The sequence below is a fragment of the Trachurus japonicus genome, chromosome 14 (assembly GCF_045865225.1).
Source record: "Trachurus japonicus isolate A0001 chromosome 14, Traja_1.0".
In the NCBI taxonomy this organism is placed as follows: domain Eukaryota; kingdom Metazoa; phylum Chordata; class Actinopteri; order Carangiformes; family Carangidae; genus Trachurus; species Trachurus japonicus.
Window position 1 is genome coordinate 14,138,012 of NC_140920.1, and position 141,091 is coordinate 14,279,102.

At 41.6% G+C, this 141,091-nt stretch overlaps 9 protein-coding genes across 45 annotated transcripts in view; 6 read left to right on the plus strand and 3 right to left on the minus strand.

Annotated features, from left to right (window-relative positions):
- The first annotated feature begins 1,607 nt into the window (after positions 1-1,607).
- srrt (serrate RNA effector molecule homolog (Arabidopsis)) lies at positions 1,608-10,386 on the plus strand. Of its 21 annotated transcripts, none has more exons than XM_085797777.1 (20): positions 1,608-1,730; positions 2,387-2,505; positions 2,630-2,758; positions 2,844-2,990; positions 3,347-3,535; positions 5,203-5,372; positions 5,877-6,058; positions 6,143-6,253; positions 6,336-6,495; positions 6,633-6,787; positions 7,270-7,331; positions 7,459-7,537; positions 7,818-8,009; positions 8,118-8,288; positions 8,497-8,650; positions 8,872-9,065; positions 9,148-9,304; positions 9,713-9,805; positions 9,888-10,001; positions 10,131-10,386. In XM_085797777.1, the coding sequence occupies exons 2-19, from the start codon at positions 2,387-2,389 to the stop codon at positions 9,992-9,994; spliced, it is 2,571 nt and encodes an 856-aa protein (XP_085653903.1). In that variant the 5' UTR covers positions 1,608-1,730; the 3' UTR covers positions 9,995-10,001; positions 10,131-10,386. The 21 variants fall into 21 exon arrangements, with proteins under 21 accessions (XP_085653903.1, XP_085653891.1, XP_085653906.1 ...); XM_085797765.1 differs by having other exon boundaries at positions 9,888-9,990; XM_085797780.1 differs by having other exon boundaries at positions 9,148-9,298.
- Positions 10,387-10,878: 492 nt separating this feature from the next.
- mogat3b (monoacylglycerol O-acyltransferase 3b) lies at positions 10,879-14,714 on the minus strand. The gene is made up of 8 exons (XM_085797788.1): positions 14,667-14,714; positions 14,132-14,222; positions 13,840-13,947; positions 13,358-13,428; positions 12,494-12,698; positions 11,584-11,758; positions 11,290-11,474; positions 10,879-11,214 (listed from the first exon to the last, which is right to left on the minus strand). Exons 2-8 carry the CDS (start codon positions 14,211-14,213, stop codon positions 11,060-11,062), a joined length of 981 nt encoding a protein of 326 aa, XP_085653914.1. The 5' UTR covers positions 14,214-14,222; positions 14,667-14,714; the 3' UTR covers positions 10,879-11,059.
- A 2,756-nt stretch (positions 14,715-17,470) lies between these two features.
- On the plus strand, positions 17,471-48,843 carry nyap1 (neuronal tyrosine phosphorylated phosphoinositide-3-kinase adaptor 1). Its single transcript, XM_085797790.1, has 7 exons — positions 17,471-17,939; positions 34,269-34,519; positions 42,218-42,585; positions 42,674-44,596; positions 44,711-44,953; positions 45,991-46,097; positions 46,693-48,843. The coding sequence occupies exons 2-7, from the start codon at positions 34,332-34,334 to the stop codon at positions 47,122-47,124; spliced, it is 3,261 nt and encodes a 1,086-aa protein (XP_085653916.1). The 5' UTR covers positions 17,471-17,939; positions 34,269-34,331; the 3' UTR covers positions 47,125-48,843.
- A 1,850-nt stretch (positions 48,844-50,693) lies between these two features.
- Positions 50,694-61,350, plus strand: atp1b2b (ATPase Na+/K+ transporting subunit beta 2b). 2 transcript variants are annotated; one of them, XM_085797792.1, is made up of 8 exons: positions 50,694-51,092; positions 55,369-55,497; positions 55,623-55,730; positions 55,939-56,144; positions 56,391-56,450; positions 56,704-56,730; positions 56,961-57,056; positions 57,161-61,350. In XM_085797792.1, exons 1-8 carry the CDS (start codon positions 51,002-51,004, stop codon positions 57,323-57,325), a joined length of 882 nt encoding a protein of 293 aa, XP_085653918.1. In that variant the 5' UTR covers positions 50,694-51,001; the 3' UTR covers positions 57,326-61,350. The 2 variants fall into 2 exon arrangements, with proteins under 2 accessions (XP_085653918.1, XP_085653919.1); XM_085797793.1 differs by lacking the exon at positions 56,704-56,730 and having other exon boundaries at positions 50,695-51,092.
- Positions 61,351-62,534: 1,184 nt separating this feature from the next.
- On the minus strand, positions 62,535-67,767 carry gltpd2b (glycolipid transfer protein domain containing 2b). Its single transcript, XM_085797791.1, has 4 exons — positions 67,088-67,767; positions 64,740-64,798; positions 64,385-64,563; positions 62,535-64,237 (listed from the first exon to the last, which is right to left on the minus strand). The coding sequence occupies exons 1-4, from the start codon at positions 67,155-67,157 to the stop codon at positions 63,619-63,621; spliced, it is 927 nt and encodes a 308-aa protein (XP_085653917.1). The 5' UTR covers positions 67,158-67,767; the 3' UTR covers positions 62,535-63,618.
- A 2,470-nt stretch (positions 67,768-70,237) lies between these two features.
- chrne (cholinergic receptor, nicotinic, epsilon) lies at positions 70,238-77,591 on the plus strand. Of its 4 annotated transcripts, XM_085797796.1 has the most exons (13): positions 70,660-70,868; positions 72,449-72,547; positions 74,497-74,630; positions 74,915-74,959; positions 75,074-75,183; positions 75,274-75,429; positions 75,519-75,619; positions 75,699-75,899; positions 76,215-76,329; positions 76,428-76,542; positions 76,636-76,843; positions 77,161-77,294; positions 77,418-77,591. In XM_085797796.1, the coding sequence occupies exons 2-13, from the start codon at positions 72,496-72,498 to the stop codon at positions 77,583-77,585; spliced, it is 1,539 nt and encodes a 512-aa protein (XP_085653922.1). In that variant the 5' UTR covers positions 70,660-70,868; positions 72,449-72,495; the 3' UTR covers positions 77,586-77,591. The 4 variants fall into 4 exon arrangements, with proteins under 4 accessions (XP_085653923.1, XP_085653920.1, XP_085653921.1 ...); XM_085797797.1 differs by lacking the exons at positions 70,660-70,868; positions 72,449-72,547 and adding an exon at positions 70,238-70,338; XM_085797794.1 differs by lacking the exon at positions 72,449-72,547 and having other exon boundaries at positions 70,592-70,868.
- Positions 77,592-80,806: 3,215 nt separating this feature from the next.
- On the plus strand, positions 80,807-98,564 carry pld2 (phospholipase D2). Of its 2 annotated transcripts, none has more exons than XM_085797799.1 (24): positions 80,807-80,999; positions 84,928-85,088; positions 85,190-85,317; positions 86,443-86,585; positions 86,728-86,821; positions 87,127-87,192; positions 87,291-87,349; positions 87,443-87,688; positions 87,793-87,936; positions 88,032-88,115; positions 88,260-88,338; positions 88,455-88,565; positions 88,678-88,881; positions 89,670-89,826; positions 89,919-90,037; positions 90,364-90,477; positions 92,951-93,055; positions 93,391-93,479; positions 93,671-93,784; positions 94,127-94,173; positions 94,469-94,603; positions 95,760-95,913; positions 96,385-96,502; positions 96,600-98,564. In XM_085797799.1, the coding sequence occupies exons 2-24, from the start codon at positions 84,956-84,958 to the stop codon at positions 96,822-96,824; spliced, it is 2,868 nt and encodes a 955-aa protein (XP_085653925.1). In that variant the 5' UTR covers positions 80,807-80,999; positions 84,928-84,955; the 3' UTR covers positions 96,825-98,564. The 2 variants fall into 2 exon arrangements, with proteins under 2 accessions (XP_085653925.1, XP_085653926.1); XM_085797800.1 differs by having other exon boundaries at positions 80,877-80,999; positions 84,925-85,088.
- Positions 98,565-100,179: 1,615 nt separating this feature from the next.
- Positions 100,180-126,873, plus strand: mink1 (misshapen-like kinase 1). Of its 12 annotated transcripts, none has more exons than XM_085797801.1 (32): positions 100,180-101,635; positions 105,864-105,929; positions 106,302-106,484; positions 106,581-106,691; positions 106,797-106,887; positions 106,989-107,119; positions 107,213-107,267; positions 109,625-109,703; positions 110,850-111,025; positions 111,125-111,194; positions 111,308-111,518; positions 114,494-114,601; positions 115,226-115,312; positions 117,108-117,284; positions 117,373-117,543; positions 117,892-118,158; positions 118,604-118,683; positions 118,775-118,878; positions 118,981-119,072; positions 119,379-119,402; positions 119,813-119,964; positions 120,112-120,229; positions 121,599-121,715; positions 121,994-122,129; positions 122,387-122,536; positions 123,066-123,209; positions 124,018-124,152; positions 124,284-124,384; positions 124,510-124,659; positions 124,752-124,911; positions 125,627-125,766; positions 125,874-126,873. In XM_085797801.1, the coding sequence occupies exons 1-32, from the start codon at positions 101,579-101,581 to the stop codon at positions 125,955-125,957; spliced, it is 3,927 nt and encodes a 1,308-aa protein (XP_085653927.1). In that variant the 5' UTR covers positions 100,180-101,578; the 3' UTR covers positions 125,958-126,873. The 12 variants fall into 12 exon arrangements, with proteins under 12 accessions (XP_085653927.1, XP_085653929.1, XP_085653932.1 ...); XM_085797803.1 differs by having other exon boundaries at positions 121,994-122,105; XM_085797806.1 differs by having other exon boundaries at positions 118,000-118,158; positions 121,994-122,105.
- A 6,374-nt stretch (positions 126,874-133,247) lies between these two features.
- The window catches only part of gnb2 (guanine nucleotide binding protein (G protein), beta polypeptide 2), an 8,680-nt gene continuing 836 nt past the window's right edge, over positions 133,248-141,091 (minus strand). The window contains exons 2-10 of the mRNA XM_085797814.1: positions 139,723-139,802; positions 139,593-139,631; positions 139,300-139,406; positions 137,810-137,873; positions 137,394-137,556; positions 136,153-136,219; positions 135,869-136,070; positions 134,802-135,018; positions 133,248-133,702 (exon numbers count right to left, since the gene is read on the minus strand). Coding sequence (XP_085653940.1) covers positions 133,596-133,702; positions 134,802-135,018; positions 135,869-136,070; positions 136,153-136,219; positions 137,394-137,556; positions 137,810-137,873; positions 139,300-139,406; positions 139,593-139,631; positions 139,723-139,779 — 1,023 coding nt within the window. The 5' untranslated portion in view covers positions 139,780-139,802 and the 3' untranslated portion in view covers positions 133,248-133,595. The remainder of the gene's footprint in view (positions 133,703-134,801; positions 135,019-135,868; positions 136,071-136,152; positions 136,220-137,393; positions 137,557-137,809; positions 137,874-139,299; positions 139,407-139,592; positions 139,632-139,722; positions 139,803-141,091) is intronic.

The following is a 141,091-nucleotide window of genomic DNA, read 5'->3' on the forward strand; positions in this document are numbered from 1 at the left end:
AATTTCAACCAAACCTTCTGCGTTGGACTCCCCTCGGACCCCCAGATGATATATCCGAGTTTGGAGAAATTTAAATTTTTGGTCAAAAAAAAAAAACGTAAGCCCCGCGCCTGTCGTCTTTTAAAAATCGCCTGTTTGGAGTTTTGTCATTTTCTCCAAAACCACCGGCCCGATTTGAACCAAACCTTCTGCGTTGGACTCCCCTCGGACCCCCAGATGATATATCCGAGTTTGGAGAAATTTAAATTTTTGGTCAAAAAAAAAAAAAAACCGTAAGCCCCACGCCTGTCGTCTTTTTAAAATCGCCTGTTTGGTTTTTGGTCATTTTCTCCAAAACCACCGGCCCGATTTCAACCAAACCTTCTGCGTTGGACTCAACTCGGACCCCCAGATGATATATCCGAGTTTGGAGAAATTTGAAGAAATTTTAATTTTTGGTCAAAAAAAAAAAACGTAAGCCCCGCGCCTGTCGTCTTTTTAAAATCGCCTGTTTGGTTTTTGGTCATTTTCTCCAAAACCACCAGCCCGATTTCAACCAAACCTTCTGCGTTGGACTCCCCTCGGACCCCCAGATGATATATCCGAGTTTGGAGAAATTTAAATTTTTGGTCAAAAAAAAAAAAACGTAAGCCTGTCGTCTTTTTAAAATCGCCTGTTTGGTTTTTGGTCATTTTCTCCAAAACCACCGGCCCGATTTCAACCAAACCTTCTGCGTTGGACTCCCCTCGGACCCCCAGATGATATATCCGAGTTTGGAGAAATTTGAAGAAATTTTAATTTTTGGTCAAAAAAAGAAAAAACGTAAGCCGCGCGCCTGTCGTCTTTTTAATCTATCAACCCTTTGTCTCTTTTTTTCTCTCTTTTTCTTTCTTTCTTTTACTCCTTCATTTGTATTTTACATAACTTCTTTCTATCTTTCCCTCCCTATCCATCCATCCATCTACCTCTTTCTATCTATCATCCCCCTCTCTCTTTTTCTTCTTTCTTTCTTTCTTTCTTTCACCCCATTTCTTTTTACTTCTTTGTTTCTTTCTGTTTTTCTTTCTACTCCTTTTCTCTTTCTATGTTTCTACCCCATGTCTTTCTTTCTTTCTACTGCTCTCTGTATATCTCTCTCTTTCATTTATCCACCCCAATATCTTTCCTTCTTTCTTACTACTCCTCTGTCTCTTTCATTCATTCTCTATTCTCTTTATGTTCTATTATTCTGTTTTTCTTACCTTTTTCTTTCTCTATCTACCCTTCTCTCTGTGTCTTCTTTCTTTCTGTCCTTTTGTTCTTTCTTTCTTTCTCCATCTACCCTTCCCATTTTCTTTCTTTCCTTTTGTCCTTTTCTTCTTTCTTTCTTTCTTTCTTTCTTTCTTCAGCTCATTCAGCATTGTTTCAACAATTTCTTCAGCTCATTCAGCATTGCTTTCAGCATTCACACCATTTCCATTCTTGGAAATGTTTTTTCTAGTTATTATTATTTTTTAATTTGTTGACCTTCTCAACCAGACTACTTATTTTGTTGCTTTAAGAATAAGTGATATTGTCTGGCAGTGGGATTATTTATTTATTTCTGGAGGGTTAAAGGTGTAGTTCCGGGTTGAACCAGTCGGGGGCGCTGCCGCTCCGCCTCGTTGTTTATGAATCACTGAACGACGTCACGAGGAAGAGACGCTGCTGCAGACCAGACGAGGGGAGGAGGAGACGGACACGACCACCGTCCCAGCGCGTTATTTATCAAGGTTTTAAACTGTTTCTTTGCACAGTGACACATTTTATGGACTGACGTTAAACTGCCCAGACAGCCTGTGCTCTGTTGTGTACAAAACGACTTTTCTCTTGAGCTTCTTGACCGACTTGAACATTAATGCTAAAGCTCGAGCTAGCATGTGAGCTAACATTAGACTGCAGTTTCGTACAGCTATCTAAACCCGCTGTGCAACTTATTCATGTTGTTTTGTCTGAAGAAGCCACACATTTACCCCCACACTTGTGTTAATGTTATTTCATGTTAAATGCTTTTATTACTTTAGAGTTAGGACTCCTACTACAACCATTAACTGTTGTAATGTGCGACACAAAGACCCACCGCCTCGCAGGCCACCACCTCTGTACCCCGCTATCACCTGTACACCCCTGTCTTTCACTGTTTTTATACATAAAACAGCATCTCTCCCTCGTCGTATGAATTATCAGAGCTATATGCGGTAGTTAGGAGTTCATTGAAATACAACTTTGTGATCACGAGTTAGGATCTCCTTCTTTTGACTGTAATAACTACTACATTGTAACTTAACTGTGTTAGTATACAAACGACAAAGATCACGGTGCAGTTATTATTTATAACCCGGATATTCTGCATTGTTAACCTAAATGTGCTTTCTCTTTTTACGTGGAGATGGGGGACAGTGACGACGAGTATGATCGCAGGAGAAGGGACAAATTCAGACGGGAGCGAAGTGACTATGACCGGTCAAGAGAGAGAGAGGACAGGCGAAGAGACGACTGGAATGACAGGTGAGATGGAGGAATATCTGGGGGTTCATTTAAACCTCATGATGCAACTACATTGTCCCTTTTATAAAATGCAACTAAATGGCATATCATGTGTTTTCTTGTTTCCCCAAAATCAATTTCCCAGGGAGTGGGACAGGGGCAGGGAACGGCGAAGTCGTGGAGAATACCGGGATTATGACAGAGGCCGCAGGGAGAGATTCACTCCACCCAGACACGACATGAGTCCCCAGCAGAAACGAATGAGAAGAGACTGGTGAGATGAGCAGCGACACTTATACCTACAACGTGTACAACGGTGTCTTCTGGTGCTTACGATCTTTTTATCTGTACCTTGGCAGGGACGACCACGGTGGAGATCCCTACCGGGGCGGGTATGACTTGGCATATGGAGGGGGAGGAGGGCCCAGCTATGGCCCACCACAGCACTGGGGTCACCCTGACTTGCACCTAATGCAGCCTCATCATGGCATCCCCATTCAGGCAAGGTGAGAGATGGAAACTGGCTTTAAAAGTCAAAAGCGATTTTCTTTTTTTTCCCCACATGTCTTTAATAATCGGGTATTAACCTTCCAACAAATGCTGCTACTACTGCTTATGCTGGTCATTGAACGTTACTGTAATTTTTATTTCACAAAAACATAACAGCCTGAAGGAACTTAATACCTGACAAGAATCAAATTGCCAACCCAAGTTATTTGTAATTAGCAGGATGTAAACGTGAGGTGAACAAAGAGAAACTGTGACACAGTCGCACTCGATGGCTGACACATAAGATCTTTAGAAAAGTTACCACTTGTTCTGGGCCAAACTCCCTCTAACTTACTTTTCTGTCTTCCGTCAGGCTCGGTAACATCCATGACATGGATCTGGGGCCTCCCCCTCCCATCATGAAGAGCTTCAAGGAGTTCCTCATTTCCTTGGATGACTCTGTGGATGAGACTGAGGCGGTCAAACGCTACAATGAGTACAAGATCGACTTCCGCCGACAGCAGATGCAAGACTTCTTTTTGGCTCATAAGGATGAAGAGTGGTACGATATCAGTTGCCCTTACTATATCAGCACTATTTATTAATATTACTAGTAGGTTTTTAATATAGTGGAGTAGAGTATAGTCCCTTTTTCACTGATCTCTCATAGTCACTCATAATATTGATTATTTTTCAGTAAAAGCTTTTTTTTTTTTTTTTTCCTTTTTTCAAATAACACTTTAGAAGGGTCCGGTCCTTATGGTGGGTGCATCATGGTCACATTCATCTGATGGCTGATAAAGCAAGTGTTTGTAGTAACAATCATAACAAGAGAATATAGTTCCTCCATTTAAGGCTTTAAATACCTTATTGAATTCTTCAAATGTGGTTTCACCCATGTACAAGGACCAGGCCCACAATCAGTGTTTGTTACTAATGACTTTTGTTGAAGAATCTGTAGTTTATCAAAGAAGGAAATCAACCCAAATTCTACCTCAGTGCACATAGTATAGTTTTGTTTTATTATGGATGTGTCGCAGGAGTTAGGATACAGTTTATTAAACCTACAATGTCTGACAAAATGACTCAAGTCACAAGTCACTTAAGAACTTTACACACAGCAGTGTAAAAGCCCTGTCTTCAGTGAAAGCAAGAAGGTTTCTAAATTCTAACAACAATCATAATGCTGGAAGATTTTTGTTCATTTTTTGCTCAGGTACATTTAGCTTTGAACAAAAAAAAAGACCACCATCGTTTGGGTTGATTTTCTTTTCCTTATTTACCTTCACATGATTTAAATGTGTAAAAATGCCTGTTAATGCTTATTACACTTATTTCACAGGTGTCATGCAAAATTGTTCTGTTTTGACATAACCCCATTTTTCTTCCCTTCACTCCTACTACTACGTTGACGACGTTTCTTTTGAAGATGAGAAAAAGTGGAATCGCAAGAACCGGTTTTAGATAGCAAGGGTATGCACTGCGCACAATGCAGTTGCTCTTAGACACACAGTAACAGGGATTTTAGATAGACAGTCAAGTAGCCTTCCACGCACGGAGATCCTTTTTTTTCCTGTTTTATGCTTTTTCTGCGCTATTTTCTTTTTATATTTGGATCAAATCGAATCCCAAAACCGAATTTGTGTGTAAACAGACACACCATTGAGGTGAAGTGGAGCGAATTTTCACAGAAGAGACCCCCTCTCTGTATTTATTTGTTATTAAACTGGCAGAACAAAAGGTAACTGTAGTCCACTCAATGATAAACATTTTCAATGTGAAATTTTGATTATGTGACTGCTTAATTTTATAATTTCTTTGTTGTGTTTTTTTTTTCCTAATTTTTTGGTGAGTTAGTCTCAATCTTTCAAATTTGAGAAATAATTTGTTATAATAACTATAATAATGAAAACCTACATACAGTGAAACACCTAATACAAGCACTAATCAATACAAAATACAGAAAACACAACCTAGATAATGACATCCTGTTTAGATAATTCAATTCATTTGGCATTTTTAATTTTTCCCACCAAACAACATCTGGATTTTAAAAATGTAATTGCTGAAAATAATATGCAAATAAGATTTCTCACAGTGCAATTTCTAACCCCACAGATGCAACATAGATATGTAATATGCTCTGTTCTCTAACTTTTGCATCCCGTTCATCCCAACCCCCCCATCATTCCCTCCCCACTTTTGTGTGGACCCCGACTCTGGACACAGGTTCAGATCCAAGTACCACCCAGATGAGGCCAGCCGGCTCAAAGCGGAGGCCCAGGGTGCCCTGCACAACCGTCTTAATGTATTCACATTCCTGATGGAGAATAACTGGTTTGACAACGTCTCCCTGGACATTGAACAGACCCCGGCCATCATCAAAGTGCTGGACGCAGGTGGGGCATCATGACACTGGATTGTACTTGAACAGTGGTGGACAGTAACAGAGTAAATTTACTTGAGTACCGTACTTAAGTACATATCCAGAGGATTTGTACTTTACTTGAGTATTAGATTTCTTTGGTACTTATTACTCTTACTTGAATACATTTCCAAGACAAATATTTTTACTTTAGAGTTAATTTCTAGGAAGGCTGAAAAGTACTTGTTACTTTCAGGTCTGCTCTTTTTTTTTTCTAAAATACTATTGAACACAAGCTGTGTTTGTCAAAGAAGGAAACCCTAACCCCTAAAAGCAGCACATCAGTGCAGGTGGTCCAAAGAGTTAATTCTCAGAAACGAGAGTTAAAAGGTCATTAAATTAGTACATTTTGACCAGTAGTATTTGTACTCTTACACAAGTACTGGGGTCGAGTACTCTGTCCATCTCTGTACTTGAATAATAGTCAAAGAAGCCCTCAGTTATAACCTGAACCATTCACCCTTTTTCTTGCCTTCAGCTGTTATAAAGATGGAAGGAGGCACGGACCACGATCTTCGAATCTTGGACCTGCCGTCTGAAGAGGAAGAAGACCGGGAGAAGTTGGCGTCCGCGTTAGGTGCAGAACTTCCAAAGAGAGAGGATCTCAAAACCCTGGACGGCGACCGCAAACCCTCGGTTGAGAAAGACAAGAGCGAGAAGGTACGTGCCGGTCTCTGTCAGTCTTGGCTGAGCAGTAAAGGCTTCACGGCGTTGTGGTGATGATGACGGTAATCTCTGCCACAGGAGGAGGGAGAGGCTGCCAACACAGAAGGGGCCGCTGCAGCAGAAGGGGAGGATGTGAAAGAGGGCGCAGAAAAGGAAGCTGCCAAAGAAGAAATGCCTGAACCCAAGAAGGTTAGTGTTGCTTCAGTTCTTTCACTTACTTGCCAACAAGAGACAACAATGAATGAACCAGATATCCTTCATCGCTTTCTAGCAGAGAAGAAAGAGGAAGCGCAGTGGAGACAGTGATGATGAAGGCAGCGCCTCAGAGAGCGACTCTGACTCTGATTCAGACTCCAACTCCAACTGCTCTGACAAACCTGTGAAGAAAGAGGAGGTGGAGGACAAGGATGAGGATGAAGAGGAGGGTGAAGGTGAGGAATCAGGAATCACATTGACAGTGACACATCTTATTTTAATTTTTTTTTACGGGCTGCTTAATTTTGTCTGTGTTCCCAGCATTTATAACTCACAGTTTGCTCCACTGCTCTGTTTTTTTCCTCATACAAAGGTGAAGAGGAGAAACAAAAGGAAAATGTAGAAGAGGAGAAGAAAGAAGAAAAGAAGCCCAAAGATGACTCTCCCAGACCACGGCCTCTTCACCGGACCTGCTCTCTGTTCATGAGGAGCATCGCTCCCACCATCTCCAAGGCTGAGATTATTGCAGTGAGTTGATCACAGGGAGGCAGTGTAAACATGAAATATAGGATGGTAAACTGTAGAATATATTAAAATGGACGCAGCCCCTGTGACGTCACCCATAGGTTTCTGGAAAGCACTTTTAAAGCTCCAAATGAGCTGCTTCACTGTCTGCATCGTGCCAGTTCCTGTCTCTGCTGTACTCATGATAGGCACACAGACACACACACACACATACCTCATTTAGAGCATTGCATCCTCAATTATACAGATATTTAGGTCTTAAATAGAGACCATATCCCTTTTTTAGTACCAGGTTGTAAAAATGTTAATTTCTGCTGCAAAGCTGGACATATTAGGAACCAATTGAAATTGTCTGGACTTTGTAGCCAGCTGTAAGCAGTGATTTGAGGGAATGCAGTTCTTAGTGTTTCGTGTTTGCTTCATATTTCAGCCTCTGGACGTTGCTGTTTGTAGTAAACTCAATATCGTCTGTGTTTCTCTCTCAGCTCTGCAGGCGATACCCGGGGTTTCTGCGCGTTTGCTTGTCTGATCCCCATCCTGAGCGCAGGTTGGTTAAAAACTCCCTTAAAAGTCTTGTGAAAATAATTGTTAGTTGGATTAAATTTGTCACAAACTGTGAAACAGGAGACTGTTTATAGTTGAATTTAAACGTAACCCCGTGCTTTCTTTTGCAGGTTTTTCAGACGTTGTTGGGTAACATTTGATCGTAGTGTCAACATCAAAGAGGTCTGCTGGAACCTCCAGAACATACGAGTAAGTGTGGGAGTCTGTCCTGTTTTGAAATTGTCATAATTTACATCCGTTTTGGTGCAGTAGATCATCTGCTTTTTTTCTACCTCTGCCTTCTGCCTTTTCTGTATTAGTGAAGTGTTAGTTTTGGATTTGTCTAAGTGGAAATGTGTTGTTGGCAGTGGACTTTGCCAGACTTGTTGGACTTGAATAGGTCTTGGCACTTGTTTTTCGTTACCCGTGTGATCTCCTAAACTGCAGCTGAGGCCACCAAAAGTTAGTTTTACTGTCTTATTTCTCACAGCTGCGAGATTGTGAACTGGCACCGGGGGTGAACAGAGACCTGGCGCGGAGAGTGCGCAATGTCAACGGCATCACTCAGCACAAGCAGGTGCTACGCAATGACATCAAGCTGGCTGCCAAGCTCATTCATGCTTTGGATGAAAAAGGAGACCTGTGGAGCAACAAGTCCCAGGAAGATGGACAGAGCACCGAGGTAACAGTCCTGGTTGTCTAGTACATTCATGTGTGTATGCAAAGGTTGAACAGATTGTTCTCAAAATCTCACTAAACTTCATATTTGTGTGTGGTTTGTCATTTCAAGTTGCCAGCTCAGAACCCCATTTTGAAGAATATCACAGATTACCTGATAGAGGAGGTGAGCGCTGAGGAGGAGGAGCTCCTGGGCTCTGGGAGTGGGATGGATCCTGAGGAGAACACCAAGGAAGGAAATCCTGCTGAGACAACTGTGGAGAGGGACGACAAACTGGCCAAGGTTTGTCTTTTCTCATTATGGATTAATTATGAATGTATACATGTATGTCAAAAGTAACTGTGATTTCAATCCTTGTTATCCGTTTATAGTCTGTCATTCACATAGCTGGCTAAAATGGACTATTGCATGAAATAATAACAATAAAAAAGTCTTTTTAAAAAACCTACAGTAAGTCTTTATGTTCTCTTTGGCCTCTGTCTCTGTGCAGGTTTTGGACCGTCTGGTCTTGTATCTGCGTGTTGTGCATTCAATTGATTACTACAACACCTGTGAATACCCGAGCGAGGATGAAATGCCCAATCGCTGTGGTATGATCCATGTTCGTGGACCGATCCCTCCAAACCGCATCACGCATGGAGAAGGTCAGTTTGGTTCTCTCCCTATTTAGATATTATATCTCTTTGTAAGTTAAGTATTACCTGTGATTAGCCCCGTTGTTTTCTATCACACAGTTTTGCCCACAGGCTTGTAACCTTAAAATATGTTCAACATCAATGTAGCAAATGTTTTTGTAAACTGATAGTTTCTTGGTTTATTAAGTTCTATAACTTTAAATCACATTTATTTTCTTTTTCTTTAATAGTACAACAGTGGCAGAAGATGATGGAGGAAAAGCTTAGTCCTTTGTTCAGTTTAAAAGAAATCCTGTCTGAGGAAGAGGCCGCGAAGATGGGCCGCAAGGATCCTGAAGAGGAGGTCGAGAAGTTTGTGTTGGCCAACACTCAAGAGCTGGGAAAGGACAAGTGGCTGTGCCCACTAAGTGGCAAGAAATTTAAGGTGAGTGCTTATAAGGTTACTGCATAGTCGTTGACCGTGTAGTTAGCTTGATTCTCATTGTACATTTGAAATTAATTTCCAGGGCCCAGAGTTTGTACGGAAGCACATCCTGAACAAACACGGGGACAAAATTGAAGAAGTGAAGAAGGAGGTGGTGTTCTTCAACAATTTCTTGATGGACGCGAAGAGGCCGTCACTGCCAGAGATGAAACTTCCTCCTCTCCCAGGTCCAGGTCAAGGTCAACACAACTAAATCAACTCATAGGCTCACAAGAAGCTCTCTAATTTAAGGATCAGTGTGTGGGAATTTGGGGCTCTTTTTCCAGAAATGAATTGCTGTGTTGTCATTAGATTAGGAGGAGCCATTCCCATCTACATAGGGACTCCCTCTTGCAAAGACCCTGTTGCACCAGTGTGACAAACCAAACACTGGCCCTAGACAAGACCTTTGGTGTTTTTACATAACCTGAAGGCCACCGTAGGTTCTCCTACTTAGAAAGGCACAGTTGAGATGAAGATTCAAATACACCACTAGATGCCACTAAACCCCACACGCTGGTCCCGACACAAAGACTGACTGAATAAATAAGTGAAATCACATTTGTCCACCATATTCACTTGTGTTTTTTTTCTCCTCTCTCCTACAGGTTTGCTTTCTCCCAACATGCCGTTCCCTCCTCAAGGTATTCAAGCTCCAATGGGCTTTGGACAGCCTCGTCCACCGCTAATGGGATATGGTGGTATGTACTCTGACTGCACCGTTTGTTTAAATCCATAGAGCGTTGCTTTTTTCAGTTGATGTTGAGTCCTTGGTTTCAACAGGTGGGCCTCCTTACCCCCCGAACCAGTACGGAGGAGGCAGAGGCAATTATGACAACTTCCGCGGCGGGCAAGGTGGCTACCTGGGGAAGCCACGCAACATTAGGTGAGACCACTGTACGTGTGATCTTTATCTCGCTATGAGCGATCTCGAATTTCTGCTATTGGAGAACTTTGAAGCTCCATTTTTTTAAATGCCTTTTCTTTCCTGGGTCTTTTTTGTTTCTGTCCTTGCGACCACCTCAGAATGTCACGCGGTGATCCACGCAACATCATTGAATATCGTGACCTGGATGCACCAGATGACATGGACTTCTTTTAGAAAGTTCACTTGGTCCTTTCAGTCTCCAGTCTTTACCAGTGTTGTGTTCTGCCTGCTTTCTTTTAGTGATTATTAGATTATTTCTTTTCTTAAATGTTACATTTTGTAATTATTGTGCAACTAGAGCAAACCTCAGCTGTAAACTGGTTCCTCAATAAAGTTGTGAGCTAATTACATTAATATGTTTTACGTGTTTGTTTTTTCAAGTAAAGCAAGATGTTGTGGTGTGGTTTTGAGCACCTGTGCTTATGTGCAGCCTTGAAGAAGCTCATGTGTTTTTTGAGAAGCAGGTGTGAGGAATGCTGCCCTCTACTGGATAAACCACTCTGCTGGGCATTTCATGTAACATGGCCAATAACTAGGAAACAACTGGAGGGTTGCAGAGGCTGATGTGTTGATTTAAAATAAAAAACCTAGATGCAGGTTCTTGCTCTAAAAAGTATTGGTGTACTAAAGCAGATCTTAGCAGTAACATACCGTACTCTATGTGCATAGCAAAATGTCATTTTTTTTGTCCTCATTTACGCAATGTGCACAAAAAACTTTTCACTATAACCTCAGATTAAATGAAGCATGTACAGCTGTAATGTTACTGTTTGAACACATCATATTTTCTATTAGAGATATAATTTGTGTCTTTTCACGGCTCCTTGAACACAGCATTACCATGTAATCTGTTACATCTTTATTATTACTTAAGGCACATATCTTGTGATACATCTTAAAAAAGAAAACAGGCAAATCAATCCATTGTTTAAAATCAACTTCACATCATCATCCACGTGTTCAGTCCCATTTAAGTTAAGATCACAAATATCAACACAGCTACGCAGTTCATGTGGCAGCGAAATGTCTAGATGATCCGAATCTTGTGGCTTTCAGGCAGTCCACAGCTGACTTTGTGTTCATGGAATAACTTGGACAGGGCTTCCATGTAAAGTGTGTGATAGTGGTCAACCTCCTCCTCAGTAGGTGCAGCCAGCTTTGGGACTGCAATGGGAGTTCCCACTGAAACAAGCAAGAGTTTTACAGTGAGATGGTGTCAGCAAGCAAGGCTTATCTACAGAGTAATGATGTACTCACCAACAGTGGTAACCGGACTCCTGTAGGGCATGATTGCCCAGCGCTCACCAATAAATAGACATGGGGCAAAACCCATAATGCGTTTAAACAGATCCTGCAACCTGCGACTTAGACTGCCCTCTGTGAAAATCACCTGCTTAAAGAGCTCATTCTCCCCGAATGAGTAAACAGGCACCAGATCAGCACTGTGAAAGATCGTCAGAGGTTCAAGCAGAGTTTCCACAAGTACTTACATGTGAGTACAACGACACCCACTGAGTGTTATTTGTCGTGTGCTTTTGAAAATGTTCTCACCCAAACTCAAGGGCCGTCCTGACAAATCCCTTTCTATTCCTCACAACCACTGTGTTGACTCCAGGAGAGGATGCCAGAGACTCTGCAGCGCCGCCAATCACAATCACCACTGCATTTCCTTTGCCGCTTTTTGAAAGGAGGTGGACAAGGCTCTGTTTGCTGACCGGACAAAGGCCTAATCAGAGAAAGTAAGATAGTAACATCAGTTTACTCCAGCTGAAGACTGTGGTTTTAAAGGAAAGAGCAAAACAGGAGGATGCAGGCAGATGTAAATGAGCTCTTTGCTAACTCCCGTACAATGCATCAAATGGCCACATTTATATTTAATATTGTGCATGGCCCTTTTATTAATAAAGTAAATAAATGATAGGATATAAAAAGTAAATCATGGTCGTGACAGCACCAGCTGCTCTGAGACTTTCGGCAGTATTTTCCCCCAGTCACGTGCGTATTGTTTCACTACTATTTACAGTTAAACAAAAATAATAAATTAGATTTTTCCTTTATCTCTAGCACATAAATTCAAAAAGGTTTAAGTATTAGATATTGGAGCTGCTCTGACATCAGTAACCTAATGGCTCAGTGCCAGAGCAGGCCTTAAATCAGATTTGACCCCATGTAAACTGCTTATAAAACTAAGAGACGGGGTGGTACAGCTCTCTTTATGCCTCTGAGGCATTATGTTTTCAAGTTGTCTGTCCAAACCCATTCACGGAAATATTTGATCTCGACAACACCTTGAGGGAATTTCTTCAAATTTTGAAAAACCATTCACTTGGATTGAAATGAACTGATCACCTTCAAAAGTCAAGGACACTGTGACCTCACGAAACATATTTTTTGGTCATAACTCGAGAACGAAAATGAAAACTAATGTAAACTAAATGAAGTGTTGATCTTGTTTAAATACCTGCTGCCATTATGTACTCCCTAAAGAACGGTATCCTGAAGAGTCCAGCCAGGATAACCAGAGTAGATTTCAGCCCAGGAAACGTCTCGTCGAAGCCACAGCTCTCTGTGGTGAAGCAGGCAAAGGCTCCGGCGCTCATGATGCCATGAGGATGACAACCGAAGATGTAGTTTTTGTTTGGGTTCAACTCGGCTGTCTTCACCAACTGAGCAAGAGAATAAACACAGAAAGACTCACAGTCAGTCTCTAATGTTATAAGCGTAAAATCATTTCACTGTATTGTCTATGACCAAAGGACAGATACAGAGACAGACCCAAATTTGTGGATCTAATATCTCAGTAATGTCTTGGGCATTTTTTTTCATCTTTACATGTTTATTTAGACTCAAAGATGAACCAATTAGATTTTGATGGTCAAAGGTCAATGTTAACCGCACGTTCTTGCGAACGTGATATATCAGGAGAGTCCAGAGGCCAATTCATTACATCTGGCACAAATATTCAATTGACCTCAAAAGTCATCTGATAAGAGATTGGTTGTCAAAGGTTGACTTTGTTTTATCCAGTACTGTAACTCAGGAACAGAAAGAGACAGAGTAAATGTAGTTGTAGTTTTATATTTGCTTGATATATCAGGAAGTTTGATAAGCTCTGAGAAGAGGAGAGTGGGTGAATTGTACACAAATCTGCTCTGTGTGCGTCTGTAAGTCACTAATGCAGGATGCGCGTTAATCTTCCTGCTTTTAATGTTAAGGCTGCTTCTGTCGGCAAATCCTTTTACTAGCCAGGCACACCGAGTCACTGACACATTGCACATTTGTTTAAACAGGTGCAGGATTGAAAAAGATTCAAAGTCAACCTTACTTTGACGGGAAAATAGTCTCTGTGATGCCCCCATACTTTCCACTTCTTCATAGCTGGCATTCTCCTGCCCCCTGATGGACACATTAGAAATCTTAGCAGTCCCAGTTTCATGCTTCATACTGCAGTAACACTATTGATCACATGTTATACATCATATTATACTGAGATGATTATAGCATAGTTCAGCTAGTAAACAAATAGTTACAAATTTTATTCTAAGCAGGTTTTCAGTGTGTGTTGTGTTTACCCAACACACACTCAGTGCTGTCATAGTGGTGCTATGCATCATGGGAAAACAGTCCATCAACAGAATACAAAAACTGACTTTATTGGGTAAATTTTACCTTCTCCAAAGTGAACAATTCAGAACTTGCCTATACTGTGCTATCAATGTAATGTGTAAGTGAGACACAGCTAATGTTTGGGATTTTGTTATTTTAATAAATAGTTTACTGATTGATTAATTGATTAATTTCCTTTACCTCTTTCAGGGGTTTGCCAGTCCAACACCAGCCATATGAAGTACAGCGTGGGGAGCGGCCACAGCGAGGTAAACATAAGATACACAAACAAGATATAACAGGCCACTCCTGAGGTTTGGATGTGTATCGTACCACCGCGTTGGATGAGATATGTTGAGGATACAAGAGATATCTTAAATGAGCTCAGATACAATTGGGAATACAGTGCTGATTGACGGATGAAGTATAAAGCTTGATGAGCAGTGGTGAAAAACACTCAAGTTGATAACTGGTGAATGTGGTGGGATCTTACCTAAGAAGAGAAAGGACATCACCCATTGCAGAACACTTATTGCCTCCAAAAACTCCTTCCACTGAGTTTTTATTTGAGTCATTCCTGGAAGCTGGAGCCCACAACATCGGTTTTCAGTAATCAAATACACTTATAAACAGTGCTTTCATTCAGTAAAGGTCAAGAGTAATTCAATTAAATGTTTCATGCCTGTAGAGATGACAAAAGTTGCTTTATCTAAATATAATAAGGAAGTTTAGATAGATGTCTTTATGATAGCATCCAGATTGCATCAGTAATCAGCTCCTCAGCTTGTGCTTTTGAATTTCCTTTAGGGAAGACATAGACTTGTAAACTTGCACAGCATGTCCCAGTCTGATCAAATGACTTACTTATGAACAGGCTCACAGGCAAAGCTAGACAGTAAGACTTATAATCTGGTCACAAAGAAAACTTTTATCAGTCCTGCCAGTAGATCCACGAAACCAAAAATCATGTAGACAACATAAAACAACTTTTATAATCACACTGCTGAGCATAAAACATGATACTTTACCTTGTTAGATTTTTATTCCAAAGTAAATTTGAATGGATCCAGATTCACAGGTCACGGCAACCTCCATATGCAGAATGCACTTTGACCAGATCATGTAAAGCTGCTGATAACAAATCCACTCCCCCAATACTCTGACACGCCGGCAATGTCAGAGATAAACATAACAAAGTTTTATAGTAGCGTACTTTGTGTATTGGATTTTTTGCAGAGTCCTCAGAGGGACGTGCAGTGGTTTTTATGGTCGGATCAGTGTTACATGTGCTATGCCTCCTCTGCTTTTAGACGCAGGATTACATGTCAGTCTGTTCTGCTGGTGTTATTCAAGTCGAGGGGATCTGAGACAACATTACCGTCTTGTTTCCTCTGATGATGAATATTTGAATGCAGCAGGCTTCCCTATTAATCTCCTCATGAACTGACTTCATTTTTTCCTATTTCTCACAAATCACTTTAGTTTCCACAGAGCAAAGCTAAAGAGTCTGAGTCTCTTTTATCCAAAATACTCAGACAGAAACACTGCAGTGCCTTTTTACAGAAATATTGTTCTTGCTCACTGGTTTATGTCTGATCAATTCTACATGCTTTTGCCATGTCAAGGCATCGTTAATGAAGCACAACACTTCCTGCAAACCTTTCACAATACAAGCCTTCAAAATAAGTCCAGGCATCTTTCTCCCTGTGCCGGTGGAAGGCTCCTTATTTTTAAACCAAGAGAAGAAATACAGGAAGTGGAAGTGTTGAGCAAACAGCAGCAACCAACATGACAAACTGGATCAGATCAGGAAACAGGAAGGTTTCACTTTATGACTTTACGAGCCAATTTCATACTTGATTTGAGAAAAAATGTAAATTGTTACCCTAAGGGATTTCTTTTTCATCACTTTCCCAGAAAAGTACAAACGTGTATGGACATAATGAGATTTTCTGTCCATATTCTGACCTAAAAGGTTCACACTTTGCCATTCTAACAAAAATAAAGCTGTGATTATTTTTATTAAAACTCTCACTGGTTTGCTTTCTGATTAGACCTGTGGCCGGGCGGAGTGGTACCGGGCATGATGTGACGTCACCGAATAATTAATCAAGAGGAATGCTGTGAGCTGTCAAAGTAAAGCTGCTGGCTGACAGAGATGTCAATCAAGTACAGTTCACACACACACACACACACACACACACACACACACACACACACACACACACACATAGTCCTGAGACGAGATCTAAATGGATCATTTGGTGAACACACCTGTGTGGAGTGACAGTGTGTGTGGGGACGAGTCTTGTAACACATACAGCATCTTGGGAGATTTATATGATGAATCCTAAAAAAGAAAAGGTTGATTGATAAAATGTGATTAGTAGTGAAATCTCATTGCAGATGTTGTCCAGTGGAACAAACCTACAGCTTTAATAGCTTTTAGTTGACAGTGAAGATTCAGGTATGATACAGCGTCATAAACAAAGACTGATGAGTTTGATTTGTTATCATGTATGACACAACTGATGAGTTTGATTCGTTATCATAACAGATAGCCTATAGATTATAGATTTATAGACTTTATGCAAGACTAATTGGCTTGCTCTGTGTAAAGGCTCCAGCTGCTGCTGCTGTTACAGATGTGCAACACATAGCACACTGCTCTGCATTAGTGTGACCAGTGTCAGGAGGAATATGAATCAGTCAGTGAAATATTTTAGATGTGGACTGTAGCTGGGAGTTCCTCCAGATATCTCCCAGCACCACTGAGATCAACCCCCACAGTCATGTATACACTTTGACCTCAGCTCTGACTTGTGGCCGTGGCGGTCCAAAGATTCCTCTGATAGAGCCTGTGTTGCTCAAGAGGCAGCCCTGCTAACTAATCTCTCACCTGGATGCTAACACTCATACACTCACTCTCAGCTGTCCTCATTACAATCAGTCGGCCACAGACTTTAGGGGGCGTGTCCGCCTCACGCGGGCCATGTGTTGGCTAGTTGGTCACGTGACGCCTCCTCCCCAAAATCACATTTGTGTATGTGCAGGTCAAATACCATATGTGGAGGTCAAATGCCATTATTTAGATGATATTTAAAGGATTCAGCTGTGGTCACTTCCTGTCTTTCACATTCAATCCATTTTTCTGGACAATGATATTTCCCCTTGGCTTTCACTGAAATGACAAAATGTCATATAGTAATATTCATCTGAAGGCTTAGCCTACTTTGCGTCTGTGGTGCTCAACACTGGGTTTATAGCTGATTTTATACTTAATAGTATTTTATCCCCTATTACATCACTGTACCGCTTCTATAATATTTCCATATGACACTTGCGCTTTGCTTTAGTGTGTCCAAATAAAAACACTGGAGTTCATTGTGGGAGGGAGAAACAACAGAAAAGGAAAAACATGTTCTCTACTTTTCTGAAGAAGAGTCCACCCGGACATTTAATGAGTCTGCTGCTGAATCTTCTCCCAAATCTGAGCCATGAAAGCAAATTTCATTTCAGTCCAGTGATAACAAGATAGATAACAACATAGCGTCTCGTCGCAGTCGGACTCAAAACCACCTCTTGTGCTTTTATTATTATTATTAATTTTTTTATAAATCTTCTATAAACAACCTCTGGTCCTCTCTCAGGAAGTACCGTGTGAATAATAATATGGATGCAAATGCACAGTGAGGATGCCCAGCGCTTGAACCAACCCAGCGCGCTCATATCTGCGCATTTTTTTTTGTTTTGGCGTTTTGTTTTTTTTCTCCCTCCTCTCTCTCTCTCTCTCTCTCTCTCTCTCTCTCTCTCTCTCTCTCTCTCTCCGGGGCTGAAGTGAAAACATGTTTCTGTCGCGGAGGTCGTGTCGGAGGCTTTTTCTCAAACAAATACACACGAGGATGGTGTTTTTTCTTTTACCTGAGCGTTTGCAGAGGAACCTTTTTGTAACGTCGCATTGAATTGCATCATGGTTTTCAATCAGCTCTCACACCGGCCAGGCTGCACACCGAGCCTCGCTACTACATTGTGCTGTTTATCATAAAAATGGAAGACCTTTCACGTCAGGGAAAGGCGTCAGTCCGGTGATATGCGTCTGAATTAGTGATTTTTCTTTTCCACGTCAATTGACACATCTGGGGAGAGGGTTTTTTTTCTCCCCCTTCCCTCCCGTCCAGCAAGACAGCTGTGTCATCAACAACCGGCGTGGTTTTGTTGTTGTCTGATTTTTTACGAGCCTGGGCAACTGGATTTCGGCATAGTCTGCATCTGCGCCAGCCATAGGCTACCCAGTTACTAAGGTAGGTATCACACCTTCATTAATATTGTGTTTTGCTTCATAAATCATCGCATGGCTCGCGCACACCAGCCAGCCCGCACAGCCAGCTGTCATAGTCTAAATGCACTGTCTGCCTAATTAGCAGCAGAAAATATGATGCTGTATTGCGGTGGAAACGTCGGGGGCCTGGTGGCGTTTTTACGCGTAAAATCCCAAGAAATCCAAGGCTGACAGCGATCCGCCGTGTGTTCACAAGCTAAATGATTCAACCTTGAAGCCTCACAGCCTCATGTCGCTTTTTATAAGGCCTCTGTTTTAGCCCCCCCAAAACACAAAAGAGATGGAAAGATGTGGAAACACCGCCGCGCGGTTTAACCCAGTGCCCGTGTTTAAGTTCAGTCGTGACAAGCCCTTATGAATATTTCACCAAAAAACAAGCCTCCGTCAGCTGACTGCTGATGCTGGAGCATGCACGGCGTTATTAATCAAATACCTACACCACGGCGGTGACAGCGGTGTCAGTGTTTTCTGCAAGGCCGTGATGGAAAACATCTGCATGTTTACTGGGGGGGGGATAAGAGTGGAGCAGGGTTGTATTTGTGTGCGTGTGAATGGGCGGTAGTTACTCCTGATTGTGAAAATACGGTGTGTGTTCGTAGGCTATGTGTGTGTGTGTGTGTGTGTGTGTGTGTGTTTGTGCGCAGCCAGGTGAGGATGTGTTGGCGCGTCTTTAAGGTGCGGGAGAGGCAGGCGTCTGGACGAGGGGAGCCAGATCATAGGTGTTGTGGTTTTCCCCTTTCTGTTTTTTTTTATATACAAGAGAACATCATGGAGTGAACCTGATCACCTTCACAGTATCCAACCTCAGATCCTCTATCAAGCCTAAAGGATCCAGTTGTAGGGATTTAAACGTTAGTCAGTTGTGTGTGTGTGTTTTTTTCTCGCCTTTTTCCGGGCGTGACAGTCACTCAAACCGAGCATCACTCCTACTGAAAGATCCCTTTCACCACCCCACCAAAGGCTCACAGACACGTTTACAAAAGCAGCTCTTATTTGGCTGCTATAATGAAAATATCTATTGTAGTTATCCCCAAATAGAAGCTGCATTTACTTGACTGTGTTGAATCAGTCGTGTCTGTCAAAAACAAATACAACATGAGAACTGAAAAGGGACCAGGGACAAGATACCAAAAAGCTGAATTTTCTACAGGAATAGCACCAAGTTTCCTGTTTGAATTGGAAATATGATGATGTTTTTTCTCCAAGGATGATTCACTGTTATGTTGGATACTTCACTATCTGCTATTGAATTGAAACTAATTGCCAAGCCGGTCTTGCTTGACCTTGGAGCTAAACATGACAAAAAATCTCCCATCACATGACTTGAAATCATGCTTATGGCTAACAGATACAGATCAACAGGATCTGATATGTGAGTGTGTCTTGTGCTGTTTTAGTTTTAAGCGCTCGTCGGAGGAGTGCAGGGATGGCTGAGAGCAGCTGTGACTGTGGGGTCATCGAGTGCAGGCTGTGAGCCACACATACTGTGCAGTGTGTCTTGAATGCGGAGGAAAACCGGGGCGAACACAACTTGTGGGACTGCTCACCTGGTGAGCCCAGATTCAGTCCAGAAATGTGATTATGACGGGAAACCGTAACTCTTGGTGGCAGCTCAGTCAGTTTGTGCATTGCAGTGTGGAAAATAAAATGGAATATGTCTCATTGAAGTCCTTTAGTCCTTGAGGATTTACCCTGCTTAATCAGTAAGTAGAGCTTTTAAAATATATGAATAATAACCACAGATTTGGGTAAAGAGGGACTGGAAGTGGGCAGAGGTCATGCTTGTGATGCTCAGATAGGAAACATTTTTTAAAAAGTCAGTAATGTTTTCAATAAAGGAGAAAGGATTAAGCTTCTCTCCATGAAGTGGATGATTCAGATGCTCTGACCGGCAGTGAGCATCATGTCTGAGTCCAACCAACGACGGGAAATGCAGTTTGATTGAATATAGTGGACTCGGAGTGGGCAGGGGGGAGGCCAGAGCACCGGCCAGAGAGGAGGGGGACCGATGGGGATGGAAGACAGGGAGCGACAAGACTGATGGATGAGAGACAGACGTGGCAGATGCTGACATTTTAAGCCCACCTCTCTAGTCGAGTGGATGCCTCAGTCTGGATGAGCAGTAATCAATTTATTTATTTATTTATGTATCTATTTAGTTGTGCCTGTGGGCTTCCTGAAGCACCCAAACAGAATTTGACCAGCAGCAGGTCAATAGGTCGGTAAAAGTAATATAAATGGCTACGACTGGCTAGTTGTGGAGGTATTTCAAAATCAATACTGCTGTGGTTATATTTAGCTGCATGGCTATGGTGTGCATTGTTGGCATTGTTGTGTTTTGAAGGGGAGAGCAGGTGCTTCATCCATCTGTGGTTTCTCCATCTTGATTCTCTCGGCTCTGTCAGAGATGCATCAGGAGGGATGGAGGGGAGAGCGTCTCTGCTGCAGCATGTGAGCAACGTGAGTGGCTCCTATCAGCTGAAATACTCTGGAGTTATGAACTTTCTTCTCATCAGGCCAATGATCGTCACAGGAGTCGGGGGTGGGAGAGGGGGGGGGATTTCAGGTTATTTGGTCTGACGTAAATCTCTTGTTTACTGTGAGGAGACGAGATGACTGTTTCTTCACCTCCGAGGCAGGAAAAGTTTGCCCCTAGTGGTTTCGGATTGAATCTTGCTGCCACAGTTTTCACTCCCATCACTCTGCTTTACCTCCCCCACCACTTACATGCTGAGTAAATAACATTTGAGTCAAAGTGATTAAACAGCCCACTAGAGCTGAAACGATTAGTCAGTTAGCTGAATAATAATTTCAGTCATTTCTTTGTGCAAAATAGTGAAAAATGCTACACATTGTCATCCCCCAGCCTCTCAAATGGGATGATTTGCTTCTACTTTTTGTTCTATAGAATAGTGAACACGACATTTAAACCAAATGATTTGAAAACTCAATAATGTGATGGTTAGTTGCATCTCTAGAGCCTACACTTGTAAGTGTTTAAAAATCTGTAGTGGTATCAGTGTACCTGTCTATACTGATATGTCTGTTTTCATGTGTCAACCCTGAGACAATGGGAGACTTTGACATGTGTAGAATTTAGCTGCTGTCTTGAAATTGCTATGTTATGGAAGCAGTGGTTTAGTACACACAAGGTGTATATATATATCTATATACACACATATTACAGTATATATGTATGTATTTACTATGTAGGCTATACACAGTACTGTACAAAAATCGTATTCCCATCCTGTAGGACCATCACTCTGAAATTCATTCTGCAGCATGATAACGACCCCTCATATAAACAGCCAGAGTTGTAAAGAACAATCTCCAGAGACAAGAAGAACGCGGTCCTGCAGCTGATGTTATGGCCTCTACGAGCCCTGATCTCATCATCATACAGTCGCTTTATATGATCACATGAAGAGACAGACAACAATAAGGCAGCCCTAAGTCAATAGTAGAGCTCTACAAGATGCTTGGAACAACCAAGCCCTATAAGGTAGAGATTTGATATAGTATTTGTCTGTTTATGACATTTATATGGCATCCTTTGATGAAGAACTACTTATAAAAGTATTTATTTATTTATTTTTAATATCCTCACTTTACTTTCTACTGCTCTCATTAATCTGTTCATAAAGCAGATGTTTGAGGGGTGGTGTTTTCTCTCTTTCTTGTTTATTTTGCTGTTAAATTGCCTTGCACACTGAATGTTTTAACCTCTGCTGTTTATACAGAGTTACCAAACCGACATGTTTTTTGTTTCAAAGAACTGACAATGTTGGATTCAGAAGTGGAAAAGTTTCACAATAGAAGGGGTTAGCCCATTGTTTTCTTTTTTACTGCACTTTGACAACATTAGGGGACTTGTTATAGAAAGATTGCAAGTTACTGGTTATTACTGAAGTGGCAAAAGCAGAGGTTTTTACTTTTAGTCACCCACAAAAGTTTTTTGTGATCAAATGTTTTTATTTGAACAAGAACACAAGTTACAACCAAAAAACATGACTCGTTAATTGGACAATAGAGACAGAAGAAAATTGACTGTAACAACTAAACAATAATAAAATAATAATAGTAATAGTGATAACCGTGCACCTCAGTAAGGTGCAAGCAAGACATAACCAAAAGGACATGAGAGGAAGGGGGAAAGAGAGAGAAAAGGGCACCACCCCCCACCCGAGCACAACACTCACACTGATACGCTCTCTCAGGTCTACTGACATCTATAGAGTATATTATCTCTGATGCGCACACACACACACACACACACACACACACACACACACACACACACACACACACACACACACAAACTCAATCAGGGGAAACAAAGTTGAATCCTACACTTCCCATGATGCACCTCAGTGGCCCTAGTGTATGTTTTTAGATACTCTTTTCATACTCCCAGTTTGTATCAAAAGCTTTTACGAATTTGTAATGTCCAAGACCAAGCTTAGATAACACAGATGACATCACCATGACATCATCACAGTTATTTTCTCAGATTTGACAAAGAAAATCCCAAAAAGCCACAGACGTCATGATCATACGATTGTTTTCACTGCATGGAGGAGTTTCTCTTTAATCTTCCATCATCTGTCACAAATGATTTGCCTAAACTGACCCTTGTATCATTTTTGTGCTGCTTGTTAACATAAATACACTCCCATCTATCATATGTTGAATCAACCTATTGCCAATATTTTCAAATTAATGTCACATCCCAACTTCCTGTTAAATTAAACATGAAGCCATTTGTTTCTCGTGGATCAAACCAACTTTTCCCTGCGGTGGAACCAGTCACAGTGTTGAATTGTTAATAAGTCTGTAGGTAAAGGTTCTCCATGGTGGCTCCTTGATTAAAGGGCATGCCATTTACCAGAGATGTTCTGGTACAAACCAAGTCCTGGACATTGTTAGCTATCATCCACCTTAGTCTTGCAACCTGTCCAGTTATGAACTAGAAAAAAGAAAGAATTGATACCCATTAGACTTTTTCAGCTGTATCTCCCAATCTTAAGACTTTTGTTCTCTAAATAGGTATCACAAATGCATTTAGATTGGCCACTCTGCTTTGAAAAAGATTGCCATTCTCTGTCTTGTGCTTTTCCTGTCATACACTGGATGTGGTAGCTAAAAGAAAAAGAAATCAAAATTTAAATGTACAGACAGCTGCTGCACCCACTGAGGAAGAGCGGATGAGCTTGGATGACTTTGGCCTACAAATGACCACTGACTCCTTGGTGCCGTATTTTGAAGCTGCTTCTCCAGCCATGTTGTTTGTTGATGTTATTGGCTCACTGTGCGCTCCTCACTTAAAAAGGTCAAACATGCGTGGCCCCTGTCTGGGATGTATACAGCCAAATGAGCCAGTGAAAATTCATAGTAAATGTTCCCTTTAAATGCTTTCATTTGGGACTGTAGGCATCGTGCAGCAACCCAGTCTTCTCTGCAGTGTGTAGTCAAAGGGAATGATGTGTGGTAATGATTTCCTTGAGGCAACTCATCTTTGTTCATTTCCTCTCTGTTTTCTTCTCATTAAACCTTTCAAAGTCATTTGCATGGTGCCATGCAAAATAAATAAAGTCAGGAGCCAACAGTTCCTCCTCTCTTGTTGGCATAGAGGTCCCAGTCTCCAGCCATGTTAATCACCGCAATATTTATCTCTGCGCAGTGTCCTCCACACGGGAAACATGCATATATCTGGGACAGAAAACAAACATATTAACATATGTGTGTGCACCATCTATCAATTTTATTTTCAAGAAACCCTTGGGAAAGTCACATCAGTGTCATTATGTGAGAAAAGTAATTTGCAAGAGCTTGAACTACAAGGGGGAGATTGTAGCTTGCTTTTGAATTATACATGTTTCGGCACGCATAAATGGACATGAAAGTGGTCTCGTGTTAATGCCCCTATTCTCATTAATGTGCTACAATTAGACCTTCAAAAGACCTTCAAAGTGTCCACTAAATCATTAGAGGGCATGAGACACGATGGTCATGGCAGTTGGTTGCAAACAGTGAAAAAGTATACTTTTTTTTATTCAGCAAACAACGTTGTTATTATTTGTTACAGTGTCATGTGAATACATGAGTCTGAGACTGATGTTGACTGCAATGGTCTTTGAAGTGTCTTGCAGTGGTAATTCATTGTCTGTGACGTTCCTAAAGGTCACAGTAAACAAGCAAAAACTCCGGGTTCAGCAACAGTGTGTGAAATAGGTTATGGTACGCAGTGACTCCAGAAATGTAAATCTGAATTGCAGGGTAGCTTAAGTATGTGCTGTAAATGTCAGCGCAATCTTCATTTGTTGTGAAAGAGAATCCTGACTGTTTGACCAGATGTCAGCAGAAGGAAATTTTTATCTACTGATTACAAATACACTTTTAAAAAACACACACTATAGACTCTCTGATTGCATGGTATTTGTTTTTCATGTTTCACACCCCCAATTACTTTAAATGCATTATTTATTAAATAGATTGGTGTCTGGTCATCTAATTTATCTGATCGATACATGGAAAAAGACCATTTTCCACACATATAAGTTTAAATTAAAATCTGCTATTTCAGATCAGTGTGTGCTGAGGCAGCAGAGGTGAGACCATATAAAAGAGGCACAAGTGTTAGACTCTCATTTCTGGCTGGGAGCCACTTTGGGCCAAAGCAAGTCACTACACAAGCCACTCGAAATCATCTTGTGATGTGTTTCCATCTGCTATTTTGTCCGCGTGTCCCACCGAACCACAAGAGCACAAAATAGGAAAACACTGTCTGAATCAGACACCATCCAGTGTGAAATCTGCTATCAGCTGCCATTTGTCCCAGTTAGTGCCTTTTCACTTCTCCTCTGTTGGTGCAGTGAACAGCAGGAATGACAGGAATAGGAATTGCTCAAGTGAGACTCGGAGCTGAAAACCTGCCAATCACACCTGTAAGGCCAACGAACCTGTGCATTTTACCACTTCTCTTGCTTCTCAGCTTGCAGTGCAGACCATTATAATGTTCATACTGATTTTCAACAACTCTCCAAAGTGCCTCATGATTTTATTCACGTTTTGGGAAAAAAAAATAAAAATCTTAACAAGTGGCAGCGTGAATATACTTCACAAGCAATTAGAGTTGTCACACCGACCGAGTCTATGCTATCAAAATGTCTTAACAGAATCTCTTCTACTGAGTTACCGTCATGCTGGTGAACACTGTGGGGTACAAATATCCAGCCCGTGAGAGACATGATCTGTATGTAATGAGATGAATGAGTGGGAGAGCTGTGTGTGGGCATGTGTGTGTGAGAGAGAGTGTGTGTGTGTGTGCTTATCCTGTGCAACCTACACTATGACTCGCTTATCGGGGGATTTTGAGCACAAGGAGTAGGATGATTCAAATGTTGGAAGACCACTTGTGGCCTACCTGGCTTTGCAAATCACACCAACGCTGCTGCTGCTGCTGCTGCTGCTGCTGCTGCTGCATCTTTCAATCAAACCAAAGGCAGCTCAGCAAGCGCATCAGCAGAGTTATTATAATAATATCAACATCGTATTTAATCAGTTCTGTTGTTTTTCTTTTGATATATTCAAATGTTAATTTTGAATTCTTCATTTGGAGGCTATGTAAAGCACACGCTCAAGAAAGTTTCAAGTCAAGTTTACTACAAGCTGCTGTGAGGGAAATCATAGGTTTAGTGTACGGTGATGTTCAGCTGATCTTGGTTTCACTCTGGGCTGTTGGGCTTTGCTTAATCTGTTGTCTGCTGAATAGTTCATGAGTTTTGCCTTGTTGGGGCAAGGACAGTAGTGCTTGAGGCCGTGGTGTTTTTATCTTTTTTTAATGGGTGGATCAAAATGAAAAATCTGAATCAGGCTCCTCTGGATCATAAACAGGTTTAGCCCTTGGTTCAGTGTTTGTGAAGCACGGACGGTCAGAGAACACGAGAGATTTCTTACTTCCATAAAAGATGAGGGATGAGAACTTCTTGTCTTGTGGGAAAGATTTATTTTTTTAACAGCCAACTTTTCTTTATAGTGTGTTGTATTATTATTTATAGTGCGTTGTATTATTATATTATATATTGTACTATTATATTTTTAAGATAATTTATCTAAAAATAAATATTAGAGAAAAAAAGTCTTTAAATTGAACAAAACAACAAGGCCAGGCCATATTGCTGGGAAATCCACATCTAAAATATGTCAGGCCCTGGTTAGAGAGGGATACAGATTCAGTGAAGCGTGTGCAGCTGTAGAGTGGAGCTCTTCTCTCCGCCTCATGCACAAGCGCGAGCATCTTTTCCCTTCAGCGCTATACAGTACCTCAAGGTCTGCAATTCAGCAGCCAAATGCAAAGATCAAACAAAACAGACACTTAATGTGATTGGACGAACTCTGAGAGAGAGTTTACTTATGTGCAGTGCTGAATAATGTTTTTTTTTCAAGAGACGAGGGAACCCTGCGGAGACATTTGAACGCTGTGATCATTTTTTTTGCAGTCTTTCGTCATAGCACCAGTCATACAGTACGCAGTATCCAAACACATGGTGTTCAATCTTTATTTCTTCTCCTCGTCCCTCACCACGTGTCACCCACCCCCCCACCCCCAGAAGAGTCTTCCCCCGGGTGCTTTGTTTCTCTGTGATGTGATGTGGTATTTCCGCAACATTTACAACCCCTATGTGTGCGATATAGAGAAAGTAAACAGCACAGACTGAATGGAAATGAGCCCCAGTGCTGGATGAGCTCGGGCTTGTGGATCTGTAAGCTGGTAAGTGTCCACGTATGCTAAGTGCATTGGGTCACCTTGGTTACTGCAGATTCCAGCAGAAGATGATGAAGGCAAGGGCAAGCTGAGGTGGGAAACGGGGATTGGAGGTCACTCACTGGCCGCCTCCTGTAGACCACAGGGAGACTGGTGTTATTGTATATGCAGGTATATCTTGTTTTTTTATTCACTTCATAGCAGGTTACTCTCCGTAAGTGCAGCTCTTCACATTTTCAACTATTTATGATTCACGCAGTGTAAAGATGTTTACTTATACACACACGAACACACACACACACACACAGACAATTATAGATTCATTTGTTGGCAGAAAAGGTGCGTAGTTGAAATAAACATTGAGCATCGCTGCAAGTTTGTTGTGGCTCAAGGCTGTGTCCTGGTAGCGCAGGGCGAGGGGGAACAGGGAACACTTTTTTGTGGGATATTTTTGGTTGCAGTCCATGAAAGATTTAGTGGTCACTCAGTTTGTACAACGCTGAGGAGGAGAATCCAAAGTGTGCAAAGTGTCCTGTACATGTATATTTAAATAAGTGTATTTTAGGGTTTGAACTCCATTTTTGGTGGTATTTAGTTGAAGAAAAACAACAACAAAACAAAACAAATAGAAAGATACAGCTTTCTTTTACAGTTTGATTTTAGACCATGTGACCATGCACATCAAACACTGAGGCTTGTATTTTTTATTTCATGCCCAAAACATGAGAAAGAGGTCAAGAGAAAAAAGAAAGAAAAATCAGTAAAATTCCTCTCCGCCTCTCATGTGCCTTCCACCCCTGGTCTGGAGTGATACATCAGCCTCTACATCTTCCTCCTCCTCCTCCTCCTCCTCCTACTCCTCCTCCTCTTCCTGTCCATTCTCATCAGCCACAGGCATTTCAGTGCACAATGCAATATTGTAGAGCATTCAGCACACAACAACAACACATGAAGAGAAGTTGAGGCGTGCTAGCTGCAAAGAGCCTCATATACTTTATGACCCAGAGATGAAAATAGTGACTTCTGATTTAGTGATGCACACTAGGGGAATTATTTGAATAATCTCCTTCTCTTCTAACCTCAGAAAACACTACATATTAATTAGGCAAAAAGAAAACTCACTGCTTTTAGGGTTTCTTATTTTTAATTCATACACAGTGTCTTTGAGGCTGGTTATTGAAACAGGATACTCTGCATATAGCATCAATTTTCGGGAGATCTGGGTCTGAGGAGATTAAAGGAGCGTCCTAGGGCAGGTGATGGTGAAGAGGAGAGGAAGGAGGACTCCCATTGTTACTATTTCAAACACAAGACAGGTCAAACTCCCAGTAGCCTCTGGCTGGTGGTTACTGGTGTTGTCGCACAAGGTTCAGCTAGAGAAGACTCAGACGGGCTGGAGCAGAGGGAAGGTTTTTACCTCAGGTGACTGTTTTGTTGTTAGGGAGGTTTAGATTGGTTTTGCTTATGTCCTAACCTGCGTGTAAAAACCAACAGAGCTTTAGATGTTGCTTGAAAGGGTTTCTGTCCTGCAGGCCACTCTGACCGAGTGCAAACTTTCAAGGATTTTGGTTCTAAAAGGAAAAAAAAAACCTTCATTTCTTCAAAAACCCAAAGCAGAAACATCAAACACTGCATTTGAAGAGTGTAATGTTCAGTAGGAAAAGAGAGGAGATCCAGACTGTGATTGATTATATTGCATCTAACCTGGTTCCTATTAGGTTCACAGGTGCAAATGAATATAACCTTAGGGGGGTTGATGTCATCTAATCACCACCAACAGCAGGTGAACCAGGTGGAGTGTGTGTTATGAAGGATTTGAGTGTGCCTGTGTTTTCTTTGTCCCCATGTGTTGAGAGAAATCCTGTCCTCATCACAATAGCAGTGGTAAATGCTCAGTCTTAATGATGTGATAGAACAGAAAATAGCCAAAAAGAACGTTTAATTAAGTATCTTTAATTGCAAGTTGAGTGTGAAACATCTGACCATGAATATTTTGCACATTACTGCTTCGTCAGCACAAAGTTGACTTTTGAAAAATGAACCTTTTGAGGTTTTTTATCATTATGTGGGAAGACTGTGGTCTCTCTGCTGTTTATTTTAAACAAATTCATTTTTGACATCTACGTCATTTTAAAATTCAGTGTTTAGTTCAATATTTAGGGACATTTTAGGGACTTTTACTTTTTAGCCAAGATGATAGATCATTAGACACTCTCATGTCTCTCATAGTATGAAACTGCTAACAGCTCGCTAACTTAGCTTAGCACAAAGACAATGGGAAAACAGCCTAACACTATTTAATAGTATGAAAAAAAATCTGCCTGCCAGCTCTTCTAATTAAACAAATGAGATACAACGTGCCAATTAATTATCTTTGCAGTTGCTGTGAGGCAGATTTTGTTATATTTTGACAGAGCCAGACAGGCATCTCTCTCCCAGTTTCCAGTCTTCACTACACTAAGCTAACCGTAATGTGGCAGTGATCACTTTCCCAAAATGTCAAACCTTTTCCATTAGTGTAATTCAGTCGTGTTATTTGTTTAGAGAGCATGGCTTTTTTTCCCCCCCTTTATTGTTCCCCCATAGCCTTCACAGTATTATATTCTTCATAACATCACTGGACAATCATGCTTACGATCACATGTAATCACAATCTCTGCCCATAATGTGCTTTCGGGTGTGAAAACGTAAATCTAAACCAGTTGTTACTGCGCAAAAGTAGCTACATCAAGGTCATTAAACAATGAAACAAATTGTCTCTTAGTTCTCAACACTCTTTTTGCTCTTTTTGCTTTGCCAAGATTCAGATGACATGATGCATCTTGTCACATTGCACAAGCATCTGCTGTTCAATGGTAAAAGACATAAAAGAAATACAGTAAACATATGTCTTGGGGCTTATTGTGAGGCTCAGAAACAACAAAGAAGATAAATTATCTACTCATTACTACTGTACTCATACTATCTGTCTGTGGAAGTTTGGCATTTGTGAGTAGATTCGTAATTACAACCCGTTTCTTGAGAGGAACCAGCTGTGTTTTAATGGGGCTCCTGTTTTAGTATTCCAGTCATAGCATTATCAGCCGGTGCAGATATTCTCCAAGCGCAAAGCTCTTAACATCTATTTTACTTCAATGTGCTGCCACAGGTGATAAAATGTTACGCTAGTACTACAAAACAACTCCACCTGAGTTTTGTGGTTGATATTTGGCATGCGTTTATTTTTTATATCCAGTGAGAGGAGGGATTCAGCTGACTGAGAAGATCATTCAAATTGATGTTGAAAACATTTTTTTTTTTTAAAGCTATATAAAAGGTTTGAATGTACACGTCAAGTTTCATCATATGGATACAACATCTGAAATAGCTCGTGGATCATTAATAGCAGCAGGTTATCAAGGTTGTATGGTTGCTATTGGAGACAGATGCTAGCGCCATTTAAGATACATAGGGTGTGTTGTTAGCGGAAAACCAGGTTCGAACGAAGCGACAGTGAAGTTTAACCCCGGGTTCATCACGTATGACAAGGCTGACATCCTGCTTTGTGCATATTCAGTGGCTAAGGAGGAGATGCATGGCTGACAGTGTTGCTAGGAGACCACACACAGCGACTAGTGTGTGAGGCTTGATTTCACCTCCCTCCCCCATTCTTGTAGTCTGGCTGCCTTTCACTGTGTTTTCCTATCCTCTATTTCTCACACTTGCCTCCATTTGCGCATTCCCTCCACTCTCAAATCCCCTTCCTCCACTTTCCCTCCCATCAGTTTGTCTCCTGTACGTTTTCCACCTAATTGTATGTATCTCCCGCCCGGCCGATCCCACAGTGACTCCCTATTTATTGGCATCACCCACCCATCCCTTCTCCTCCACCGAGCCCCCTCCTCCTGTCTCCTTCCCTCTGCCCCGACCTCTCCCTCTCTCAAGCTGCTCGTTCTCCTCCTGAGCGTTTTTGCTCCATCCTTGTGCTCTGCTTCCCCTCTTGCCTCTCTCTCTCATCCTCTGTCCCTGTTGCTGAGCTGCAGCGCCGTGTCTGGCTCGAGTGCGCTGACTCTGGTGGACCATTTGGCTGCATGGTTAAGTGATGATACTGTGCAGCGATAGGTATAAACGCTGCCGGTATTTGGGTGAAACTGAATACGCCTCAAGCATTATGTAAAGCATCTTGTGTTTACAAAATATACAAAGTGCATCAGTGATGGAGTGAGATGTAAAACACAGTTTCTCTCCTACTTACTTTAAGTTGAAAAGTTTGATTGCAGTAATTTGCTATTGAATTGAGGCTTGCACAGATGCGAGCATGTCAATCTGAGACAGAAGAAGGAAGATGATGTCTTTAATGGACAACATGCTCTCTGCTATCTGCCCCTATGATCTAATTGCTTCTCCTCAAGCAGCGTTGCAAAGGCAGATATATCACATGGATGCTTTGTCTTGTAATGATAAATAGGATGCGAGTGGATGTTTAAAATCATATTTTCTGTGGATAAATGGATAATACAAGAACTAACATGTGAATTTTGAATATGTTTCATAGAAATATTACCCGTGTGCCAAGGCCAGTGCTGTGATGAGTCCCACCACTCTGCTGCGCTACTGCCTCACTCACAGTGAGGTGCAGCAACACTAAAGGACCACTTGCAGAGGTGGGGACTGGAGGGCAGAGGGCTGGAGCACAAAGTGTTCCAGGAGTGTTAAAATTCAGCGACAGAGAAAGATAAAAGAGATGTGAGGACATCCTGCTCTTGTTTGGTCAAAGTGAACTCTTCCCTAGTCTCAAAATGCTTTAAATGATCTATGTCCTGCATCATCAGTAGCTCACACTTAAATCAGCAGCTGAGCGACTGCAATTACTGCTTCACACCCCGTCCCTATGCGTGTGTTTAGCATGTATGGGGGATTTGAGTATGTGTGAGTGTGTGATCTGTTTGCTTATGTGCATGAATGAGTTGTCTGCAGTGCTGCATGCAGATCAAGTTATATGAATCATGGCTCCATCTGCCTCCTGGTTCTAATGAGGAATTGAAGCGACGACTGACTCGACAGATGCTCCTGCAACAACTTGCTAAATGCTCTGAATTTATTCTGGATTTAAAGTGACTCTAGTTATTGATCACAGCCAACCTATATTAGCACATGTTATGTTTGGGTCTTTAAAATTATGTTTATCTTTGATTTAATGAGGCTCTTTGTCATGGAGGACAAAATGCAGAGGAATAAATAAATAAATAAAATAAACAAACCAACAGAGAAATAATAAAGTAAGTTATTTAAATGAATAGTGGAAATCAATACTGAAATGTGGATTTCTTACATTTGTTTACGTATTTATCAACTCTTTTTTTCCATCTTTGCCTATTTAATATTCCATTGTTTCCACATTTCTAGATTTATTTTTATGCATTTATATCAGTGTTCCTTGTTTATCTTTTCACTTCTACATTATTTATTTACTTTTGTATCCATGTATGAATAAGGCATTACCTCTGTATTGCCCACTTAAGCCTGTTGCCGCACTATGTGGCAGCCATATTTGATGGGAGCTGTGAACAAATTCGAGTAAATGGAGAAGATGCAGCTTTTCTACATGGAAATCACAACTTTTGTTGTTTTGACATAAATGAAAGTTTTGGTACCAGTTACTTCACGATAATTGTGATTGAGGAGATGTCGTAATAGCTGTTTTCCAATAAGGAGGGGTGGTATTAGCATTAACTCTAAATGAGCTGGATAACTTATGTAGTGGGAAATAATTCATTGTCATAAGGAAACGTGTCAGACTCAGGGTGTCGGGTTCCTCCTAGGAAGTTTCTCCTCTCGTCACTGTCACCAAGTGTTTGCTTGCGGAGGGAACTGTGTCTATAATGTTGTGAGGTTAACTCTGTGAAATGCCTTGAGATTTTGCACTATATAAATTAATCTGAGATAAATTCAAATAAATACACGCAAACAACATAGAAGTACATAAATAAATGTAAGAAAATACAGGAAATAACATTTTCCATCACCAAAATGTAATGGATCTCTTTATTTGAGGATCTCTGGTTCTTTAACATCAGCTAATTGTACACCAAGCCACAGCATGTAATGTGGCAATTGCAGGGCTGCCCGCTCAGCTGCCAGATCCTAGAAACCCAAATCAAAGCTCCCGTTAACAAAATCCCAACCTACAGTCGCAGCTCTCTAACCTAATTAACATTGAGTCAGCAAGCATGGCAGCAGCAGTGGTCGGGGTCGTGGTCAGGGCTGTGGGATACAAGAATAGCAGTAGCCACGCTGACACGCTGGATGACACGCTGAGCCGTGACAAAAGAATCACACACAGATACAGAGCTCAACATGCTGCCTGGCCCAGGTGACGGTGGATTTTCTGTCTTTATACCGAGGCATGGTTGAGATTTTCTACCACAGTAAAAAGCACTGTGCAGCTAAATGTATCTTAAGTGGTCCTGAATATACACAGAATTAGAATTGCTATTACTGCTGGGAAATGTAAACGTCATGTATTTTTTATTTGCTTTTGATGCAGCTTGCATCCAGAAACAAGACGTATAAAAGCACAATTCAGACCTCATTACGCTGAACCTGCATGGGTTTTCAGTCCAAGATGTTGTGATGGCACAACAGTGATTGAGAAAAATATGAAATACAGAAAATAATTGGTTATATATTTCACGCGGGGTATTCTTCCTGCTAACCTGGCTATGGACCATTAAAATGACTGTAAAGCAATACTTCACACAACATATGATCTCAGCTTAATGCATCCCATGGAAGTGATATGCATAGGCTCAGGTCAAATACAGTTCAGTTGAAAACAAACCAATGCCAGGAGCACCAATGATAATGCCCCTGTGTCAACTACCAAAAACATCCAAGCTCTGTTTCTATTTGTGATGGAAAAAACACTGGAAACATGCATCAGCTGACAGCTGCGCTTTTCTTAGCCAATTGCATTGCACACTCACATTCTCCATCATGAAAATACTGCTGGGCCCTCCGATATCTGCCCCACAACAAGCCTGACTTCTCATGGGGTGAGCGTGAGTAGGAAGCTGTGCATGCGCTACATATGACAAACCAGATTACTGTCTGGCTAGCAGACAGGTTTAGCTAGGCCATCCCAGGGCCTGCAGCCAGAGACGCTCTGCAGCTGAGTTACCATGCTTACTCAAATATTAATAACTGGATAATGAAAGTATAAATAGTTTTCATGTGATACACTAGAGGTAGGGATAAACAAAACTGCAACCTCCATCATCATGCATCACTGTGTCTCTGCTCTGAAGGCTGCCAGTTGGAGCAATGGGCAGAATTGTTTGCTATGACACAGCGAGCATGATAATCTATGACTGCCCTGAAGTTCGGCCAGCAATTTGGGTTTGATTATTTTGGGTTTCATAGTGCATCGCCACATCAGGAAATAGTTGCTGTCAGTTTTGTCAGCTACAACAAGACTGGGAAGCTGTTAAACATGTTTTTAAAGATTAATGAGCTCAAACATTGCCCTTGTTTCTTCTTGTTTAGGTGAGTCGGAGGAGGAGGCTGCCTGCACCATACGTCCCCTTCTCCCGAGGCTTCTTCTATACCATGAGCTCTGGCTCAGCCCAGGATGTGGCAGTCGAGCATTTCCTGCGTGACATAGAGAGGCGAAGCAAGCGGCTACACTGCGCTGTGATAGGCTGCGAGGAGGAGCGACCCCGCAGCGACATGAACCTGCTGTATCGTAAGAGCCGTTTGGACTGGAGGCAGAGGGACCAAGAGGGAAGTAAAAAGAGGTGAGAGGATCAGCTCGCAGGAGCTCTGCATATAAGGAATTACATTAGGGTTCAGTTCAGCGGGGATATAAACCTCTTAGCCGCCGTGAATGAGTTTAATTTCAAAATCTTAATTCCAAGCACAGTCCATGAAGTCAGAGGGGTTCGTCTGAATAGCATTGGACAAATTTGCATAACAGCAGTTCATAATGAAGTTAATATGTTCCTTAGATGAGATAAACTACTATAACGTCAGGCAAAATGGCAGAGGGCAAAAAGGGGCCAAAACCAATGAAAAAGGAAATTAAATGCAGTGGTTGCCTCATTTATCTCAATATATACATGATTGTTTTGTCTTTAAAATTACATACTTTCATCACAGGTTTTGACCTTTAAGGTATAATGAGAACAGTTATTTCGTATCACCACAGTGTAACGTATGAATTTGGGTCATTCATTCCTTTAAAAAGTTCTCTGATGAAGCCAGAGGAATCCAAAACTTAGTTGTTGTATCATTTAAGACTGAAACACACGCACACATTCCCTTACAGCTCTGTACATGATGTTTTCCAAGAAGGAGAGAGGAGAAGAGAAGAGTGAATTAGAAAAAACCTTGCCTGTAACTAGGTTTTATGAAATATGTAGGAACAACAGGAAGCTCGAAGCCCTGAAGCTGAGCCTGGCAGCAGTCAAATGAAGTACATTTACTCAACTACTGTACTTGACTCCATTTTTGATGAGCTTGCACTTTACTTGAATTTTGATAATTTATTCCACTTTTTAAAAATGTTCTCCGTTTTTACTCCACTACCACCCCCCATCTAAGTGACTTTTACTCCCCCTACTTATCTCATTTATCTGACCCTATTAGTTGTTCTGGTTCACACTCATTTTTGATTGGTCAGGTTTTAGATGCCTGTGAGTTGTTTACAGCTCCACCAAATAAAGAATTCCCTTCTAAACTTTTCAAATGCAAATTACTGGTCAGGTCCAGAGATGTCGACTCATCCAGTATTTAACATATTCATATGGGCAACGATGCCATGCCAGGCATCAAGGTTGGGAACCACTGGACTAAGCCACTTGGCAACAACATGTGCAGCTATAACATTAAAGTACTGCTCATATATTAATGAACCAGTGTTAGCAATCTAATAAGGTATAAGATTATTTATTTATGTTAAAACACCCTTGAGAGCCATTTTTATGCAGAATGAGTTGCTGATAATACTTCACTTGTACTCAAGAACCAGTCTGAACTTTCACTTGTAGTGGATTTTTAGATTTTTGTACTGGTTCTTTAACTATAAGTACCAGAATATGTTTTCCACAACTGCCTGTCAAAATATTGTCTCAGTAATATTGTAAAGTTGTTGTTAAACAACTGTATTCAGGGCTCTTATTTATCTACCATCACAACACAGCTGTTGACGCATCAGATCCAGCTCCTGTCTTTGGACGTCTTCCAAAGTGAAAGTGAAAAGTAATCCTAATAATTCACAACACAGACCAAGCGCTGGCCTTGTCAATAATGTTTAAAATAATCAAACTGTGTGTAAACACTTAAAAAAGTATCTTGATTTGTTTAAACTTCATTGAAGACAAAGATGCTGACAGACAGTCAGACATTAAAATCAAAGAAATTAATTTATGATGACCTAATTCAAGAGCGCTACAAAAGTGTCAAAACAGGCGTCAGCAAACAGATCATCACACATTGAATCACACTCTGGTCATGACAGCGTTGTCTTGAAAAGTGTGCGTATGCCCATGAGTGTGTGATGTCGTGTATGTGACGGCATGTTTGGGAGACAGTGTGAAGATGTGCTGTTTAAATGTGAGTCACCTATAATTCATCCAAATCCCACATTGTGTATGTGGCTATTTGTGCCACCGAGGAGAAGGAGGACATCGCAGACCGGCGACAGTAGAGTTTGTTTAGGAGCGTTTTGAGTCACGGTGGTAAATGGAGGGCCGATCGTGTTGGCAGCGAAGATCACCGTCATGGCAGCATCAGTCCAGTGGAGGTGTGTAGGGCCGCAAGTGGGACAGCTGGACATGATGAGCGATGAAAGCAGAGCCGAGCGAGGCCAGAGCAGCAGAGGTGAGAAGCGGGACATGACCAGTGATGATTACGAACAGAGCAGGGTCAGGAATGAAACCACACAGGGGACGAAGGGATGGAAACCAAATGGACTTGAGGCAGGACCGGGGCCGACTGCAGAGCCGGTGGGAGTGAGGGAGGTGGGGTTGGCGGGACAAAGGATACGGTATGAAGGGCACTGGTAGACAGTTTGAGATCTTGAGGCCCTTGAGAGAGAAATCACATTTTTAAAGCAGAGTGGACTGTGGAGATAGAGAATGGTAAATAGGTGAGCTTCAATATGAGTTTTAAAAATAGGGCTGGTTTCTTTATGGCTCTAATACAGGCAGACAGACTATTCCCCGTAGTGGTGACTGGTGGAGGAAACCTTGCTGCCAGCTGAGGTTTTATTAATTCTTACACAGAGTTATGAGATCAGTGTGAATGGACAGGAATTGGTGTAGCCTGGCACTCTCAATATGCAGGCTGATATATGCATGACCAAAACAAAAAAAAGCCCTGCAAATCCTTTTTAAAGCAATTAATATTCAATTTGACAAAGAATGATGGATAAAAGAAGATATTTCTGTTATTTAATGTATGAAAATTGCAAAGTGATTCATTAATAATAGTAAATGGTGTATGGTTTAAATACAAATGATAGTATGTAGTAGGGCGGCAGTGGCTCAGGTGGTAGAGCGGGTCGTCCAATGATCAGAGGGTTGGCGGTTCGAATCCCGCTCTGTCCCGGTTGCTGCCGTAGTGTCCTTGGGCAAGACACCTTTACCCCGCCTTGCCCCTGATGGGTCGTGGTTCGCGCCTTGCATGGCAGCTTCCGCCATCAGTGTGTGAATGTGTGTGTGAATGGGTGAATGTGATGTACTGGAAAGCGCTTTGGGTATCGTTCAGGTTATAGTAAAGCGCTATATAAATACAAGACCATTTACCATTTACCATATAAACAATGAGATTCAGAAATGCACTGCATTATTGCATTTTTCTGAATTCAATACACTTTAATAGTAATGCAGTTTTTTTTTTCCAACCTGGTTTCCCATTTATATTCAAAGACATCATTTACATCACACACTCATGTCTTGCTATTAATCATTTTGTAATTTTACGTTTCTTGTAACTGTCCAAGGTAGTATGATAAATGGTTGTAAATTGTAAGTGTCTCGATCTATATGCAAGTGTAAGGCTGCAGAAATAACTTGCAGACTGGTCACTATTTGTATCTGGTACAAATTGAATTATTAAAAATAAAAAATATTATAGCAAATAGCAAAGTCTTATTCCTGAAGATCAGCACAACTCTCCACTGAATGACACAGATCAAATCTGAGAGATTATAAGATTTTAAGGAAAGGAAATGTATTTGAATCATAATAATTCAATCATTTTAATTTCGAATTCAAAAATGACTAGTGGACACACGTATGTAAGACACGTAATAGAGCTTCTTTTATATTGTCAGAGCTGGTGCACACAGGTTATACAACACCGGAAGGACCCAAATAACACTGTAGCAGAGCAAATACACTTCACAGGTTTATTTAATAAAATAAACAAAGGCACAACATAGAAAGGCAGCACAGGGTCAGTCGGAAATAAACAAACAAATCCAATCAACAGTGGCAAGAATCCAGGAAACAAAGGCAAAAAGGGTCAGCACACAGGTGAGCCAGGTGAACACGTGGACACAGGTCACGAAGCCCACAGAAACGAGACAAAACATTCTGGCATCTGGAAGAGGAAAAGACACAAATATATATACACAAAACAGGTGGACCTGAAAACTGGCAGGAAAACACAATATAAAACCACAACAAACATGTAAGAGAAATAATGTCAAAATAAAACCCAAGAAAATACCCAACGGAAGATCAGGGAGGGACAGATCATGGCACATGTGGACAAATATCACATATTTGGATAAGCAGTTTCTATTTCGTTCTTTTGTTTTGCATTCCCCATTCAAAGAACACAAGTTATCATTCTCAGACTCAGATTTAAAGTTGCCAGGTCTGACCTTTTTGCCAGAAGACGATATTATTTTGATTTGTTGGCACTATTTCTATTTTAACTTTAAATGCTAACAGGACTTTGTACGCTCCACTTCGTTCAACGTCAATATGCTAGCTATGAGACAAGTTACTCCATGTTCCTTTAGTTTAGTATAGTATAACTACTGTATTTGTGATATGAGTACGTCACCTCGGTATGAGTCTGTGTGATCCCTTCCTCACAGGGAAGTGTTGGTGATTTGTTTGGCTGAAACGTAGGTTTGTCTAAAAACATTTGTAGATATGATCTTTAAAAAAAAAGTCACTAAGGCCATCTGGTAACTTCATCACTCTTCTGTCACTCGCTCATCACAGGCATTCGGGGATGACGCACTGGACTGTGGCTGTTTTGGCCAAATAAACAGAGAACCAGTCTGAGATTCACATGCCTGTTATTTATGTGCATATGGCCACTTCTTAACAGGAAAACCTTAACATCTAAGGTTTGTTATGAAGACAATTTACTGCAGCTGTCATGCAACTGGTCATGCAACTGGATGTAAATGTGTTCCTCATCATGTCAACATGCCCTCGTGAACAGAGAAAAAACAGTCCTTCACATGCAAATAAAAAAACTTAATAGATAAGGTCAGTCAGGCAGACAGAGTTCGGTATTGTTTTGTTGTGAGAGCTTCAAGAAGTTCATATCTGTGAGGAGAAGGGGTGATCAAAGGAAAAGTTATTTTGGTTGCTTCAGGGGGACCGGAAACTGTGAGTGAGTCACATGCCGTCCAGTAATACTATAATAATACTATCAGAAGAATCAATAGAGAAAACTTGTGCTTTATTGCTCTGAGTCAAGCCAACAGGCAGTTTCACTTATGTAATTCTCTTCCGGTGGTAGAAAAAAAATCAGATTTCCGTTTGAAATCATGCTAGGGACAACCCATAACTTGAGGCAATCAATTAAATTGTCAAGTATTGTGTCAGATATGTCAGTGAAGTCCAAAAGAATGAGGACAGGAACACACTCTGTGATAGCAGCTCAACCTTAATCTCATCTCAACCTTCAACAGGCGACGACTTGACTGCTTTGATTTGCCCTCAAACCACAGTGGATGTTCTCAAAGATAATATTTTCACAGATCGTCTCATTCATAACCCCTTCTTAAACTTTACCCCCCCAAAAAAGGTAAATTAGAAATAGGACGGTAGGTGCTTGGGGCAGAATTATCTTAACTGTATTTTTGCAGCGAAAACTTTATCACCAGTCTTAAAAGCTTTGGGGAATGTCTTCGACTCTGGGGTGGGGGGTGGTCTGTTCGAAGATAAATCTAACAGAGGTGTTTTTCTAAAGGTTACAGAGCAGCAGGGGATAACCTTTGACTGGCAGGGACAATGATGTCCATTCCTCCATCCTTCTTCCTAGAGCTTACTGGTATTAATATGTAACCTTAATCTGCTGGCAATCGTGTGATTTCCATGATGGCAAACATAGAAAATTGTATTACAGTAAGATATGAACTTATTCTTGACCTTATTGTTGAGCATTTTGTGAGAAATCATTTCGAGTCATATTCAATTCATGCAGGCGAATAAATTCCTTATTTTGACAAACTGACAAAGGTGCAGAGGAAATTCTGTTCTCTGCTGTGGATTAAAACAGCACAATGAGTCATGTGAATACAAGACATCTGCACAGTCTAAGAGCTGCTATGGTGGGTGATCAACACCTTCTGAATTAGCACGGTTCAACTTATTCTTTAGTGCAGATTTTCATTTAAATGACGCATGAGAATCAGAAACACATTGAGATGAGTTGAGGGATAAATTCTCCACCATCTTTCCCTTCAGTATATTTTCTGTTAAACATTGCCTTCATTTGTGTGCTTTTGAGATGCTGTTCCCTTCAGACAGAGAAACAGTCTCTCTGTTTTCAGTCTTTATGCTATGATTCTTACTGGAAAGGAAGTGAATGAGGGTATTTCCCAAAATGTCAAACTTATGTGCTCAGTTGCTGTAGATCAGTGGCAGCAAGAAATGAAAGTGAGTAAAGAGGCGAGGGTCCAGATTTTTGAACAGTTGAGTCTTGTTTTTGAAGATGCTGAAAGAGATTCTTCTGCTTTTAAGAAGAAGAAAAAAACAGAGCACTTCAAGGTGCTGGAAGAAGCTGCTCAGCCTCTGTCCTGGGCTATATTTGGACCTGTAGTATCTATGTCGATTGTGAGGAGTCACAAGTACATCTCCACAGGCGTTCAAGGGCACAAACATACTAGTACAGATGCAAACACACATGAACACACACACGTTCAAAGCACAGACACACACGAGGAGAAAAAGAGCGGAGTCTGTTCTTCATGATGAGCAAGCCCCACTGCTGTTTCTGCTGCTCGCAATTTGTTGACTACAAATTGTAAGCTCCAATTGTTTTCTTCTGTGCTTCACTGGATTGCAACAGATCTAAAAGAGAGCGAAGCATGACCCACAGTCATATGTCACCGCTATGCGCTATGGTGAATCACTTCCACACAGAATAATCATGCATCTGAGCTATTTAATCACACACTCAGAAACACAATTTCTCACAGCGTCAAATGTATAGACAGATGTGGATGCCCAGATGTTTCTATGCTGAGATATGATCAACACAAACATGGATCAGTTGTTGGTATGAAGCTGTGATTTCCTCCTGCATCGCTGCACTGAATTCTGGGATACTTCATTTGCTCTCCTCTGACATTTTACATAATATACAGTATTACAGTGTTGTGAGTATATTGACTTCAAAGGAGCGTTGTTGCTAAAAAGCTAAACAAGGAAAACAAATAAAGCTTTTTTTAAGCAAGTTGACTTAAAGGCTTGAGGTTGCAGCGTAACACACGGCATCAGTAGCAGGTTATCAAACCTCACGGTCTTATGTCAACAACCTGAACCACTGACGCTGACGCCTGAACTGTGTTGTCACAGTCACACCCTTCAAAATTCATTATTGTTATATTTTACTGAAAACAAACCATAGAGTTTACGGTCGTACTGGAATAAAAGGTACATTATACTTTAAATGCTCTGTGGGGGAACAACGCTTTAGTAAAGGGCTGTGATTCTTTTGTCCGATTTTTTTCTCTCTGCCAGTTTTATTTATTTTTTGTTGTGGCAGCTCGTATCGCTGATGATTTCAAAGACAAGCCATCACATAAATGAAAATCACAACTGTTCCCATGGTAACCGATTAAATGCTTCTAGCAAAAAAAAACAGATTACAGATGTTGGCTGAGGATATAAAAATATAAAGAATAAGGGAATTCCAGCAGCAGCACCGTCGTGTACACACAGAGAGTATGTTGGGAATTGATTTTCTAATTGAATCTGTTTGAGGTGGAAGCAGATGTGGAGGAATTCAGATGGAAAGATATGTGAATGCTAAAGATGGAGGAGCCTCCAGGGTTTTCCCTTTTGGCGTAAAAGCCCTGCAGGCATTTCTTTATTGAAAAAAAGCAATGTTTGAAGACCAAAGACAGCGGGAGGAAAGAGGGAGGTCAATACATGAGTGTTGAGTGAGCACATCACTGTAATTTTTCATGCTTCAGTATTAACACACACCTTCTCCAACCTGTCTCCCAAATTGTGCAGCTCTACGCAAAACGACCCCTCAGCCACTGTTGGCAAAGTCCGAGACTTGGCTTCTTTCCGCCGACACTTCCGGATGGGTTTCATGACCATGCCGGCCTCCCAGGACCTGTCCCCTCACTCCTGTGCCTCCGCCATGGCGCCCCGCTCGCAGTCCTGCCATGCTGTCGGCGCCGGGGACACGAGTCTAGAGAACGGGGATTACTCCGACACCCAGTCCCAACATGGCGGCCGCTGCCCCCCGGCCAAACCCAAACGCCACCCGAGCACTCGCCTCAGCTCCTCGTCGGCGGACAGCAGAGGACCACCCGAGACGCCGCCGCCTCCTCCGCCCACTCACTCACAGTCCAAACACTCAGAGAAGAAAAATGGTGAGTAGTGTGTGTTCAGGTGGTGATTCTTCAAGGAAATGTTCTGTTTTCTTGACTTTCTTTTTCTTTTTCTCCTTTTATCAAACAGCCATGAAGAAATCTGACTCTGGAGAGATCGGAGCAAAGAAGGTGCCTCCTCTAAAGCCTAAAAGAAGTCCCAGCACCCAGCTCTCCTTCGACCCTCTTCCTCCACGTGTGCCTCCTGCCACATCACTGCCGTTCCAGGCAACAGACTCTCAAATTCAGACGGGAGACGGGGAGGACGAGCCGGTCTATATAGAGATGGTGGGCCAAGTGTTCACCAGAGACAGCCAGACGGCCACCCCCCACCCCGTCACCCCCGTGGCCACCACACCTGACTCTGACTCGGACCAGAGCGAGGCCATCTACGAGGAGATGAAATATCCTCTGCAAGAGGACAGAGAGTCTCACAGACACCTCCCATCCAAGCATGAGAAACTGAAATCCTCTAAACACTATCACGTCACCCCCTCCTCCTCTAGCAGCTCGTCCTCGTTGCCCCGCCCCTCCTCCTCCTCTCCTTCCTACTCCAAACCCAAAGCTACTGTGTCGATCTCTCACTCGTCTCCCCTCCCTTCATCCGCGTCCTCCACCCCCATCCCGCAGGTTCTCTCCACCAGTCCGCACACCCCGCGTGCTCCTACCCCCTACCTGCTGCAGGGGGGTAAATCAGAGCATGAGGCCAACACAAAGATCCCAGCCCCGTTCCCTAACCTTCTACAGCACCGGCCGCCGCTGCTCGCCTTCCCTCAGCCCGCGGCAGCCTCCAGTGGGGTTGGGGTTCAAAACAAGGCGTCTGCCTCTGTGAAAATGGGAACTCAAACATCCAGCGTGACAACTCAAGCCAGCACCTCCTCATCCTCCTCTAACGTTCCTGTATCCCTGTCGGGCTCCAAGGAGTCGTCGGGAGGGAGCTCGAGCCAGCAGGACAAACACAGTAGAGATTCTCAGTTAGGCCCGGCTCCCGGACTGAGAGCCAGGAGTCACTCCACACCGTTACCTCCCTCCTCCAAATCCACCTCGCCTTTCTCCCACCACCACCACCACCCTCACCACCGGCCCTCGCACTACCATCACTATCGCAAGCCAGAGAGAGGAGACTCGCCCGCTCCGACCAAGAGCGGCTCTCAAGGCTCAAACCAGGCCACGGTCCAGACCCAAACCTCAAGTTCAGGCAAGGAAGGCAAGTCTGTGAGCTTCCTCTTGAAGTCCGACAAAGGAGACCGGGACAAGGATAGGGACAGGGATAGGGATAGGGACAAGGACAGAGACAAGGACAGGGACAGGGATAGGGATAGGGATAGGGATAGAGACCGAGACCGAGACAGAGACCGAGACAGAGAGAAGGATAGGGACAGAGGTAGAGATAGAGACAGGGACAGAGAGAGAGAAAGAGATAAGGAGAAGGACAAAGACAGGGAGAGAGACAGAGATCGGGATAGCCATCGGGATAAAGACGGGGACAGGGAAAGACACAGAGACAGGGATCGGGACAGGGATCGGGACAGGGATCGGGACAGGGATCGGGACAGGGACGGACCACACTCGTTACAGATGGACATCATCGCTACCTCCTGTGGCAGTCAAACATGTCAAAGCAGCACCAGCTCAACACCTACGCCATTATCCTCATCGCAGCGTCCTCACTCCCGTCCGCATCTCCGCTCTCACACGCCGCACGGCCTGCCAGCCTACAAGCCGCCGTCCTCGGACAGCCCGCTGCTGTGGACGTACCCCTCCGGCGGCTTCCGCAGGCCGCCGGCCTACGAGAGCCTCAGAGGAAGCTGTCAGACGCCGTCGCTGCAGCAGCCGTCGAGTCTCACCGGTGTAGGTGAGTTGACGTCCAAGAGTAACGGAGGGCCTTCGTCCCTCCAGTCAAAGGTCGGCTTCATCCCTTGGGACAGCAGCGCCAGCTTAGCCGCAGACGAGGCGTCTTACTGGCCGATGCAGAGGAAACTGTCTTTCAGCCACGGCAGCAGAGAGACGGAGAGTAAGTCAGAGGTTGTTTTGAATAAAGGGTGCAGATGATTTATTAGAAAGAAAAATTTTAGGTATCCTCGAGGCTACTTCATTGAAATACTTCCTGTTTCTCGCCCTGTCTCAGAGGATGAAGGGCGTGCGTGGAACGGCAGCGCTGATGCCCTGTTACGAATGGATAAAGACGATCTAGGGATGGGGTCTCGAGGAGGCCACTCGGGCATCCCGGTCCACTTCAGTGGTGCCACCAGCAGAGCCCTTGGTCACAGCGAGTCCTTGGCTGGCGTGGACAGCAGCCTGGGATTCAGAGCCCTACCCAGAGTAGGGATGCCTCTTCCCTGCCAGACCTTCCCCGCCTGTCGCAATGGAGGTAAATACAGTGGTCGCAGTCTTTTCCTCGCAGCTGCTCCCCACAACTTCCTGTTTAGTAAAGCACGGTATCAGTGGATTCACCTCTGTGGCTCTGCTGTAGCTTTTAAGCCTGGAAAGTGCAATTGTTTTTTGCAGTTGTTTGCTATTATATGTGGTTTTAAACCCCCAGACTTTAGTAAAAGAAGGCAAACTAGCAGAGACTACCTCTCCTCTCCTCTCCTCTCCTCTCCTCTCCTCTCCTCTCCTCTCCTCTCCTCTCCTCTCCTCTCCTCTCCTCTGCTCTCTGTGACGCTCTGTGTCTTTGTCAGCCTCTGCATCTGCACTCAAGGCCTTCCTCTAGAGACAGACAGGCAGCGCTTACCTTGAGAATCAGTGCAATACTTTCCTTGAAGCAGAGCCAGTAAAAGAAGTGCTCCATAAACAGACCCACATCCTCACACGCACATATTTATGAGCTCTGGTCCAGTTACGTGGTGTTAAGGATTTATATTGTGACAAACTTTGTCCTATAAAACACTTTAAATCTAGATTCAATTTAGTTACGTGAACTGTGCATCACTTTTGTAACTTCACTGTCAATCATATATTTCACTCTGCAAGTATGTCTGTTTTATAAATGTGAATGAGTTTTCAGCTTATTGAAGTTTGATCTGGATAAATCACATTTTTTTGAATTGCAAAAATTACAGATTAGGATCAGCACCAAAATGAAATCACATTTTCCATCCAATAAATTTAATGGGAATCTGCCTACAATACAACATAAGAGGCCCAACTGATGGATTGACAGAGCCAAACAGTCATACAGTAACAAATGTCAGTGAAAACATGACTATTAATAAAAATGTGTTGTTCATAAATGTATGTTCTGTCTAGGATCTTTGAATAAGATGTGTTAAAACAATGTACACAGGCCGTCTCCACTCACATGAGTATGGTTCAACATCCACAGCTCTGTGCAGTGTGTTAAAATGAAAAGTTATATTCCAGTGCTCTCATTAGCAGGCACACAGTGTAATGTTTGTTTCTTCACAGAAGTGGGGCGGCTGGGCCGCTCCTCCTCTGCTGCTGGAGTGAGACAGGTGGGTGGAGGAGACGTCCAGAGACAGAGCAGTCTACCAGCACGAGAAGCCCTGAATCAGGTGAATATATAGTACATATAATACCTGTCCTTAATGCTATAGACTCTATTAACTTCATTCATGGTAGGTTTGGGAGTGAACATTAATATTGTTCTCATTATTACTTCCCTTCCTGTTAGAGACAGTGCTCCTGCAGATCTATTTATAGCTGGTAGATATGCCCACTGAGCAGAATAAGGTTCTGGCCTGCCTGAAAAGAATATGAGCTGCGAAGGTACATGACGTAGGTTAATATGTAAGCAGTGGCTGAGAGAGGAGTGGATGAGGGAACATGCTGTTCTGTGTTTTGAGGAGATGAGCTGCATTCTTCGACCGGCGCATTTTGCCCAGATTCTGGCTGCATAGCAAGTGCTGACGCAGTTTGAGTGTGCTGCAGAGACTGTCTGCATGTGTCTGGTTGACTCTCCCTCAACCTCTAATAGATGAGGCAGCGCTGCATCCTGGTGGCTGTCCAGAGGAACTGCAGGTTTATTCAACATCTTAGGATTGGTTGTCACTGCTTACAGCACTGCAGTCATCATCCAGGTTATGTAGCAGCTTTGATACTCTAATATTTTGAAACACCATGTGAATACAGTGATTTGACTTTTTCCAGCTGCATGGCCTGGCCCAGCCTCAAGTGCCCTGCAGTCCCAGCAGTCCCAGCGTGTCTCGGCAGCAGCAGCAGCTTCAGCTCCACCAGCAGCAGCTCCAGTTAAAGCAGCAGCTCCAGCAGCTTCAGCAACAGCACCATCTACAGCTGCAGTTTCAGCAGCTCGCCCAGCTGGCACAGGGACAGCCCCCTGTCAGCGGAGGCACCACCCCATCCACAATGCAGACCCAGAGAGACGGCAAGCTGCTGGAAGTCATAGAGCGTAAACGCTGCCTGTGCAAAGAGATCAAGGCCCACAGGCGCCCTGATAAAAGCCTGTGCAAGCAGGACAGCATGCCCATCCTCCCTAGCTGGAGACGGACACCTGAGCCCCGTAAGACTGGCACGCCACCCTGCCAGAGGCCACAAGCCGTCGTGTGGGACACGGCTATTTGAGGTGGACGGACAGGCCAGAGAGTACAGCACTGAGGAGAGACAAAACACACAGATGAGTTTGAATAATTAATAAGACGAGAGTAAAAAATGGGTTCAATCACTGGAATATTCCTCAAATGGTTTGTAGTGAGATTTGCTACCACAGAGGAATACAAGATTGTTGTCAAAGAAGGATTTGCAAGCGCTCTGAGTGTGTGATAAACTGACTGGAAAACAGTGACAGGCCATTTGAGACTGAACTCGTTTGGGAAAAAAAACCATACAAAAAAGGCTGATAAAAGAGGTGAAGAAAAAGAAGTATTACAATCAGACTAAATAAATTTCTTACCCAGTTGATTTGTACTTGCTCTCTACTACGTACAGCGTTGATGTGTTCTAATTGCCAATGATTTTTTGCCACAGTACACCAGTACTATTGCTACAAAATGTAGACGCCAACTTAAATAATAATGGGTGGGATGTTTTCTGTGATTGGTGTTGCCAAATCTCCTCCTGACTACTTGACACATATATTTTTCTTCAACACACAGTTGTCCAACACGCATAGAAACTACTCTGTGGATGAGAAAAGGCAAGACTCATTGATAAGTTATTGAAGTGTTTCTTGAAATTGTGAATGCATATGAGATGTCTTGGTATCAATAGATTGTTCATTGTGGATGCAAATAATCATCACTGAGGAGTAAAAGCTACCTACTGTATCTGTTTGCATATTTGTAATGTACCTATTTACTTTCTCAACGTTTCTGCAATTTTATAGCAATATGCTCCCACTGCTGGAGCAACATAATTAAAACTTGTGTCAACTAGCCTAACATACATATCTAAGACTTGAATAAGTCATATTTACTGTGTCATTCTCTGCATGTCACAATAGACATACAGTATTGTAAAAAAAAAACAAAAAAAAATTATATATATATAAATATATATATAAATGTGTAGAGATGATCATGTCAGACTTTTACATACAGCAGATCTTCACTATGATAATATCATGTGGTTGTATAAAAAGATGAATATGTTGCTTGGGGTATCATTTACAAAGGTGTTGGTGACAGATGGCACAGACCGTGCAGTCCAGTCGAACAACAGGCCTGGGATCAGTGGTACACAAACTTCATCACTCATGTTTACCCACAGTTGCACATTATAGTAATTGTTCCTCCACACAGAAAGACAAGCACTGACACCCATCAACACAGACTGTACAATATGGTGCAACTGATAAGACTGTGAGTATTGATCACCTCAAACAGAATGCTGGAACAATCTGCACAAAACATGGTATATGCTTAGGAGAAATCAAACCCTAATGTACTGTAAATAGATATGTACAACTGTATTGAAAATGTAGCAGTTATTTCCATTTTCATACTTAATCGTAATCAGTACATATTATGTAGCATATACTGTATAAACATAACTTTGTTCACTTGTTTTTTCTAAAAGAATTAAGTACTTTATCTGCTGCAGCCACTCCATGCATTACTTATAGTTGTACTAATAAACAGTAAGCCCTCTAAAGAAAGGCACAGTCCAACAGTTGTTTATTTAAATTTATGCAAGACTCCCTTTAAGCTGTGTTATTGTTTTATTTATGTCTTTTTTTTCTACATTCATTTTTATTTGTGTACAGATTTCTTGATTTTTGAATACGTTGCTGCTATCTTGAACTACTGGTGTTGTTCATTCAACTACATGGTGTTACCATGAGAAGCATTATTAATATAGTGGTTATTGTTACATATTTGTTTTATAAGCCACGTGAAATGAAGTTTGTACCTTGAAGAGTGAGCCCTTCTGTAATAGTATTAAGGCACTTGAATGTCTCTTGGTTGTTGTTGTTTTATGATAGTTAGCACCAAACTGTACAGAACAGTACACCCAGTGAAAAGACGACCTATCTTAATGTTTGAGAGTCACTGCTTGGCCTTTTGTTTTAGTTCAACCTGCTCGTGTTTGATGGTCGAGGGTTTTCAAGCTTACGGAGTCCATTTTCAAACAAACACAGGTCAGGTTGATGGAAATGGGCAAGTGCAATGCATGCAGAGATTCCTTATACTGAAAATGTCCCAATGATACTGACTATTGTGCCCAATTTAATTTGAGATACTAAGTAATCACCTTACTATGATTCCTTTTCACAGACTGATATGGACCCTAGGTATCATTTCCCAAAAATAGTTTACAGAAGCCGTTGGTTTTGTGTGTCTACTAAAACAGTGGCCATTATATGAGTGCCATACTATATTGATATGGTAAGAGACGGTGTACCTTGGAAATCACTGTAGTGCTATATTTGCATTGATATTGTCATTAAAATAAATTTTATATAATGAACTTTACACAACAAACAGATTTTGCATGTTTTCATGCCTCTTGTTGTTTTCCAGTGGAGCTGCTGCGGAAGTGGACATAATGTTCCCACTGCACTTCTGCAGCAGGTGATGCAACACCCACACTTTCCAAGTGAGGGCGCTACTTTCTGTCCCCACCGCCTCTGCTGCTGCTGTTGCTGCTGTTGGTGTGGCTTTGTACAGTCACCGCGTCAGTGCAGCGCACACAAGCACTGGTTTAGAGCCTCAGACTAATCCATCAGACCTTAAACACCCTTCACAGTTGGAGCCTAAAGCAGTAAGTTAGTATTCTGGCCAAAAGTTGAATGGTTAACACGAGAGTCCGCTAAGAACCAGAACCACAGGATTACCTCCAACTGTCTCTAGCTCATATGCTGCCACTTAGAAATAGATGTAGGTGTAGATGCCTATATTGTTTTCCAGTTCCAATTTTTTGACTTTTTTTTTTCCACCAAATATGGCCTTTAAAAATCTCATCAATGAATATCTGAAAATGATTATCCAAATGGATCATAAACTTAAGACAGGACGCATTGCCTTTATGGATCGTTAGGGGGGTCAGACCCCCCCAAATTAGGACATAGACACCTCTAAAATGGATAAAAACATTTTCAAAATATTCATAATATTATTATGTAATTGTAAATGCCTAGTATTCCCCTTGCCGGTTAAAATCTTGTAAATGTGATACGATTTTCAGACACCCCTAAACTGGATTGTACCATATCTGGCTATGGTAGGGAATAACACATCTCCAGTGTGTGTGCGTGTGTGTGTTGGGGTGAGGGGGGGCGGGGGGTGGGGTGCTGCGGCCATAAACTGTATACACTATACATGGTATTTATAATTTATGATAACTGTGATGAGGAGGAGACATGCATATCTAGGTTTATAATTAAGCACAATAAGAGATTTATAAATGAAACACTGAATAACACACACACTTTTGTTTTATTTTTTAGATTTCTTCATCTTTACAGTGATATTTTGCTGATTTTCCTATGAAGACGTGACGGTGGGGGCCGGGGAGCCTATGGCAGGATGCCCTCAGCCACCACACCATTTGTTCCCGAGCCTGTCCTTCATGAGTCGGGGCCCCGTGAGGAGGGAAGATGCGGCTCTGGTGATTGGCTGCTGATAGAGGATGAGGTTGGAGTGGGTGGGATCTGGAGAGGGTGGGGGTGCATGTAGATAGAGGCGGAGGGAGTGCTTTACCGCAGTATCACTAGATTTCTGCAGCACTCATCAAAACTCTGCGGCATGCAGACAAGAGCTGGGGGGGAGGGCAGCTACTAGGTCTGAGTGTAGGACTGCTACATCTGTTGGCTTTTTTCTGTTATTAGACAGGTTGCAGTGGTGCTTGATCGGAGCCTTCAGGTAGACCTCTTCAATTCCCTGTCATCCTCAACGCGGTGCAGTAGGGCTCTCTCCCTCTACCTCTCTAGCTGTCTGGCTGATTGTATAAACCCGGTGGGTGTAAGAGCGCTTTCACTAGAGGTCCAAACCTTTATGAGAAAATGGCCAAGGATGGAGAAAAGGGCGACTGGAAAGAGTTTATATGGAACCCGAGGACGAGGGAGTTCATGGGCAGGACGGCGAGCAGCTGGGGTAAGTACAGTCCAGCTATACAGCAATGCAGCAAACCCGGTCCCTCAGCTCTGTAACAGGTCACTGTCTTAGTCTCCTCACACTCTCATAGATGCACAGCTCCAGCGCAGACTCCTGCAGAAATGTTTAAACTGTGACTATAATGTACATTTCATCCCGATTGAAGTTGCCTGAGTTGATTATTTCCCCCTCAGTGTTCAGGTGATGATGAGATGGCTGTGTCGCTGTCTACTACAGTGTGGTGCTGGAATCTGAATGCGGCACCGCTCCCGCAGAAGCCGGCAGAAGAAAAAAAAACCCTGCCTCTTTTTATTTAAATATATATAAAGCCTCTATATAAATGTATACACCTCTTTATTAATTTATGCGCCTGCCTTCCGTCCGCAATGCGCTCAACATAAGGGTGGAGGAATATGGTCTTATTTTGCCAGATGACTGCAGCATTTGCCCGAGCAGGTCCCACTCTGTTGCAAAGTGCATATGATGAGCGCCATCCTCTCTGAGGCGGAGAGCTTCAGCTGCAGCTTCAGCATGAATTTTGCTGCATAGGAGGCAGATTGTATGGAAATTGCTTTGCAGAAGTTTAACAAATATGTTTTTTTGCACCTATTGCCTAATTTAATGAGCTTTCAACATGATGTCATTCATTTTCAGTCCCCCCTCCCCCCCTCCCCTCTCTCTCCCCCCGAGATTTTGAAGGGAGATCCAAACCCTGCCGCTGTTTTTAGACCGTCTATAGCCCTGATCCCGCTGTCCTCTTTTTTTTTTTTGCGACCAGCCTGCAACTATTTCAAAGATTCATGAAATGATAGGGCGCATATGGCTCTCTTCTAATGACATTGGAGCGTTTTAATCTGGGTAAAGCCGAGGGCCAAATGCTATTTGTATCACCTCCAACCCGGCCCCTCCCAGTGTGTGTAAATCAGTGAGGGATTTAATCCTAATCTAATGACTTCATTGGCTGATGGGGAAGGTATCAATTCAGGACTAGCTCTACCGTAACTAACTAAACCACTCTCTGGAATTTAGACTATTTCTGATCTTTCCCACTGGAGACATTGTCCTAATAGCAACGAAGAAGTCTAGCACTTATGGGTCTGGATAATGGTGGAAGTGGTTTTGCATGCACAGTTATTCTCTCGTTGATGTTTCATGAATGGACATTTGTACTATTCGTGCAAAGTTGGGAATCATTGACTGTAGATGTCTTTGCTGGAATCCTCCCACTGTGTACGACTTAATCCAGCTCAATGCGTCCCAGGTGCTTTAAGGTCTGGTGGCCTTTTTAAGCTGTGCTCTCTAAGGCCTGTTAATTAGGCTATTTCTGTAGTCAGCCAATGTATGTAGCTGTGCTTAACTTGACATTTCACCTTGCTACTCCCTCATTCTCCCGTATGATGCAGACACTGTACGTACTGTACCTCTGCTTCCACTTGTTTGACTGTGACTGGCACTATCTATAGTCCATCCATTTTCTGTACCCACTTATCTCAACATGCAATCAGGAAATGGAGAGAAAGAGAGAGAGAGAGAGAGAGAGCGAGGACACCCATAAAGTCCGGTTCCCAGTCTCTTTAAAAGACAAATTCTTGTTTATCCTCAATTTTATGCAGTATAATGTAAATTCATCGCAACAGATCAAAGGCTTCTTTGAGGATGAAACACAGAACACTTCTCTGTGTGTGTCCTTCTTTGTACAAAGAGCTGTAATGATATGGAAATAGCCCTGATAAAGTGGAACAGTCCTGCAATTTTGATGTTACATTGCCACCAGCTGACACAAAGCAAACATAGTCAAACAACTACTTCCATTTAAAATAGGACTAATTAAGTGTTCTGCACCTCCCACTTCCAAAAACAACAAAAGGCTCTGGTGCATTGAACATGGGGGAAAAGCCTAATAATAAGGAACAAAAGTGTGATGCTGTTCATACTGTAACACAGTAACACAGTATGAACAGCACATCATATATGTATGCATATATATAGTCTCTACAGAAGATAATGGTTATTTAAACAGTGAGATCCACAGCTCAGAGCTATCTAGCCTTCCTCCGGACCATTTCATTTTTAGTTCAGAGGCATGTTTATCACAAATTTACAAAGCAAATGAACATCCTTGTCCTCATAATTAATTCTGAAAGAAAAGAGACACCTCTCGTCATTATAAGTGAAGAAAGGACAGGATGCTGAACCATCCCACCCCGTCCTTTTGTTCTCTGCTTTCAACCGCCGTCTGCGAACAAAACCGCGGTGAAAGAGAGATGCTTCACCGTCCATCATCGGCATGGACTGAGAGCGCAGACTGTAAACCTAACACCCTCTTTGCCAGGGGGAAAGCCACCCTGTCTGCGCCATTGACCCTGTATGCACGTGTGCACATCCAGTCTCCCCTGGGTGGTGTCATATTTGTGGTTAGCACAACCACCACCCTTCTGAAAGTTGGAGGAAAAACACTTAAGCACTTTTGCTTTGTCACATCTCACCTCTGATGGCTCCTTCGCTCTAGTGCCTCCAGCTTGGTCCGGGGCCCGGAGCCTGACTGTATATTTAATGACTCAGCTCGGGCCTTTTCTATGCCACAGATGGGATGCTCGATCAAGTCTTACTCAGCCATTCATTAATTTCACTTTGGAATCCAATAATTCAAGGAACAATTGGACGAAGAATAAAAAAAAACCCCACCCCCTCTTTAATTGCCCCCCATGGAGCAGCTTCCTCTTGACATTTCGTTATGGATTCCTGTGAGCGTGGCTGCGTGGGGAGGCAGATGCAGCACTGAGCCTGCTGACAGCGAGTGAGCTCCACGCTGGGGGCCATCCAGCAGAGGCAAAGGGTCAGGGCACTCAGCTGCTACCCAATGCTGGCCTCAGGTGTTGATGCTTAAAATGGGGGATGTGTCATAGAAAAAGCTATTTATGTTTTCCTGCTCTCGACATAGACACGAAGGTCTGAAATGGGCCCCAGACAGTATAGAGATGATTATATATGCACCTTGTGTTGAAATAATTGATAACAAAAAAATCAATAATCATCCGTTGCAGCCCAGAAAGACAGAAAGTATTCTGTCTAATGTAACATCATCACTATGATCTTCTTACACTGTTCATGAAATCGGCCTAGTCCATGATGGCCTGTAATCTCCTGACCCTGTCTCCAGGGGGTCCTCGTTCACCCTCCTCCTGTATCTCCCTCTGTCATCGTTGCTGTCACTCTGCTGACAAGGCAACTCCATAATGAAATTGGCTAGACACATCTCATTCAATTCAGACTTGGAGGAAGACCACACTTCAATCTCAACCGAGTGCATCAAGGAAATGAAACATTAACATACAGGCGTTTATAGTTTGGCCATGAATTGATAAAATATGAGATATTTTTGTTGTCTAAGGGACAGTTGCTTGTGTGTGTGTGTGAGAGAGAGAGAAAGAGGCAGATGTTGCAGATAGAGTGAAGCCTCTAGTTTAATGAGGATTATCTGGCCTCCTGCGTCCATGTTTGGTCCGAAAGTGACCGAACAGTCGCAACACAACAGCAGCAACATTTAATTAAAATCAGCTAATTCCATTATCAGTTCAGATGGAAGATTATTTATCTTTTAAATTTAGTTTTATTATTATAATTACAGTAATTATGAAATGGCCAAAGAAGTGTAGCTACTGTGAGACAGGGAGGTCAACGGCCATCTTTGTATGTGAAGAATGGCTTGGAAATGTCATCGTTTTAGTTTTTTTTTTACATAAAGTAAAACAGTGAAGTGTGGGTCTGCGAGCTGCTTTGAAACAACCAACATATTTTTTCATCAGGGGTAAAGGAGCTGCCCAAATGTGTCAATAATTTGTGTAAATTACAAAATGTTTTTAAATATAACTATCAGTTATTCTTATCCAGTATATTTTCTTATTACAAAGGTGACTTGATGTATTGGAAAGTCAAACTGAGATGAATTAATTAATTGAGGGTTAAAGTGAAGAGAAGACTTTGTCTACATAAGAATATAGAATATTAACCCAACCTAATGTGTGCTAACATATAAATGACACTATAATGTTAAGATACTTTCAGATATGAAGACACTGAGTCAAGCTGTGCATCACTCTGGATGTGACATATTTACTCATGGTTGATTTATTTTTTTCCAAATAAACTAAAGGTCTACTTACTTCCTGTCCTGAGTGTCATAGAAGATTAAAATGATATGTTGGTATTAATAATATTCAATTTCTCACTGATATTACACAGAGTTGACACCACTCTCTCATCTCTTTGTCTACAGGTCTGATTCTTCTCTTCTATTTAATTTTCTACATCTTCCTGGCTGGTTTGTTTTCACTCACCATGTACGTCATGCTGCAGACCTTGGACGACCACAAACCAACCTGGCAAGACAGGCTCACCACACCAGGTGCAGCAGCTAATGACACAAAGTGCATGAGTCCAGATCACAGTTTGGTGTGTGTGTGTGTGTCTGTGTGTGTGTCTGTGTGTTGCAGTGTCATGAACTCCCTGTTGTTTCTCTGTCACTTACAGGCATGGTAATTAGACCCAAAGCAGATGAGACCTATGAGATTGTCTACAACACCCACAAGACTGAGAGCTGGGACATGTACACTGAGCTCCTGGACAAGTTCCTGGGGGGTAAGTCTGCCTCGCAGCCTCTCTCACAGTGGCTCAAAAAAAAGCTTACTGCTGTGGATTATCCAAAGACCCAGAATGAATTGTTTTTACCTAATAAGAGATAATTCCTTTACAGTCAGCGGTATAGGAGATTGCCTTGCACTGGGGGTTTTAGATGAGTCATAAGCTCTTACAAACAAACTAAACTAAACCCCCCCCCCCACTGCAGACTACAACGACACTGTCCAGGCCCAGAAAAACTACGAATGCACCCCAGACCAGTACTTCCTGCAGGACGACAGCGGCGATGTGAAGAACAACCCCAAGCGCGCCTGTCAGTTCAACCGCACCATTCTGGAGGAATGCTCTGGAATAGATGACCGTTACTATGGATACCCAACGGGCAAGCCGTGCATCATCATCAAGCTGAATCGGGTATGAAAGCGAAAGCAGGGGGAAGAGAAATGGATGTTGTTGCTAGGAGACATGGAGTGATTGAGATCATAAGACTGGTTGGAAATGAGGAAATAGATAATCCCAGTGAAAGAGAAAAAAAGATTATAGATTATTACGTTTACTGCTGCTTTCTGTCATAGCTTCTTGCAATTTTAAGCGTTTATCACTTCTCTGTGTTTTTAAGTAAGAGTGAGTTGGGAATGTGTTGTCTTTCCTTCCCACCAGGTGATTGCTATGCTGCCAGGAAAGAATGGCCAGGCTCCGTTTGTCACCTGTGGCGCAAAGGTAATCCCCTTCACAATGAGAGGCTTTATGTAACATTTTGGATTTCAGCCCATTCGTGCTGTGTCTCACTCTGATCCGCAATGTATCACCTACTGCTCATCCCACGTTTTCATTTCAGGTTTATATTTGTATCGTTTCCAATGTCGTAACTTTCGTTGCATGCCATTTTGTCATCTACACCTCATTTGTTGGTCTGGTTTTGTTTTTGTTTTTCTCTTTTCTTCATCCTGTTCCTGTAATTTGCCACTGTCAGAGATACAGAGTTGGCAAAAATGAATGGGTAAGAACAGGACAGAAAATGTGACTTGTAGAGTGTAGAGTATGTTTACAGTTGTACACATAGCGGTGGTGTAGATCGCAGTTACATGTGAGATGTGTCACATCGAAGCGACTGCAGAAGTAGATGGTGGGCATGTTAGGAAATGAGATTTAGAGAAAAGAAGGAGATTAATGAGGTTTCTCTTCTTCCACTTCTATGAAGTGACTGAATCTGTTGTTTCACCTCTGCAGAAAGAAGACACTGAAAAGATCGGAGAGTTGATGTACTTCCCTCCAGATGGCGCTTTCAACCTCATGTACTACCCTTACTATGGCAAGAAAGCTCAGGTAAGACCAAGGTTGTTGATGACAGAGCTGTTAATTTAGCTTTTCCAGATAGTTAATCAAACAAACACACACCAGGATTCCTAATGTTTAATGTTTTTTTGCAGGTGAACTACTCTCAGCCTTTGGTTGCCATCAAGTTCCTTAACATTACTCGAAATGAAGATGTCAACATTGAGTGCAAGATTAACTCCAACAACATTCCCGCTGGAAGTGAAAGAGACAAGTTTGCTGGAAGAGTGTCCTTCAAGCTGAGGATCAACACTGATTAGGTTTACCTTTTCCTCTCCTGAAAACTACTGTCACCATTCTCTGCAACATTGCACATACACAGAAACCAATCGCAGTATTCACACCCTTTGTAGGATTTGTTTACAACCCCCACATTTTTGGGGAAATTGTCCAGTCACGTTACGAGGCGAGGTGAGAATTTAAAAAAAAAGGGTGGTAATCCTGTCATTATTTCTGTCTGTGAGCTTTGGGACAAATTCTTTCCTGTACATTAGTTTGAGGTGATGTCTATTTATACTGCATGACAAACTAGGGAATATAAAGGATGTGAACATGTGTTTTCAAAGTTTGCAAGGATCAGCAACTTTACCACTTTACTGCTGCTCCCATCCTGCTGCCTCCTTATAGAGTATCCCTCTATATATGAATATACACAAATTACAATACAAAATGTGTATATTTACAGTATTTATACGTTATCATAACCTTATGTCAGTACATCTACTTTGTTGCACTTAAAAGAAAATTCCAACAGACCTGTGTATATCTTGATGGATGGATGCAGAGAAGAAGCCATTTTGCATGTGTGTATTGTCTTTAGGGTACTTTGAGGGCAGGAGGCCCCTGTGTCCCACCTCTCTGCTTAGTGTGAAATAAGGTTATGTTAAACCACTGACCACCAGGAGGGACGCACTCTAATCCTCAAAAACCTCACGCACGGCAAAACGTGTTTTTCGAAAAAAAACAAAAAAACATACAGTTAGATAGGAATCTCCAAAAAAAAAAGAGAAAAAGAAAAAAAGAAATGGGAGAAACAGTAGAGGTCCAAACCTTTAAAAGTATGTCTGTGTGTGTGTGTGTGTGTGTGTGTGTGTGTGAGTGTGTCCGCGCACGTGTGTGTGTTTGTGTGCGTGTGCATGTGTGTGTGTGTGTTCCATTCACAATTCCCATCTCATACTGTAGGTCGGGAAATTGCATGCAATGTGCAATATTCATTACGTGGCAAACCCTATGAATGCTTGAGTCCATTCTTCAGTTGAGAGGACTTCTCTTAATTATTTTGGATCATCAAACTGTTTTTTTTGACCTGAGAGCAGCTTATAAAAAATGTATGAAAAAAAAAAAAGTAGTCATGGGTATTTGGGTTGCTAGGAAATGGTCAAATCAACACCACTGATGCCAAATGAACTCTGATACAGAACATCAATCATGTTTCAGACATCATGACAATATTATCTAAAGGTAACACGGCCATCGCTGTTTTATCCTCTGAGTTAGTGGTTAATCAGACCTTTAGCTCCCAGACTACAGTTATCGACCAAAACAATCAACTTTAGGCTCCCATTTAATTCCTCAAATTTACCTAATTTTCTTATGTCTCAATTTTTAATCAATTTAAGAATTAATATTTAGATTTTGTGTGTGTGTGTGTGTGTGTGTGTGTGTGTGTGTGCGTGCGTGCCTGTGTGCGTGCGTGTGTTGCATCTATTTCATATGTATCAGGAATAGATGCCATTGTCATATTTTGTATTGATTTGCACTGGAAGTGTGCTTCTTTTCTTCTTTTTTGTTTTGTTTTGTCAAGATGAGTTGAATTAATTAACGTATGAACAGTATCGGAGGAGAGGGATGTAGAGAGTTTGTGTTTGTTCCCTTTGTTTTCATCCATACTCATTCATATCAACCTCTAAAGTCTTCAAACAGGATATCAAAATGTAGAGTTTACATCTTCTTTCAAAACTGATAGAGTCTTGATAACGTGAATTGTTAGTGGGTCAGAGTTCTGTTTTAGAGGCCTGGAGATTTGCTTCCACATGGAAAGGGATATTTTCTCCATTTGATTTATATATTTTTTTGTTGTTGTAGTATTCTCCACAGTTGTGTGAATCAGGGGGATGGCATCTTGGTAACTAGAAAACCAGTTTGAGCAATTAACGTCTTCATTAATAATGCCTGAGTTTGGTGCTGGAGCGGTTTATACATATGGTGCATTCACAGGCCCTCAAAAGTGTCGGGAACAACTGCAAATGCAGCCGATAGGAATCTGTGGAGTCATGCTTTTAAACGTTACACAAAACTGTACGAATGCCATGTCACTGCAGCTGTGAAATGTGAAACACAGGCATCTGTTCACTCACATTAAGGTCTGGCTCGAGTCCACCACGTAAAGGGGAATTTCTGCTTTTTACAATCTGGACATTCATCATTATGAATAACCCCCAAACTATAATCTAATCCTTAATAATAATAAATCCTTTTCTTTGTCAAGATGGTGACTTTGACAGTGAGGTCCTTGTTTGACCACAGTGAGATATCTGTGTGCCTGCTGAAAACACACTGCTGGGCAAGAAATTAAAGTTGGATTTCTGTTTTTTACAATCTGGACCTTATTTATAGCATAAAATACGATCTTTAAAGAAAGAAAGAGACAATTAGACTATAGTTTGGGGGTTAGTCATGATGATGGTTGTGCCCTAACAGTCCTCTGTGGCTCTTTTCCTTTTTTGCTTTTTGTGAGAGTCTGCTCTGACCACTTCACATGCATTTCTCCTCTGGCATTCCTACAACACTTACTTAATTTCACTGTAATCTCTTAATCTGGTCGGCTAATCCAGAGCAGGCACGCTGAACTTCTTTACCCCACTTTGTCGCTCCTCCTCCTTGTGTCAAACGCTTGAGTCACTATCATCATCTTCTAGATGGATAAAGCAAGGTTTACTCCTTTCTCTGTCTTTTTATTTTATTCTTTAAGAGCATTCAACCCTATTTTCCCCATTCATAATTAAATTCAGTGAAACTCTTTTGAATCACAACATGGCAAATAAAAAAATGCTTTGCTTCATAACTTATTGGACATATTTGTTTTTACTTATGTGCATGTGAAGATTTGTTCTTCAACCAAAGATCTTCATGACAGTTTAAATTTTATTTCTCTTGCTGCACTGACACATCCTCAGCAGCAGATCTTAGTAAGGATCTCATGCAGAGACACTGTAGGATTCAGGCAGAGGGCAATAGACCCTGTTTTATTAAAAAGGCCTACTCTTATGTAATAATAATATTGAAAATAATAATAGTACGCACAAAAGGAACACGTTTCACTGCAACATAACAGTGCCTCCTGGTGGACAGACTGTGTTGTTCCCCAGTGTCACAGAATGTTATTTCCTGTTATCTCCATTTATCCCTTTTTTTTCTGTGATAATTTGGAGATGTCCTCAAAAAGCAATATATTAATTTCTTTCGTGGCTGTATGATGCGAAATCTGTGCAACACATGTACCATCAAGAGCAAAGAAAAGGGAAAGAACATAGAGATATTGCATTCAGGCAGTTTTGCCAGTTTGCGTATTACTACGAAAGGAACGATATAAAAAGTATTGTTTTATTTATAAAAGAGTATTTTTACTGCTATTTTGTTGTAAAGAGGAGAGAATGTATTAGCTTGGATTGTATCATGTCATGGGAGCTACTTGGTAGGTTTTCATCATTTAATTCAACAAATGGCAAAATGTTAAAAGCTAGGTTGGAATTTTTTTTTTTTTTTTTTTTACAACATTTCTTCTGTCATTGTGTTAGTCCTTTCTACTTCTTTAAAATTGAGCATTAAAAGGTTTGCACTGAAAGTTTCCTGAGCACCGTATAGCTGGTTGCATCAGAATCAGAAGACAGATTCACTGAATGGCCAAAATCAATATGAAGGAGCGGTGTTGTTGAAGAACCTTCAAATGCAGAACCTTTAGAAAATGTTCAGAACGTTTCAGATTCGTCAACTATTCGTGTTTCAAATAATGAGTGATTTCAGGAAACCTTATTACCCCCGTCTAAGCCCTTCATCATTCATCATATTATTGCCTAAGACTGTGGTGTTCAAGAAAGAAAGAAACCTTGAAATTTGTTGAAATACTCCCCCCACCTCCCCCGCAAAAATAATAATACTAATTATAATAATTCTACTCTGGATCTTTATTTTTTGCTCTTACTGTATGTATATTTTTGCTCATGTTTACTGCGAACCAAGATAGAGAAATAAATAAATGTCATTTAAGGGAACCAAAACTCTAAATAATTTTTGCCTCTGCCTCATTTGTCTTTCTTTCAATGTTTAATTATAATAAATCAAACAGTAGCTGGAGTCAAGTGGAGTCCGCCCTTCATAGGAGACAGAAAAGGAAGACAGAGTCAAAGGTAGCGTCAGGTGGATATAATCTATTGTAATCCCATTCACTATAATCCCCACAGCCTACAGCGCCAGTCGACGCCTGTGCAGACTTACTGGTACAAGTGAAAGACACCCAGTGAGTAAAGATCCATGTGACTGTGATCATGACTGTCTCGTGTCTCTAGTATTGAGAATCTCTGTATCAAGAGGAAGTGCATACGTAGTGGAAATACCACCCACAACGCGTCATCCTCCAACGCATATCACAGGTCAAAGGTCACAGATTAGAATCTCGTCTTGATCCTGTGCTACTACAGCCCACCGTTCATAATTATAAATACCATTCAACCCGAGATCAAGAACATGTGAATCCTCGTTCAGGCTTTTTCCTTCGGGAGCTGCTTTAACACAGTCTGCCGCCAACTGCTTGACAAGATTACAGCCAAAATGCACTTCCGCTTGCTGACCTTCAACCAGCTCTTGTTTCTTGTTCACTCTGTGCCCTCAGGCTCTATCCTTATCTCTCTCTCTCTCTCTCCCTCCTTTCTTTACTGTCTCCTCCTGAGAAAGGGAGAGCACAGTCCAGGAAAAGAGGGAGAGCAAGGATTATGTAGCATTAGAGGTATTTGTAGGTTTAAAATAGTCTGATCAAGAGAAGTGCCAGTGACTGATATTTGTAGACACAATTCTCCATGACACTGCACGCACAGCACACAATAGATTATAATGCTGAATGATCTACAAGCCCTTAATATTCATATTCACATTCAGATTAGTTTGTAAAAAATATATTATTTAAGCTTTGATATCTAATATATTCTTAAAAGGAGATATTATGAGGGAGAAATCCTGTTCACGCTGCCACTGGGCCACTTCCATAAAATGTGATCAGTTTAAGTGTTGCACTGAGTAGATTATTTTCACCATTCATGATGTGAGGAAAGTGAAGCTTAGTCTTTACCAGAGCACTGGAACCTCTGCTGGATGGTGGATAACATTACACAACAGTTCAGTGGCATTTAAATGTCAAAGCGATCACGTTACCGGACCACACAATGTGAGAAAACACGCAACCGGGTTCTCTCTTAATCATTTTATAGATATTTAATTATTTTGAACACGATACAAAAACATACAATGTAAAACTGAGGAATTAATACTGAACACCACAGTTACTGTGGAGCACCTTATAGTCATCTGTTCTGCATATATTCATTTCTTTCTCTTTAATCAGGGTAGATTGATCACAGATTTTTAAGGCTACAAGGCACCTAGACTCAGCCAGTCATGAGGTAGCATCTAAATCACCAAGCATCAAAGGAGATATTTGTTAGCTTTTTACACAGCTACACAGCCGACAACATTAAACAGCTGTTTATTTACAAGTCTTGCCAAGAGCTTCAGCCATTGTTGCATCTACTTGAGGTTTGACACGCTCTCTGAGCAGCGCTATTTCCTGAGGGCAGGCATGGACGCAACAGTGACTCACTATCGGAAACTGGCGAGATTGTCCATCTGGGCCGGGGCTAGCTGGTAAGCATACTAATGTCAGCAGAAGAAAGGAAGAGACACACCTGGAGAGTGAAGGACTGAAGTTTGATGCTGAACTCGCAACGTTATCTGCTAATGCTAATGTTGGCTATGTAGCAGTAGCAAAGCTTACAAATAGGTCCTTTAAATACAATTAAAACAGCAGTCATTTTCAAAAGCATTTTAAATGGTGAAAAGAAATATATAAATCACATGTGGGCACAAAAACATGGAAATGGACAACACAGTCCATTGGTAAATGAGCTCCCCTGTTAACAGCAGAGGGGATATTGTTCATGTTAATGTGTCCACCTGCTGAAATAATTCACAGTCTGTGTTTAGCCAGCCTATAGCCTATGCATTAGCCTATCAGCTGCCTTAAAATACTGAGGTGAGGAGAAGTCGAGACATGATCTGATACTATTTGATGAACTATCAGAATGAGAGCGATATGACTTTTCAGTGTGTTACTTGATTGTTGACACGGCACTTTGGTCAGGAAGAAAAATATGGCACACGGGGGAAATTGTAGCCAAAGGAAATCATCACGTATAGGCCTAGAGTCATGTCTCCTTGAATTAAAACCTCATTTGCCACCACAAGGAGTAAATCATAGTAAAGACACCAGCGGAGACGAGTATGTCTATGGCAAGTCCAGCATGCCATATTCCTCCAGGGCTTTCTGCGTCCTGTCATAAATCTCTCCAGTGGCCTGAACCACTCTGTTCAGCAGCATGCTCAGCTCCTCCTGGTTCTGCACACACACCAGCCTGAAGAAGAAACTCCGATCTGGCATGGCGATGAAGGCCACCTCGGCAGCCCGGCGTACAAACCACGTGTGGTGGTTTGCCAGGGTGTTCTGATAGGCCTCTCGACACAAGTCTGAGGGACTCCTGAGCCGCCCGGTCACCGGCGTCTCACCCAGCTTTTCCAGGAAGAGCTTGAGCCAAAGCAGGGCGCGATGGAGACGCAGAAGAGTCCGACATCCAGACTCCGTGGTGTGGTGGAAGTCTACCACGCCTCGTTTCAGTTCCTCCTGAATCATGGAGCGCACTGAGTGGTAAGGACTGATGGTCTGTGAGGCCTCTAAACTTTTCGTAGTCTCAGTCTCCGTGCTGACAGAGTTGACCGGCTGTACATTCGGACCGAGCTCTGCTTCAGGGTTGTCCTCGGCTGAGAGGGCCAGCTCGCGGATTATGTTGGTTTTGCTCTCTATCTCTTTCGATATCAGTCCCACCATCGGGCCCAACGCTTCCATAAACCTGGAGGAGTAACACAAGGTGGATCAAGTTTATGGAGCCCACATTATGTCATAAGCCATAAATGACTTCATACTCTCTTGTGTGGCTATAAATGAATGCACATCTCTCACTTTGCCACTTTGCTCCTGCTTTATCTGATGATCTTACTTGACAAGCTCATCCCAGCTGGACAGATAGGGCTGCAGCAGCACGTCAGATGTGTCGGCTGGCGTGGCCAACAGGTGGGAGAGCAGCAGTGCCACCTGGAAGTTCTGACCAGGACATCCCTCCAGGACCCCAGAGACGTCGGCTCCATTAGCCCCACTGCTGTTGGACAGCTGGTGAATCTGTCGGCGGGGGGAGGGGAGATGTGAATGTGTGCGGACGATCGAAGAAACAAAGAAAAGAGAGGAAGCTGAAGCAATACCACCACTATATTCAAAATACTCTTTTATCTTCACGAAATAAATGGATTATGAAAACATTTGATTAAATGATTTATTATTTGTGCTTTCTTACCGACCTTATTCACTTGATTATAGCCTTTCAAACAAGAATCCCAGTGGTAATCCAAGCCTCCATCTGCAGTCAGACAGGAAACAAGAGAAAGCCTTGAAATTAGATTTTGGTTTCAGACACTTTCCCGCTAAAACAGACCGCAGAGTGCAGTTAACCACATCAAAATAAAACATTTATAGCCATTAGGCGTCTCTCTGTGTGGCGTTTCCATCCATGTGTGGGTTCCCTGCTGGTACTTCTTCCCACAGACCTCAAGGAGGGGGTCAGGTTAAGTGGTGACTCTAGAGTGGCCATCGGTGTGAATGTGAGTGCTCCTGGTTATTGTCCATTTGTCTCTATTCCACGACCACTCCAGGATGCACCCCACCGTCGCCCACTGTCTGCTGGGATTGATTTGTGGCCCTCTGCAACTCTTTAAGGATAAGTGGAATAGCTAACGGATGGATGAGTCTATTCCTGACCACACAGAGGCAGCACAAACAACTTGTGAACGCAACCGATTACTGGTGTAAGGTACGAACATGTTATATTATTATTAATTTTGAGGCCTGTTCCTGGTGAATATCAGTTTTTTATACTCTTGAAACTCTGTTTTTGGTCTCCACCTCCTCCTAACAAATATCTGGTTCTTCAGCCTCTAAAGTCTCCACTGTGCTCACTGGCTGGTAGCAGTATACTGTCTGTGTCTGCTGCTGCTGCTGCTGCTGCTGCTGCTGCTGCTGCTGCTGCTGCTGCCAAACCAAAACAATAACTCTATCGGACTGTGATACTCTATAAAGCTGACAGGAGCTGGAAACTCATGTGATAATTTTATTGTAATTTTATTGTCATGTTTTTAAGAGTGCAAAAAAACTGTAGAGTCTAGCTATAGCTTTCAGTTAAATGAGAGGGTCATTTCATTCACAACAGCTCATTCACAAATTATCACTGCCTTGTGACAGACCTCTTATCCTGTTAACATGAGGAAACTGGTTATGAAAAGGTTGAGTGTGTGTTAGTACATTCCTGATTAATTCCAGTTAAAATCATACTGTGCTGAATGTGGCACAAAGATAACCATACATAGAGCAGCACACGGCACGGCAGCCTGATGTTTCGTTTGGGACTCATTCCAGCCTGTGACGAAGCTAAACGCTGTCATCTCCACTGACTCAGACACACACTTCCAGTCTGCACACACCACGTGCACAAGTTTTACTGGGATCATCTGAGGGCCAAATCATGTTCTCCAATGACAAGCCTCCATATGGCCACATGATACATGCGCACACACATTATTATTATTACTATTATTATACCGTATAGCAACAAAAAGGTGTTGTTATAAAAGTAACAATTCCACATAATCCCTTTTCATCGCTATAAAGCATATAATCTAGTGAAGCTGTGGCCTGCCACATCATGTAGCACCTCCTGCAGGTCTTCAGACCACTCACTAGGGACTGGTGCATCTTATACCAATAACCAAAAGGCCATAAAAGCTGTGATGTGATATAATCCAATAATTGACGGTAGCGCCCAGCCTCTAAACTGATCATAAAGACTCTCTGAATTACTCAACTTCCTGTCAGATAGCTTGGCTCGTTAGCCACATTCAGAGCCTGTCTAATGCCAAAAACTTATTTCTATCTTGACAGTGACCTAATCTAGATGTTGCCAGGAGTGTCAACATTACAGGGCACTGTGACGTACTATGAGTGATATCTAAATTTAAGTTTCCTAAAAGGAGAGTTACTATGAGGATGTAGAAATGGCAGTTCATGCTTCTATTTGAAAACCTCCCTGCTCAGTTTGCACTTGGTCGTCCAACTTATTAAATCTCCCAAATCTTTCGAATTTAATCCATTGCTGGAGAGAGGGATCACATGGTCCCAGTTTTCTCATTCCTTCACTAATTACTTTGAATTTGTTTTGTTCATGTTTTGTTCATGTTTGTTGTTGCCCAAAGCCATTTATTTCTACCCTGGAGGACTTTTTTTTTTTACTACTTAATCTTCTTGTTTATTTCTTGAGACTTAAAAAAAAAGACACATCAGGAACCCAACAATAAGTCAGAGAGACTATGGTGAAATTATGGACTTTAGACAGAGATGTCATGTCAAGAATCTGACAGCGAAAGACGATTATGTTCAAGAAGTTGTTGTTGTTGTTGAAATATTTTGGAGCCTAAAGCGTCAGCAAAAAAGTGCTGTGACCACCATGCTTAACCCTGTTGCCACCCAACCATGTGATACATTCCTGATCTCGAGCCTGTGCAGTCCAAACAAGAGAGGGATTGTATAGATTAATAGTACAACATAGAAACCACACACACACTCACTCATGCAGACATAAACACACAGAAATACTCACGGAGCCAGAGGGAGCCCAGGAACAGCAGCAGGATTAAGATAGCTGCAGCAGCTTTGCTCTTTACACCCATACTGAAGTCCAGTTTTGGGGTCTGCCGGTCCCTCTCTGTGTCTTTTATCTTTTAATTCCTCTGTGTCTCACATGAGTCCTTGTCCCCTTGCACTGCCTGTCACCACAATTACTCTCTACCAGACCCTTGCCTCTGACCTCCCCCCCTCCCCCCACCCCCAGTCCTCTCAAATCTTTCATACAATTCCCCAAAACCTAGAACAAAAAAGGTGCGTCCAGCATTGCACCTGAAAGAGCCTGTGTTAATGTTTAACCCCTGTTTTACAACAGCTGCATTTCTCCTGTCACGTTACCACACCTCAGCCGGCTGTTGCTCTTTCTTTTTCTGTTTTTCTTTGACTTTCTTTGCTCCACGTCTTCCTTCCTCCTCCCTGCCTAGGCGTCTGACTGATTCTGTGGCTGCCACTCTCTTGTTCTGTTGCTCAATATTACGGTCCAGAGATCAATCAAGTCCAGCCCCTGGCTGATAAAGCAGAGCCCACGTAGCCGCCTGTCCGCCAGTAACCTCTTTCCTCCAGGTTCATCTTGAATGTATGCGTTATATTCCATGAGCTTCAGCTTGAGCAAACGCCTGCTCTTTCTCCTCTCCTCCTACCACCACCCCTCGTCGTCACTCCTCCACTCCCTATCTCTCTCCCTCTTGCTCTCTCTCTCTCTCTACTCAATCACACACATCCCTACGAGCACCACCACAACCCCCACACGCTACAACAGCACAGACGCACATTCCTGAAAACATGCTGGCTGAAATAAAAGCGTAACATGAAACATACATGACCGAAGACATCCAGACCTCCCTCAATGCAACAGAGTGTATTTTTTTTGTACCTCTCCTCTTTTTTTTTATCTCCCTTATTTGGATAAAGCCAAGACAGCCTTGCTTAAACCTCTGTATCTATAGGACAAACAAAATCTCCTCTTAGTTGCTGAACAAGGAGAGATGTGATACCAAATCCATGTTTGTCAATGAATAACAAAGTCTAATCAAGCTTATCCTAGCTGACAGGGCAAGAGGAACAAAGAAAGTCCATTCATGATATGACAAAGACATCTGTATCTCTGCGAAACATGCTGGGAGCAAAGTAGCAAACAATATGTATCTATTTGGGAAAAAATGTGTTTTATACATACATTTATATATGTAATTTCCTTTCTGTTGACACAATATCTGATTTTGATATTTCCTAATACATTCTATGAGATTTTTATATTCTGCATGTCTGTATTTATTGATTCAATTCAATTTTTGGGGTCCAAAGTCTGAGCTGTGTCTGTTTATAACAGGAGGACTGATGTGGTCGACGAGGGTGTTCCCATGGTTATCACTACCAGAGGTGATAATCATGGGAGACCAAGTGATTGGCCACTATCAGTGGGTTTTGCTGCCACCACCGCCGCCGCTGCTGCTGCTGCTGCTGTGGGGGGAGGTGAACAGACATTGAACTCTACACTCAAGCCAAACCACATGTGTGTGTTCATGAAGAGGGACTTAACAATGGTATTTTTTCAGCAGAGGAGCGGGAAAAAAGTGAAAGCGGGGGCATTCATTACTTGGCTGGGGAGGGGCCGGTCATGGGGCTTTTATTCTGTGCAACCAATGGATGATCCTGTCTGGAATAGGCAGCGACTGACAAGGAGAGACTGAATCCCTGTGGAAACATGTGACCCTTTCAGAAAACCTGAAGTGTTTCACTCCACACAGCTGCTGCTTTATAATGAAAAGCACAGACTGAATAACACACGTTCAGAAATAGCTAACTTCTTAAAGTTTTTAGTTAGTCTATGGTAAATAGCAGTAAGTCACCGACTAAAAACACATGGTATGACCTCCCACTGTCTGAATAAGTTTATGTATGGAGGTTCACCAGAGCAGGAAAGAAGTTTTTTGTCACTGTCAGATAGCACCACAGTGGATTTTCCACTCCGCACTCAAGTGAAACACATCTGGAGACTCAAGTATATTATCCAGTTTAGTCATTAACATTTTCTTAAAACCTCAACCGGTTTGAACAAAGGTGTAAAGTTTAAATTTGCACGTAACAAACATCAGGAGCAAGATAAATGTCAAACGTGTTGGTGCTCAAAAGCAAATGTTTAGTGAAAAAACAGTGCTATTGTGGATTCTTGTGGGTGTGACCCTTTGCGGTTTGTTGCCTGAGGTGCAATCCTGGTCAAAAGTTACAACTTATTTGCAACAGACATCCACAGTTACATGTAAATCCATTAAGAGAGGTTTAATGTACGTTTAACTCCCCACATCACTGGATGTGGCTATAACACTGGTTATAAAAAAGAAAGAAAAAAGAAAAAACAATTACATCATTGTGTGCGACATTTCACTCTGATCTCCATGGTAATAATTCCCGAGAGTTGCTGAACGTAACTGGGTGAAGAGAGATTTCTTGGTTTCAGTTGTGCAGAAGAAGCAAACACTGGATTGTACTCAGACTGGTTGTCGTGGGGGAAATGTAAACAAACTAATCTGAAGATTCCTGGAAGGATCTTAAAATAACCCTGCCCCTAATCTATAACTCACACTACTAAACTAAATTAAATGCGTTGTAGGCCTATTGTTTTGCTGTCGTGGTACACTGAAGCTTCGCTCTGTGAACCTGCGGGTCAGAAGATCAACACCTCCAGCCCTTCTCCTGCCCCTCAGCTCCAACTTAGTGTGAGACACACAATCTGCCTTCTGGAGGCTCTAGTTACCTTAAGGAAGCTCATCTCTGTTTCCCTAACTGTATATTTAGAAGTACATCACATACTGTGCAACTCACATGGCACATTCCAAAAAACCGTCTGTTGCCCTTGACACCGCGGAGTGACACGACTTATATTACCCACAGTACTAATTATAATGGCAAATTTAGTCTCCGGATTTGAAATGAGAAAAATGTTGAGACAATGTTTTTTAGAGTTGCCTTTACAGCATGAAAAAGGGAGTCAAGGGATTTATGGTGATGCAGGTCTGGAGTTGTCTGCCTCCGTGGCTTCATGGCTTTTATGCGTATTGTGTGTCTCCAGCCCTCTTGCCCCCAGTCTGCAGACACTCTCTCACCACTGGGCTCCTCCTGTCGAAGTGGTAAAGCTCTGCAGTAAGTATTAATATACCCTGGACACATAGCAGTGGGAGAGCAGGTCTGCATAGCCCGTCACCTGTTCACCTCATCGCACCCTTGGGTGTATGTATCCTATGCGCACACACACAAATGCAGGGGAAACGTGTTAAGTCATCACTGTGATATTGGAGTCATTTCATTCAGGAGATGAGCAGTATATTTTCTCTGTTGCCCATTGTTTTGTTTTGTTTTGTTTTTACCACAGGACTGTCTGGATTGAATCTACGCCACTTCACCACAGATAGTTGTCATCTAATGATCATCATGATGATTATTGTGGGTGACCGGTGTGTGACTTGGAGTCCTGGTTTAGTGCTTCCCAGCTGCTGTGTAACCCGAGCCATGGACAGCGACAGCCGGGGTGGGCGACAGTCAGGGGGTTTGGTGGTGGGATTTAGGGCTTCTTCCTCTCTGTCTTTACCCTCTCTCCCTCTCTCTCTGTCTCTCCCCTCTCTCTCTCTCTTTCTGTCAAACTTTAGATTTGAAAATAGTGCATCGTCGGGCAGTGAAGTGATTCTGAAGCATGATGGCAACACGCGGTTTCTGGATATTTTTTGGAGTTGTAACTGTTCTCGGGGGTTTAATGGTTCAGGGTAAGTGGCGCAGTTGCAAACTTTTGGCACATCCTCATCGACTGGCTGGTTGCCTTCTTATCTGTTGAAGCAATGCCCTGCCTGTCATGTTCAAGCTGAAGAGACAACCAGCTCCAAAACTCTTGAACACACAAACTGCTATACATTATGGATTTGTTTATTATGCTGATATTGATTTGAGAGAAAATAATAATATAATATATATAACATATGCATGCTGCTATAGGTTTCATATATGTCTGTGCACTTTATTTAAAGACCTGCATTACTTTTTAAATTGGGCGTATACGGGAGGCTGTTCACAGAGCTCTTGTGTTTTATCTCTGCTCTTACACAGTAAGTTCCTGTTTATAACTATTTATACTGATGTTGACAGGAATCATCTGTCCTACCTATAAACTGTCACATGGCTTAGCAGCTCTTTCAGTGCAGTTAATCCATTCAGTTTGTCAGATGGCCACACCAAAAAGTCTGTGAGCATCCACTAATGCAGAAGTAATCTGTATTCTGTCGCACATTACTGGAGTGTTCAACACAAGTCCATAGTCCAGTGCACAGATGTTTGGCACACTGCATGCTGTTTAACAACACCAGGAGAGAGAGGCTACAGCTGCAGTGGAGGCAAAGGTAAAACTCTGAACATGATGGAGGTTTTGTAAACATATTAAATTGGGGGAGTTTCAGTGATTCTGTAAATCCATTTGGCAACTCAGCAGAGACATGCATGTTGGTATCAAATGCCTCTGGAGTCCATCTCCTTGGCAGAGGTCACTGTGACAGATTGGGGAAAAAAATCCCAGTGACACCAGCACCGGCAAGGATAAAGTTCATTCTGAAACGTAGACTCTTGATATTATTGGTCTAAATTTTTTATAATCCCTAATCTCTCAAATATCACTTGGATTTTGAGACCGGTGCTGTTGGATTAGTGTCCATTTTCAAACACTGCTCACATAAACTGAGAAAACATAACAGTACATTAAGGTTTTCAAACTGTCGAAGCTCTTATAGAATAACGCAGACGAGTTTTTTACACCACAGATAACTCCCTATCAGATACAAAGAGGTGAGATGAACTTGAGCCGAAGCTGTTGTCGGCCGTTGAGTCTCCTCCTTGACTCTTCATCAAGTTGTAATGACCAGGACATGATGTGCTGGAATGTGTCTGACTGATGACAAGGCTGCGATACTGCGATACTCCAGCTAGAAAAGATGCTTCCTGGACAATGAACTGGACTCTTCTTTCTCCCTTTTGCTAGATCGCACTGAAATCCCTTAGAATCACTTTTCATGTTCGAAAAGCTCCTACAGTGTGCAGTGCACCGGATAGTGGGTCATAGTCATCTGTGTGAGCTTGTCTCACTCAGTCAAACAGAGATGTTGTAATGTTTACCTGGGTGTCTGTGTTGTTCTGACATATCAGACTGCCTGACTTCATGTCACTTCAACCAAACCAGACACACACAAAAAAAATTTAGATTTAGATTTAGATTTCCCCTGCTAAAGTTTTGAGACAGCCTATCATCTCCCCCCTCTGCCTCTAGTTTCCCAACACCTCTCTCTCCCTCTCTCTCTCTCAGATCAGGCTTAAATATCAGCTGCAGGAAGTGACCAGGTCAGGGCACAGATGCGGAACATTGACTGTACCTTGTATCCACATATTAAAATAACTGATCCACGTGAGTTGGCCGACTCAACTGCATTTAGAAGCACAATAAGATACTGTGAGACTCACATGGCATGTTTGAAAAGTCATTTGCTCCCTCGGCCGCCGTAGAGTGATGAAAATCAATATGGAAATGTGCTGCAATGTTTGCAACCATCCATGATAAACAGCCGGTTATCCATTAATATAACTGTTTTGTAAATGGATATTCAGGAAAAAAATAGTGAACGTAAGCTGAATTTATGTCTTATAAATTTATCATTGCCAATTATATAAAAAGTTTATTTTCAGTTTATTTTGATCAGTCATACAAGTTGGTGTCTCCATTTCAAAGCTAAGACCTGTTTGTATTTTTGCTCCATAAACAACAGCTGTAATCTTCCTGTTGGGAAGAAGTGTTTTTGTGTTTCCTCCATGACGAAACAGCGGGAAGTACTATGGCTCTGTTTCCAAACACAACAAATAGATGCTCTATAGCGTCAATGGAAATTGATTAAAAACCCATGAGAATCATACACTTTATCTTTGCATTCTCATCCATCATCCATGCATCAAGCGTAATATTGACCACTACACAAATTGTCCCATGGGAGAATAAGCTCAAAACAATGTGACCAGACGGACCAGGGAATGAATCAATCATGTCCACAATCACTATCACAATTTGTTTTGTTTTTTTTTGTTTTTTTTACCTAATATTGATATTGATGATTATTGTACATGACCTGAGTGTGACTTAAAGTCCTGGTTTAAAGTTTCCCAGCTGCTGTGTAACCTGATCTGTGGATAGTGACAGCTGGGAGGGAAGAGGCAAGGGGTCGGAAATAACCTCTGCCTTTCTCTCCTGGTCTCTGTTAGAGTTCATTCTGAAATATGGTGCGAGTAGTATAATGCCACCATGGCCATTAGGTGCAGAGTTCAGAATAGCTACCAGTCTCTAGTCCCCTGGACAATTTATACACCGTGGCTCATCTTTCTGACTGTGGTGGTTGGTGTCTTTCTCAAAACGTGCACTGATCTTACAAACACAACAATGTCTTGAAACTGTAACCTAAATTCATGTTTAAGTTGAGCAGTTGGACACAGTTCACCATGCTGTTTGTTTATTAGAAAGGTTAGGTAAATTAGGTAAAAGTTATTTCTAGTTGATGTCACATGATTTGATGAAGTCTAAAACTCTGTCTGAGACTGTTTTCTGTTGTTATATTTTACCTAAGGAGACATGTGGTGTTTGATATTTAAAATAACAGTATTCGTGCTTCTATACACAAATTAACATTTTGTGTACTTTTCAATAGTATTTTGAAGTTATGTCAAAAGAAGGATCCACTTGATAAGATAGGATAGGAATTTATTTATTTAAAACAGGGACAATGCACAAATAAACATTCATCTTGTAGGACAAGAAAAGATATCTTGAGCCAAGTTATAGCATTTTTGTGTTAGTAGGCCTACTGATACTAAAATGAACCAATCCAAACTTACTTTATGTCTTTTACATTGTTCAAACTCTTTCTACACTAAATTGTTGACCAAAAGTATAATGCTCAATAAAGACGTGTGTTTCAATGTGAGTTTTGTCTTCCTACAAAGTTGTGGCTGCAAAGCACTTACCTGTGTAAAAACATGCAAATATTAGCTAACAACAGCTGCTGTAATGATTAAACCAGATCAAAACTGTTGTAGCAATGTTGTGTTTCTGTTTGATAGACATCTACAGGATTCCGGTAAATGCCAATGATAAAACAGTCAGTAAACTGTCAGCAGGATGTTAACAACACAGTGATATCCAGTGGTTTTCTAACATATAGCTACACGTGGGCTAACATTGGCCAGCTGTTGTCCTTCGTCATCCTGTCTGCAGTTGTATCTATTCCAGATGTTTAGATCCCTATTTATCCAGCACAACTGCAACACTCATAAACTCACTCTCAGTCTCTCTTTTTCTTCTTCGTCATGCAGTGCAGTGTAATGAGGAGTCGATGTTGATGAGAGACTTGTTCAAAAACTACAACAAGAACATTCGCCCGGTGGTTCATCCTGAAGACAAGGTGGAGGTTCAGCTCAAGCTGACCCTCACCAACCTTATCTCTCTGGTGAGAGCTTGCTCCTCATATTTGTTGTAACCAACCTTTGCAGCACATTGTAAACAGACTACGGGCCATGTTTGGTCTATCAATTATTCCATTATTCCCAGTGGTATTCATTTATTAGTATTTATTATCATTCTGGCAAGTATTATTCCTAATTAATACTATAATGTTTTTGTAATAATAATTCAACATTGTTATTACCTTATCATTATTTTAGAAGTGACCACATGGCTCACCACCTGATGAACACCCATGTCTCAAAAACTCATGATATGTTATGCCAACAGAATGAAAAGGAGGAGACTCTCACAACCAGCGTGTGGATTGAGATTGTAAGTTTTGCCTCTCTTCATGGTTATTTATTTTGTTGTGTTTACAGAACATCTGTTACTATGTCTCACTCACTGTTAATGGTGCTTGTGACATTTCTCTAATGTCATCGACAGCAATGGACTGATTTCCGCCTTGCGTGGAACTCGTCTCAGTACTATGGCATAGAAGTTATTCGTGTACCATGCAAAACTGTTTGGCTTCCTGACATTGTCCTTGAAAACAAGTAAGGCTGTGACAAGGAGGAATACATTTCAATATGATCCCACATTTTTTTTATTAAACAAATTGTCATTAAATACTTGTTTTTCTGCAGCATTGATGGAAAGTTTGATGTGGCCTACTACGCTAACGTGTTGATCGACAGCACTGGTTACATGTACTGGCTGCCTCCTGCCATCTATCGTAGCACTTGTGCCATTGAGATCACCTACTTCCCCTTTGATTATCAGAACTGCACATTAGCATTCAGGTTTGGTAAAACTATATTATCACTAACTAAATATGCAAAATGTTGAATTATTTATTAGTTTATTTCTATTCCATTATTCCCATCTCTAGATCCCAGACGTACAGTGCCAGTGAAGTTGACATAATCTTAGCTGTTGATGAAGAAGGCAGGAAAATTGAGTGGGTGGAGATCGACCCAGAGGCTTTCACAGGTACGGGAACGGCACATCCACTCCAAAGTTTCAAATTGACACAGTTTCTCTGGAGCTAATTATGTTTTCATTTGTTCAGAGAATGGTGAGTGGGCCATTGTGCATCGTCCAGCCAGGAAGATGATCAACAAACGGTACACCCCAGATGACCTGGAGTATCAGGAGATCTTGTTCAATCTGATCATCCAGAGGAAGCCCCTGTTCTACATCATTAATATCATCCTGCCGTGTTCCCTCATCTCTTCACTGGTCGTACTGGCCTACTTCTTGCCTGCACAAGGTCATTATCTAAATCCCTACGGCTGTGATTACATACAGTAGGTTGTTATGGTTTCAAATGAGGTAAACTCACAAAAGAAACTCTCATATCACATCACATAGAACAACACAAACAAATATATTCATATAACTGTAACACTTATACACAACAACTCTTATACTGGCCTCAGGGTTAGGTTAGGGGATGCTAACCCTGAAGCATAACTCTAATATGATATATATGTAGTGGCTCAAAGTATGGGGCAACATCTGGTGGGTTTCTTGTTTTAATTTTATTGCTCTACTGTCTCCTAAGTCTCTGTTGTCCCCTTCACAGCTGGGGGACAGAAGTTGACTACGTCCATCTCTGTCTTGCTGGCTCAGACTGTTTTCCTCTTTCTTATTGCTCAGAAAGTCCCTGAGACATCTCTTTCTGTCCCTCTCATCGGCAAGTGAGTCAGAGTGTGTTGTCTGCTGACCTCTGCTGCTTTTCTTTTTCCTTTCTTTTGACTCTCCTTTCTAACAAATCTTGTCTCATTTTCTCCTTTAGGTACCTGATCTTTGTCATGAGTGTCACCACTCTGATTGCTACTAATCAAATCGTGGTGCTGAATTTCTCCCTGCGCAGCCCTAGCACACACACCATGTCCCATACCATCAAACATGTAAGTACAAATGATCAAACTTACAGTGTTTTGTTTTGTTTTTGTTTTTTTCTATGATGACCTAATCACTATTTTCTTTTGTGTCTTCTGCAGCTGTTCCTGGAGATGGTTCCTCGTTTCCTGGGCATGTCCCCACTGGTGGATGACAGTGAGGTGACAACAGAGGTAAACGGGATACGGGAGCGGCGGCGCAGCTCCTTTGGCCTAATGCAGAGAGCTGAGGAATACGTAATGAAGCAACCACGCAGTGAAATGATGTTTGACAAACAAAGAGAGAGGCATGGCCTCACACGATCGATAGGTAGGATGCTCGTTTCTAAAACTATGACTTTGTCAAATATTCCAGCTCAAATACTTGCATGAATATTTTAAAGATAAAGTGTAAATACAGATGAAGTGTGTTTCAAAGGAATTTATTGTAACTAATTGTGAATTCTTGTGCTATTTAGAAATGATTTATAGAGCTGGGGTAATTCTTATTGCATCATCCCCTGACTTATTTGTGTATTACAGGCTATTCTGTATAGTTGAACACCTTTTTTTTTTGCCCCCAGTGTCTGCCTCTGGAAATGCTGCAGCATACTATTGTCTAACTTCTAGTATCTCCTCACCCCCCAGTAGATAATATAGATGTCAGCAGCACAGCCAACCTGTACAAGAGTTTGGCCCAAGCTGCACCTGAGATCAAGCAATGTGTGGATGCCTGCAACTTTATTGCTGAGAGCACAAGACAACAAAATAACATTGGATCTGTGAGTGTTGCTTTACACTAAGCCAACATTACATTTTTGCTCATATTTCCTATTCCATGTGCCTCTAAGGATTACTGTTCTTCATTCTCTTTCTTCACTCTCTTTAAACATAACATACAACAGGAAATTGAAAGCTGGGTGCTGATTGGAAAGATGATCGACAAGGTGTGTTTCTGGGCAGCCATGCTCCTCTTCATCATCGGCACAGTGGGGATCTTCCTCTCAGGACACTTCAACCAGGTGCCAGAATTTCCATTCGCTGGACAGACCAGAAAATATACCAAGAGTTAAGAAAAAGCATTTTCGCTCTGTTGAAATTTGTCTGAGGGTCACTGTGCGTCACGCTGTCCAAAAGACTGAACGGTCTTGGTCGTTGACTTGATTCAGGGGTGAGTTAAGCCTGCACTTTAAATACAGATGTTTAACACCAAATCTGTCACGTGTTCATATTCTCCATCTTCTGTTTGTGAACACTTGTCGTGCAGCTGAGGTTTTTCACTTCAAGTTCTTTATCTTAGCTTAAATTCTTTGGATATAAACATTAAAAGACAAATCAGGTTGAAAAGTGATGTTTTAAATCATCTGCAACACCATTACGGCGATGTTATCATTCATTCAATCAATAATATTTGTCTGTTAAATTATAAAAGACTCAACATTGTGAGTTCAAGCAAGATCACACTTGGTCTCATAGATGTAGCTCAATTAAAATGCTGAAGCTGCTGCAGCACCGTGCTGAGGAAGTTATTTCTGTTGCAGCAGAGAATGTTTCACTGCAGTATCGTTATGTATTAAATGGAGCCACAGGCACAATGTAGAACTGTACTCGTAAGTAACAGTAAAGAGGATTCCTTACCCATCTTCCATAACTTTACAAGAATCACTCATGCACTGTACACTGTACAAAACATGTCTACTCAAGCCTGGATCCATTTCCCTGCATGTACTATGTCTTATATGAAGAACCTGTGCATGCAACTTGAGCCAAGCTGCTCTGAATCAAAGCCTTATTCTTCTTACTATGACTTATTTATTAGAAAGTCTTGTTAGGTAGATGGCTCAGAGGGATATTGTTGTGATATCATTGTGCCATGTTTTTTAAAATAAATATTTTATTTTGTCCACCATGACTTATTTAATCAATTCATTACAAAGTGTGTCTTGTCTGAAAACCCCTGTGTGACACACACACACACACACACACACACACACACACACACACACACACACACACACACACACACACACACACACACACAAACAAACAATGGGAAGGCTATTTTAATCTTACAGTAGCTGCACATGTAGTCTCTAATACATCATATTTGCCTGTATACACCTCAGAAACACTTCAAAAGAGAGGTCACTATTCACACAGGGGCTATCTGTGGCAGCATCAGGGGTAAATATACTTTGTGTGTTTACTACCCTTCAGGGCTGTTTGTGCATTGACTGGGAAACCAGCATACGTAAATGAGTACTTTGAATCCACTTTCAATACTCCACTACTTGAAACACACAACTCAGAGAGTGGTGAGTGGGTCATCGTCAACTGTCCAGTCAGCAAGATGATCAACGCATCTGACCTGGATATCAGGAGGTAACATTGAAGCTGATTTTCTGAAGGCAGCTCCTGTTCTACATCTTTAATATCATCCTGCTTCATCTCCTCACTGGTTGAATTGGCCTCCTTCACATCTGCATAAGGTCAGTACAGGGTCATTATTTGCATCCCCATGGTTTTTTTTACTAGATAGATTTTAAGTTATGAAGCCATGCAGCTCCTCAAAATGTCAGACAGTGTAACAGAAAAGCTGATAATTTCATAAATCATAGTTTTAAAAATCACATTAAAATACAGATGTTTCCTGTCTAATAACTTATTAAACATCTTAATTTTAACATCAGTCATTTTGTGTTTGTCTCCACTTGTGTTCAAAGTTACTGGAGTGGATATTCAGAGAAATATTCAAAGTGCTCTGTACAGGTGGTTCATCCACACAGCATTTGGATATATAGTGAGAATATTTAATATATTTAGAATATTTAACTTTGTATTATGTATTTATCAAGTATAGGCATGATTAATGTATTGCATGTTCATTGTTATAAAATATACGGTTCATTTTGTTCTCTCACTGTGAAACTTGATTTATTTCTAAATAACCACACTCACTGTTATAATGTAATAAACTGTAACCATAGACTGTGACTGTAAGGTTAAGTCCTTATTGGACATTTTCTTAAAGCATGGCAGAACGCCACCGTGTGGTGTAAACCTATACTACACTCAAACACTCGGGGCTTATTTCCCAATAGCAGCGCCACCCCCAGGCCAACATTCACACTGTGTTTAATTATTCATCATTCAGGTCTGGAAATTGTGTAAATGCCCCAGTTTCTGTCTAGTTTTTGTTTTTGTTGTTGTTGTTGTTGTTGTTGTTGTAAATTTTAACTTATATCTGATTATTGGTTTATCAATCCAGCTTGGTCAAACTTTCCTCTCAAAAATAAGTCCGTTTATTTGAATAGCCCAATCCATAATAAATAATAATATCATAATAAATGACCATGCATAATTTAAAGAGGATTAGCAGACTGAGTTCTATTCAGATAAACCCAGCACATTATAAAATTATTTAAAATGAGAAACAAGTAGGCCCTATGACATAAATATAAACACAGGCCTATCGTGTAAGTGTTTTCTGTGTTTCAGTTCTAGTCGTCTGAGGCTGGGTTATGAGAAGAAGAAAAAAAACTTAATAGGCTACATGTAATAATTTGTGTATAGTACTACAGATAAGGGTGTGACTGGAAATACAAGTGTCATGCAAATCAAAAACCTCTATCCAGATTCAGGCCGGTTTGCATTGCTTATCACACCCTTACACAGATTACAGGCGCTAAATGTTTCCAGTTCAACATGAATGCAGTCTTTCAGAATTAAAGTTTATATTTCTTGTGTACTGTAAGATTATCCAACTATCTAAATCTAGCACTTCCGGTGTATCTGCTTCCCCATAATGTTAAGAGCTCCTCGGGTGTCGTCTGATTTTGTGTGTACTAGTTTCTCATCCTTGCTGGATTTTGGTTTTGGCAGCTTTAACGTTGAAAATACAAACCGGAAATGTCGCAATGTTTTCTATGTCTGCCGTTAAAAAGTAAAATCACAGGAGAGTTGGGTATTTCCTCCCCCCACCTCCATCCATCCACACATTCCTGTGTGTGTTTATCCCAATGGCACCCAGTCATGACTTGTCCTGTCCCTCGTGTCCGTCCGTCCGTCTCACGTTGCAGCAGCACAAACCTCCGTCGGTCCAGTCCCCGCATGCGTGTCTGTTCTGCACAGCTGCACAGGAAATCAAATACGACTTCATTGCCATACCAGAATAACAACCTACACCTCAAGAGAGTATCCACAGCCCCTGATCTAATCACAGAGACATTACTTAATCTGAACTCTCGATGTGAGCGCTTTTCTTTCCTCCTCATCTGTGTCCTGCTGGACAAATGGGAGGGACTAAAGAGTGCATCACCTACGGGGGGAAACAGACCGAGCCTCTCTCTCTCACACACACATACACACACAGACAGGCTTGAATAGGATGGAAAAAGCGCCTGTAGCCTGAATGTATGTTCACCGTGTTGCCTCCTCGCGTGTGGATTACCTGCGTGCGCTGAGCCGTGGCTGCGCGTAAAGTCAAAGTAAGTATGTTTCTATAGGCCCCAACTTTGACGCACATTTCTCTCTCTCTCCCTCTCCCTCCCTCCCTGTCTCTCTCTCTCCCTCTCTCTCGTGCTGGCAGCAGCTGTGACGGCAGATTCCCGTCCAGATGCAGAAATCTCACCACTCAGACTCGTATGAAGTGGCGGTGTGATGAAGTGTTAACACCGGTGCCACTTTCTATCAGCTGACATTTGCTGCGTTTTTTTTTACACACCGAGGTGTCGCTTGTTAGTGGAATGCGGCGCTGTAGGAAACCATTGGGAATGGGTGGAGACGACAAAACTTAGCCTGTCGGCAGTTTCTCTCTCCACGTACTCGGCTACCTTATATCCGTGGTTGGCGTTGAGTGGATTTCACCGTTAAGACTATTGTTGTCTCTGAAATAGTATAGATTTGGCCCGGGTGTATGTAAACCTAACCTGATGGAGCAGCAGTCAGCTCTCCACCATATCCTGATTCCCATCAGCCCTCAAATCACAGGCTGAAGCTGTTTCCTTCACAGCCGAAAGTCTTTAATCACTTCTACAAACATTCATTGTGAGACTTCTGTGTTGAATTGTGAAGAAGAAGTGGTGACATGTTGACTCAGTCAGCAAGGTAGGCTGCTGGGCTTTTCCTGGGGGGGAAATGAGATGTGTAGCAGAGCTGGCAAGAGTTGACTCAGCGCTACTGTTTTTATTTAAAGGAGGAAATCATGACGAAGAATCAGAGCCTGTCCTTTTTTGATGGAATGTGTCACAGCCTGTTGCTATTTTTGGTGAAGTGTGACTTCAAATGTCCCATAATTGTCTCTCAAAACAAAAGGCAGATCATGCAAATATCAAAACCACAACTTTTCCCCTACAGCAGGAACTTTACAACATGTACTTTGCTGAATAGATAGACAAGAACGACCACGACCACCGCACTGATATGACTCTATGCTGACACAATTTATTCTGTGAACTACGTGCTGTCTTTATAGTAAAGAAATGAACCAGGCTCCAGGTGTAATCATCATCACATTTAAAATGTATGAGCTTAATGCATCTCAAGCTGCAGTGGATCAATGTGCAACATCTATTCGTGGTAACTGAAAACATGCATTAATACATTTCAGCCTGTTGAGTGCTGGTTTGACACATGGGAATGCTGCCATTGTCATAGATTTTCTTGAAAGAGTAACTTTACCAAGATGAATAGCATTGTTGCATGGGAGGTGCTCTGTTTCACATGTGAAGCACACTCAGCACTGGCCACACCCTGACCACACCTCAACATCATCACAGCAAAGTATCAGTGAGAAAAAAAGTAGCTCTTTAAGGCCTCATATCTGTATCTGTTTTCATGTGATTACAGCAACTTTTTTCATCATCCTGATGGAGTAAACTGGTGCAGTCTGTGTTGCATGATAATTCTCAGCGTCCCCATCTTACAGCATGTTTCCATCTGCATTTCCCTTGTGCCAACCAGGTGGCTGTTTTAAATAAGTCAGGTATCTCCAGGTCCAACACACGTGACCTTTAAATCTCTAATGGTAACTGATCCAGTGGTGGTGTGCCTTTTTTTTTCTTTTTTTTTTAGATATTAGGCATAGGTTTGTGGGATTAGAACTTTTAGTGTTCACAAACAATGTTGATGCTCATGTGGGTTTCATCAGCACCCTCTTTCTGTGTGGGTGAGGTGTAGTATTTCACCAGCAGGAAACCTGAGTGAAGAGTAGGTACAGTTTCACCCCATCAAGGAAAAAAAACCAGACAGTCTTGTCAAGTCAACCCTTTTCTTTTAACCAGTCTCATGCAAGTCAATGTGATGCACATTATTTATGCTCTGCTCTAACTGTCAAGACAGAACGGGCAAAAAGTCTGCATGACAAAGAGTTTATTTGGCAAACCATTGTTTTGACAACATCTCTCTCAACAAGCAGTTGGATGGGAATTTAAATGACAGGGTTTGATGTTAAGCTAGAAGGCTGATCGGTCTATAAAAGCTCAAGGATTATATGTGAAAACGACAACAGCAACCAAAAGGAAAAAGGATGGATTGTAGAGAGTGTAGAAACTGCTCTGAGCAGATGCCAAATCTGAAATTGCATTAACTATTATGACTAACTCAAAATAGCAACATCTGGTGAGGATCAGTTTTCATGAGAATGAGTTAAGTTTTTCAGCACTTGTGCATACACAGCAAAACCCCCTAATGATGATACTTTAATGAAAGACATGTAGAATAGATCAAGATTTAGATTCCTTTTAAGATTGCTATAAAGTATCAACCTATATTCACAGAGCAGTGACCCATAACAAAGCTCTGACAGTACAGGTCAGACCTCGGACTGAGTTGCTGGTTCAGCTCAGCTTGTCTTCTCTTGTCTGTCACATCTCATCAGAGACTGTGGTGTAGCATTGCGGTGGGGAGTCTGATGTTATGTTGCATTTTATTGCTTTAATACCTTGTAGTTTCTCTGTCGATGTTTTCACACCTAAGAGATTATTGTGTGAAGTTGCTATACATCGGTTATTAGGTCTGAGGAGACTGTGATCACCAGAGGGAGCTGCAACTAGATCTAGAAGATGCTAAACTTTTAATAGCATGAACATTTTAATGTGCTGAATAATCACAGAATGCCTGACGATTGTGTATTACACATTCCTTGTTTTCATTGCAACTCCCCATGTATTTAGATCGTGCCAACAGTCTTTGGCCAGTGCAGTGAAGGTGACGTACCGCAGCCTTTACCTGCTTCCCAGTCCTACTTTCTCTTCCTGTAGTTTCTCTTTCCTGCAGATAGGAAACACTGGACTCTGTTTTGAATGCACCACAAAGTTACTTTAACATGTTCTTGAGTTCTGCAATGTGGCAAGTACTTTATTGAAACCAGCTCTAAAAGAGGTATAGCGAGGCGAGTTACGATCAGCAGTATTACCCAGTAACACACAAACACACCGCCCCTCCCTGTTCCCTCATTACCCATGCAGGAAACTACTCGGCCTTACAAAGACATCTATCTACCCACACGGCATACAAAAGGGCACACACACACACACACACACCCTGTTCTCCCTGTTGCAGTGGCATCCTACTATGTGTTTTGCAACGTCGATCACACGTTCAGCAGATAAACGACACTAGATGCCTGCAGTGTATGAGGGCTCTCTGTTTTTGCGTTGGCAGTGCTGCTGAGTTTACGTGTGCGCCACCTTCTGTGTGAGCATGATGAGTTGCCCTCTTTGAGGATTAGATTCACTTCTTGTTTACAATGTCAGAACTTCTCACTGTAGCTCATCGACCTCTTTAAACACCTACAAGCTACAGCTCCACAGAGTTGTGTGTTATTTTATGTGACTCTCGTGCTGCGACAGTGACGGCTGGTGCTAGGAATGCTGGTAATGCATGACTGCCTTTAGTGCCCCTAAACTGCTGTTACTAGTGTTGCTGTTGCTACACACTATAGTTAATGCACTGCCACTGCTGCTTCCTCTGCTACTTATACATACTGGCTAATATATTTGCCCACAGTAAAATGTCAGAGTTGTACCTTTCAAATGATTCCTGCAGTTTTTTCCTACTTTTAAAATACAACATCATACAAACAACAACCTGCTCAACTGTATGTCTAATCATACACAAATTGAAGAAATAAAATGTGTGATCGTGATACAGCCAAACCCTTCCACTTGCACTCTGTGGTATCAGTGTGCTAGTATTGTATGTTTGCCTTTACTGCAGAGCTGAATCACCTCATAGTAATTAAACACTGTCAGGTTTGTGACTTTAAATCTCAATCTGCTGTGGTGTGTTTAAAAAGAAGTGCAGTTTTGTCGTGCATGCTAATTTAGTGCATCTTTTGTGTGCTCATGGTGGCGAGAGCAGTAGTTCACAAACTCTGTAAATGTAAATCTCTCCTTTCCTTTGTGTGTGCAGCAGGGCAGCTGGCACTTGCAACTACTGAGTGATGGCCAGTACAGAGGACGTGATCGAGCCAGTGGCTCAGTGCGGGACAGCACAGAACCTGGGCAGAAGACGCTTCTCCAAGGACGTCCACAATCTCAGTCCAGATGAGTTAGATGGCCTCATGTCCACCAGCGGTAAGATGTTAAACCTGAGGCACAAGCTGCCTGTTAAGAACGTTTAATGGCTGCACCAGAGGAAGTTCACTAAAATGTTCAAATCCTCTAAATCCTCACAGATGGCCGTCCCTTCATGGTGGTTCATCATCTTCCTGAATTAAAGGAGACGGGTGTCCCTCACTTAATACCCGGTGTCCCAATTACATGCAAAGTGGACAACACAGAGAAGTACACTACTCGCTCAAAGGTACAGTCTCTAGATGGAAAATCATTTACATTTTCTCTCTTGTTGGTGGTTCAAAGGATACTACTATAGTATTCATAGAAAGTCAAAGTACACACGTTTAGCTATGCTTCACCATGTCCTTCATGACCATCTTGAAACAATTTCTACTCTAAAAATCCTGTAAACCGAGTAATGACAAACCCACAGTAATTTTTTAGCATCAGTTTTTAATGTGATTTTCAAGCAAAGCTGAAATCACCCTGAAGTTAAACTTGACCACGCTTTACCAAAAATGACATTTTGTCTGTGAGAGTAGTAAAACCACAGGAGCAGTTTGTTTCAAGTCTTAACAGTCAGCTGTACCTGGATTGTGTTTTAGCTGAACCTCTGTGTGGGCGTTTGAACTTTGAGCTGCGTGCTGCTTTGAGCCAACAGGCTCAGCTGCTGTTTTTCAGATGGAGAGAAAGCTGGAAATTGTATGGAGAGTGTTTTTATTTTTTTAAAACTTTGGTCCCGTAGAGCTCAATGTACTTCGAGTTAAGTAAACACATGCAAATAGAAAAAGACGCTGTAGATCCAGAAAACCTCCTAATCAATTTGGCATCTTGTGCTGCCAAAAAAAAAATCACAACACATGCAAAATGCATTAACATGCTATATTACAGTAATGTGTCAATTTGACAGATGTTTTCTGAATTTACTGTAGGTTTGTGTGTTTCCATGTGCTTCCCCAAGGTACAGTGTGTTGAGCTTTCACGGCCACTGTGGATTTTGCTTGGGAAATCACTTTTAGAGCTATGATGCATCCTGCGTTCACCACTGAATTTTCATGCTGCATTTCCACATGGGTATTTACATTAAAAAGTACGAGAAGTTTAATGGTTTATTCATGATTGTTGAACCAGAGAAACATGTTGTAATGTGAATAAAGCAACTCACTAAAATGTACAAGCATTAGTAACAACTGAGTTATGTAAGGGTGTCTCAGTCATGCTCTAATTCTTCTCCCAGCATCCAAATTCATAATTGATTTGAAATTCAAAATGATTAAGTATCCTCTTCTCTCTTTTTGTTTTATTGAGACTTTGATTTTTCATGATTTACATAATCATGCTCATGATCTCCATGTCACTAATGTCCATCCAGGTCCATGTCGGCACCTTGTACACTGTGCGGTTAACACACGGCCCCTTCCACTGGACGGTGAAGAGAAAGTACAAGCACTTCCAGGAGCTGCATCGAGACCTTTACAAACACAGGATGATGATTCACTTGCTGCCTCTGGGAAGGTCAGCCGAATCAATCTTTTTTATCTTGATCATGCAAATCAACATTTCACTCCTGAAATCAGGGTGGTGGGTTGCTTTATGTTTTCATTGACAGAGGAGCAGTATTTTCACTGTGTTTTGAATATTCAAATTTATTTCAAAGATTTGCAAAGGAGAGGCAGCAGCTGAGACACATGTCAGAGGAAATGCCCAGCCTGCATGGGACTGAACGGACCAGAAGGACCTCAAGCAAAATGGTATCAAAATTATCTACCAACTGAATGAATGTAAATCTTTGTGCATTGTTGGTTGGAGCTGGAGTTCATTATTACATACTGGTCAACTTAATACTATAGATATTAAGTTGTATATGTTTAAGACTGGCTACTTGTTTTGTGCAAAAAGCACATTTGTAATGTTCTTACAATTACTGTCACAAAAATAATAATAATAATTGAATTTATGTCAGAAATATATTGTTGCAGATCTACCGCACAGAACAAAATCTCAGACTGCTGTACATTAAGTTGCATTTCAAAATGTTGTCACTTTTCTTTTGCAGAAATACCTAGAGGAATACTTGAATGGTCTGCTGGACAACGCATTCTGTAAAAATGATCACAGCATGGTAATAGCCATGAAACACAAAAGTACATAACATGTATTGTACTGTATACAAAGTGGATGTAATGAAGCGTCTGAACACTGTCTCTTGTTTTTCTCCAGCTGGAGTTCCTCTCTGTTGGTGCTCTCTCCTTCGTCACCGATCTTGGACCCAAAGGCTTGTAAGCAAACATCTTGTGAGAGACACAGGGGAAAGTGGGGAAGTGATTAAGTTCGTAAGGGACAGAGGTTTATTGTGCAACATCTGTCAACAGGGAGGGGCCCATCTTCAAGAGATCGGGAGGTCACCGGATCCAAGGCCTAAACTGCGCTGGACATCATCAGTTCTGTTTCCGCTGGTCCCGCCGGTGGCTGGTGGTGAAAGAGTCCTTCCTGATGTATATGAATCGAGACAACGGCAGCATCAACTTTGTGTTGCTGTTTGATCCCGAGTTCAAAGTGAAAGTAGGCCGTGCTCACACAGACACGAGATACGGTGTCTGCTTTGAGAACTTCACTCGGTACGTCTGTTTGTCTCTTTGCCTATGCGATCTGGATAAGAGTATAAGCATGTGGTTATATGATGTGTTTACAATACACAAATTGCTTGTTTGTTCCTGTGCAGGAGTCTGATCATCAAATGCAGCAGTTACAGACAAGCTCATTGGTGGAGTCATGAAATCAACACACTGGCAGAATCCTCCGACTACCTCAAAGTGCAACGCTTTGATGGGTTCGCACCACCACGCGAAGATACGCTCACTAAATGGTCAGATGTGGAGTCAGTCTTAGATTTACAGCTCTCTGTCTCCAAATCTTGTCCTTATTTGCTAAACTCTTTGGTCTATTGATTATTGTTTGAAGGTATGTGAATGGAAGCGGCTACTTTGCCGACCTGGCTGATGCTCTGGAACAGGCCAAGGAGGAAATCTTCATCACAGATTGGTGGTAAGTGTCAGCAACACCTGCAGGAAATTATTGAAAAAACAAACCATAAATTCCTTGTAAATTCACCATTCAAATATTTCAACTAAAGATGAAGAGCATTTCCACTGTGAATAATGAAAAATATTGTGTTATATTTTCTGGCAGGCTCAGCCCCGAAGTTTTCCTGAAGAGGCCAGCTACTGATAACTACTGGCGCCTGGATGAGATACTCAAGCGCAAAGCAGTAAGGATTCCCTCTGTTTTCTTCTACTTCTCTTTTTTAAGAATATAAATTATTTTCCAATTTCACATCCTGCTTCCACAGTTTTTTTCACCTCTCTTTTGAACCTTCTCCTTCAGGAACAAGGAGTCAAAGTGTGTGTGCTGCTCTACAAAGAGGTGGAGCTAGCCCTTGGCATCAATAGTGAGCACAGCAAGAAGACTCTCATGAATATGCACCCAAACATCAAGGTCTGTCTGTCGCCTCGCTGCATAATGTGACACACAGAGAATGGCTAGACAATTGCCAGAGGCCCCATCTCATGTTTTGACCTCAATTTAAATCTCCTTTTATCTCCGTCAGGTAATGCGGCACCCTGACCACGTCTCCTCTGTGGTGTTCCTGTGGGCGCACCATGAGAAGATGGTGGCCATTGACCAAACAGTGGCCTTTGTCGGGGGGTTAGACCTGGCGTTCGGGAGGTGGGATAACAGCCAGTACCAGCTCACTGACCTGGGTTTGACTTCCATCAGTCTGAATGAGGAGGAGCCAAAGGGAGATGCAGGAGTAAGGATGTGACTTTAAAGGAATAGTTCACCCAAAAATGAAATTCAGTCATTATTGACTCACCCTCATGTTGATGAATACTCCGGAGTAGTTTTTTTATTCTTCAAAGTGCATCTGGAGACCCGGGATAGGGGTTTATCGTCCATGAAATCCTTATATGAGAGTCAATAGCACCCGACACAAAAAGGTCCATAAAACCACACAAAAACCTTGTAATCTTCCTCCTTACTGCTCATCCGCTGCAATCCAAGTGTCCTGAAGGGATATAGTCCAGAGTTTACTCGAAACAATATAATTTAGGACATTGTTACAGCCTAAACAGTCCTGTATTGCGCTCTGACATTCACGCACATGAACGTGAGAGCGTGTCCCAGGTAAATTCAATACAGCACTGTTTAGGCTGTAAAAATGTCCTGAATGACGTCATTCCAAATAAACTCTGGACTATATCCCTTCAGGACACTTTGATTGCAGCGGACGAGCAGTGTGGAGGAATATTACAAGGTTTTTGTGTAGTTTTATGGACCTTTTTGTGTCGGGCGCTATTAGAAGAATTTTGTTGGACTACGAACCCCCCTCCCAGGTCTCCGAATGCACTTTGAGGAATAAAAGAAACTACTCTGGAGTATTCATCAGCATGAGGGTGAGTCAATAATGACTGAATTTCATTTTTGGTGAACTATTCCTTTAAGCTTGTTTACACTCGCTAATCACCATCAATATGGTTATCGGAGAACCAAAGGGCTTTCACACTCCCTCCAGATGCTAACAGGTTTTCTGTTAACCAGGACAAGGATGTGGTTGATGATCCAAAACCATCAGAACCAGAAAAGGAAGAGGAGCAGGACCCAGATGGTTTGACTGGAAACACTAAACAGTGGCTTGGGAAAGACTACAGCAACTTTATCAGGAAAGACTGGGTCCAACTGGACAAACCGTTTGAAGGTACATAACTAAATCTCCTCCAGAATCACACAGACACACACAGAGAAACTCTGAACAGGGAACTGAAAGGACTGCTTTTCATTCTTGTTCAGATAACATCGACCGCACTCAAGTTCCTCGCATGCCGTGGCGTGATCTGTCTGCAGCTATTCATGGCAGAGCTGCCAGGGATGTTGCCCGCCACTTCATCCAGCGCTGGAACTTCACCAAGGTCTGATTCATAGCAAAGCATAATACCGTATTGTAAACATCCTCATTGTAGTAGAAGCTGAGGCATTTAGTGCTCTTCTGGAATCTGCTTTATAATGAGTCAATCAATATACAAGTGCAAACAAAATAAATGTTAATATTAACTTTTTTTTTAGCATCATCAAATAGTAGTTTTCCACAGTTTCTACTATGTTACTGGTGTAGGAAAATAGGACTCGGATTGTGAGTAGTATAAAACTCTTCAATAAGATTAGATGAACAGGAAGAAACATGACAAACAGAAAGAACAAAAAACTGCCTTCCATTCATTGATGTCCTTTTTTCTAGATCTTCAAAAGCAAGTACAAGGATGACTTCTACCCATACCTTCTTCCTAAGTCTCAGTGTTCTGCTGACTCACTCTCATTCACCGTGCCTGGGTCTACGAAGGCCAAAGTGCAGGTATTTATGCAAACACAGTCACCACAAATGATATCAAACGATTAGTGCAGCACCTGTTCAAAAAAACATCTTAGATCATAACTTAATGCAGGTTAACCTGAAGGACTCTAACTCGTGCTTTGCCTCATGAGCAAGGCACAGAATCATTATTTTATTGGATTGCCATATCTTGTTTATAAAATGATGACAAATTAAAGCAGATATCAGTGGAATGTTTTTGTTAATATAAGTCCTAAATAGTCCTATTTTCCGTCAGCAATCACTTACATGAAGTATTTCAGCCTAAAGACGAGTCTCTCCGTCACTCTGCTCTGCTGTAACCCGAGGAGAAAATTTTCCTTGTGGGATACAAGTGTTATCCAATGAGGGGAGAGAACGGCATGAAGGGCTGTGTGTGCAGCCAAGGGATGCGCGTGAATGTGGTGACGTAGCACGAGGACCAATTGATGCCTGACAAGGGCGGGGGCTGCTAACTCATGGTGCGTTCAAGGAAACTCGTACTTTGTGTTTTTCCTTCCTGTGAAGTCATACCAGTTCGATCTGGTACGAGTTCACGGGTCGGAAGTTACGAGTGGCCGTTATAGGGAACTTTCACAGACAACAGGACGGTAAAAACACGAGCTACGGGTTACCTGGAACGCTACCAAGTCGTAGTTGTGACTTGAAGCTGTAACTTACGGTTTCAAAAGCCTGCCTTGAACACAGCATTAGCCGAAACGGCCGTGCCGCTGTTATCTGCTTTAACGTACAAATCGTCAGGTTGGTGTGTAGCAGTGCAAAAGAAACACATCTACTTCAGACTTGTCACAGCGCCAGGTCCAGTTATCTGGGTAATGCAGTGCTTTTCGGCCTCCAGTCTCCAATACAAAGGCTGCTCCAGTGAGACCTTAGCATTCCAGATAAATCAGGCTTCCCAGAGATAAGCTTCACACTGAAGCCAGCCAGAAACTGAGTGTCAGAGTGCCCTGCACAGAAAATCATCACTGCCTCCTTTACATTAGTATTTATAATATAGTTATAATGCTTAATGTACATGCAGGGAAGAGACTCTGGTGTCACCCAAGCATCAAGTTCCCCAGGGATCTTTAAAGAGCCCTCTTATCGGGGCGGTGTTTAGCTCAATTGGTAGAGCGCCCGTCCCATGTGTTGAGGCTATAGTCCTCTGCAGGCGACCCCGGTTCGAATCCCGCACCGAGTGGCCCTATCCTGCGTGTCATTCCCCCCCTCTCTGCCTCCCATTTCCTGTCTCTCTCAACTATCCTGTACATTAAAGGCGAAAAAGCCCCTAAAAAATATATCTAAAAAAAAAAAAAAAAGAGCCCTCTTATTAGCCAACAAATTCACTTCAATTTTCAAAACAAACCATGCTGCTGATCCTCACAATATTAATTTAGATAAATGAGTGAAATGACTAATCACTGTAGACAAACAAGGCCAATGGCAAAGAGACTGAAGGCCACTACTGGCTCCCACTCTGCATTGTACATTGTGTGACACAAAGTCAGATCCAGCAGGAAATCAGATGGATTTATTTACAGTACAACAAAGAGACGCTGTTCTGGCTTTGAAAATGCAGCTAAACTGTTCAGAGTTGGTTGCAGCGGCAGATGGTGGAACAAGAGTAGAGCCCGTGGTACAAAATCACTTCCAACATGTTTATCCTGCTCAGTAAAGCCAGAGAAAACAAATGTCCTGCCAAGGACAGCGAGGGAGAACAAGTGGAAGTATCTCATTTGCAACAGGCTTCATGGGAATTGTGGTCCAGATTAGGAGAAACACCAGCATTAGCAGCGCAACTGCCATGAGACACCGGCTTTCTGTCTTTGATTTGATCAAATATCAAGATTATACTTGAGATGTTACATGAAGCAACTTTCTAAGATGTATTTATCGGTCTTTGTTCACTAGAAGACAAACAAGCTGACAAACACTGACCTGACATTATAGCTAATAATAAAGCTATAGGCAACACTTAATGTAAAATAGTGTATCTTCTATGTAAGTATTCCTCTATGTATCTTCTTACTGTGTAGAGGGCGGTGGCCTGTAACCTTAACCCTTGCTACCTTCTATGCCCCACCTGTTCAATCAGCTATTGTTGCTCCTATTCTCAGGTTTCAGGGGCCATGTGTCAGGGCCGCAACAGGTCCATTTCATTTTTTTGTGTGAGTGTTTTGTTGGAGCCGCATTTCCCAAACGAACCATCTCTGAGCAGAGATAAATGCAAAAAGCTCAAGTTCAGTGCACCGCAAACAATAGAGAGATGAATAGAGCTGTTTCAGTTTTCACTTGCAGAAAATCAACTGAAGGTTTGAACATGGATGTTTCATTTTATGGGATGACACAAAGTTAAGAAGTTAGAGTAGTAAAAGCAAATATGAAAACTCTTTTCTAAGAAGTATTCTGAAAACATGAGTTTGACACAATGTGTCCAAAGACAGAGTGTTTTAGTCTTTACATATCATTTCCTGAGGTCCTGCGCTCTGCTGATCGTTGGTCAACTGGAACCTGTGAGAGCTCAATCCTCAACGCCTATGTCCACACCATCGAGAACAGCGAACACTACATCTACATTGAGGTAATGCAGGGATGTGGCGGCTATATGCACACAAAAATATCTGTAATATGTAATATGTCTGTGCCTTTATGTGTTTGTGTGTGCGTGTGTGTATATTTCTGCATGATTGAAAGCTGCAGAGCATTTGTTTTGTACATGTAATTTTCTGTCGGTGATGCTTACTTACATACCATTTGACACATTAATTTGACATCACTAAGAGACTCTGTGGCCAGTGTGAGTCTAATTTTATGGGCCTGAATGCAGTCATAACTCACTTCCTTCCTTGCCAGCTACCTGCCTGTTTTAGCCCTCGGCTCATACCAAGCCACCATCTGCCTTCTCTCTGCCTGCAGAACCAGTTCTTCATCAGCTGTGCCGACGGGAAGACCGTCTACAACGGGATCGGTGATGCGATTGTGAAGCGAATCCTGCGCGCGCACAGGTCTGTTTGGAGTGAACGAGTCAGATTCATGTAGTGCTACCACATCCACACATTCTTTAACCTTGGAAGTTACAAAGCAGCTTTTGTGCTGAAGGCGGATTACGACATGTTAAACCAAGTGCAGCAAAGAGTCCCTTTCAGTGTTTTCGCTCTTTGTATAAAATGTACATTAACACTGTGTCTTTCTGCAGAGAGCAGAAGAAGTACAGAGTGTTTGTGGTGATTCCTCTGCTTCCTGGGTTTGAGGGAGACATCAGTGCAGGTGGTGGAAACGCCATCCAAGCTATTCTACACTTCACTTACCGGTGAGACTTTTACAGGACTTTTCCAAATAGTGATATGGATTTATCTTATTTATGATTAAAAATGGGGATTAAAACTGAAAATAATGAATCCTCATGGAAGGATTTATTGAACTTAACTGATTAAGCTTTAGTTAGTGCACTCTAACTGTGATGTGTACGCTGCTCATCTAAACACAAAATAAGAGGATATAGGTATTATAATTCAAATCACGCATTCCTTTAATTAACAGATGTCAGCTTTCCATGATTATCGTAAATGCAAACTACTGTTTATTATCCGTCATGATTTATTGTTAGATTATCATTCTGTATTTTGTTAATTTTAATGCAATTTCTTCTCAGGACCATGTGCCGAGGGGAACACTCCATCCTGTCAAGGCTTACTGAACGTGAGTCTACGGTCACACTTTCCTGCTGTCACTTCAATTCAAAAATCCACCTCCCATCACAAAGTGCCACCTGTTTCCTCTCTAACATGGCTCTCTTTCTTTCCCCTCACATTGCTCCTTTAAACTGAAGCTACTGGTACTAGGTATCTGCTCACTAGTCTCTGTTTTAATCCTTCATCATTCTTTTCACATAACTTAAACAGTCCATATGTCTACATGAGGTTTTTTTCCATACATCTTCACTGTGTTTTTACATCATCTCTCTTGAATTATGTCACTTTGTTTTGTTTCCCAGTTGAGGACAAGTGGACGGAGTACATCACACTCTGTGGCCTGAGGACACATTCGCAGCTCTCCCAGTCACTTGTCACAGAGCTTATCTATGTTCACAGCAAGACCCTCATTGCTGATGATCGCTGCTACATCATAGGTGAGTCACTCACTTAAAGACACAGAGATAATTTTCACCTTGAGTCATGACTGAGCTGTATTTCATTGTCTACCGTAACTATGAAGCAATAGTGTGACCAAATCAATACGTCTTTACTTTAGTGTCATGACATATTTCAAAAATGACAAATAAAACTGTGGTAAAATAAAAATGTGCACATAAACAAGTATATGGATATTTAATTACAAGACTGAATAATATGAAGCATACAAAGTATAAACTCATTTAGTAGGACGTATTAAAGCACACTGGCCAGAGAACAGAAAGATAAAGTGACAAGAAACAATGTACTTTAAAGCTTCACAAATATTAAGGATTTTATTTAGAGATTAATTTAATTGTTTCAGTTGCCTTAAGGTTTTTAACCTTAAGATTTTTATCAAGTTAAACCCCTTGTTTTTTAATCATCCTTTTCTTTGCCAGATATCATTCAATTTAACTACACATACACTTTATATGTGAAGTATCCATATATTATCTATATAATGGGCTCACCCTTTGTGGTAGCCTACAGTCTGGATTGAAATTGCCCAGTCATGGGGAATTCCCTGGAAACAGTGCTCACTCATGCTGTTTACTCCCATAACACTGCACTGGAGATGTGTTAAGTTACTGCTAATTCAAACCAAACATTCATTCACATTAAAAACATTCAATTATCAAAACACGTCGTGGTCTTTAATGTGAGGCATCCATGTGTTTGTCACCAAATTAGCAAATAAAAACTGTGTTTGTTCATCAAAACTGCTGCAAGACTGAAATCCCCTAACACTACAAACTGAATGATGTGAAACTATAAAATTCAAATGAAAACACCTAAATCTCAACTTGAATTTCTTCTTCAAACTCCATACTGTAATTTGCCAGCTTTCAGTTCTTCTTAATTCACAACAGACCAGATTTCACATAACATAAAATATAATCCCCCACACTCAATTTCAAATGCATATCCGAGCAATAAAAATGCACATTACAAACAACTGAATGAGGGAAAACCGGAAAAGCAGCACTCATTCAGAGGAATGCAATGACAATGACAATATCATAATTTCTTTTCATTCTGACACTTACATAATGTGTTGATAGGAAATGAAAAACAGACAGTTAAAGCTTGTGTTCTGCACTGCTGTTCCAGGGTCAGCCAACATCAACGACCGCAGCATGCTGGGCAATAGAGACAGTGAGCTGGCAGTGTTTGTGGAAGATGAAGAGAGGGTCCCATCCATCATGGGAGGGGAAGAGTACCAGGCAGGACCCCTCACACTCGCTCTGCGCAAAGAGTGTTTCAGGTCAGTACAATGACGCCCAGTGTGTATGACCATGGACGATTACTACCTCTAGATGTGACATATGATACAGTAGATCAGTGTTTTTCAACCTTGGGGTTGCCTGAAATGTCTAATTGAAAAAAAATTACTGATAATTTTCTTTTTTTTTAACTAGTTATTATAAAATTATGATTAAAAATATAATATATAAATCAATCAAATAAAATGCAGTAATATATCTGAGCTGGTGCATCTTGATTGACAAAACCTGCGATCACGTGACTGCACATGGTCGCAGGTTTCGCCAGAAATTTGTGATGTCAAAACGGGGTCACGAGCCAAAAAAGGTTGGGAATCACTGCAGTAGATCTTAGTAGGCTACTGTATACGATTTATCTTTCCATCGTATCAAATGTCAATAGCCTACATCAGAAGATGATACATTAGCGCTTGGTCCTCTTACTTTAGTTGCTGTTTCTTTTCCCTCACCAGTGTTCTTGTTGGAGCTCCTTCAGACTCTAGTATCAATGTTGATGATCCAATCAGTGATGAATTCTTCTTCCTCGTCTGGACTGCATCTGCTAAACTAAATGCCACCATTTACGACAAGGTATAAAATTGTGTCATTAATCATCATCTGTGGGCCTTTTTATTCCTGACATTAGTAGCCTTAGTTTTTTTCTCTCCTTCATCCTGTTGTGATACAGGTCTTCAGGTGTCTGCCCCACAACTCTGTCCACAACATGCGAGACCTGAAGGAGTACTCCAGCAAGGAGCGCCTCTGCGACACGGACCCCGAGCAGGCGGCGGAGGAGCTGAAGGCCGTCCGCGGGCTGCTGGTCCACTTCCCCCTGAGGTTCCTGTGTGAGGAGAACCTGCTGCCTCCGCTGGCCACTAAAGAAGGCATGGCTCCCGTGGGGCTGTGGACATAACCACAACTCAGACTGGATCAGACCACTACACATTAGTTAAAGAGCTACTGTACCACATGTTTCCCCTTGTAGTTTCATTCAGCACAACACACTAAACTTAAAGTAGCTCCAAGCCTGTTACTTCACCAGTGGGGAAAAGGTGCCATTTTAACACCATGTACTTGTTACTTGTTTATATGTTTTTATATTGTATCTTGGACCAACAATAGACTCGTCTGTAAGTCTGAAGATAACCACTGAAATGTAGACGAATTGCAATGATTGATAACCTTTTAGAACAATATTTTTTATCTGTACAGTAGCCTACAGGCCAGTTTGTCCGTGGTAACGATGTCAGACTCATAAGTCCTACAGTGCAATCTGGACTGCAGGTCTGGCCACGGTGCAAAACACACAAAGATGAATGTATGAGTCAGGAGAGGATTGCAAGGTTGTATTGGAAAATCAAGCATCTCACATGATCTGGGAACATAGTGTACATTTATTGGTGCAAGGTTTTTGGGTGGGCGGGTGGGTGGCTCTCTCTCTCTCTCTCTCTCTCTCTCTCCCTCTCTCTTTCTCTCTCTCTCTTTGAGGCTTCACCTCTTACTGCAGTGCCAGCAAATCTGTCAGAACATTTGTGGTTGTTATGGTGACGGATATAAAGAGATGACTGGATCGGAGCTGAAATAAAGGCTGGAAAGGACAGAAAAGGGAGAGCGCTGCTGATAAGAGGGATAACTTGCTAAATCAGGATGGTGTGCCGGAAAATAGAAGTTAATATGCTGAAAGGAGATCGGCAGTATCTGTGGAGGCAAAGTCCTTTAGAAATGTTCGGGATTTGATATGATCAGGTGAAGAAGCTGAGGGAAGGAAGGGAAAGCGGGATAATTAAAGGGTGCTTTACTGTTTAATTGTCACATTTTTTCCCTTTTTAAGAGTCACCATGACAACCGATGAATTAGAAAATTCCTCTGTCCACTTGGCTTTGAGAAAGTGGTGTGAAGCAGAGACACACATCGCTTCACTGTTGTATTGTTCAGCTATTTTTGTGAGGAAAAGGAGGGTCCAAGTGACATTCACTATCTTGCATGCCTATCCAATTTAATTCCTCACATTACACATTTGTTAAGGTGATTTACCTTAAGCCGTAACAACCGCGTGGTGACATCATTTGGCTTTCATTCATGATGCTATTCCTGGGTGTAGAACAGCATCAAGTCGTATTTTTAATCTCAAGGTGCAAAGGCTTTGATGATTTCTTTACAATTTTATGATCTTTAAACCTGTTCATTCCTTTTTATTGAGCCAGGAGATATTGACTGGCCACTACTGGTCAGTCTGGAAGAGTCTTGCACTGGACAAATATGTAGCATTGGTGGTAAATGTAGGCAGTCAACTAGCCCTCCTTTGAGATTTTGCATTGACTTATCTGACGGAAAAATCATGTAATAATTCAAGAAACCCCACGCTTCCTCATTTAGAAAAAAAAAAAAAAACAGGACATGGGTGTTTTTTTATGCAATGATGTCATATAATAATTGTGTTTCTCAGATGCAAGTTTGAGCAGGTAGAGTAACGGTGGAAAAAGAACGTTTTGTAAGATGAGATTGGACACCAAGGCAAAAAAAAATGTTATGACCTTTTTTTTTTTTTTAATCTATTTGGAGGTTTCTCACATGGTAAACCAACTGGTCTGACTTAATCAGTGCAGTAAAAGCACCTATCATATCTGCATTTTTGTTTTTGTTTTTGTTTTTTTTAGATAACAACCACCAGAGAGGCAATAGACAGCGGGTGAAGCTTGCAATTGGGGATTTCTGTAACATATTTTTAACTGTCAAAACACTGTCCCATATATCTGAAAGAGATCTCTGTTTGAAGTGTGCACCGATAGCCTTGTGAGATTTTGCAACCTGCCCACAACAAGTCACAGTTACACTACCCTGGTGCACCCAGTGCTGACTTGAATGTGACACATGACACGTTTCACAGATCAACGCCACAAGCAGCACCCTTCACACAGCCACTTTATACCTTGTCAAAGCTGCCACTAAGATCACCTAAGTCGAGAGATGGTGCACTGGGCGACTTCACAATTGTCCATCCTTTTGCTTGGAAGGTATTAAAAAGCCACTCACCATATTTTCCTCTCTTATAAAGCACACAGTTGCTGCCTTGACTGGTATCCTTTGTTTAGAGATTTCACAGAAATGTCTGTGGTCTATGAGAAGTGACCTTATACTTTTTATACTTCTTTCATGAATTTTATTTTTGTTTTACTACTAGCCAGCATTAACAATATATTTTATGAATATATAATTAATAAAAATGTGTGTATAATATCCCTAACAATCACCATGTGAAAACCTTTATGTAAACATATCTTTAGACCTAGATTATTATCTTGGAGTAACTGATGTATAAGTTACTAACACTCAGGGGTAGAGAGAAGTGTTGCCTCTACAGTTATGAACTTTACTTCCTAATTTGTTGCATCTGTTTCCCATAATAAACTTATTTTTTAGAATTTCAAAATCAATCTCTGCTTTTACTTTGATTCAAAATGGCAAACTTCCCATGCAGAAAATCATAATGCTATTCATAGTGTTCCTAGAAACCTAGATAGAAAACCACACATCCACATGTGTTTATCAAAAACTGTAGGCCTACTCAAATGCCAGAAACCACTGATAACATCTGTTATCCTGTAAACCACTGGTATGACTATTCCTCTACATTCCAGATACACCCTTTGCCATCAGTGGCTTATATTCTTGGATCAAATAGCTATTTAGCACATTATAGATTTGGTAGACATATTATTATTTTTATTTTTTTTACAGGTATTATAGCCATTAGCCATGTTAATGCAAAAAATGTTTGAGAACTCACCCATCCACTCCTCTAGTTATTTTTTTTTAAATGATGTAGGCTACCAGACTGTTCACTTGAACTTTAACTTGATGCTTTGGAAGTGAATGAATCATGCATTATACATCATCATCATCATCCGCCGAAGATAAGGTGGACCTGTCTTAATGGACATATGACTATAGCAATCATAAAGCTGTTAGGATGGCAAACACATTACACACTCATCATATTAGAGCGAGAAGAAAAAGAAGAAAAATCTCGAACGTCAAATCATCGGCCTTTATTGCAAAAAGAAACACTGTATGCCTGTAACTCTTATTATAGCGTGTTCTCTATGTGTTTAACTTGTGCTTAACTTAATTATGGGGTGTGTTCAGTGATAAAGAAGGTCAGTGGAGGACATGTCAGTGGATGACCTCAGCTCTGCCGCCCAGTGCAGACGGGGGCAGTTGCGTACGCAGGTCGAAGTCCACCGTGAATGTTCAGGTAATTTGTCCCTGATGAAGCGCCGTAGCCGTCCAAGAACAGAAAACACTTGAGGAGTGTGTGTGCGGCCAATCGCCAGTACAACCCCGCAAGACTACATCAAGGCAGGGAGTGGGAGGGAGGAGGAGGGAGGACTTGGGAAGCAAAACATGGCGATATAACAAGTTTGGCTGTTAGCTGCAGTTTTTAAACTGCATCGTCTCGCGCAGTGTTGGACTACAACTACAACTCATAAAATCTGGACGCCGGAGAACGAAAACAACACTTACAAACTTGACAGAGTCTAGGGCCCCGGTTGACAAGTATTACGGTGGTTGGCAAGAACATAGTGCCTGCCCTCCTGCCTGCCTGTCTGCGTGTGTGTGTGTGCCTGTGTTTTCCCCGGAAGGTTGGCACTGCTAGGCGCGACTGTCAACACAGAAAATGGACGAAGAAGGAAAGTTTATTCAGGAAAAGGAATGTTTCGTCCGCTAGCTTAGCAACGGTAGCCAGGTAGTTAACGTTCGATTGATCGCGCGCACCTGACTCGGACATTCGGATTACCGCGCGCTCCGGCTCCGATTGAGGAACATTTAACTCGCGTTAACAAGTTTGACAACTGCACCCGCAAAGATTAATACAACAGGCGAGGCCATTATTTGTCATTTTCCGCACTTGTGCCATAGGAACATCCCGGGAGGACGTATTTATTAAGTCGGTTCTGGTACGGTGCGGTGCGGACCGATCCGGACGCCATCACATCAGACGTTGCGTTCTCCTTAAAAACAACCATTGCGCTGCGCTGCTGAACCGTTAATGTTATTTTAGACTTTATCAGCAGATCAAGGAATGCTTCAGTGCCACACCAGCCCTCTCTGGTAGTTGTTGTTTTTTGTCCTCCCGGGAGACGCGTCATTTTGTCCAATACAACATTAGCAGGGATGTTGTACAGCAGCAAAGACGCGGCGTCTCGTCAAAATGAACGCAGCAGCAAGGTGTTCAACAACAGTGGAGGTGCACTGCATTGAAAACCTGCCAGTAGTTAGAGCGGCACCGATGGCCGGCTAACGGCGTCGTGAACAGTTTGTTGAAATATCTAATTTAACTTGAATGTGTTTGGATCGGATATTGCCACCGGCATTTCTGTAAAAAAAAAAAAAACAACAACTGCGGATAACATTATAGCTCTCGGCTAGAGTTGACGTGAGCTAGCCAGCTGGGTGCGTCTGTGGCAGCTCTATCTGCGATGTGTTTGCTAATCTAAGAGCTACCGTGTTGTTCCCGCAACAGTTTCGGCATATTAGACAGCCCGTTGGCAAGATTTTCATCTGAAATACGAGCCCCTTCAGGCTCGTCAAAGCAGCCACCTCATTTTTTACTTGTTGTTAAATAACTGGCTAACTCTTTAGCTAACGTTATAAGTTTCGCCAGCAATGTCTGAAAACGCCCCCACACGAAGCCTGGATGACATAGACCTCGCAGCCCTCAGGGTGAGTATTGTTATTGCAAGATAAGTGTGCTGCACTGTTTTCATGTGAATTATGGCAGACGGACTTATTAGATGTTATGTCATAAGAACTGAGGTGTCAGTTTGCGTCTGGCACAAGCACGACCATTAAACACCCACGCAACAAAGTTTAGGTGGAATAAACATCCTTCGGCCTGGTGTTGCTACAGGCAGCTGGCCTGTGCTGGTATCACAGATTCAAATCAGTGATATTTGAGGATTTCTTCACCTGATAATGAACTATACTCGCCGGTCCTGTCTTCATAATTGACGTGTTGCTAAGAAGATAACGTGACATGACTGCTCCTTTCTCACACAACCCCAGGTACACTGTGTTAGTCCTGTGAAATTATTTCTTTCTTGAACACAGCAGACACGATAAACAGTTCATTTAAAGATGAACGTAAAGTTTTCAGTTACCAAATATAAACTCTGACATTTAAATGGACAAAGGTGTCTTTTGATAAAGTCTTTGTTATTATTTTATCCAACAGACAACCAGTTGAATGGCAAAGCCTCCAGCTCTGCCTGAAATTTGAAGGGTCTTAGAAATTTGCCTGGTGTTTTGAACACCTCTCCAACAATTTGAGCCAGCAAGAAATGAAGTCAGACCAAAAGAAACATTATCCACTTCACTATCCCCAACTGATAAAAAAAAAAATCTAACCCTCTTTTCAAGGATACAGTGAATAAAGACACAGCTCTGGTACTCTCTTTATCTCTCTATCATAGTGGAATGGGTGTAAAATGTATGGTTTTTGTAGCAGTGTACCCCCCACCCCAAGATAGACTCTTATTACCATTAAAATGAGGATTTTATGTATTCAGTCACTTGCTTTTATCAAATGAAATAAAAGAGCTCACATCCCACACTAATTTTTAAACATCACTATAATGTTCACTCTCATATTTACTGGCTTATTTAATGTCAGTCTATATCACCAGAGAGGTACTGAAACTATGCATCTGGTGCTATTTAAAAGTTAAGGAACTAAGACCCTCAGTTAAATGTACAATGTAAAAATGTGCAATTGATATCAAATTTAAAATGTGTCAGACCATACAAAGAGGAAAAGCCGATTTAGGGGGATCCCTGTGCCCTCTGTAAATATCAGGAAACTCTCCAGCACTTGGGTGTAGCTTTCACAGGTTTATGGGGCTTAATAAGGGATCAGGGTTAGTTTATCCAAATCCTAGCTTGATTGTTCCAGTGTTACCTGACTGGAATGAGGCTTCACCTGAGTTTGTCATGATGAAATCAGTTGCCACTATGACTTTATCACTTTGAATGGAGCTACAATCACTTCATTGAATTCAGAAATTTGTTACGTTCTGCATTTCAATAATTGGCTGGACATTTCACAACAAAGTTGTAATGTATTATACAAATATCACATGCATATTTATTATATACTTACTATATACACTGCACCTCCTATAAAAATCTATAAATCTTAACAATATGTTCATAATAATATAATATAAGAACAGTTTGGAACCATGTACCTTGTGTATACTCTGCATGAGACAAAGGGGGCATACTCACAGGAAAAACAGCTCCATAGTATTATCAGAGGACCAAAATAAAATCCACAGGGAAACTTCAAGTGGCTCTATTGAAGTATTTTTCAAGATATTTCCTACAGAGTACAGAACAACTTTGACATTGCATAACAATTCACTGTACAGGAAATGTGTCATTTGTGCAGAAACACTTCATTCCTATGCCAGTAACACTGGATGAAACCAAGGCCACCTGTGCAACAGTGTTGGATAATGGAGGCATACACAGAAATATCTGATGAACTTCACATGTTTTTGTTGTTCATATAAAATGTACATTACTTGCAGTTTTGAAGAGAAACCTTAAGAGTTGGATGAGGATACTTGATGCTGATTAGCAAAGAATAGCAGCCCTGTGGAAATGAAACTCATGAGAAGTTTAGTCTTGTGATTTTTCTTTTTTCTTTTTTTTTCTTCTGCAGTGAAAACAGTCCCTGCTGTGTTTTGCATAAATAACCTTACAGAGAAGTGTTAGAATAACAAATGCTGAAATAGTAAGAGAAAAGCTCTGCAAAGCTTTATTTTCAAATGTTAAGAGTTGCGTTATATTGCATAGTTACAGAACATCATTTACATATTCCTTCATATCAGATTTGATGTTTTTTGTGTTGATATTACTTCACAGCATCATTGGGCAACTTTACTTGACAAAAATGATTTGGTAAAACACCAACGGTTCAATACTAGGTGTTTGTGGATATTCACTGACCTTAGATGACACAGTTGTGAATGTGTGTATTGTGTAGCCAATTACCAGGTGGCACCAGGCCCATAACTGCTTTACCAACTAATATAATTCAACAGTAGTAGTCTGGAGTAATTAAAAAATGTTCCACCCAAACTGCAGTTATGAGGTTGCAGAGATATTAAGATGCTGTAGTTAGTTTGTTGAATTGCAGGAATTCTTGTTTGTCAAAGACCTTGACTTGTACTGCAGTATTTAGTGATTAGGAAGCCGTTTAAAAGGTAAGGTCAAAGAGAAAGTTGTTCAGTAGTGAGTTTTTGTCGAATGCAAGTTTGAGTCGCAACAATAAATCAAGTTTGGGTTGTGATTGCGGCAGCTGGTGCAGCTGTATAACCAGAGATAAGAGTCATCTTTTTTAAAGACTTCCTCCGTCAGCTAAATTGACACCACGGCAGGAAATGTGTGGTCAACTTCCTCATGGACAATAACCATAACCCGTGTCTGAAATGAGGCTGTTCTTTCGACAAGAGGCAGGGCACAGCTTGACATTAAGAAAAGAAATCATTGTATTACTCCCCGAGGCTCACCAGTATGTTGAGTTTACACATTAACGTGGCAGCATGATATCCAGATGAAGGATCAGAACTGCAGTTGTGATGATTTAGGAAGACACACTGTAGATTCATAGTATTATTGCCTCTGTGCTTTTTTCCCCCTTTTTTTTGCAGTCATTGCTGAGAATTTGATTGTGTGTGCTGATGGTGCTGCTACTCCTCGAACATAACATGTACCCTTCCCCTTCTATCACTTCATTCCTCTCATCCCACTCTTTGTGCTGGACGTAGGTGAAGCTACCGCCTCTGCCTTTGCCGCCCACTCTATCATTAAATTTTTCTCTTCCATACCATCACTCCCTTGCTGTTTACTTTTACGTCATGGTTCCACCTCTTTTGTGTTGCTGTACATAACACGCTTCAAAATTAGGGCCAATATGTTCATGTCAACAATCAAGCGCACTGTACTTTTTCAATAGAATATCTGGTCTTTGATAATTTTCTACTGCTCAGTCTGTTGTACGTAGATATGTTATTTTTCTCACAAATGTTCCCTGTCTCTGAGGAATGTTTCCCCTCCATGTTGAAGGCAGAAAACCCATCACTGGAAACAGATGAAAGCAGGATAGGTCATGCTGTACATTCTAAACCCAAAGCAGCAGTCCCACCACCCACACATCTTCTTAAAGCCATATTGAAATTGCATGAAAGTGGAACTGCTTGTCATTTTCCCTTGTCTCTTGGGGGAGGGGGTTGCATAATTAAATCGAAGCAACCTACTCATTATTAGTGTTTGTGAAATACGTGTTCACTGCATCGAAACTTAAAAAGAGTAAAATAGGGAAAGGCCACAAGTCATGTTGATTTCTTTGTCAAAATTCATCTTTGTACATCTAATCTGGTATCAATATTTAGTAAATCTGCTCATCTGTTTTCCTCCATGTAAAGTCTTACTGGTGGGTGGTGAGTGGGAAGATTGAGTTCACATGATTTGTATGGAAATATGGAATATTGGATTCAAATTGGCTTTAGTGTACACAGTAGAAAGCATCCGGGTTTCTTTTTCTTGTTTTTTGTATGATTTCTGTTCCACAGAGGGCTCTGTGTGTGTGTTTTGTGCGTGCATGTATGTGTGTGAAGTCTCTGCTCACTGAAACAGTTGCACAGTTTGTGCTGCTCAAGAAAAAACCTTTCCAAAATGCAACTGGTTTAGTAGATGCAGTATTTATAAACCAAAAGCTTGTCAAAGATACTCAAGGTTGTTGTTTAACGAAATTACATTGATCTGATTACTTTTTTGTGTCCTCAGCCTTAACAGTGTTTTGTATTGCCAGGAGCCAGATAGCAGCCGTTACTATCTGCTGTCTGTTTGTCGTACGACTCATGAATCTACCCGTGTCCTCCCATAGGATCCTGCGGGAATCTTTGAGCTGGTCGAGGTTGTCGGCAATGGGACATATGGGCAGGTGTACAAGGTGAGACGTGATGCATCAATCACATCTGAATAATGTGCTGAAGCATTCAATGCATAAGCTGTCACTGTTTGGTGAATGTAAAGCTGAGCAAGCTGAAGCACAGCCATAAAATACCACTTGAGTGCCCCGTACTTTGTTAAATGTTCTCTGCATTTTTTTTTCTCTGGTTCTGATTTAGCTTAACGCCATGTCAGTATATTTTTAAGCTGTCAGTCTGAAGAGTTTAATGTGGTTGTGTACGGAAGATAAGAAAATGTGAAGTCAGAATGGCAATATGCTGGGAATATGCGAGGAAGCAAATTAACAGAGTTTCAGGTTTAATTGGGACTTAACTGACCACTGATATGGTGATCCAATGTGTTCTTGAAACAGGGCCGTCACGTGAAGACGGGCCAGCTGGCTGCCATCAAGGTGATGGATGTTACGGAGGAGGAGGAAGAGGAGATCAAAGCAGAAATCAACATGCTGAAAAAATATAGCCACCACCGCAACATAGCCACATACTACGGTGCCTTTGTTAAGAAGAGTCCACCAGGACACGATGACCAACTCTGGGTCTGTCTACTCAACTTCTGTGCCTTGGCCATGATCATTCTGCAACAGTATGCCTCTTTGATTGTGCTCACAAAGTCTGTGTCTGTCTGCACGTAGCTGGTGATGGAGTTTTGTGGGGCAGGATCGGTGACTGACCTGGTTAAAAACACTAAGGGCAGCTCTCTGAAGGAGGACTGGATTGCTTACATCTGCAGAGAGATCCTAAGGGTGAGAAATCACAGTTGCATCACCAAGTCAAAATAAAAGATAAGTGTGTGGCAGAGGTCACGGCTTACTGACCGACCACTTCTGTCCTCTTTTACCTCTGCCCAGGGCCTTTCACACCTCCATGCCCATAAAGTCATCCACAGAGACATCAAGGGCCAGAACGTGCTGCTAACGGAGAACGCAGAGGTCAAACTCGGTATGATGAACACTTCCAACACCAAGACGTAGAGTACAGGTGTGCTCTGTCCTTCATTGTCTCACATTCATTCCTCCTCTGATTCCTTTGTCCACATTCAGTTGATTTCGGAGTGAGTGCTCAGTTGGACAGGACCGTTGGCCGTAGGAACACCTTCATCGGCACACCTTACTGGATGGCACCTGAGGTCATCGCCTGTGACGAGAACCCAGACTCCACCTATGACTACAGGGTAACAGCAGCGCTATATCCTCCTGTTTGGTTACTATGTTGTGAGATCGAAATGAAACATAGAGACTGATCTAGTCCCGTGTGTATTTTGCAGAGTGATATCTGGTCCTTGGGAATCACAGCTATTGAGATGGCAGAAGGAGCGCCTCGTAAGTGCACACACTCAATCACACACCTATTTTACCCCCTCTTGGCTGAATCATGCGTGCATATCTATGTACAGATAATTTCTTATATCATCTCAAAGCCCATTCTAAAAGACCTCATGAATGAGTCTGTCTTGCATATGTGGCCTTGTTGTCTGTGCCTTCAGATGGACAGCTGACTCACTGTAATCAAGGTAGTGTAGTCGTGAGCTGGCAGTTGGCCTGTGGAGGCTGATTGCACAGATCTCTCTGAGAGCAGAGGAGATGTGTCTGCCTGGAGATTCGGTGTCAAAGCCGACTAAGAAGCAAGGACGGTCTCACTTAAGAGTAGCAGCTAAAATGTAGAATAAATCACAGCTGTGGTAAATAAATCCCATGTTAAGCAGTAGCTCAATGTGAGTAACTTGTAGTGTAGTGTAGTGTATATTGTTACATTTGACCAGTGAATGGTGGTTGTAATGCAACTGTCAGAACCCTGCCCACAGCAAGTATCGGGTTTACGTTTAAGGTTAAAGATGAACTGTAGTCTATCTTTGTTTTTTAAAACATATTTGTACATCTGGCCTGTTTCCATGGCACAACTCCTACAGACTTTGTTGCTGCTGTTGTGGGTGACATAAGGCTGACAGGCCAGCTAGCAAGCTGTAATGAACCATTATGAGTTAGTCTTAGTGAACTATGATTTCTACTAATAAAGTTGCAGGTTCTTTTGTTATTAGGGCCTAACCCATTGTCAGTTAATTGATTAGATTTGTTGCAACAACTGCAGGTAATGGAAGTAATTAATCAATTAATTTGGCCATGAAAAGCCTTATAAATGTATGAATTTTGATACTTTAAGGTAGGTATTTATCATTAATCACATAATTATGTTGACACATTGACTATTGATTATTTTTAGTTGATTGGTCAGTAATGAAAATTATCATTAGTTGCAACAAACATGTATGTCATGTGTGTAACTACCTCACTGAGATTGATTTGATGTTGTTGTTTTTTTTGCATTTGCTTATTTAATTGTTTGCTTGTCAAATTAATATCTGATCATTTGTATGATTTTGTGTTTTGAGGAAATGTTTTGTTTCACCCCTTTCAAAATGGCAGAATCAGGCCAAATGGGAGCGCCTCACTTGTTATTTGAGACATAGAAAATATGAGGGAGCATATTTCCCCCTGATGGCTACCTATCATTTGTGGTTGGATTATATGCTTGGCTGTTTCTTAGCTTGTTTTTGAACATATGGACCTTTTAACACACTCCCTTCCACCCATGTGATTCTTTGGCCTTGGTAGCTCTACTTCAGGCATGTTTTGCCCTGTACTGGACTCGGCCTTCCCACAACCTTGGCAAATGATACATTGTTTTAAATCTCTTCGTCTTCTGTATATGTGCAGAACGTTTAGGGTCCACATATCACTGCAACAGCTGTGACACAGAATTGGTTCAGACTTGTTGCTATTGCCCCTGAGTGTTTTTTTCCACAAACAAGGTACTGATACAGGCCCTGTCTTTTCTTCCTCAGCAACAGTAACCTTTTTAATCTGGGTACATTATTTTATTATGCACAAAAATGTGAAGAATCTTCTCACAGACCTTCATGCGTTCTGGTCACTTGTGTTAGCTGACACTGTTCTTACCTACTGTGTTCACAGAAGGTGCACGGGCAAACAAAATAAAGAGTTGTCTGTGTATAAAAGGTGGTTGTTTAAATGCAGAGCTTTAGGACTGTCTGTACTCTTCATCAGCCAAAAGCAATAACAAACAAGACTAGTTGACTCCAGGTATTTGGTAAAGCATGAGACAGGATGGCAGCATGTAACCCTGTGTACACTATTCATTTTAATGCAAGCTTACTCATGAATAGAAATTTACTGAAATTATTACTTTGTGTGTAGTAAATCTGCATACATGTTGTCTATATGCATACATTATCAGTATAACTGTGATCCCTCTTTTCTTAATGTGGCTTTGGCTGTTTCAGTCACGTTGCATAGGTCCAAAAACTGAGTTACAAAAGCCTATTTACTGCGAAACTCTAAAGCTAACCAGTCAGGTTTATCTACCTACCTACGCTGGGAACACAATGACTCACAGCCCTTGCTCTTGCATTCAATGTAACAAAGCCTGAGGCACCAGGAAAGATTGGATAACAGCAGCTGTAACCATGTTTGAGGATACAAAGAATATGTGTAATGGTAGCTAGTATTATTTACAAACTACAATGTGTGGGAATATATGATGTCTGTCTAACATTAAATGTATTCTGTTGTTCCCTTTCCCTTCTTTGTGCTGTAGCTCAGCATAGGTAGGAGGATTTAATAATGTCTAACCACTCTCATCATCTCCTTCATCTCTTTAGCTTTGTGTGATATGCACCCAATGAGAGCCCTCTTCTTGATTCCCAGGAACCCCCCTCCAAAACTTAAATCCAAAAAATGGTGAGCAATCAACTACCTCTCTGTGTCTTCTTAGATTGTCTTATTACTGTCATATCCCAGACAGACACTTCACATATCTTCACATCATGTTAAATCTGTGACAGTTTCAAAATGTTAAAATGTCTTTAGAGGTAATTTGAAGAAAAAGGAGGATGGAAAATTGTATATTTCTCACTGTCTGGTACTGTGCAGCAGATTACGTAGTAGACACATTCTGTTCCAGTGTTTTTCCCTATCAGATTACATGGAAACATTTTTATGAAGAGCATCAGATGAAATGGCAAAAGACTGCCCCACTCTGAGTACTGAAGATCTCAGTTAAACATTTACAAATTGTTCTGTTGCAGTAACTCAAGCTCTTTCTGTACAAGTAGTAGAGATGGGAAATTACAGAAATATTAGTGATTTCTCAAAGCATTTGTTAATGAGATTCAGGTTAGTTTTGGTGTTTTTGTCCCTCGATTCGGAAAAAAATACATGATTGCGGATCGTCACTTGGACTTATTGAGACAAACATGATTTTGAGCTGGAAAAGTTGAAGGCTATTAAACTAATTTGTCATGTTCTTTCTTCTACCCTTTCTTTTTTTTGGTCCTTTTTACTTTTCCTTCGACTCGTTAATGAAATAGTAACATTTATAGTGCATCCAATGCTCTTTCTGCCTGTGTTATCATTTTATTCTTCTAAAGATATAGAGGCTGTTGGTCAGTATTGTGACTCAGAACATACTATTATATAAATATAAAATCATAAGCAACACACAATAACATGAGCACTTGAATACACTGAACCCAACCGCTCTTGGTTACCACCCTAAAACATTATGTCGATGCTTCATTGTAGTTTGTAATTTCAGAGAAATTGAATAAGACGTAACAGTTGCAGTACCATAGTTTCTCTGATTGCTGATTGACTGTACAAAGTGTTGATTAATTACAGCAGCAGCAATGTTGTATTTTTCCAGTGTGGAGATGCTGAACATGTGAAAGAGGCTTTACACAGGTCTTTCATTGCTTGAATATTTCCGATTATTGTCAGATTGGCTGCAGCTGATCCAACAATGATCAGCCCAGCTGCTCCATGTTTTCCTCCCTCCTACTTTCCCTCACCAGTTTATTATCCTCTTACCCGCACTTCCTCTCCCAGGTCCAAGAAATTCATTGACTTTATAGAGGGCTGTCTTGTGAAGACGTATCCCAGCCGACCGTCCACAGAGCAGCTGCTCAAGCACTCCTTCATCAGGGACCAGCCCACTGAGCGCCAGGTCCGAATTCAGCTCAAAGACCACATTGACCGTACACGCAAGAAAAGGGGAGAGAAAGGTAAGAAACCAGAGAGAAAGAGTACACTGTACTTCAGTATGCTATAGAGTTAGTTTATGTATTTGTTCTGACCTGTCTTTATCCTAATTTTTGCTACAGAAGAGACTGAGTACGAGTACAGTGGTAGTGATGAAGAAGATGAAAATCGTGGCGATGACAGAGAGTCAAGGTAATTGCAATTTTCCATCTCTGGCTAAATAGTACAAATCCTTGACTTGTGTTCTCTGTGTGAACAATGGTGTCTAAAACCCTGTCCTTTGAATCTTTATCTCTGGTCATCAGTTCAATCCTCAACGTACCTGGTGAGTCCACCCTGCGGCGGGACTTCCAGCGTCTGCAGCAGGAGAACAAGGAGCGTTCGGAGGCTCACAAGAGGCAGCAGGCCCAACTGGCTGCTCAACGACGGGACCCTGAGGAACACAAGAGGCAACTGTTGCATGACCGACAGAAACGCATTGAAGAGCAGAAGGAACAGCGGCGCAGACTTGAAGAGGTAACCAACCAGGGAATCGATCTATTTCAAAGCAATAGTTTGACATGATGAGAAATGCACTTATTCATTTTCCTCCTGCTGAGAGTTAGAACGATCTCACTCTCGTGTCTGTTCTCTAAAATATGAAGCCAGAGCCAGGAAGTGATTAGCTTAGCTAAGTAAAAGGTCAGTAAACCTGGCTCTCTCCAAAGTTGTACAGATTAGGAGATGCAACATGCTAATTGCTGCTTTGTAGTCGCTGTTACCAGTAGTTATATTTTTTGGATTAATAGATATTTGAAGTAACTGTTTACCCCTGCTTTTAGCCTTCATGCCAAGATAAGCTAATTTTTTCTTAGCAGTATGTTTACCAAAATGTCAAACTACTTCTTTAAGGAAGTCTTGGATATTTTTCTTGCCTTTATCCTGACATTCTTTCCTTTAAATTTTAGTCTTAACACTCACCATGCCAGTATTGTAAGATTATCAAAATATTGCACCCAATACGGCGATTTCAGGTCTGGTACCTGCAAAATAAAATGCTGCTTTAAGCTCCTGGTGAATCCTATCACTAGAAAGAAGGATTAGAAGGGTCCCTAACCACACAGAGCAACACAGATTTACTGAGTTTACAAAAAGTAGGTGTGTTTTAGGAGCATGGTTCAGTATCAGAAATTGAACTTTAAAAATGAAATGCCACCCATAAGATAATCCTCAGCCAACTCCACAGAGCCTGAAAGCACATTCACATTAAAGTCAGATATTACATTTACTCCATGTTCACTTCACAACTAACTCATGGCTTCTACCAGATCTTGTTGTTGTCTGGAAAGTTTACAGGTTTTGTCAGGTGTAGAGCCATACGATCCTGCACTTATTTCTATCACTGACCGCTTAACAGGATGCTTGTAATACTAACATGCAACATGATGACAGTACATCTTTATTACAAATCAAAGCAATTGTAATGTGTCCGCTCTAATCCTTATCATTGAAGCACTTAAATACTTCCCCTTTCCCTGTTATCTGACATGATGATTGAAACCTTGATAAAAAGGGCAGTGTTTGATTTGTCAGTAGTTATGACTTGATTTCCATTGTGGGCACTAATAAACTATATTGTGTACTATGCTGAATATATTTGCCATGAGCATAAGTTATAAAAGAAGGAACATGTCAGAGTAACATGAATAGCTTAGATTTTGAATTTGGAAATGATACCGATGCACGACATGTGAAACACACAAGTAGACTTCACCTATTCTTTAGGAGTTTTCTGTCATTAACTCAGAACTGCCATGACTCAATAACCAATTGCAAATACTGAATAAAAAGCTTAGGTAACCTTCACTGGCAACTGTGACTTTTCAGCATCCATGCTTACATCAGTGGGGAACAGAAGGAGATTACTTGAAGTGAACTACTGCCCTGCTCCCTGCAAATATGAATTATTAATTATGTAAACATGTACCAAGAGTGAGATGTTTTTGTAGCCTTGAAGGAGATGTTTTGGGAGGAAGAAGTTTGTAAACTACATGGAACTACAAAAAAAAAGCAGCTTCACCCTTAAGGATTAAGGAGATCAGTGCGTTGTACTGGTGGCTTTCTCTTCATTAAACCATTTATGTGGCTGTAATGAGGACAGAAACACTGAAACATTTTTGAATCAACCCTGGAGGCTGGTTCAAAAATGCATTAATGTGACTAATATAAAGCATAGTAACTTAAGTATAAGGTTGCTGTTACAGTCTGTACGTAAATGTAGTAAACTGGAGTCGCGTAGAAATACAGATCAATACCTATTAAACAGGAAATAACAGTTATGATTACAAATTTACCAACACAGATCTGGATCACCAGTGACCTATCATCATCAGTTTATCAATTTATATTATATTTTATTACCCTCACCCAAAAGGTTTCCACCTGAACAATGATTTACTCTTCCTGCTGGTTTGTACACTCCCTTATTGAAATGCTGATGTATTACTGTAGCAGCCGATGCAAAGTCTTCATATACACTTTATGTCATCTTCTCTGCCCACCAGAGATCTGAACTTGCTTTGATGCCTTATCCAATATGAAATTGATAAAATGTCATAGCAACGCATTGTCAGGGTAAAAAAAATTATGTGGTTGTCGTTAGTGGTTAGCACTTAGTCTATTGATGGCTGTTGCAGTCAGATGGTCGTGATCACTATATGTATCATCTTGTCACAGGCATCGAACAAAATGTAGGAAACCGGATAACTGACTTGTTTTAATGCTGCGATTTAGCTGCTAGGGTTATGAATTGTCATAAAACCTGTTTGTACACATCATTTATGTAAAGATTATGCATGTTTTGGAAGACAAACGGTACATAACCCAGCTCTCTGGTGGGCTGCTGACAAAGTGTCAGAAGCTGTGAAATGTTTCAGGAGTTATGTGGGATTTGAAAGCGGCTCATGTAATTACACACACATACACACACACGTTGCCAAAAAGCATTGTGTTGTATTTGTGAGGTAATCTGCTGCAGTAAAGGTGGCCCTCCCCTAATCTACCTTCACCTCCTCCTCCTATCTCATTTGGATCTTCCTTTCACCTGCAAAGTGCCAACAACAACTTGAGGAGACAAGCGAGTGTTTTGTGTCACTACCAAGTGGGAGGTTCACTTCTCTACACAAAGAATAAATCTTTTTTCAATGCCCCTTTAAAAAGGGCAGGTAACGACTGCCACAGCTGAATAACTGGTCAGTTTGAGTTCAAAGCAGAACACTTAGAGGGTGATTAGGGTGATATGTGTAGGTGTGTGTGTGTGTGTGTGTTTGTGAGATGAGAATGACTCACAACCTCTACTCTGCACTGCACTCCCTTCATTTCTTTATTTCTAGCTCTTTGCACTAAAAAGAAGGGAGGGCTTTCTTTATAAGCAGGCTATCCATTTTAGATTCCCCTGTGAAAACACAGCCATTATACTCATTTCTCTTTTTCCTGTCACCCTTCTCTCCCAGCAACAGAGAAAAGAGCGAGAGATGGTGAGGCAGCAAGAAAAAGGTCCCCACCGGAGACTCGACGATATGAGACGAGAGGAAGATAGGAGGATGGCTGAGAGGGAGCAGGTAACCAACCACAGGGAGACATGGGGCTGCGGTCGGCCAATCAGGGTGAAGTGTGGGCGTGTCCACCGGCAACACTGTGCAAGTTGCTCTGGTGGTGAAATTCCATGAGTAGGTTGCCATAGCAGCAAGGGTCTAAATTAGTGTATTTATTCAGAGATGAGTTTTCTGTGGGTGAGCTCTCTGCGTCTCTTATGCTGTTTCCAGTCTACCCTCAGTAACAGTCTGGCATCATAGCACCATCACCTCTACTGCCAAATACTGATTTTATTTCAGTATGTTATATACTATACATTGTAAAGTTGGTATGATAGTATCCTGGCAAATACTTTACTTATTCCTTATTTAGTAACTGATCACAATCTCTATATAGTTATGAGAGTTGTGAATCATTTTTCGTGCTAACTTTCATTTGTCTCTATAACAGCTAAATAAGGATAGGAGATGTTCTGTCAATAAGATTCAGTGTGAGAATAATAGTTGATTTTTATCAGCGCAACACATGGTTTCTGTCGACATTACATAACTGTTATATGCCTCTGTCTTCTGCCCCTCCCCTGTGTACTTTCACTTCTCTTTTTTCCCCACCCTAATGTCTGTAATTCCTGCTCTCTCACCTGTCCTCAGGAGTTTATCAGGCATAAGTTAGAAGAGGAGCAGCGGCAGCTAGAAATCCTCCAGCAGCAGCTGCTTCAGGAGCAGGCGTTGCTTATGGTAACTAGTCCTCACCGTCCTCATCAGTTCTTGTTTTGAGTGCAGAGGTCCTATCTTCTCTTGGTTATTATGCAATAAATAAAGGAAGATTAAATGATCACAAAAATATCTGACATCTGCCTTCAGCAGTGGGCTTTGTTTGTTTTTTTGGCCAAAACAAACACTGTATTGTTATATCTCCATGTTTCCCATCGGACTCTTTTCGGTGGACTGCAGCAGAGATTACTATTTTTACAGTCAGAACAGCTACACTTGTAGTTGTAACAAAAATAAGCAGGTTCAGGTTCAGGAATTTGCAGCATCCTTATGTAGATATGTTCCACATGTTAAAGTGTATGGATGCAGCTCCCACAGTATTGCATGTGTTGAAAAGGCATGCACTGACCTAGATTTTCGGGGCAGTTTTCGGCAGCTTTTGGCGTATCACTCCAACTGTCTTTCTCTTGCATTGAAGAGAAGAATTACCACACTCCTGACATCTTTGTTTGAGCTATCTCCTGTGAAGCGTAGGAGTGGCTGTCATTTGGATTGAGCTCTTTGTTGCTGTTTTTTGGAGGGAGGAAGAGCCCAGTCCTGGCTGGTATATGTGAGAGGCATTTGAGATATTTTTTCACACATCTCTCCTAGGTTACGCATATACACATAATACCTGTGTCTATCCGTGCCTCCATAGGGACCACGGCACAGGGTCAGACACAGGCCAATTGCCCCTGGAGCAGGTTTGGAGGGTTCAGTGCAGGAACAGTGCTTTGAGGCAAATTTTGTTTCATGGCCAAATTCTGAACTGCAGGGCACAAAACACACTCTGGACTCAAAAACTTTCTCCCATGCACATTAATTGCAAAAAGAACAGCGGTTCAGCCACAAAAACATTTTTTTGCTGTCAGAGATGCCCTGAAATAACTCTTTGCAATTTGGATTTGATTCATGTACTCCTGCAACTTGAATAGTGAGAACTCTCCTGTACAGATGTAATGAACGTAATAGCAAATAAAGGTCATATGAATCCAATGGAGCTAAACCACTTTAAAAAAAATCAACCAACAAAACGCACGAGTAAAGAGACACTGCAGGGCGGCTTTGATGAGTAACTAAAGGAACCATGAAGCCATAAGATTTATTGGTCTAAATCTAAGATCACATGTTCTGTAATCCCTCCCCCACAGGGAGGCTCCCAGGTGAGGCATCCCAGCACTGAGTTTTCTCCCTGGCTTGTAAAATCTAGTGCTATGTGGCCCACGGTGATCAGCAGAACAAAAGAGCAACAAATAAATGACAGATGACAAGTTGATTTTGATTCTCTGTACCTTAGATTATTTATCTTTATGTGGGATTTTAAGAAAACTTTTTAGTGACTCATGGTTGAAACGATTTTTCTTTCACTTCTTGTTTCCTTAAGAGCGTAGTGGCCATCAAAAGGCTTGGAGGCCAGTCTACTACTTAACAATGAAAAACCAATAACTCAACTGACTCATGTTCACATTGTCTGTTCAAGAAACCATACAAAAGGTTTACATACAGACACGATCAATACTCTTTTGATGTTGCTTGTTAATGTGCTACTGTACTAAAAATAGGAGAACAAAGTTAGAGATGATTAAGTCTGCCCCAAACATTTACTGTCTGAGTGGAGGAAATGAGAAGTGGTCAGCTAAATATGCAGACACGTGCCTGTAGTTGCAGCAGAGTTGCTGTTTGCAGATGTGTCGGTTTTAGTCATGGCCTGCCCCGACCTGTCTGTTGTGTCCAGTCTGAGTCAAACAACATTTTGACTGCAGTGTGTTTCTTTGGTCAGGAGTATAAGCGCAAGCAGCTGGAGGAGCAGCGTCAGTCAGAGAGGCTACAGAGGCAGCTGCAGCAGGAGCATGCCTACCTGGTGTCTCTGCAACAACAGCAGCAGGAGAAGAAGCCCCAGCTCTACCACTACAACAAAAACCTGGAGCCCAACAACAAACCCACTTGGGCTCGTGAGGTAGCAGCGTTTACCTCACACTTGCAGCATTACGTGCATTGCTACGGTCAAACTGCTGCACAGTGAATCACTGTTGTCCATATTTCAGGTGGAGGAGAGAAGTAAACTCAACAGACAGGGCTCACCCAAAATCTGCACCACCGTCTCCGACACGGCCATCCAGTCACGCTCTGACTCAATCAGCCAATCAGGAGTGGTCCAGTCTGCGCAGACCCCACCAATGCAAAGGCCCGTCGAACCCCAAGGAGGACAGGGCAAGGTGTGTGCAAGTATTGTGAAATGTAGATGGTTAAAACCCGGAAACACAGTGGAAGATACAACTGCTTACGCCTTTCAGCCCCTTGATTCTTTGCTGCTTTACTGTTCACTGTCTTTGCTTCCTTATTTATACCTTCTTTTGTGTCTTTTTCCCCTCTCTTCTCTCTTCTCTACCTATCATTTCTTTCCAACATGTTGAAAAAATTTCCCTGGAATACAAACAAAACCTTGCGTTTTTCTCCTCTATGGCCTCCTTCTCCCACTGTCTTGTGTAATCCTCCTTCCGCTCGGCTGCTCTTCCCTCCTGGTGCGTCGCCACCGCTGCCGCTGCTGCTCCTGTCCTCTGCAGTTCCAGATGGCTCACTTGGTTCCTCTGAAGCCTTACGCAGCCCCCGTCCCTCGCTCCCAGTCCCTGTGCGACCAGCCCACTAAGACCATGTCCGCCTTCCCCACCCAGGATCCCTCCCTCACCCCCACCCCCCGACCCATTCACTCTAGAGAGCTTGTGCGCCAAAACTCTGACCCCACCTCTGAAACCCCTGCACCACAGGCACACCAAATCAGAGAAGATCGTGGCCCCTGGATCCGCCTGCCAGATGTGGAGCTCCCACCCAAGGTAAGATCCAGACGCCGGTGCTGGGTTTGACTCGCCAGTAGGCCTGCAAACTAAACAAAACTTCAGTTTGCACTTATTTATGTGTAAACACAGGAGTCTTGTTGAAAAAAATATCATATTATCTGGACTACAGTTATATAATAGACATTGAAATTACTTCTTTATGAAATAGAAACTCTGCTTACCTCACACAAAAGCATTTTCCCTCATTCACTTCTTGACCTGCATTTAGTGATGGAGGTAAAAAGCCCTCCCTTACACTTACATACTTAAATATATATTAATCAGATAAAAAGGCGGTTCATACAATAAAATCTTAATCTGATAACAAAGAATCTTCTCAGATTTGAGTCTTTTGGTATTGGGGTTTAAAACTAAAACATCCTTGGTCATTTTCTAAGCTGCTGTCTTTGTAAATGCACAACTATAATGTTGCTGTCCTCAGATTCCCCAGAGGACTGCATCTATTGCCACAGCTCTCAACACCAACCTGACATCCGGCATAAGGCATCCAGTAAGAGCCAGGTAAACGGTTCGATCAGTTTGATTAGTGTCTAGTAAATGGTGTTAAGTTTGAATGACGACTTGAGATAAGTGATTCGTGTCCTCATGGCAGCAATCCAGATCTGAGCCGCAATGATCGCTGGGAGAGAGGAGACAGTATGAGCATCATATCCAATCTGCCTCAGACCGGTTCCCTAGAGAGGCATCGCATCCTCAGTGAGTCCCTCCCTCCCTGGTGCTTTTTCTCTGCAGACTGTCCTTGCAGCGAGCCTGGTTTCAGAAAAATATAACCACACCATACAACGTTGTTATTTTCAGGTTCCTCCAAAATGGATTCACCCATCCTCTCCCATGATAGTCGCCATAAGCCAGGGGAGTCTCGTACCTCCTCCCGCCCTGGGCGCCCTGCTGTAAGTGCTGTTTCAAACCGACACTGGCTGTCTCCCCCATTTCCCCTGGTACAAGAAGTTGCAGGAAATACATAATTCAGCTCAGATTTATGCAATTATGTAACAGAGAACAAAACAAAACTGTACATATGCTTGGTTCTGTCTCTGACTGTGAATAACAAACCTGTTGTGTTAATTTGCTTGTAGTACAGTGACTTCTCAAATAACCCTTTCCCTTACACATAAAGTACTCACACTGCTGCTGTTTCTCTTCATGTCTCTCCTCTTTTCAAATCCCTTTTTGTTGGGTTGACTTCTAATGTACAGAGTTACAAGAGAGCTATAGGGGAGGTTAGTTTCACAGTCTTTGTGTGTTGTATGATGCTCGACGTCCATGCATGAGTTTGTATCTGTATTCATTGGCTGTAGGACATGCTCATCCAGAATGAATTGCACGTCTTCATATATTGGCTAAATCATGTATTGAATGAAATTACATTTTTTAGACAAAGATCTTTTTATTGTGTTTTTATATGGGCTTCTGACACCCAGCAAATGCCAAAAATCATCACATTATATCATTAGGTTTCCAGACTCTGATTCCTGAGATTCCTTTTTTTCTTAGTCCATCCTGCTGACATCATCTTTGAATATTAGTTTTGCATATATTGCTGTTGTATTATTTGTCAGTTTCTTAAAAAGCTGAAACTAATGCTGTGTTACAGTATTCACAAAGTAAACAATGCTTTATATGTGCGCAGGACCATGGTCTCTTTGCCAAGGAGCGAGCTGAGGAGCAGCCGAGGCCACCAGTCAAGGCCAACGATTACTCCTCGTCCTCTGAGAGCAGCGAGAGTAGTGAGGAGAGCGAGAGTGGTGAGGGAGCAGAGGAGGAAGAAAGCCCCACAGACCGGTAACACTGTCACCTGCAGATTCTGGAAATTCAAGAAGCAAAGAATGATTTGTATTTGTTGATTTAACAGAATTCAGTACTTCCCGTAATATTGTGTTACTGTCTCTTTGCCCGTTTACATTGTCAATCTGTGCCTCTTGATTACAGTCACAGGGATGCAGACACTGATTCAGTCAACACTATGGTGGTTCACGAAGACGAAGGCGAGGGGGGAGATGGAGAGCAAGCTGGAGGCTATGGGGATCAGACAATGCTGGTGCAGAGGGTGAGTCATCTGTATACGTAATGATGCTTAAAATGCATTGTGACTTGATGGAAAATTCAATGTGTTACATGACAGAGTATCACAGAGATGTAATGGCTCCATAATGTTCATTAAACATCCAGAAGAAATGAATCATAGAGAAGGGAAACATGCACTGCAGTTTGCCTTCAGTAGTTCATTCATAGTGCTACTTTGCCCACAGGATCACAGTGATCAGCCCAAAGTTGATCAGTTTAACTTTTGCAAGCTTATAGTGCTTTTTTTTTAAAATCTTGTATATTACCTGAAGTCACCCTGTGTTAGTTTGGCATAAATATGTGAGATTTTTAAAGAGACGGCAATATGATTCAGTGACAGACGGCATACATCTTGCAGGTGGCGAATGATGACTTGAATGTGTGAGGTGTCACTTTCATTAAGTGCAATCTTTTTTTTTTCTTTTTTTTTTGCTTATGCATATGTGTGTGTACTAGACCGCAATGACGATATGTGCCAGGCTGTAGTTACTTAACTGCATGTCATTAACTTGTTTAATATTATAAATAACTCTGCAAACATCATACATGACATAGAAGATGATTGTTGATTATTTTCACACAGTAACATACAGTATACTGTTATACCAAGTACTAGACTGGACAGTTGGAATCATCACCAGGAAGTCACACTTCATATTTACCATTGAGTATGTGTATTATATAGCAAACAGAGGGTTTAAATTAAGTCAAGTCATTTTATTTGTCCCAACTTGGGCAATTTGATTGCAGTAGGTGTAAGAAAGAAAAAATATATATATGTAAAGGAAATAAATGATATACAATTAGTATATACCTCACCGTTGACATTTACCCATGTTAAATCGGTTCCATATTTTATTTTAAAAATCAGAATATTTAAAGCTGTGCTTTTCTGGTCTTATTGACCATTATACGTGTATCTGTTCTTTCCATTTTCCATTAATGTGACATTATAAACATAATACATCTTGTGTTAGTTTTAGCTGCAAAGCATCCACTGATGTTTGTTTGCAGGTAAAAGCTGGAGTGAGTGATTGAATTAACTATGGGATGTCATTTTAGAAAAAACATAACGGAGATCTAGAGAAACTTGAAAATGTAAATAAACGTGGGACACCAGTAACATAAAAGACACAACATCCATCTGATTCTCCCAGTGCAAAGAACAAGACTCGACTTGACTTTTTGACGCAAATTTGGTCACAGCTGTTTCTTCAGTGTTTGTGGTCACTGTGGTGTGCAATCAAAACGGGTCACATCCTGGTGAGATTGGCCCAGATCGGAGTGGCTCATTGGCGTTATTTATTACAGGGAGGTGTGTTACATCTGTGTGTTTCTTTTCTACCTGAAAGACCCCAGAGAAGCGGAGCCATAATGGATACACTAACTTGCCAGATGTGGTGCAACCCTCCCACTCCCCCACTGATTCAGCCACTCACTCTTCCCCTGGGAAAGACTCTGTTTATGACGTAAGTTTTACTAATGCTAAGTATATCAGCCCTAAATTCCTGGTTTATTTTTACGTGTTCCCTATCTGCCATCATTCTAGCCATGACGTCCACTCCTAACACATTAAATCAGCTCAGTTTGTGAGTGGGCTGTCATCAAAAATACAAATCTTAGTATAGAACATCCTTCTTCTTTTTTTTTTTAGCATGTTTGTCTGACAAGTTAACATCTTCTCTAACATGACGTTAATTTAAACAACACTGTACAACTCAAACAATCTCTCTGCTCTCTGCACCAGTACCAGTCCAGAGGTTTGGTTAAAGCATCTGGCAAGTCCTCCTTCACTACCTTTGTGGATCTGGGCATGTACCAGTCACCTGGAGGGACAGGGGATAACATCTCTGTCACCAGTGAGTTGGAAGCTTTTCACTCAGGTAGAAACATCTGCTCAGAGTTTCTTGAACAGCAAACCATGTTGCTACAGCTGATTGTTAACCTTTGACATTATTTCTTGTGCAATAAAATACACCGGGAGGGGATGGAAGTATGTGTTTTTCTTTCAAGGCCAAGAATTTTATATAACATTGTAATATGAGTTTCCCTGTGTGTAGTTCGTGTAGCACCTTTTCCTGGGCTGCCTTGTTTTTTCTCTCCAAAATGATGCATTTTCCATCGCTGCTTCGACGTTTAGGTTCCAGATTTGAGCAGCTGAAGATGGAGGTGAGAAAAGGATCCATGGTGAATGTCAATCCCACCAACACTCGTCCCCCTAATGACACACCTGAGATCCGCAAGTACAAGAAGAGATTCAACTCAGAGATCCTGTGTGCTGCACTTTGGGGTAAGAATGAATTTAGTGCTTTAGTGTAAACGAGAAAACTTATTTTAACCCTCCTTATGTATAACTAATATATGAGCTCCAGCAGGGCTCTCGGTACAAATATGACCACCGCTGAAAACAAAAGCAAGAAAATTAGATTTGAGGCCACTGTTGTACCTTAAACTGTATTAATAACTCCTAAGAGAAGGTGGAGCCTCTGTTTTCATTATTAAAGCAATTTAATAACATTTTTAAATAAAATTTTCAGTCTGTCACCCATGCGACTTGAATGCTTCATTGAGTGAGGCTCATGACTCCATCTTTAAATACGCTTTAGATACAATGGTAAAATGAAATATTATGGTGATGCAATAGCTGCAGCTTATGAGAAATGATGATGGAAAATAACAGTGTTCAAGATGATAAATAAAGGAGTGACAACACAGGGATACTGCAAAGTTAATTTTAGCTGTGACGAGCGCAAAGGCAATAATTAGAATCATTGCATGCGCAATGAAAAAGCTGTGAATTTGTGCACGTGTCTCACCAGGTGTGAACCTGTTGGTGGGCACGGAGAACGGTTTGAAGCTGCTGGACCGTAGTGGTCAGGGCAAGGTTTACCCCCTCATCAACTCCCGCCGGTTCCAACAGATGGACGTCCTGGAGGGCCTCAACCTGCTCATCACCATATCAGGTCGTTAATGCTGCTCCTCGCCAGTCTGCTCTCGCTACAGTCAGTTGAAGCTGCCTGTTCATTTGGCATAAGATCACTGTCTTTAATGGAATGCCAAATACTAGATGCCAAATTGTGCCAATGCTTTCAGATGATTTTATTTTTAGTTATTTATTTATTTGATTTATCTTTTTTTTTTTTTTGCATTTTGACTTTTGACTTTAGAATCAGTGGATCACTGTTTTGATTTCTGTGTAGTGTAGAATTTGTTGATGCTTGTACAGGTCAATATTTTTTAAACAATCTCTTCTCCATCAGAATATCATGCCAAACTGCTGCTCAAACTTTGAGCGATAGTTATTGACTAGATCAAATATCAAACATCAATTCTTTTCGATATACTGTTTATCAGTGTTTTTCTGTTGATGATCATTAATGTTATTTAGCTGACATTTACTTGCACAAACGTACATTTATTTGATTTTTTTAGTATTTTGGGGGGCTTTTTATGCCTTTTAATGAACAGGACACTTGGAGAGAGACAGGAAATGGAGAAACAGAGAGGGGGAATGACATGCAGCAAAGGGCCTTCTGCCTTCAAAAGCTTCAGTATACGTGGCGCCTGCTCAACCCACTGAGCTATACGTTTAAGTTTAGGAATTGGTATTAGTAACTTCAAAGCAGTGTTTAAAACTTGGAAAGGGTATTTTAAATGAGATATTTAATTTGAAGTTCTATACTGTGTCTTCCAGCAATGAAAATGCAGTAAAGAAAAAAAAAACCCTCCTGTAGTATAATTTGTAATTGATCTCCCACTGTGTCTATGAAGGCAAGAAAAACAAGGTGCGTGTCTACTACCTGGCGTGGCTGAGGAATAAGATCCTCCACAATGACCCCGAGGTGGAGAAGAAGCAGGGCTGGACCACTGTGGGGGAGATGGAGGGGTGTGTGCACTACAAAGTGGGTGAGTGACATATGATGGCTGTTTATCACTGCTGTCTATTCCGCTTCAGGCAAGTTCTCATAAATGCATTTGGCAGAGTGAATTATTGATAACAAGTATCTGATATCAGATGGCCTTGTTGTTCTGTCTAGTGAAATATGAGAGGATAAAGTTCCTGGTGATTGCCTTGAAGAATGCAGTGGAGGTGTACGCATGGGCGCCCAAACCTTATCACAAATTCATGGCCTTCAAAGTAAGTCTCTCTTTTCTTACCCGCTGGATTAGTTATGCGAGATCAATCAAGCAGAGGAGCATTCAAGTTTATCCTTTTCTCCCACTCACCTTCTGCCCCTGAAACCCCCCACTCCTTTTCACCAGTCGTTTGCAGACCTGCCACACAGGCCTGTACTTGTTGACTTAACGGTGGAAGAAGGTCAAAGGTTGAAAGTCATCTATGGCTCTTGTGCTGGTTTCCACGCCATCGACGTGGACTCTGGAAACAACTATGACATTTACATCCCTGTGCACGTGAGTTGCGCGACTGTTGGACGGATGCTGCGTTTCAGGAGAGGTGGAACCCACACAATCTCATCCTTTTCCTTTTTTTCCACCTCAAACAGATCCAGAGTCATATCACACCGCACGCCATCGTGTTCCTGCCCAGCTCCGATGGCATGGAGATGCTGCTCTGCTACGAAGACGAGGGCGTCTATGTCAACACCTATGGGCGCATCATCAAGGATGTCGTCCTGCAGTGGGGGGAGATGCCCACATCTGTTGGTACGGGTCAAATCCAATGACAAACTTATACCGCTTCTCACTAAAATTAGCGAGTCGACCCGTTTACAGTCAGCATATGGCTCCTTTCCCACTGGCCAAACAACCTGGGTCTGATCTCCAGCTGGCACGCTGCATGGCCGTTTACCCCCACTGCAGCACTTCTCATGATGTCATCACGTTGATGACATTAATGTGCAGAAAACAGCGAAGTAAATTAACAGGGTTCCTACACAAGTATGGAATTTGATTTTATACATTTCCAGGTCTGGAAAAGTATGGAAAATGGAAACTATTGTATGGAAATATATTTATCTTAATACTTATCAGGGTTTGGTCTTATTGAAGTTATTTGGGTTTATTATTTTGTATGTGCTATTAGCTACAATCTCCTGGAAATGATTTGGTGACATAATGGCATACAAATTCAGAATAATGAAAACAAATGATTAATTGCATAATTTATTTACATGAGACACATCTAATTACTCAAACGTCACAAATTATTCGAATTTTTTTTAACCGAGAAGTCTGGAAATTAGGGTCTGGAAAAAGTATGGGATTTTCAAATGCCCTTTCATCAGAAGCCGATTGTTCGCAGGTTTAAACTGGGTTTTTGTCCAGTGGGAAAGGGGCTTTATATGGACTTACATGAAACTAGATGCATCATCTGTGACCAGGTCTGTTCCTTGTATAAACACGATGCTTTGCCTTGCAGCTCACATCTGTTCCAATCAGATCATGGGCTGGGGAGAGAAGGCCATTGAGATCCGCTCTGTGGAGACTGGACACCTGGATGGCGTCTTCATGCACAAAAGGGCTCAGAGGCTGAAGTTCCTGTGTGAGAGGAACGACAAGGTGAGACATGAAAGCGCCGAAAGCCTCGGACGGTAAAGTCACTTACAGTAGCCAGATGTAAGGACGTTTCTGACCTACGTGTCCTTTGTGTCTGCGCTGCCCCTCAGGTGTTCTTTGCCTCAGTGCGGTCCGGCGGCAGCAGCCAGGTCTACTTCATGACCTTGAACAGAAACTGCATCATGAACTGGTGAAGGAACAGCTGCTCCGGTCAGTGTGTGTGAAAACCCAGCAGGGGTTTGGAGAAGGAAGTGCATCCGAAAATTCTCGCGAAAACGCATGCACACAAAACGCGAACACCTCTCTCGCTTTCTCCTCCAGCTCGCTCTCACTCACGCACTCCCGCTCCAAAGACACACGTACAGACTCTCACAAACACTCACACACATACACAAACACACACACATACACAAACACAAATAATATCTAAATTCATTCCAGCCTACACTCCTTAAAATACACTTTCTACCGAGGCCCCCTGATAACATTGTCCCTGGAATCATCACGAGAAAACACTGATGAGCTTCAAATGTTAATACCATCTATTAATTTGTACTGTATATACTCTTGTCTTGATTTACTTTACTTGGTGGACCTGTGTTCAGTCGTAACTATTTAGTTCCTAATTGTGAAGTATGTTAAAAACATTCCTTGATGGTTCTGCAGTACATTTTGAAGAAGGCATTATTTACCGATACTGTATGTCAAACTGAAGCTGTAAATATAGTTAGCACCTGACACTTAGAATCTGAATCATTTGCGGGCCTCTTATATAGCCTACAGTGTGTTGCCACTGGGCACATGGACGTCAAATAATAAAATGCTGGAACACCCATCTGCAGTGGCTTGTGGTTCCCCGTTGTTTTGGGGATTTCACAATTCCAGGAAGGCTTCAAGGAAGGATTTAGTCCTAAAAAAAAATATTACAAAGGGACATTAAGTCAGGATAAAGTAGCTTGTTCTTTAGTAGACAGTTACCTGAAGTTCTGCTCTCAACTTCTTCTTTTTTTTCTGGCCTGAAAGGCAAATTATGTTGCTAACTGTCAATCACAACAAGTAAGCCTTGAATGCTTCCAAAACAAAATGAATTTCAGTTTTGAAACAATTAAATAATAAGATCAAAACAATCAGACATGTGTACTCATCAGTACTCAGATACACAGTACTGTGAAATATCCTGCTTTGCCTTTTTTTTCTATGGTTTAGGTGAAACCATTAATTATTTGACTCATCTGGCTTGTATCTAAAGTTTTTGTTTTCGTAGATTACAAAATACAAAAATTTGATATTTATATGTAGTGATTCTGTATTGGTATTAGCCTACTGGTATTCTTAACTTTACTGTAATTATATTGCCATTATATTGCAATATATTCTATCTTGTGGAGTCTTTGTTTGAGGAGGAGGGTTCATGTGTTCAGCTAATATTAGTAAGGCGAGTGTGGTCACAACTTTGGAGGACCGAGACGGAGGAATGGGACGTTCGGCAGTGAAGGAGGACAGTTGGAAAATGTGGGAGGAGGGTGTCACTGAGATTATAGTGATTGGAGGGAGTTCATTTTCGGGGTCCTTTCACCCTCCGACCACAGCGATCCACTCTACTGTATTATATTTCAGTTCTTAGACTATTTTTCTGTTAGTGTGGATCTTAATGTGCAAAGTGTTTGTCCAGGGGATTGCAGTGGAACAGCTCTTAGCGTGGTACACTTACTTATTTGTCTTGGGCCAGTGGAAAGATTTAACGTAATGTAGGGCGACTCTGCAATACCACAGAGGACTCCATCTCATCAGGCACTTTGGAGAACACGGCTGGAACACTTGAGACTTAATATATTTCATATCTTTACATTCTGCCAAAGTTCACAGCATATTCTGTAACGGGGGAATGAACCGAGGCCAAAGGCAATAGAATAGAGTTTATTTGGGGCGACTGTAGAGATTTGAGAAGAAACTATTCCCACTGATCACTAACCACTGGGTCCTTTCTGTGGTGTTGTGCTTTATTAGTTTCTTGGGATTTCCTATAGATCTTGATTTTATGTGTTTGTTAGTAATGCACCTATCCCCCATATTTCTGGTGGATTAAGTGTCTGCTTTGTTAAGGCAGCTCCTTAGGGGGGGGATTGTGCTCTCATACACCAGTCAGTACAGCAGAGAACAGCAAGTAGTCTATGTGTTTTCTTCTTTTTTTTATTAGGTCAGAACATGAATAAAGCTTTTTCTACAGTGTTTACAACAACACTGTGCTGCCACATTAAGCCAATATGGTTTTACTCCCTCCTCCCATCATGCAGCTAATCAGCATAAGGATGTTGGGGAAGAAAGTTTACATCATTAAGTGGTGACATGTTGAAGTTGAAAGAATACAATGGTAAAGTTTTAGTGAGACTGTCGGTATGAAAAGCTTTTTGGATGCTATAAAAGGAAACCTGGCCAGTGATCAACGGGATAGTCAGCTAAAAGTGGGGCTTTAAGCTAAGGCAGATATATATTTTATGCATTAAAAAAAAATCAAAGCTATTAAGAATGCAGTGAAGGGTCAGGGCAGAGAGTGTTTAATCAAAGATTATATAAATAGGAGATTAATTTCACAGTAAGATTATAAAACAAACTGTAAATGAGCATGGAAAGCACTTTGACTTCAGTAAACATTTACAAATATATCTCGAGCAGATACTTTGGTGTGCATGTAAGTCATTGAAATAGAGTATGTAGTACTGTAACAAAGTTGTTTTTCCCTTTAGCGAATGTGTTTCTATTCTTACATATGTCGTGTGCCATGACCCACATTTCAGATTTCTCAATTAACAACACACCAGGAGCTCTGGCACTCATTTCTTTTCATGGGCAAATCATTATTCTTGTTTTGTTTTTTTCCAATCTGCCATGTTTACAGTTATAAAAGCAGTGCCTTGGAGTTGGGAAGGCGAGAAGTTCTAGGATGGGTTGTGAGCCCCCCCCCCAGCCCCCCACTTTGTCTCTTACTTGAAATCACATGAAGAAGAGGCACAACTATTTCTACTCCCTCGTCAAGACTAACGTTTCTGTGCCAGTTAAGTGCACTTAAGTCAAACCCAGAAAGCCCCGTAGAGGGACTTGAAATGCTTTTTTGGCACCTAAAATGACAAAAGAGACAGACTACCCGTTCAGAAAGTTGCAATAACAAGTAAGCTGATACGTTTCCAATTAATCCAGTGTAACATGTTAGACGATCGACTCGCAGTGGGAGCCGGCATAGAGAAAAGCCATACGTATGAAACGTGTTTGTAGAAGAAAACTTAGTATTTGTGCACAGGTCAGATAAAACTGTGTGTGATGTCTGCTCAGAAAATGTAGGTTATAGCGGCAAAGTTGAGGTAAACGCTTATTCTTTACTGATGTTGATTGTTTAATCTTGTAGTGGGGAAAGTAGCTTGATATATTCTAAGAAGCCTATTTTATAAAAAAAAACAAAAAAAACTGTAAATTAGCCTATATTGAGAAATAAAAGTGAATGTACATCTATAAGACAGATTTGTATTTATATAAAAGCGTGTACCACTCTATTAATCAAAGCACAATGTATTTAAGGCAGAGAGATCGAAGCTATAATTAAATATAACAAAGAGATGGAGTTTTATTTTCCTCATTCACTTCAGCAGTCGTCAAACTCGTCAGTGTGAAACCAGTCCAGCTAGTTGGTCGTAGCGAAGCGAGTAATCCGCTGAGACAGCTCCGTGTGTGTGTGTTTGTGTGTGTGTGTGTGTGTGTGTGTGTGTGTGTGTGTGTGGGGACAGTGTCACTCTGTTGAGTTGTCCAGACAGAAAAACAAAGTCTGTCGTCTGGTAACCAGAAGAGCCGACTGTGGCTGTGATTCAGACGAGTGGTGACTCATAGATAGATAAGGCCTCTCCGTGTCTCTGGCCTGCGAGGGGTCGACAGGCTGTTAATACGCTCAGGTGACGACATGCATCATAGCGCAGGTGTGGACGTGGTGATGTGATGGTGGTGTAATGGCTTCTGTTGTGAGGTTGGTGGCTCTTGGCTTTGGGATTTGTATCCTATAGACGGCAACGTGTGGAAAAATGCATTTATCAATCACTGACTGTGACAGAACAGACACTCGTCTGTTTTTGGGCCTCCGTGTTTTTTTACTCACCATGATGTGAAAGTGAAGACACTAAACACTAGGTACAGTCTCCTCTGCCATTTTGTTTGCAACATGTCTCGTGCTGCCTTGTAGCTTTACTGCTCTCTATAACAATCAATTAAATGTTGCAAAAATTAACTAATTCTGTCTCCTAATCCAAATAAAATGTGCAGATCTGTTTTTTGTTTTTTTTAATCACCTTTGAACAGTAGTTAAATTTAAGATGAAATGACCCTGATGTGCAGAGTGCCCATAATAAACTGGGATTTGTGTTGTTCAATGTAATTAACAGGCAACTCCACCGATTTATCCCGGGTCATCTGGAACATCTTCTGTCTCATGATGGATGGTTAGAAGAAAAAAAGAACATTGATCAAAATTGATGCCAACAAAACTGAATGCTATTCTCTCTCCACATCCTACTACATTACCCATGATGCAGCTTGACTACTCACTGTTGATGGCCAAGCTGCAGGTTAATGAGTTTAAACCAGAGATGAGGAGCAGGTCACTCTCTCTCTCTCCTCTGCAGAACTCCACAACCCCAGAGTCAGATTTCACGCAGATCCACAAAACAACTTCTTCCACAAAGACCTGTAAACACTTCCATGTGTAAAATCGGTGGAGTTGTCTTTTAACACACACACACAGACACACTTACACACACTTTTGTTGACTCATCTCATGCCGCAGAAATTCCTACAGTGGGTTGCAGTCTCAAAACAGAAGAGTAGTTCTGGTTGTTGACTCCTCTCGAAGCACCTTAATGTATGAAAGTGCTTTTTTCATTTCGTACCAAGAGCCATTAAAAGACCTGAACCTTGCAGCTCTGTAGTTTTAGGCAACATGTGTATCTGGTCTGACTGCAGAGTTCATCCTGCAGCCATGATGCACAAAGTATGAGATCAGGAAGAGAGAGAGAGAGAGGCACCACTGAGTTGTAGGTGGAGCTGAAGGTGACGTTTTCTTTTTTTAATAAGCAATACAAGCATTTGAACAAATCAATATGATGGCTGTCTTCTCTCAGTGCGGCCCGCAGGAAGTGATTGGTCAGTGGCCTTTGGCAGACTGAATGTCGGCTGGTTCGTGCGTCGCTTGTTACAGAAACTGTTCTGTACTTCACTTTCTGCTTCTGTGTGTCTGTTGGGACACTTGTTCTCATTTTGCTGTAGTGAAATCCCAGAAACTGCCTTTTATGAACTTTTCCGTATTGATTAATGGATGATAGCTAATATTCCGACGAGGTACTCCTCTCTCATTAGAAGCTTATATTTCTAATCAATAACACATGAATGGATTAGCAGCTGTAGCTGGGAGCGAGGCAGATCAAACGTGGGGAGCTGGAAGACGACGTGGATCTTTGAACAGAACTACAATATCTCTTCTTCTTTTTCAATAACTTTTTTTTTTAAAGACGGTAAACATCTTTGCAATGTTTTAGTGTGTGCGCGCGTCTGTGTTACTTGTGAGAGGTTAACTCCAGATTGTATTTCATAGACTGATAAAACTTTAAACTTTCAAAGGATTGTGTTGAATGAATTCATGTCTTAATACAGAATTGTTTGAAAAATAAAATACATTGATCTCATTTTGTGGTCTGTTCGTCTTGTTTGATTCTTTTTCTAATGTGAAAAAATGTCCATCACATAATATCTGACATTCATGTGTTTGATTTCTGAGCAGAGAGTGACCAAACATGATGTCATGATAATAATTCACACATTTTTTTTGTTTTTAACAATATGGTGGTGAACAGAGTGGAAAAACGTCATTGTTTATGGTTTTACCACATGATGGTGCTGAAATCTGCTTAAAAATATGACACGACTCTTTTAATGCGGGCAACACTTTACACATAACACCAGACACAGCTCAACCGACAGAGCCAGTAAATGGCATAAATGAACTGGCTTAATGATGAACATAAAATATTAATGGCTAAAGCTTTTATCCTTGTTTTGAGAATCGGGGATGCTGGCTGAGCTGCAGCGCCCTCTGGTGGCTGAAGGTAAAAACACTTCAGCACTGCAAAATATATGTATATATGCAGTATATATAAATAAATAAAACAATCCAATGTTGTAAGTAAGAACTACTCTTACCTGAAGTTATTAGTCTGTAAACAATTAGAAATGTCTACAAAATAATACAACTAGACGGACTCTGGTGTATTTTCAGCTTCCACATTACCAACCAAATTTACCATATTTTGTAAATTTCCTGAATTGTGGTCATGTTGTTGTACTGTTTGCCAACACGTACTGTAACAAATGATGGGCTCTTATTAAGAAGAAGATCATTCTTTAAACATTAGCTATAAACACAAATCTATCATGGGGCTGAATTTCACTTGAGCGTCTTTAAAACAAACTCATGTAAAAAATAAGAATATACTAGAGTCAGTGATGAAAATGTAACAAGGCCACTGAAAACAACATCCTATTGTGTGTGTGTGTGTGTGTTGTCCAACAGCACTGAAACAATCACACACCTGCCTAATCCGCACCTGAACACACACTCTCACTTTCACATCAACATTTTGTGTAGACGGTGTTTTAAAAATAAGAGAAAAAAAAGACACCACAAGAACTGGCAGGAGAGGCTATTATTTATTAATATTATGTACAATTTATACCATCATAATGTCCAGATAATACATTGACCAAGTCAAAGTACGAATACTGGCTCCTGCTTTATTAAGATGTGTCTTATAATGTTTTTTTCTTTTTCACCCACCTTCTGAATCGCAGATCTTTTTTTGAGTTAATTTAACTGTATCAATATTCTCTATTAATAATCCTTAAAGTGTATCTGAGGCACACAGGGAGAACATGAAGAAAATAAGTGTTGAAAATAAAACTCAAACTTCAGAACAGATGTACTGTATGTGGGGGTACGTTTCTATAAAAACAGTGACTACATGACGTTTGGAGCCAGATGACGTTTCTCTTGGACGCGGTGGATTGTCCGTCCACGTCCTGTCTGTCTGTCTGTCTGTCTGTCAGTGAATTGTTTTGTTTTTTTCAGTGTTAATGGACCTGACTGGATTCTCCTCCTCGACCGCTCTTCCTTCACATCGCCACTGCTGAGATACATGTGGTTCAGAGGCAAAAATAGTACAGAAAAACTTGTCTGAAGTGCATTTTTCACTTCAATGTAAACAAAGACAGAATTGTCCAATTACTTCTTCTCCTGTTTAACTCGAGGAGCAGTCTCTCTCAGGAAACCGTGTATGTGTGTGTGTGTGTGTGTGTGTGTGTGTGTGTGTGTGTGTGTGAGAGAGAGACAAAGAGAGAGTGTGTTTTAGAAGTGTTAAAAGGCTTCAGGTCATAGTGGCATTTTTTTTAAATTTTATTTGGGCAGCTGAAGATTCAACTGTATTTGGTCACATTTTGACATTTTACAGATTTTATATTTATATATATGTGTGTGTGTGTGTGTGTGTGTGTGTGTGTGTGTGTGGTATTGTAGCATGTGTGTATTTAAATCAGCTGTAGGTAGTGTGGGCAGGTGTTAAGGTGTGTGTGTGTGTGTGTGTGTGTGTGTGTGTGTGTAAACTCATACCTAAGTCATATATATTATGTACAGTACGATGTTGCAGTTTGTCTGTTGAATCTTACATACAGTGTGAATACAGGGTGCAAACTGTGTCCCAGCGGTGTCGGTCTGTCGGACGTTGTTTGCCGTCGATGTGCGCGGTGGCTCAGTTCCAGATCTTAAGGAAACTGTCCCAGGACCCGGTGCTCACCGCCATGCCGTCATCCGTCACACCCAGACAGCTCACACGATTGTCATGGCCGGCCAGGACTCCTGCAGGAGGGACGGGGAAAAACAAAAGAGGACTTGTTAACTGTGAAATGTTTTTGCTCTGCAGTCTGTTCTGAAACTTCTTAAAAACCACACAGAACACAGCGAGCTAGTGTTTGTTTGTGCTTTAACTCGCACCACCACAGGCTGGGAGGGCGGTTTCACCCAGCGATGTACATTTTGTACAAAAAAATCAAGCTGTGAACGCAGGGGATCCGACTGAAAAAAGGGAAAAGTGTGTGAAATCACCGGTGAGTCTGGCACGGAGCCGTGTTTCCCCAGAAATAATCGTATGTAAACTAAGATCAAATGGGTCGCAGCTAGTTCTTCATCACATTGATAGTTCTAATATAAAATGGTGACAATCACAACCGTCTTGTTTTCTAATTATATTTAGCTTACACCGATATAAAAACAGCAAATGTAACCTGAAGCCAGGCTGTGTTTGGCATTTTTGTGATTTAAGACATGAATCAGTTGCAAATAATAGTTGCTTATTTTTTTCCTGTTTATAAATCATACATGACAGTAAAATCAGATTTTGTAAAACTGTTGCACTAGACGAGAAAACTATGTCTATTTTTTTTATTTTTTTTACCTTAGATTCAGTTGCAGGGAAATTCAACTTAATTTAAGGATGCTAAACACTTTCTTTCATTTCCATGTCAGACAGTTAAAGGGATATTTCAACATTTTGGCAAATTGGGCCATTGCCACGGAGTTGTTTTCGAGGTAAATTCATGCTTTGATGAGGGAAACCAAGAAATCCCATGAGCCTCCGTAGCGTATCTCTGAGCAGCTCGCGGCTCTGCTCCGCCATTCTAAAAATAGCTTGCATCGACAATTAAAGGTAACAAACCTACTGCTAAAACTATAGGGATTATGGCAATGGGCCAATTTGCCAAAATGTTGAACTATCCCTTAAAACCAAGTATCACAGCTAACTGCAAAATTCATTTGAAAACTAAAGTGCACAGTGTACCTGCTCTTTGATGTATTGATCTGGACAATACCACATCCCTCAAACAATTGCATTAAAAAACTTTTTTTTTTTCGGTGAAATTGTTCACACCCACTGTTTTATTTCATCCGTTCCACCCACCTGCTCTGTCCCCCTTCATGGCGTCCCAGATGTTGCAGTTGAAGTCATCGTAGCCGGCCAGCAGCAGGCGGCCGGAGCGGGAGAAAGCCACGGAGGTGATGCCACAGATGATGTTGTCATGGCAGTAGAGGCTGAGCTCCTGGTCGGCTCGCAGGTCAAACAGCCTGCAGGTGGCGTCGTCAGAGCCCGTGGCGAAGGCGCTGCCGTTGGGAAAGAACTGAGGAGAGAAGCACAGGAAGTGAGACGTTGCCTTCAAATCAATGCAACTTAATCATACGCCTCTAATAAAGACCTCTACTGTTGGACTGGATCACCATGTTTTAATACACGACCTGTCCACCTGTCACGCCATCAGATAACCTGTGTGGCGCCTTTAGTCCAGACTTGCACTGGAGCTCGTCTCCTAATGGTCAAGACGCTCAGATATGTTGTTAATTGATAATCTTGTTAATCCTCTAGCTCCTATGCTCCCAGTTTAAATCCCTCCCAAAGCTGGAGACAAGGCAGTGTGTGACGTCACAGTCAAATCCTGGAGCCGCTCTGTTGATAACATATTAGACAACACACAGGAGGGAGCCACAACAGTTAAGTGAATATATCACAGAGACATTTCTCTTTATAAACGGCACATTATATAGTATAATACAGGTTTTGTTTTATTCTGTTTTATCTCTGACATTCAGATTCACTATTGGGAATATGTATGTCCTGATTAATTAATCATTATTATGTCATTTATCAATCAAGATGTATGCTATATGTGAACAGCCCACTTTGAGGCTGAATTAAAAATTTAACAATTGCCTTTTAAGAATCAATTGCTTAGCTCTATTTAGCACATTAGTCAATACATTTATCTTATTTTTCAGAGTTGTAATAAACATAAATCAATTTGGCCATTTGCAGCTGTCAGCACGAGCATTAAAAGTGAACTCTGTGTTAAAATTGACAGAGCACTCCTCCTAGATTTTAAAGAAAAGAAACAAAAGATTTGAATTAAAAGAAAACCCCGGCCCAGACAGATTTGTTGTCCACAAGGCCACCGGTGCCCAGAGCAGCTCACTCACACAGATGGCATTGATGTCCGACTCGTGGCCTGTGAAGGTCTGCCGGCACATACTGTCCCTGATGTCCCACAGTTTGACCGAGGCGTCGCAGGCTCCCGACACAAAGGTGCGGAGGTCGGGGGCCAGGGAGAGACTCATGACGTCGCCGCTGTGGCCCGAGAAAACCGTGGTCTGCTGGCTTGTCTCGATGTCCCACAGTGCACTGGGGGCAGAGAGCGCAGAGTTTAGACACCTATCACCTTAGAAAAGCGTGTTCGCACTGTGCGTTTGTTTGCATCGCTCACCATGTGGTGTCTCCTGAACTTGTGATGATTTGATTGTCATCAATGAAACGGCAACATGAGAGGTAACCTGAGAGAAGAGGAAGCGCACACACTTGGATGAGTTCCCGTTGGACCTGAAGGAAACTTGCACAGTTAAGATGATATGTACCTTTAGATGTAGAGAGGCATTTTGAGCGTGTTCTGGAAACTACACTTACATTTTGGGGGCAAAGTTGGATAGAATACTTAAATGGCATTTCCTGCCTGTCATTGCAGTAAATAACTAATTGTGTGTTTGATGAAATCAACCAGAAAGGCTTTTGAATACAAATGAGTTTTGTCAAGTCAACAAATCTACTTCAAATTATAGAATTTAGTTTCCTAGGAAGATATTTTCTACAGTTACTTTCATCTTCACTACAAAGATAGCTGTTCTTTTTAGTCCTTTCTTGGACTGATGGTTGATTCTTTCTTTTGTCTTTATAAAAAGAATATTGAAATTATGAATAATTAAATTATTTCCCAGCTCCTCACAGGCTGCACTCAGGTCCAGTAAAGCATCATAAAGCCATAAATACAGCAGGCTGGACGTGTGGAGTCCAGTGAGAGGCAAAATGCAGGAAAAACAAGGAAAGCAAAGCGGTTTGCTGCTCTTAAAGTTTTAATGCTGTGAAGGTGACTGATAATCAGAACTTGCATAACCTTGATTTTTACCATCTGGATGACAATGTCTAGGCTGATTTTAATAAGAAAATCTAACTGAAGCTTTTAATTGACAGGACATGTCCTGCCCAGGAAATGCTACTCAAGCTTTAGAGTTGTCTTGATATTAAGTCACAGCCCTTTATTATAAATGAAGAGCATTTGTGCCCATTTACAGGGGAAAATGCAACTAATTTAGTCCAATTTCATGCATCTCTGTGAATTTATTTTCATTCAACTGGAATAAAATTCTTACATATCATGATACTGCCAAAAACAAAACTATAAAAAGTGTTAAATCTAATAATGTACAGCAGCTCAGTAGCTACAGGGTCTCAGGCTCACAGACTCTCAGTAATGTCTCAGCTCATTAAGACCGTGTTGCCCTGCAATTAATTAACCATGTAAATGAAATCTTTATTGTTTAGGGGTTTGGGACCGGAGCTTTCCCCACAAGGACGGGCGACTGCTGTGCGTTTCCTCTGAAATGTCTCATCAGTTTGAATCGCAGAAGAGTCGACACAGATACAGGGGTGATCCAGAGTGCGATGTTCTCTTACCTGTGTGGCCAGGTAGCTCCCTGCTGACCCTGACGTTGCCCTCACGTGTCTTCAAGCAGTAGATGGAGCAGATGTTGTCCAGGCCTCCGCAGGCCACGTAGTTCCCAGAGGGGGCGTACGCGCACGTCATCACCCAGGAGGAGCGCAGGGGGATGGCATGGATCTAGGATGGGAAGGTTATGTGGAAAAGCAACTCATAATGTAACTTTTGGATCGGAAGAAAACCCAATGCTGAACCTGAGTGAGAACATAAAAATGGGGCCAGTATGAACACTGAAAGGAAGCTATTATGAGTCAACCACACTCCTACAAGAGAAAGATTTAATGCCACTCGCACTTTCAGTTTGGACACAGGCCAAGTGTGACTATTTATCCAGCTGATGGCCTGATGAGGAGAATGATTCAGCTGACTTTACCTTGTTAGTGGTGTAGCTGTCCCAGATGATCAGTTTTCCATCTTGAGAGGCACTAACCAGAAGCCTGCAGAGACAAACACTCAAGCATTTCAAACATTTTCTCCATCTTTTCTGTTCCATTTAGGACCTTCGGTTGGATTTACTGTTCATTTACAGATAAAAAAAAAGAAAAGAAATATAATGTCCATCTTCTTTTGCAACAATGACGATCATTTATAAGGAACATCTGACAACTTACGCCAGACATACATACACATGTGCTGTAAATTTAACTATGACTTCAAACTGAAGATAGTTGCTTAGTCAGATTCATACAGAATATACAGTAACTCACATAGATACAATAATATCAGTTTCCCAGTTTGCTAATTCTGTGCTTTAGTTCAGTTTGTGGTGCATTAGCCCAGATAATCACTCTGAGCTCAAGTCCTGAAGGCGCAGCAGCTTGACACTGCAGTGCTCTGAGCCAAACACTAACGTCAGTATGCTGCTAACATGCTCACAACGGATAATGCTAACATTTGCTATTTGATTAGCAGTTATATTATGTTGACTATGTTCATCTTTGTTTGTTGTGTGCTAACATTTGTGGCTCAACCCTGGCATTTACCACTGATTAAGTTATTATAATTAATCCTGTCTGTGCCTAACGTCTAGAGACATTTAAAACACCATGATAGCGCTAGCGTAAGAAAAGCCATGTGGATATATCATCTAAAGACCATGAATGCTGTTGATTTTAATACATGAAAATACACAGGATCATCTAAATCATTATAATTCATCCCACTGGCCACTTATGAATTTCGTAGTAATCCATGTGATTCAGCCTGGACCACAGTGATGGACAGACTGACCAGCCCTCGTACAGAGCTGAACTCCTGATCCCAATAAAACGCAGAATAATTACATCATGCCATTCAAAATTTCTAGACAACAGATAGTTATGTAATACATCACATTATGACAGTGCAGACACAGGCGAGCCCGGGCCACCACATGTCACAGCGCCTTGGTAGCCTACTCCGCACCAGTTTGGTCACATTATTACATACTGTTTATTTTGGATCAAGGTTTGATGGAGAAGTTTCCCTCTGAACCAACACCACAGTGTAGTCCTGTTACTGTGCAGTGCATTATAGATCTTTATAGGATGTATCCACAAATTGGTATAGTCATTATTTGATAAGTCTTTGTCTCCTATTGAGACTGGATGATGTTACATTAATTTTATGACATGCATTTACTTACAAATCATCACATTAGCCCCATTATACACTCCATACTGAAGTCTAATGCATTATTTCATCTAAAGTCGTTGTGGTAGGGAGCCAAAGATTTAGTTGGCCAGTTCAAAATGTCCATTTTACTGATCCACTTCGAGGGAAACTCTAATGGTGCATTTGAATGATGCACAGTCGGAGTTAAGTAAAGGGCAATCGGAGGCATTAAGTCAACAGCATTGAGTGTTGGGTGTAGTATACACTCACCTTGAGTCTGTACCCCAGTGCATGGCGTAGATCTTGGCGAGGTGGCCTCGGAGGGTGCGTCTCGTCCGCATCTGGATCCGCCCCACTGGATCCAGACCAGCGGTTATCTAAGTTGTTGAGGAGAGGTTAAACATCAGGTTTAATTCACTTCACTGTTTTTTTTTTTATTGGTGAATATGTGTGTGAGAGGAGTTTTAAATATTAAAAAGTATTTAAAACCTGTCACATATATCATTATGCTTCAGATCTAATTGCTTCATATTTTATCACCTTGGACTCTCAGTGGCTCTTACCTGTGTCAGGGTTGAATCTCCACATGCTTTCCTGGCATCCTGTTCAACATGGAGTAAAAAAAAAAAGAGTTAAATATGTCGGTATTATCATGTCCAAAGTGAAAATTTGATAACAAAACATTTGACTTACTCTTATCTGATTCCTAAGCTGCTCTGCCTCCTGACGAAGCTGCTCCAGCTCACTCATTTTGGATTTGTCCAAGCCGTCACCTGTTGGTGTCAAATATCAAACCATAAGTATCATCTCAAAATGAATGAAAAAAAAGAGCTAATGACTGCTGCTATATATCCTTTGTCTCCCTGGGACTGGCATAGTTTCATGCTTTTACAATCCAATAATCCCAGGGCCTACTTTCATCAAAAATGAATCAATTAAGTCAAATAATTTACTTAAAATACCATTTGTCCCTGATTTGTGAAAATAAATAATAAAATAAAAACACACATTTTTAATCTCTAAGGTTTACTGAACCCACACAGTGAGAAAAAGCCTTGTAATCTGTTTATGGCTGTGCAACCATGCCTGGTTTAACTGAGGAGAATAATCTGTAATGACTAAGCTGCTATCATGCAGCCAGCATCGCTACCAGACAGTAGAGGGAACACTCCCTTTAAAGCAAAGGGAACCTGTTACACTGCGTACGTACAGGCTGGAGATCAAGTCACAACTTGTGCCATTGCTGGACACAGCCATCTTTAAGACCCCCTGCCCACCCCTACTCCTCCTCCTCCTCCTCCTCCTCCTCCTCCTGCTGCTCCCTCCATCCTCCTCCTCCTCATCATCATCAAGTGAGGCAATATGGTTCCTAAAAATTAACATAGAAGGTAAAAATAGCCAGGAAGGAGATGGCTTCAGCTACGGGCCAACTGGGGTCACACAGACACACACACTCACACACGTACACACACACACACACACACTCTACATTGCATCATGCTTTCATTTCAGTGGGAAGCAGTTATTTCCTGTTCCCGATCCGACAGGAGCACAGTTACACATTCAAACACCTTCCCAGAGACGGAGCATCAATTTGCATTTGTGAAGCTATTCAAATTCTCGATAACACTCAAAAGCAAACATGCACACGGCACACACTGCGAGGAAGAGCAATTAGCTACAGTAGGTCACTGTTCCCTGGAGGGACCTGCGACCAGATGGATCACACAGCAATAATGGAAGCCAAAAGGGGTGCATCATGGGTCTCAGTCTCCTGGCACAGCTGCTCATTTAGCCAATGAGGAGAAGAAAAGCTGGGTGGGTGGGTGGGGGTGGGGTAGGTGGGGGGGTTATGCATCAGAGATCAGTCATAGATGGGTCCAGCCAGATGCTCGGGTGCATGTTTTTGTTGCCTGTGAGCATCGACTGTCGTGCAGATTCTGTGCTGAAGTCGTGCCAATGGACCGGGAGCAGAGGAGTGTGGAGAAAGAAAGAAAGAAAAAAAAGACACAAACACATCACACAGCTTCCACCTGCACTGATGCATCCATGGGCCTAGTAG

Bases quoted from the DNA above. Each gene is read 5' to 3' on its own strand.
- srrt (XM_085797765.1), top strand. From the start codon at position 2,387: ATGGGGGACAGTGACGACGAGTATGATCGCAGGAGAAGGGACAAATTC. The intron at 2,506-2,629 runs GTGAGATGGAGG...TCAATTTCCCAG, and splicing joins AGAGACGACTGGAATGACAG to GGAGTGGGACAGGGGCAGGG. The intron at 6,788-7,269 runs GTGAGTTGATCA...TTTCTCTCTCAG, and splicing joins CCAAGGCTGAGATTATTGCA to CTCTGCAGGCGATACCCGGG.
- mogat3b (XM_085797788.1), bottom strand. From the start codon at position 14,213: ATGACTCAAATAAAAACTCAGTGGAAGGAGTTTTTGGAGGCAATAAGT. The intron at 12,699-13,357 runs GTAAGGTTGACT...TCTCTTGCTCAG, and splicing joins GAGACTATTTTCCCGTCAAA to TTGGTGAAGACAGCCGAGTT. The intron at 11,475-11,583 runs GTGAGAACATTT...GATCTTTCACAG, and splicing joins AGGACGGCCCTTGAGTTTGG to TGCTGATCTGGTGCCTGTTT.
- nyap1 (XM_085797790.1), top strand. From the start codon at position 34,332: ATGAGCTCTGGCTCAGCCCAGGATGTGGCAGTCGAGCATTTCCTGCGT. The intron at 42,586-42,673 runs GTGAGTAGTGTG...TTTATCAAACAG, and splicing joins ACACTCAGAGAAGAAAAATG to CCATGAAGAAATCTGACTCT. The intron at 44,954-45,990 runs GTAAATACAGTG...GTTTCTTCACAG, and splicing joins CCCCGCCTGTCGCAATGGAG to AAGTGGGGCGGCTGGGCCGC.
- atp1b2b (XM_085797792.1), top strand. From the start codon at position 51,002: ATGGCCAAGGATGGAGAAAAGGGCGACTGGAAAGAGTTTATATGGAAC. The intron at 56,451-56,703 runs GTAATCCCCTTC...TGCCACTGTCAG, and splicing joins TTGTCACCTGTGGCGCAAAG to AGATACAGAGTTGGCAAAAA. The intron at 56,731-56,960 runs GTAAGAACAGGA...TCACCTCTGCAG, and splicing joins GAGTTGGCAAAAATGAATGG to AAAGAAGACACTGAAAAGAT.
- gltpd2b (XM_085797791.1), bottom strand. From the start codon at position 67,157: ATGGGTGTAAAGAGCAAAGCTGCTGCAGCTATCTTAATCCTGCTGCTG. The intron at 64,799-67,087 runs GTGAGTATTTCT...GTCTGACTGCAG, and splicing joins CCTGGGCTCCCTCTGGCTCC to ATGGAGGCTTGGATTACCAC. The intron at 64,238-64,384 runs GTAAGATCATCA...TTACTCCTCCAG, and splicing joins AGCTGGGATGAGCTTGTCAA to GTTTATGGAAGCGTTGGGCC.
- chrne (XM_085797794.1), top strand. From the start codon at position 70,799: ATGATGGCAACACGCGGTTTCTGGATATTTTTTGGAGTTGTAACTGTT. The intron at 76,543-76,635 runs GTAAGTACAAAT...TGTCTTCTGCAG, and splicing joins TGTCCCATACCATCAAACAT to CTGTTCCTGGAGATGGTTCC. The intron at 76,844-77,160 runs GTAGGATGCTCG...CTCACCCCCCAG, and splicing joins TGGCCTCACACGATCGATAG to TAGATAATATAGATGTCAGC.
- pld2 (XM_085797799.1), top strand. From the start codon at position 84,956: ATGGCCAGTACAGAGGACGTGATCGAGCCAGTGGCTCAGTGCGGGACA. The intron at 94,174-94,468 runs GTGAGTCTACGG...TTTGTTTCCCAG, and splicing joins CCTGTCAAGGCTTACTGAAC to TTGAGGACAAGTGGACGGAG. The intron at 96,503-96,599 runs GTATAAAATTGT...GTTGTGATACAG, and splicing joins ATGCCACCATTTACGACAAG to GTCTTCAGGTGTCTGCCCCA.
- mink1 (XM_085797801.1), top strand. From the start codon at position 101,579: ATGTCTGAAAACGCCCCCACACGAAGCCTGGATGACATAGACCTCGCA. The intron at 115,313-117,107 runs GTAACTAGTCCT...TTCTTTGGTCAG, and splicing joins AGGAGCAGGCGTTGCTTATG to GAGTATAAGCGCAAGCAGCT. The intron at 117,285-117,372 runs GTAGCAGCGTTT...TCCATATTTCAG, and splicing joins AACCCACTTGGGCTCGTGAG to GTGGAGGAGAGAAGTAAACT.